This window comes from Propithecus coquereli, unplaced genomic scaffold, assembly GCF_000956105.1.
Source record: "Propithecus coquereli isolate 6110/MARCELLA unplaced genomic scaffold, Pcoq_1.0 Scaffold235, whole genome shotgun sequence".
NCBI classification, from domain to species: Eukaryota; Metazoa; Chordata; class Mammalia; order Primates; family Indriidae; genus Propithecus; species Propithecus coquereli.
Genome location: NW_012147897.1, coordinates 3,056,257 through 3,196,088, shown reverse-complemented (window position 1 = coordinate 3,196,088; position 139,832 = coordinate 3,056,257). Strand labels below are relative to the sequence as shown.

At 55.0% G+C, this 139,832-nt stretch overlaps 4 protein-coding genes across 9 annotated transcripts in view; all 4 read right to left on the bottom strand.

The window, feature by feature from the left end:
- Positions 1-730: 730 nt before the first annotated feature.
- RELT (RELT tumor necrosis factor receptor) lies at positions 731-8,378 on the bottom strand. Its single transcript, XM_012645770.1, has 10 exons — positions 8,267-8,378; positions 6,710-6,784; positions 6,413-6,579; positions 6,110-6,189; positions 5,128-5,385; positions 3,725-3,805; positions 3,343-3,424; positions 2,936-3,193; positions 2,287-2,485; positions 731-2,133 (listed from the first exon to the last, which is right to left on the bottom strand). Exons 1-10 carry the CDS (start codon positions 8,309-8,311, stop codon positions 2,086-2,088), a joined length of 1,293 nt encoding a protein of 430 aa, XP_012501224.1. The 5' UTR covers positions 8,312-8,378; the 3' UTR covers positions 731-2,085.
- Positions 8,379-27,683: 19,305 nt separating this feature from the next.
- On the bottom strand, positions 27,684-82,260 carry ARHGEF17 (Rho guanine nucleotide exchange factor (GEF) 17). The gene is made up of 21 exons (XM_012645768.1): positions 78,856-82,260; positions 45,920-45,997; positions 40,870-41,052; positions 38,489-38,605; positions 38,180-38,272; positions 37,780-37,956; positions 37,384-37,434; positions 37,010-37,119; positions 36,817-36,902; positions 35,152-35,270; positions 34,569-34,782; positions 33,869-33,942; positions 33,091-33,290; positions 32,564-32,868; positions 31,872-32,121; positions 31,514-31,600; positions 31,121-31,188; positions 30,771-30,919; positions 29,785-29,959; positions 29,401-29,670; positions 27,684-28,438 (listed from the first exon to the last, which is right to left on the bottom strand). Exons 1-21 carry the CDS (start codon positions 82,048-82,050, stop codon positions 28,242-28,244), a joined length of 6,198 nt encoding a protein of 2,065 aa, XP_012501222.1. The 5' UTR covers positions 82,051-82,260; the 3' UTR covers positions 27,684-28,241.
- A 9,274-nt stretch (positions 82,261-91,534) lies between these two features.
- P2RY6 (pyrimidinergic receptor P2Y, G-protein coupled, 6) lies at positions 91,535-109,108 on the bottom strand. 2 transcript variants are annotated; one of them, XM_012645612.1, is made up of 2 exons: positions 108,915-109,108; positions 91,535-92,856 (listed from the first exon to the last, which is right to left on the bottom strand). In XM_012645612.1, exon 2 carries the CDS (start codon positions 92,820-92,822, stop codon positions 91,836-91,838), a length of 987 nt encoding a protein of 328 aa, XP_012501066.1. In that variant the 5' UTR covers positions 92,823-92,856; positions 108,915-109,108; the 3' UTR covers positions 91,535-91,835. The 2 variants fall into 2 exon arrangements, with proteins under 2 accessions (XP_012501066.1, XP_012501067.1); XM_012645613.1 differs by lacking the exon at positions 108,915-109,108 and adding an exon at positions 96,200-96,343 and having other exon boundaries at positions 91,571-92,856.
- Positions 109,109-139,214: 30,106 nt separating this feature from the next.
- Positions 139,215-139,832, bottom strand: part of P2RY2 (purinergic receptor P2Y, G-protein coupled, 2) — a 15,987-nt gene continuing 15,369 nt past the window's right edge. For all 5 annotated transcript variants that reach the window (XM_012645762.1, XM_012645764.1, XM_012645765.1 and 2 more), the window contains one exon: positions 139,215-139,832. This exon is cut by the window's right edge and continues 1,191 nt beyond it. The gene's annotated coding sequence lies outside the window, so the exon portion shown is untranslated.

The following is a 139,832-nucleotide window of genomic DNA, read 5'->3' as shown; positions in this document are numbered from 1 at the left end:
TGTCACAGGTGCCCCAGGGCTGCTCCGCCCGTTGCCCTACCAGCTGGCCCTAATCCTTGACCCACAATCCCATTACGAACCTCTGGCAGTTCTGCCCTAGGAATCTCTTGGACCCACCTCACCTGTCTCTCTCCACCTCTTGCCTGGGTGGCTGCAGCAGCTTGCTGGGGGTACCCCTGCTCTCGTTGCTCCTCTGCCCTCCACACTGTGACCAAGAGGGAGCTGACAAATCGTGCTCCCTGCACCCTGAATGCTTTGGAGGCTCCCTGGCATCCTTGGCATAAGGCCTGCATGACCACCCTCTGCAGCTCGTCCTGTTTGTTGGTGCATGGCCTTTGCACATGCTGTTCCCTCTCCTGGAACACACTCCCCCCAACACACTCTCCAGCCCCTGCCTTCCTTACTACCTCTCGTCTCCCAGGCTCCACATGGCTGCCGCCACCTCTAGAGCTACACCGTCCAGTGCGGCGGCCACTGGCCATGTGGCTATTCAGTCCTTGAAATATGCTAGTTCGTATCGAGATGTGTAAAACACATACCAGCAAAGAAAAATAGCTCATTCGTAATTTTTATACTGATTTTATATTGGAATGAAATATTTTGGATATACTAAGTTAAAAAATATATTATTAATATTATTAAAATTAAGTTCATCTATTTCTTTTTACTTTTTGAAATGTAATTAAACAATTTAAAATTACATATGTGGCTCACACTCTATTTCCTCTGAACAGCCCTCACCCTAGGGCCTTCGTTGAGAACCAGAGGAGGTGAAGGGCCTCCTCCGGGCCCTGCTTCCCTGCAGCGGAGGAGCGGGCGCGGGCGGGGAGGGACAGCCTGCCCAGCACACGCCGCCACACAGCAGGGCCTGAGAGGTCTGTGTTGAACAGACAGATGGCTGGGGAAGGGGCACAGAGAAAGGAAGCTCCTCATGACAGCACTTTCCCACCTTTTATTACTCAACAAATGGATGGGGACGGAGATGCAAGGATAGGGCCACAGCAAATTGCAATAAATAAGAGAAATGGGGGCGGGCGGCGGCCCGCGCCTGCATGGCCCCACATAAATAACCAAGTTGCTGAGCCGGAGCAGAGGGTGGGGCTGGGCCTGGCAGTCGCCTGCGCTGCCCAGACACGCTGGCACCACAGGACACGGAAGCCACTGAGGCCAGAGACTGGCTCCAGCCCCGCCAACACTCCTCTCCCTGAAGCTCCTGAGATCTTGGGGGTGGCTGGGCAGGCTGGGGCTCTGTACCACAGCCCTGCCCGGGTCAAGACTGCTTCTGCAATTTCATTAAAAACAGCAGGGTGGGGCAGGCACATGCATTAAGCCCCATCTGTAGGCAGAGCCATCGATGGACAGCCCTGGAGGGGCCTTGAAGGCAGAGGCCCTGGAAGCAGCAACAGTGGGGCCAGGTAAAGCTACTGCTGGGAGTGGTGGCAGAGTCCAGCTCCCCTGCCCCCCACAACCCAGCCCAGAACCTGCAAGGAGCTGGAGAGGCCCTGGGTACTGAGACATCATCTCCTCCCACTTCACAGTCAGAAAAACCACGACTCAGCAATGGCCAGGAGCGTGCCCCAGGTTAGAACCCAGGAACTCAGCCTCCCAGCCCAGGGCTGTTGTTGCCCTTCCCTTTACAAGACCTGCCAGAAGAGGAGGGGGAGGCACATCTGCTCTAGGGCCTGTACAGGGGCAGGGGATGGCTAATTACCAAGGGAAGGGGCCAGTGGTGCCAGACACAGGACCCTCCCTCCCACCAAGCCTAGCCCCCTGGCGGTACAGAGAATCCCGGGGGCTCCTAGATCTGGCCAGTGCAGGCACGGGGTCAGGGGCATCCTGCAGGGGAGGAGCCGAGGCAGCAGGGGCGGGGGCGGGGCTCTCGATCTGCTCCTGCACGCGGTGCTCCCGACCTGCCTTGCTCCTCACTGAGGTGGAGGGTCCCACCTCCAGGCCTTGGCCTTTACTGTTTCTTCTGCTGAGCCACTGCATCTCGGTCCTCACAGTCCCAGCTGCGGCTCTACCTCCTCCAGGAAGCCTTCAGAACCTCCCAGGCCAGGCTGTAGTGCTCTCAGACCAGGCAGCCCCTCAGATGACCAGGTTGCTCTCACTTAGCCGGACCACATAGCGGTTCTCCTGGGGCACAGGGGTGAGGGGTCAGACCTGAGTCAAGGGCTGGCTTCTGGGATCCAGAAAAGTGGCCCCTGCCTGGAGCCCCCTGCACATCCACCCCTGCCCTATCTTTGGTCAGAGTTGGCCCTGGCGCAGACACCTCCCCCGAGCCCTCACCTCGGCTTTGTTCTCTGCTGGGGGCTTCAGCCACTTCCCATGGCTTCCGCCACTTCCTAGCAGTGCCCGCTGCTCAGGGGGCAGGCCAGGTCGTGGGGAGTCGGGGAGATCACCCTCTGAGGGCCCGGCCTCTGTGATGGTCTTCACCTCAGACACCACTGAACTTGTCCGCTGCTCGGGAATTCGAGCCACACGGAACCTGTATGAGAAGTGGTGCGATCGATCCCGTTAGAGGGGGAATCCCAGGTGTAGAGAGGGCAGCATCTGCCCAGGGTCACAGAGCAAGTTCACAGATCAAAACCTGAGCCCTGCCCAGCTCCCACCCACAGACAAGGGCTTTACTCCACCACCGTTTGCACCCAGCCCCCACCCACCACAGCTCTAGGTTGCAGGTGGGCAGGCCCTTGGCCTGAGAGGCCCCAGGTGGCATGGGGGCCAAGACTCTGCCCTGGAGACCCAAGGGCTCCACATGACACACAGCATAGCTGGGAAGTCCTGACCTTCTTCTGGCCACCCCTCATTGCCCAGAGAGGCCCAACAAGGGCAGGGCCACGACTAAGCAGGGTGCTTAGGGTTCAACCTAGGGCCCTGCCCTGCCCCACCCCAGGCTGTCTCCTTGTCTCTCTGACCCTGTCTGTGCCCACCTCACCTGCCCACAGACAAGATGGTGATCTCGCCCTGGCGTCCTGCCTTGGCCCCGGCCTTGGGAGCCTTGGCTGGGTTGGGCAGGAGGCTAGGAGCAGGAGAGGTGGCAGCTGCAGCCTCAGGGGACAGCAGCACTTCAGGCCACTTCTTCTGGCTACAACGGGAGCAACAGGGGCCAGAGAGCGAGGCCAGGCTCTGCACGGTGTGGAGGTGGTGGCGATGCGGACAGATGTGCGGCGCGCTGGGGGGCACCAGTGGCAGCCTGCAGGAGGGCACACGTTGGAGCAGTCAGGAGGGCAGGCCAGGAGGGGCCAGGTGTCATGAGGAGGAACAGATGCAAGTGATGAGTCCCCAGGAGGCAGGCGGACTATCTGCAGGTTCTGGCCCGCTCTCTCCCACCTGCCCACTCACCTGGGCACAGGCCTGTGGCTCGTCTGCACCAGCTGCTTGCTGTGGTACTCTTTCAGCAGCTCCTCCAGGGCCGCAGCGTTCTCTGTGGGCGGCTGCAGTCAGAACCTGGCTCTGGCCACACAAGGCAGCCCTCCCACGCCCTGCCCCAGCAGAGAACCCACTACCTAAACACTGCCCTTCCCCAGCCTGGTCTGGGCGCCTTCCCCTCCCCGCTTCATCAGGTGAGAACAGGAGGCCAAGAGGCAGCACTGCTGGGCCAGAGCGTGCCAGGCGGGGCTGAGGCATCCCAGGGCAGGGCTCTGACCCCTGCAGCTGCCTCACAGGCTCTTGGAGGAGACCCTCCTCTCCTGGGCACCGGGATGGGGTCAGACCCTCTCCTCACCTTTCTTCTCTGTGATCAGGCGCACCAGGACCCCAATGGTGTCCTCGTTGGCATCCTCTGCCCGGTAGGCAGGGTTGATTCCTGGGGAAGAGAAGAGGACCATGATCCTACAGAAGAGAGGGGACTCCAGGCTCCCAAGCTTATTCCAGGATCAGCCGGCAGAGGGCACCCCCGGCCTCCCGAAGAGTCACAGCAGAGCCCTGTGCGTATGTGTTTGGGTGACAGAAGTCTCCCAGAGCCCTGCACCTGCAGGATCAGATGAGGCCCATCATATCTTTACTGTTTCCCCACACCCAGAAGCCCCAGGTGCTTAGAGGTTTCAGAACCATCTGAACTCCACAGTCCCCAGAGTGTGTGTGTGGGGGGGGGCAGGGGTCAGCCTCTTCTGGGCCTGCACTGTCCCCTTCTCAGCCTCAGGGAGTTGTGGGTCACCTCCCTGCCCAGAACTCCCAACATCTACAGCGAACTCTGCCATTCTAGGCCTACCACCTCCCTGCACACCACCCTGTCTATGTATCTACTGAACTGAGAGCCCCTGGTCAGCTTTGGGCCTAAACCTCAAGGGCGTGAGAACAGACCACCGTGATCAATCCTGAGCCCAACGGCAAACAGAGATCCCAGGACTTGCACCCAGGCAGCACTCAAAGTCAGTCACTAGGCTAGGAAAACAAGTGCAGTCTCAGGCAACATGGCCCTGAGTCACCACCTTCCTTCCTGCCTGCCTAAAGTTCCTGTCCCCTTCCTGCCTCCTCCAGACTTCAATGTCAGAAGTTGGAAGGGACTCTGGCCAGCTGGGCAGCTTGGGGTACTGGCATGGGAGATGCCATTTTACTCTAGACATACAGGGCAGAGTATGAGCATGTGGGACCCCCTACCCTTCAGGTGACAGTGGTGGGTGGAGAAGAAGAAAGAGGCCCAGGGCCCTGGAGTCGGGGTGGTGGAACATGCCTCTCCCTCTGGTTCCAGGACTTGTAACTCAAACCACAGCCTGGAACTGAAACCCAAGCCCCTCGTGGTGCCCGCCCAGGACAGCTGCCCTGCCAGCCCTCGTGACGCAGAGCATTCAATTCTCCCACTCCAGGCCAGAGGTCAGAGGTCACCTTGAGTATCTTGAAGGCCGTCTGACCCTGAACCACACACATATCTGTGGCCCCCAGAGCCCAGAACCCACAGCTTGGCAGGGCCTCTCCCAGGGTAGGAATCCTGCCGAAGACACTTGACCCGGTATCTGGCCTCTGCTCTGCCCCCACTGCCGCACCTCGGCCCCTCACCCTTCCTCCCACTTTGTCAGCTGTCGCCTCCCGACTAGCTCTCGCAGGCCTCTCCCTGTCACACCCCCACAGCCGGAGGGGTTCCTAGCTCGTGCCCTTCGTCCTCCCCGCCTGGACCGCAGCCCGCCTCACCATTGCCGCCACCTCCAGGGCGGGGCCCGACGTCCTTGTGAGCGGTGCAGTGGTAGCCCTTCCGCTTGAGCAGGTTGCACACCAGGATGCCCAGCAGCCCCATGAGGCAGAAGACAGGCACGATGGCAATGACCGCGTACTGCGCGGCCGTCTCCTCATGGCCGCCTGCCCGTGTACTGTTCCCAGGCTGCCGCGTCTCACCACTGCCGCTGGCCCCCGCGGCCACCTCCACACCACGTCGGGCTCGCCGCCCCCATTCTGTGTGTCACGGAGGATGAAGGCAAGATGGGCAGAGAGAAACGCAGACAGAGAGGCAGAGGCCCGGGGTCAAGTTAGTGTGGAGTGGGGAGGAACTGATGTGTCCTGGGGTGCCCGCTCCTGCCATGTTGGAGAAGCAAAGGCCAAGTCACGCCCCTGCTGTTCCCTTTCGGCCGTCTGATTGGTCATCCTGAACAGGGCCACCTCAGGCCTCAGGACAGCCAGACCCTCAGCCCCAACCTCTGAGGTTAGAGGGGTGAACAGATGGCACACAGGGCATATGCCTGGGCACAGGGACACAGGATCCTGCCACCCCGATGGCCTGGAACGTGAATTAGTTGCCCCAGGTGACTGGCTCTTGGTGAGAGGGGGTGCACGTGTGCGTGGATGTGAGTGTATGTGTGCATATGTGTGCTCATGCTCATCCGCGTGGGTCTGAGGGGATAGGGAGAGGGGACTGGTCAGGAAGTGAGTCCCCCGTCCCCCAGCCCCCAATTGTGGCTGCCGCCTGCTGGATGGTCTCTGCCACTCAGGAGCAAGGTGGGCAGACACAGCCAGGGGAGCAACTGACCGTGTCCTGCTGGACACCCTCTAGCTGCACGCCCTCCCCTGGGCTGGGAGAAGGACCCCACTGCCCCCACACGGACACTGCGGCAGCTCCTGGGCTCAAGCTTGCCAGCTTCCCACACTCCCCCACCAGTCCTAGTCCCAGTCTGCCACTCACCATCACAGCCGCGAGTACCAAGAGGTGCCCAGGAACATGGCTGACATGGAACTCGGGGGACCCCCCAAGGCCCAAACCACCTGCAGGGAGGGAAGATGTCACTGAGGGCTGGAAGTTTCCCCCAAAAAGTATCCCTAAGGTAGATTGGGTTCCTTCCTACCAGATACCCTTATTGGGCCTGCATCATCCCATTTCCCAGGTGGGAAGACTGAGGCCTGCTCAGGTTGGGGTGAGGCTAGGACCCTAGGATCCAAAGGCCTGGTCACCTGGCCATGAGCCCCCACCCCCAGCCCCATGGCTTACCCAGGCTGGCAGCCTCCACACAGTGTATCCTGAGTCGCCGTGCCCAGCTGGGCCTCCACCCGCCTTCGAAGGCTGCAGCGGGCATGGGGCTGGCATGGGCTGGAGCCCCATGAGGCTGAGAAGGTGCCCGGGGGGCAGGACCTGCATAATGTGTCCTGCCCCACATCCTGTGGGCAGTAAAGGGTGAGAACAAGGCCAGGAGCTAAGCCTGAGGTCCCTGGGGAAGCCAGGTCTGGGACTCTGTCCCTGGCCCTCAGGAGTCTTCCGAGGACAGGGCAGATGGGCGGCAATGCTCACCAGGTTGGGCTCCTCCCCAGGTGGGCACTGCCATGGGGTCGTTGATGTTGGAGTGGCCAGAGACCAGGGCAGCAGCTGAAAGAACAGCAGGCAGTAGCGCGTTGAGAAAGGCAGAAAGTGCTGGGCATATGGTCTCTGGGGTCATCTATCCACTGTCTCCTTCCTAAGGCCCTGGTGGTGGGGACCACCGACCACTCAGGGCCACTCCACCCAGGCTTCAGGGAAACTCTTCTAACCTCAATCCCTCATGCTGTGAGGAAAACCTGCCCTGTCCCAGACCTGTTGCATTGCCAGTGCCTCGGTAGGAAGAGAACCACATCTGCTCTGGAAAGTGCTAGAAAGACCCAGACAGGGCCAGATCAGGATTGTCAAGCCCTGGGGTCTCTGAGTCATAGCCCTTTCACAGTAACCAGATGATGACGAGGAAATGCTTCCAATTCCTCTCTCAGATTCCGTCCCTGTTCCTGCTGCCTTGGTCCCCACCCCCACCCCCATCACAGCTGCTCGTGTCATTAACCAGCCTCTGTTTATCATCCCTGGAGCCAAGTCTGCAGCTCGTGCTTCCTACTCCGGGCCCTGGGCTGAGTTTCCAGGACCGCATCCTCCTCGGTGACCTCCCCACGAGGCAAGGCCACCCCATTCACACCCGTGCACCCACACAGGGCATGCCACATTCCAAACGATCTATCCTCTCAACGTCTGTCCTCCAGCCCATCCACTGGGAGCGCCCTCTGCTTCGCATTCTCAGGTATGAAGTGTCCGCCCTGAATCCCTCCTCCAATTTGTCCCAAGCTTTGGAGTGGCAGCAGGCACAGGGCGGAGCAGCTACCCTGGAGGTGGAATGTTACACAGAGGCTCTGGAGACCTCCTCAGGCCCCAGACCTGCTCCTGACCTGCTAAGGCTGGCAGGCCTCCCGCACAAGCAGCAACCCTTGGAGGGGCCGAGGCCAAGTCTCGCCCTCCCTGAGCTTCCAGCAGCACAGGAGAAAGATGGTCCCAGAGCAGACGCCAAGACGCTGCAAGTCTGTAGTCCAGAGTCACCTAAGGCTCTAATTCCAGGACCTGGAATCGGGAGTCCCTAGACCAATATGGATCTAGAAACCCAGCCTGTAAGATGCTAAGGTTCTCAGGCTCCAAATTCCAGGCCTCTTCTGCCCAGTTTCCTCTAGGTCCCCTGCCCACCCCTCCTGCTGGGCTCGGTTTTCATGCCTCCCTACTGGCAGGCGTCTTAACCTCAACCATGTCTGCCTTGCCTATGAATGCCAGCAAGTCTGTCCTTCTTCTCCACCCCACCATGGGCCTGGGTGGGCACGGTTTGGTGCCTTGAGTGGGGACAGCCATGGTCTCCGCTCCTGGGTCACCATCTCATGCCAGGAGGCATCTGGAGGTGCTTCCTAGAGTCTGACTGCTTCAGATTGATTCTTCGAGCACTGAGTAATGAAGCCCCACCACAGCACGGGGCTCCCGAGCAGCGCCTGCATCCCCCTTGCTGGAGGCTGGGGTGTAGGACTGAGTATTTGGCTTTTCTGCCTTCCCCAGGGCCCCTCCCCAACTCACCACAAGCAGGCAGGACAGGGGCCAGCACAGTGGGCTCAGCTTCATCCTCAGGCCCCGGGGTGGTCGCCAGTCTATGGCAGATGGAGGGGAGACTCACCTGGGCAGCAGGGACAGGCAGACAGCTGCTGTCCCCTAGCACCACTTTCAGGATGACAGGACTTGACAGTGTGAACTGAAATAAAATTTTAAGGCTCACCCCCCCACCAGCTGACTGAATGGACCCCCTTGTGGCCAAAGGGATATCCCAAAACTAGATTGCCTGCCAGGAGGAGGGAGGTCAGACATGCCTCATCATGCCCCTCCCCTTCTTGGAGACATCTTTTGTAACCCATTAACAGGCCTGAGGGTTTGCAAGACAAACCTGCAGGTCCTCAATTTACAGGACAAATCTATGTCAGGTGGTTTATCTTGATAAACAGCTCTTTGTATTAAAATATTCCAAGCCTTTAGACAAAGCTTCATGTCTTTAACCAATTACAAGTCAAAGAATCTTTAAACTCACCTATAACCTGTTAGCCGCCCCACCCCCTGCAAGATGACCCACCTTTTCGGGCCAAACCAATGTATACCTTCCATATATTGATTTATGACTTTACCTGTAACCCTTGTCTCCTTGAAATGTGTAAAACCAAACTGTAACCCAGCCATAATGAGTCCACTTGCTCAAGGCTTCTTGGGCAGGGCTCCGGGTCATGGTCCTCAAATTTGGCTCAGAGTAAATCTCTTTAAAATTATTTTACAGAGTTTGGTCTTTTTTTTCGGTTGACAACAGGAATTTAGCAAGGTGCTGTTGGGCAGGCAGAGCATGGGGTGGCTATACCCCCTCCCCACCTAGGGGGTGGCCTCACAGGGCAGGACAAGCTGGAGGGGCAGGCAGAGGGCTCTGCAGGCTGGGAGGCTTCCCAGAGTGGGAAGGGCTTCCTTCCCCTTCCTTAAACAGCCAGGTGTCCCACGGCAAGGGAGCCTGGGGGGAAGGAAGCACGTGCTGCAGCCTGAGGCTGGGGGATGACAGGGTCACAATGTGCCCCAGCCCCAGCCTCCCCTGTCCAGCCACAGCTCTCCAGGTTCCTGCCGCCCACTCCTTGCAGGTCCACAAGCATACCCTGCCTCTTGAGCTTCTCTGCCTCATTCTTTTTTTTTTTTTTTGAGACAGAGTCTCGCTCTATTGCCTGGGCTAGAGTGCCATGGTGTCAGCCTAGCTCACAGCAACCTCAAACTCCTAGGCTCAAACGATCCTCCTGCCTCAGTCTCCCAAGTAGTAGGGACTACAGGCGCTTACCACCATGCCTGGCTAATTTTTTCCATTTTTTGTAGAGATGGGGTCTCGCTCTCGCTCAAGCTGGTCTCGAACTCCTGACCTCAAGCAATCCTCCCGCCTTGGCCTCCCAGAGCGGTAGGATTACAGGCATGAGCCACCGCACCCAGCCTTCTGCCTCACTCTTGCTGGTTCTGCTCCAAGAAAGGCCCTTTCCCTCACCCTCTGAAGCCAAAAGCAAAGACCTCTCTTTCCAGAAGCTTCTCTAGAAGCCTTCCCCAAACTGGGTCTGGCTCCCATAGCTCCTATGTGTCCCTCTACGCCCGCCCCAGCTAGGTCCTGGTCCTTCCACACAGCCACTGTCCACGCCTCCTCCAGGGGGGGCTGGGACATGTCTGATTGCAACTCTGCCCTGGGCAGCCCTATTGGGTAGGGTGGTCACAGCAGCCAGTGTTCAGCCTTCTGCCATCTCTCCAGCACCTACTGTGTGCCGGGCACTGCCCTCGGCACTAAGGAAATAGGTCTGAATGAGACAGACAAGGTCCCTCTCCTCAGGGAGCAACATTCCAGGGGAGACCAACAGCAAACAGATAGAGAACGGTCCCCTGCCAGTGGTGGGGAGTGCCAAGGGACAAAGCAAAGCAGGGTGTTTTATAAAGCACAATGTGTGAAATTTCAGAGAAGCCCCCAGGCCCAGACTGTGGCCGGCTCTGAGGAAGCCTCCACTCAGTATATACGGTGAACACAGCAGGAAGAACTCGAGTTAGACAGCAGAAGGGACTGCAGCAGAGTGAGGAAGTCCACGATGTACTTCCAGGGGCCCGGCTTCGGGTGCAGGAGGGTGAAGGAAGCCATGCTCCCCAGGTGTCAGCATAGGCCACACGCAGCCTCTGAAGCTCAAGGGCGTCTTCAGAGCCCAGCCATCGGCCTGGGCCCCCTGCAGGCTGAGGAGCCCTGAGCTGTCTGATGCCAAGCCTAAGTACATTCCAGGTCACTTGAGAGCTCCTCTCCCTACAGGCAGTCCAGGCTTCCCGCCTGGAAAAGGAGCCCAGGAAACCGATCTGCCCACCTGCCCTCATGGCCTGGCCGGGCACAGACCCAGGAGGGGCAGGGGTTTCAGTTACACCCGAGGGAGGGAGAGGGGGAGGGGTGGCGGTCACATCATCCTTGGGACTCTCCAGGTCACTGGCAGCTGCTCTGTGCCCCAGGCAGCTCAGGGGAAAACCAGGGATAGGAGAAGGCTGGGCCACAGAGTAGAGTGAAGGCCACACCTGGCAGCTAACACCCAACAGATGGTACCCCTGGCCCACTTGTCCCTCCTCAAATTTGGCACAGGTCTTCCTTCTCATTTCTGCCCCAAGGTGTCCCTTCCCACTGCCCAGGCTGAGCTCCCACCTCAAGCTGTCTCTGCACAGCCCTCCCCTGTCCTTCAGAGACCTAATCCACAGACCTGACCAAGAGCACCAAGTCCTCAGGCTGTCCCCACGGCCTAGCGGCCAGCTCCCCACCATGTCCCCAGGTGGGCCTGGAGGGCTGGCGAGGGGGTGAAAAGTAAGAGACAAAACAACCACAGAAGAGACAGCCCCAGAACCATCCCCACCCCAGGTGGCACCTGCTGGGTGACCTGAGCCCACAGGGAGGCTGTGCAGCTGTTCATCTGCAGACGCGGAGCTGTATGATCTAGAGACTTCCAGGAAGACAGTGAGGGTCCAAAGGCTCAGACTCAAAGCCAGCAAGGGCCCACTCACAGACACCCACCACCTAGGGCCCTCGCGCCTTCTAATTACGCACCTTCTAATTACCCCAAACCGGCACTTACCCTAGTCTGGCTCCCTGGCTCAGACTGAGCCTTGGCTGGACCTGCCTGGTCAGGCAGAAAAGCCCTGTGCGCACACGAGTACACGCGTGTACAATCCACTGCTCAGGCACCTCCCCCCCGCACCCCCTTCCCCACTGTACCTCTGTCGTCTAAGACACAGCCCTGGAACCACAGCCAAAAGCAAGTTCACATGGAAGCCCCTCAGCTGGGAGGGCGATCTGTGAAGGCCCCACCCCCACCTCCCCCTCACTCTGAAGGCTGGGTGGTCAGTGACCTCCCAAAGGCCAGCGTCTCCTCAGGGCTTCCTGTAGGGCAGTGGTCAGAGATGGGGAGACTGAGGCCCCAGGGCCTCCCCTCCAGCTCCAGGTCCCCACAGAGGGAAGCCATGCCCCAGCCACACTGGGTGGGGAGGATGGGCCCCAGAGGGTTTTACCGGAGAAGGAAGTTAGTAGAGTTCACTCCGCCCCCAAATCTACCAGCCTGGGGCCCTGTCTCCACTGCCACCAACTCCCTGTGGGACCTGGGCCCCTCACTTCACCTTGCTGGGTCTCAGTTTGCTCATCTGCAAAATGGGGATGTTTATCTCCCATGGCACAGCTGTCATGAAGTTTAAATGAGGTAATGAGCCTAAAGTAGGTCATGGGATTTCCTCCTCAACACCCCTTTCTTTTCCTCTGCACCTCTGGCGGAGGTTTGTGTTTAAGTGCCCTCACTGCCCCCACCAGACAGCAGTGAGGGCAGGATGTCTGTTTTACTCACCACAAGGCTCGGCACTCAGCCCCCTGTCTGGAGCAGGAGGCCTCCTCTAAACAGGCTCACGAGGTTGGGAAGGGCTTCCTCAGATTCAGCCCTCCCAAAAAATGCCCAATTAAATGAGAAATTCCCTGGATAAAAGCCAACTAACAAAGACCACAGCCAGGGCCCCAAGCTGAGGTGGAAGCCAGAGGTGGTGGAGCCCCAGGAGGTGCACCCTTGGAGGCCTCAGAGAAAGAGGAAGCTGTGTCGTGCCCAAGCCACAGGCAGCTTCCCCTTTCCCAGAAATGAAGCCCAGCGGAGTCACCCAGTCCCCTGCCACGCCCCTGCCCTCCCCAGCCGGGCCCTTCCCTTCATACACTTCCCAAGATCTCCCAGGGCCTGCAGCCCTCCCTGGCCTGCAGGTTAGCCCTGCCCTACAGCCTGGGTGTCTTGACACTGAGATCTGGCCCTGGGCCAGCTCCCACCACCCTCAGGAAGGCGTCCCGACGCACCCCTGCCAACCTGCCCCCCCTCCACACGCCAGCCACTCGGAGCTTCTTTCTGTCCCTCAGACAGACTGTACCTGCTGCTTCCTCTGCCCAGAAGCACCTCCCATCACTTGGCCAACACCTACTCTTCCTTCTGAGCTCAGCTCAAAATCACTTCCTCCTAGAAGCCCCCCACCTGCCGCCTCCGCCTCTGCATTAACAGCCCTGCATCTGAAGACCCTGCTTACCCAGCCCCTTCCCCACCACGAGCTGCTCTTCACGCCCAGTGCCAAGTGGCATGAGGGGAGGGGGCAGAAAAGGTACCGTGGGGAGAGGGCCCAGCTGTGCCAGCATAGGGAGGGCCCAAGAGTGGGCTGATGGGGAAGGAGCCCAGAGGCTGGGGTTAGGCAGGGGTGAGTTTGAACCTGGATCTGAACCCCCAGACTGACTTGGGGTACAAACCATGGAGTATCATCGTGCTGTTCCTCACTGGCGCTGTGGCTGTGGACCCCCTGCAGAGGGAGGTGGTGAGGGTGAAATGAGAACTCACATCAAGTACTCAGCACAGGCCTGGCACGGAGTAAGCCCTCCAGTAAGCATTCACCACGCTTCACCGTGCCTCAGTTTCCCTACTGTAAACTGGAGGGGAAAGGGCACACACCTGACAGGTAGGTGTGAGGTACACAGAAGATTCTCTCTTATATTTACGTTCAGTGCTCGGCACGAGCCTGGTCCACGGAGGGGCTGGATTAGCCATGGTGAGAATCTGGAGGTGGGAGGGTCGAGGAGATGAGGAATCTGCAGGGTTGGTGGGCAGTGCCCAGGTCATGTCAAGCCTCAGCCGAAAGCCAAGAAACTTGTACTTCCCCAGGGCCTATGGGAGCCGCAAAGGGTTAAGCAGGGGAGGGAGAGGCATGGAACAGTCTTAGTCTCGGCAGGCTGGCTGCTGGGCTGCCTGCCAAGCGAGGCTACACTGGGGGAGCTGGAGGTGGCGGCAGGTGCCCACTTGGAGCAGGGCGGGTGGGGAGGCAGGTACTCTGCTTCCCAGCTAGTGGCTCCAGAGCCTGTGGACCTCCCTCCGGCCTCCAGAGGCTGGGGTTGCCTGGAAACACGGCTGGACACGGCTTCCCGGGAAGACAAAGGCTGCCCATCCACAGAGAAATCCAGGTTAGCAAGGAACCCAGTGGTTCCCTGGCAACTGGGGCTGAAGTAGGGCACTGCCGGCTTCCCCTCCCCCACCTGTACGGGGAAGGGACTGACCCCAACCCAGTGTGGGCTGGCCCTGATCCTGGGTCGCCTCCACTCCTCACAGGACAGGTGAGCATTCCCATCTCACACCTGGGTAAACTGAGGTCAGGGGAGGTCACTTGTGGGGGTCACACAGCCAGTAAGTGGCGAAGCAGGAATGGAGCCCAGGACTGTCTCATCTCTGCCTCCCTTCATCCTGCAGCCTAGCTCAGGGCCTGGCACACAGTGACATCCTAAGGGTATTCGCTCCCTGATGGTCCAGCACTCGTAGTGGGTGGTTCACCTGAGGGTCTGTTACAAAGGACCCAGGTAGAGGCACTGGCCCTGCAGTCCCTGGGGGCTCTGGGATTTGCCTGCATTCATACCCATTTGCATATTGTCCCGGTCTGTGCCAACACTGGCAGGAAAGGGTGCTGGGAATTGAAAGAAGCAGGAAGACCGGGGAAGTCTGGGAATTCCCACAGGGACAAAGAAGAGGTCCTGGGGTAGAGCCTCAGCTTCCCTAATGTTGCTGCTGGGGCTGGGGGCCCAGAGATGGGCAAAGGCTGGCAGCGGCTACTCAGTGAGAAGGGTACCCCCACTCCTGCCCCTCTCCCCAGCCTTGGGCAGCCAAGATATCCCACCCCTGGGGTGAGTACTCCTCAGTGCTGGGCCTCTAATCCTGCACCACCACACAGCCAGGTAGCAGCTGTTCCCTGGCTCACCCTTGGCCCCCAGGGCTGGGCATGGTTCTGCCCCTCAGACCTCCTGGCTGCCACCAGGCCTGGGTTTCAGTGGCTCAGGTGGATGCGGTGGGCAAGTGGGGCTGAGGGGGCTAATTGGCCCCTTGAGGTTAAGAAAAGGGCTGAGGCGGCTAGACCTGGCCCACCCGGCTCCTCCCCATCTGGATATGGTACAGATGCAATCCCCTCCCCGATTCCCAGGCGAGTCTGGGGCTAGAGGAAGGGGTGTCTGGGACCAGATGGTCATCTCTGGGGCATAGCTGGGGCTACCCAACACCCTCCCCACTAAGTACCTACTGCATGCCCCATTCCCTCTCCAAGCTGGGTTTCACTGAACCACTCAAAGACAGGGTTCCATGCTTCACAGTTGAAGAAACTGAGGCTCAGAGAGGCTAAGTGGTAACCTGTAACCACTTGGTCTCAGAGGAGACAATTATAATCAGGAAGTGGCCCAGGCGCCCCCTCTTGCAGGAAGCCTCCCCAGCCTCCCTGTCAGGGAGTCCCCTCCCCTCTCTGGGACCCCTCAGCCATCAATTTTTAGTCTCCCTCAACCCCTGCCCCTGGGGGAGTGGGGGAGGCTCCTTGGGGTGGGAGGGAGGTGAGTGCACGCGCCAGGCACACAGTGAGGCTGTGCAAGGCAAGCGTAGGTCCCTCCTCTGGAAGCCCGCCTTCCTTCTCTCTCCACCTTTCTTCTCTCTCTATGCAAACCCACCTCTAATTGGCTGTAGAGGTCCCTCCATACCCATCTGTGCCAACTAGCCAGGGCATTCACTCGCTCCCAGCCACATGGGCAGTTTATTTATAGAGCTCTCATCTTTCCCAGGGTGGCCTAGGAAAGAACTCTGGCCTTCAAGGCCGACAGACCTTAGTTTGGATCCCAGTAATACTAGGGTCTTGCAAGTGTCTCCCCCTCTCTGGGCCTCGGTTTCCCTCTCTGTGCCTGGAGGGACTGATGATGACCCTGTGGAGTATGAAGCTGAGGATGTGACAGCCTCAGGGGCTCTAATCCCAGGGCTGGGCACACAGTAGGGACATAGCATTGGCTCCTATCCTCTCTGACACGCCAGCAGTTGGGTGGTGCTGCCACCCAGTTGTATTAAGCCTAGGCCCAGGCACACAGGGGCTCAGCACACAATGGGTGCTAGCTCTGCCCAGAGACATCCCTGTACCCCCCAATCCAGAGTGGACAGGCTCTGCTGGGGGATCTCAGGCAAAACCCCTGCCTCTCTGGTCTATCCTCCTGCTCAAGTGGCAGAAGGGTTGGCCCCATAATGGAGGGAGTCTGCCCTCGCCCAGCCAGGCCAGGTGCTGACCAGCCCGCCAACACGTCCTTCTCCCACTTCAGGTAGGCCAGCCTGGTCCTCTTCTGGAAACAGATGCAGAATTGTCAGATCACCCCCAACCCTCACCTTCAGCCTGGAGACCAGGCTGGGAGCTGGGCGAGCGCTAGAGTGCCAGACTCCAGCAGAGGCTGCCCCATAACTACTTGGGAAGGCAGAGCTCCCGTCAGTCCCCCTGTGAGCAGACACTGAGCCCAGGGTCTGGCACACGGCAGGGCCTGAGCAGGGACAGTTTCCTCTGCGGGCCCAGAATGAGGGCCTTGTCTGAGGAGGGCCATGGCAAGCACCAAAGCTGCCTCATACCCACAGGGGTGCCCTTGAGTCTTTGCCCCTAACCCCCAGCACACATTCTCACTCAGGCCACGGCAAGCATCAGAGACCCTGGGTGCAAACCTCCCTGTGTCTCCCAGCACACAGGCGCTGGCATCCTGGGGTGGCTGCCCTTCCTCAGGAAGAGGCCTCGCCAGCATAGACACGGCAGCAGGGGAAGGCAGGCTGCTGGCCGGGCTGGCCCAACCCAGCATGTCCCACACCTGTGCCTGCTCCCAGAGGAAGGGAGGTGGTGGGGGGACACCTGACAGGTGAACCACAACAATGAAAAGGGACTAACATTGGGCTGGGAGGGGAGCCTGAGTGAGGCAGGGCTGGGGCTATACCCTGAATGGCCAGGAGGGTTCTAGAAAGAGGAAACAGCGAGAGCAAAAGCAGGGCAGCACCAAGGCGTCTGGTAGGGAGAGATGACAGTGAAGGTGTAAAGTTGGAAAGGTCTTCGAAGAAAAGGCCTCAATGCCAGAATGAGGAGTTTGGACTGTATTTTGAAGGCAAAAAGCAAGAGTTACTTTAGGGAGGTCACTCTGGCAGCACGTGGAAGAACTGACACGGAAGCAGAGAAGCTGACACAGAGTCTGGGCGGGGAGAGCAAGGCCAGACCTGGAAGGTAAGAAGCCAATGTTGGGAAGGTGTCTTGGCCCTGCTTCCAGTGCTGACCCATGTGCAGCCAGCCAGGTAACATGTGGCCACAGGACAGGGAACACAGGACAAAAAGCAGGTCTGGAGGTTGTGCTGGAGAGTAAGGACAAGAACATCAGGGCTCTGAGGGGCTTGGGCAAGTCTTTGCAATTCTCAAAACCTCAGTCTCTCCCTCTGTAAAATGGGGTCAGGCCTGTTCGCTCTTGACTCCTGATCCTATGAGTAAGGGCAGGTCCTGACTGTCCCTCAACATCTTCCTTCCTTGGCCAGACACAGGCACCTCCCCACAGCAACTATCACATCAGTCCCAACTGTGGCCTCAAGCAGAAACCCAGCCTGGCCCCACTATCATCCCCAGAGGCCCCAGTTCTCAGAAGAGTTTGGCTTGGGCAAGGCACAGGGTGGGGCTGGGGGCCTCCATCAAGCTGGGCTGAGGAAAGGTTAACTCTTCCCCTGTCTCTCCCCATCCCGGGCCCTGAGCTATTTCCTCCTCTTGCTGGGGATGGAAATAACTCGGGCTCAGCCCCTGGAGACCAAGACAGCTATTTTCATCAGTCCCAAGAAGCACAGCTCCAGTCATTCCAGAGAGGACCGAGGGACACCCTGATCCCCAGCCCTAGCTCTTGGCCAAGCGGTGACAGCGATCAGAACTAGAAGTGGCCTCTGGGAAGAATAGGGAGACAGAGGCCCAGAGAGAGCAGGGCAACAGCTCAAGGTCACTGCCTGTCTGCTTCCCACCACAGCCTGTGGGTGGATTTGGGAAAATGACTCTCGAGGAACTGCAAAGAATGGGATGGGGGCCTCTCAGGTATGGTGAAGGTCATCTGGGACTCTCAATTATCCCTGCCACTCCTGGGCTATGCTGCTAACTCCAGACACTCTTCGAAGCCATGTGGACACTCCCAAAGCTACACATAGGCTCTAGAAGGCAGGATACAGGTGTTTTTGGTGATCTCTGGCTGGGGATGAGGACAGGAGGGACAGGAAGACCATGTAACCCACCCCTCATGAATGTTGCAGATGTGTGCATGTACGCACCACACTTAGAATTCACAATGGAACACCCTGGCAAGGCCATGCCTACCAGCCCAGGTTTGAGAGATAGAAACCCAGTAAGCCATGAGCAGATATTAGGAAGGTGGGTGATCTCCAAGCATCTCACAGGGCTTCTAGGTCAGAAAACCTCAATTTCAGTCCTGGCACTGTCCTGACTCCATATGACTTTGGTCAAGTCACTTTGCTTCTCTGAATCTCAGTTCCTTTTTCTCAAAAATAGTCACTCTATGGCTGTGAGGATTCAACACTATAAAGCACACCATAAAGTGTTCAGAACAGTGCCTGACACTGTGTCCCCCACTCCTAGAATCAACACGTTCAGAGCGATGACAGCAAAAGATAGATCTTCCAGATCCTATAGCAGGTGCTGCCCCCACCCCACCATGTCCGCCACCTCCTGGGCTAGGGATGCCAATTTCCACCCTACCCTGCATGAACCCATGGACCCTCATGTGGGAGTAGGGGCCTCAGAGGGGTCTTGCCCAGATGGTGAAAGGGCCTTGCTCCAGCTCTCCAGCAAGAACTTAGCCTCCCAGCCCAGAAACCACTCCTGGGGAACAAGTCCATCCCCCGTGGCCCCCCAACCAGGGAACTGAAGAAAGCACACCTGGGCAGAGAAGCCAACATCTATGGGTCAGGACTGTGGATCCACAGTGTCTACGGATCCATTTTGGGACTGAGAACCAGGCAGCCATTGCGGGGGAGGCTGACATTTGCTTGACCAATTTTGGAGAGGGCTGTTTCCCACTCTATCACCAGCACCTGGGCCCAACCCCTGGACCACTGTGTAGCCAGCAGGAGCCTGCCCCCAACCCCCACTGCAGTCTTTCTGTCTGAAGGGAGCAAAGGGAGAACAGAAGCAGTTGACCCAAAAACAATAGAGGATCCCAAAGTGATGATTCACAGTCCATTCACAGCCCAACACCTCAGTGTGCAGAGGGGAGACTGAGGCCCAGCGAGGGCAGAGTCTGTCTGAAAGCAAGACTGCCTGGGCCCACTAGGAATATAGGTTACCAGGGGGCAGAGCTTTGCCAGGTGTGGGGACTTCAATGTGTGTGTGTTTGTGAGGAGTGTGTGTGTGGGGGGTGGAGCCTGAGACGACCTCAGGGCTCCTCTGCTGCTGCCAGAGGTGCCACCCTGCCAGATGCTGCCCAGTCTTGCCCCTCTGCCAGGGCAAGTCCCTCAGAGTCCATCCCCTCGCTAAACTGAACTCTTGAGGGGTGCCCTCTTGGGGACAGCCCTGGAGAGACCCTTGTCCCGTGGCCCCCCAATTTCCTTGTCCCCCCCCATCTTGCTGGAAGTGTCAGGAGTCCCTCCTCTTTCTGCCTCTTACTCATTGTCCTGAGGCACAGAGACACACACACACACACACACACACACACACACACTGACACCACTTGACCCCACACACACACTATGGCGCCAGTGATTTGGTGCTAGTTTTTAGTCACTTGGGCTCCTCTCCGTCTGTTTCACACTCACATTAACGAGTGGTCCTGGCCCTGCTCTGGTCACACCCCAGGCCATACGCCCTCAGTGACCCCAGTGACCCCCAGTCTCTCACACACAATCACACGCACACACACTGCCTGTTACAGACACACAGAGCCACTCTGTGTCGCCCGCTCGCCCGGCGTCACCGCCCAGTGTCCCAGCCACACGTTCGCCCGAGCCAGGCCGCCTCACGCGCCGTGTCACCCACAGTCACGGGCTGACACCGTCCAGACACACCCCCCCCAACCCGGCCGCCCCGCGCCACAGCCGCACCGAGACGCCGCCGTCCAGTCCCGCACCCCGTCCTGGTCTCCGTCCAAGTTTCCCGGGCCGGGGGTGGCTCCGCGCCCCGTCAGCCCCTCACACGGGAAGTTCGGCTGCTTCACCCCTGCGCACCTCCTAACAGCCCACCGCGCAGGGCCGGGCCCGGAGTGGCGGCCGGAGGACGCGTAGGTCTGGGGCCGGGGGCCGGGGCGCGGAAGGCGCCGGGACAGGACGCCGGGCGGGGGGGCGCGGGGCCCGGGTTGCCGCATCCGCCGCGCGGGCGAACTTCCTCAGAGACGCGGGGAGGCAGGGGGCGCCACTCGGGTCCGCATCCCGCTGGCCCGGCAGTGGGAAGCGGACCCCGGGATGGGGACTCCGCGCGCCTTCTTTACCTGGCCGCACCGCGGCAGCTCCAGCTCGGTTCCCTCTTCGACTCGGCGCCCGGGCCCGGCTCGGCCAGCGCCGCGGCTGCAGCGCAGCCTGCGCGCCTTTTGAATGAATCGCCGGCCGGGCCGCGAAGGTGCGCAGCCCCGCCCCCGCGCGTCACGGCCGCAGGCCCCGCCCCCGACGTCAGAGTCCGGCTCGCGCCCGCAGCCCCAGACCCGGAGAGGCGCGGAGGGACTCACATGTCTCGCTCCCGGCCGTGCTGCTCTACGTCGCCATCTCTCGCGTCCCTAGGGAACTGCAGGGGGCTGCGCGGGAGGGGCTGGCGGGGCTAGAGGGCCTCTCGGATGAGCACCTTCAGGGCTCCTAACCAAGAAAGAAGGGGTTGCACAATGCGAGATAAAGAGACTGGAGATACTCCTCCGGGGCCTGTCACCATTGCCAGTGTAACCGGGACCCCTTCTTGGACCTCATCTTCCTCCTGGAAATTGGTGGCTGGGGAGAACAACCTCACTTTGCCTTATTGATGAGGCCCAGGCTGCCCCCTAGAAACGCCCACCAAGTTGGTGAGAAAGGGCCCGGTGAAGAGTCTATAAAGGAAGCCCACCTGGTGGGCTTCTGCACATCCCTCAGGGTCCAGCACGAATCTTCTCCAAGAGGCGTTTCCTGCCTTCACCCTCTCCCTGTAGTCTCTCCCTCCAGCAGAACAGGTGACACAGTGCTCGCTGTCCTGTACCAGCTATCCCACCCTGCCCATTCACAAAGCCAGCACTATTCTGGGGCACTATTCATATTGTGTTCCCAGCTCTGTGAATCGTGTCCCCTGGAGTTGTGCTACGTGATGTGCCACGACTGGAGGCAGCCACTTAGTGACAAGAATTTCCCCCACTTGGTACCATTCAGGGGATCTCAGGTGGCCCTCCCAGGACAGCAGGGCTGGGAGGAGACTCAGACAGCAGGGAGGGCCTGGTGCTGGGGGCAAGAGGCCTGGCTGGGGTCAGGATAATCACAGCCTGTGACAGAGGAGGAGGAAGGTAAATAAGTCTGTTGGGGACAGATGGGTTGGGGTGGGGTTCTAAATAGTCATAGAATCTGAGCTCAGGGATGAGGGAGCGGGAAAGGTCAGGTCCCTAGGGTCCAGGAGATTCCAGGAGGACAACCCGACACCTTGTGGGAAGGCGGGGCAGGGGAGGAGTTTCCATTTCCCTGGGCTCAGGTTGTGGGGGAAGGGCATAGCAGCTCCAAGTCCCTGATGTCAGGATCATGGCCCCAGCCCCCTCATATGTCAGTAGAGACCCCCAGGACTGGGGCCAGGAACTATTCCAGGGTCCTGCATCCTGCATCCCAGCCCATGCTGGGGACCGGAAAGGGGCCCAAGCAGCCCAGGATGCCCTTTACTCTCGGAAGTGTTTTCTTTGTAAGGGGACTGTCTATACCCCAGTTCCAAGTTCTAGAGTTCAAATGGTGGCATTTCAATTGCCTCTCAATAAACCAAATGAGGATACGCTTTTTGGTTGAGGAGCACTGGCTATTACTCAGACATCCTAGAGAGATCCAGGCCCATCTCCACCTCCAGCTCTCTGTGAGTCTTTGGTCAAATCCACCCCTGGCTCAGTTTCCCCATCTGAAAACTTTCGATGCCAAACTTGTTGCCTGAAGGTCATTCTGGCTCTCTGTGGAAGAAGACTGGCCAGCCGCCCTGGCTGCAGATCCAAAGCCAGAGCAGGTCTCTTGGAGCCGCAGCCCGAACACCTCCGACCTCTGTGCCCCTCGGGTTAGGAGGGAGCCTAATTATTGTTTACTGCTAGTTGGATGGGCCAGCTCCTCCCCAGCAGACTCTGACTCCCAAACCACTGAGAGATGGGACCCTCCCTGAGCGTCTGGGAGCAGCACAGCCACTCCACAGTGAGGAGACAGGGAGAGAGTTGTGGAGACCAGAGGAGAGGTTTAGACTTGCTTTTTATGGAGCCTGGAGACCCACAGGCTTGAGAACAAAGGACTCTCACAATCATAGGCTCTTTAAAATCCTGGCATCTCAGATGAACCCATGGAGACTTAGCATGAGAATCCCTGAGCTCAAGACCTCAGAGACCATCCGTTGAATCTCACGTAGTATACAGCTGGGAAGTGAGCCCAGAGAGGGCCTGCACCTCACTTGTAGGTGGCACAGCACGAAGCCCAGTAAGCTGGGCTGAGCTATAATGGTGACATGGAGGCAGGGGCATGGGCTCCCTGTCCCAGCAAGGCCCTGCCTAGGGTGGGGATCTTGTGTCACAGGATCAGAGCCACCAGGTGCAGTCCTTTGCTGGAGATCTGAGCAGATGACTGTCTCTGGGTTGTGGCCCAGAAGTGGTGGTGCCCCCTGCTGGTTGTACTGGAATTCCAAAGTAGAAGTACATCACAGCACAAGGCTGGGGGAACAGATTTAATGCTCTGCCCTAGGCTGACCACCCGACAGCCAAGTCCTACCCCTATAGAAGGTGGGCTGCCATCCTGCGGTTGTGCCTTAGCTCCAGGGAGAGGGGGTGCTCAGTCTAAGGAGGAATGGGCTAGGAAGCCAGGGCAGGAGCTGAGCTGGGGCTGTCTGGAAAACTAGGGTCAACCTGCATTTAGGTCCAGACCCTGGCCTCACTGGCTCCCTCATGGAAGGTCTGACACTCTCAGTTATAACCATCTCAGGAGTGCTCTAGAAGGTAGTTTTCAGGTCTTCTTGGTCCCATGGTGGGTCTGAGAGATGAACCCAGAGCCATGAACTGCAGGCAGTGAGGCTGGTGGGGGCCCTGGGGACTGCTTGGGTCAGACTTGCAGTCCAGTTACCTCCTAGGCTCACATGGTCAAGAGTCAGGGAGTGCGTGGCCACACCCAGGGAGGCGGGTGGCTTGCTGAAGCATTGGAGTTAAGGAGAAATCTGGGGGGAAATGGAAGAATATGTGCTTTGGTGTCACACAGATAATGGTCAAGTCTAAGTTCTGCCATTGCCAGGCTGTGTGGCCTTAAGTAAGTGACTTCACCTCTCTAAGTGAGAACTCACCCACCCAGGGTGTTAAGAGGATCTGCTGAGACCCCACGTGGGGGGTGTCGGCTTCTTCCAGGCCTCTGGGCTTAGGAGCTCCCTCTTTGCCCTCTTCCCCCAGGGCAGGGCTTGCCCTGGGTGTCAGGGGCTCTGCCCGCAATTACCCCGGTGCCTGCCCACCATCTCCCTCCCCAGTGCAGCCCCGCAGTCCACCCCGACCCAGCTTGGGATGCCAGTTCACTTGTCTTTGCCAGGCAGGGCTCCTCATTGGCCATAATTGGGCCCAAAATAGCACTTCTCCTTGCTGCTTCCTGCAACCTGGACTGTGGCTTAAGGTCTGTGAGGACAGAGAGAGACTTGGTGTTTGGCAGGCATGCAGAAGATGTGAATGTCTCTCAGAGGTCACCTAGGTCTAGAGAGGGGAAGACACTCGCCTAGGGGTACACAGTGAGAAGAGGCCAGGGCTGGAGCTTGAGTTCAGTCCCTTGGGTCCCCCATCCCCTCCCCAGGCCCTATCCAGAAACTCTAAGGCGGGGCCTCGGCCAGACCTGCTGCTCCCTCCACCAAGCCCTCTGGACCTGCAGACTAGTGCTGAGGCTGGTTGAGGTGTGCGACAGGGCCCTGGGAGGCCACCGCCACCCCCGATTCCTGAGGGTCATTTCCTGACTTTACTGACCACAGAAAACCTTCCTGCCTGGGCTGTCCTCCCCACCCACCCACCCTCAGCTTCAATGCTGCCTTACTGTGACCTCAGGCAAGTCCCTGTTCCTCTATGTGCCTCATCTTTCCCATGAGGTGGATGGGCTAGCTAAAACTGGCCTTCTGTGCCTAGCCCAAGGGGCCACCTGGAGAACTCCCTTGAAGAGGAGATGGCTTTGGCCCAGACTCTCTCCCCTCCTCTGGGCTGGTCTAAGGAACACGAGCCAGCTGCCTCATGAGTGACTAGATGTGGCCCTGGCTGCTCAGGGTGTCTCTCCCGTCCTCTGGTCACACCCTGTGGCCAGCCTTCTTCTCTTTCATGAGGTGTGGAGACCTGAGCAGACGTGAGCAGATGTGAATCCACTTAGTAGGTGGGTGACCTTGAGGAAGCCATTTGACTTCTCTGAACCTCTGTTTCCTCATCTGAAAGAGAGGACAATGGTACCAACCTCCCAGGACCACCATGAGGATTAGACATGATCTGTGCTCCTGCCTTGCGGCAAACACTCAGTAATGGAGGCTGGCGTTATTGTTTTGTGGCATGCAAGATCTAGAGTGGGATCTCACCTGAATTCTCCAGATTTAATTCAACCAATATTTATTGAGCACCTACTGTGTGCATCAGGTACTGCAGCAGGCCTGGGGATGGAACGAAGAACAAAACAAAGTCCTGGCCCCATGGAGCTCCCAATCTTACCTCCCCTGCTTTTCACTCTTTGCCCTACAGTGGGGACCCTCACACCAGGCTCCCCAACCCCTCCTTGCCTTGGTTCCACCTGTTCCCTCTTACCATCAAATCCAAGCCCCACTTTCTCCCACACCAGCGGCCAGCCACAGCCATACCCTTTAATGCAGTTCTCTCCCATGGTCGGCAAAACTAAACCATGGTGTCAGAAGCTAGGGTGGTGGTGGCCCTTGGAGGGTAGACAGGAAGGGGTTCTAATGGGAGCTTCTGGGGTGACAAAATAGTCTGATCTTTGATCTGGGTGTGTGGACATTCATCAAGCTGCACACTAATGATTTGTGTACTTTTTGTATAAATGTTCTTCTTTTCTTTCTCTTTTTTTTTTTACATACAGGGTCTTATTATGTTTCTCAGGCTGAACTCAAACTGCTGGGCCCAAGTGATCCTCCCTCTTCAGCCTCCCAAGTAGTTGGGACTACAGGCATGTGACACCATGCCCACCCTATATGTTATACTTCAATAAAGCTTCCTAAAAATATATTGATACCTGGGTCCCACCCTGAGTTCTGATTTCACTGGTTTGGGATTGGCCTGGGCCCCCCAGGGGAGTACAGTGTGCAGCCCAAGCTGAGAACCGTTGCTTTACAGGAGCCAGTCCTTCCAGGAGTCTCCCCTGGTCTTGTTCATGCCAGGACCTCCCTGCCCATGGCTGACTGGCTCAGGACCGAGCACCTGACTGAGGGCAGCTGCCCACAGGCTGGCCAGTGCCCTGGGATGTGGCCTTCAAAGTAACAGTGGGCTGGGCGAGTCCCATTCCTCCTGAAACACTCAAGGTGGGAAAATGGCGAGGATCTGGCCTTGGGGATCTAGCACCGAAACTGGAGTCTGCCCAGGGGCTTCTGTGTTGAGGAGGCAGAGCCCCTGAGGCAGCAGCTGGCTGGCAGTGAGAGAGGAACCAGAGACTCGAGGCAGGGAGGCCAGAGGTCCTGAGATGCAGCTCCAATGTCCGGGCTACTGTGCCCTTGGACAGCTACTTACTGCCAGTTCATGTCTCCGCTAATAAGCACCCCTTCTACTTCAGGGGCAGAATTAAGCCTTCCTTGCAATTCAAAGACCTGTGCAAACTGAGCAACAGTCAGGTGCAGGAAGGGATGATCAGCCCCATTTCAAAGATGAGGAAATGGAGGCTGACAGGGGATACAACTCATCTGAAGGCATGTAACTAGTTAGCAGCAAAGTCAAGATTTCAAACAGTGTCTGTCCAGCTTCAAAGCCTGTGTTCAGGCTGGGTGCAGTGGCTCACACCTGTAATCCCAGCACTCTGGGAGGCAGGAGAATTGCTTGAGCTTAGGAGTTCAAGACCAGCCTGAGCAAGAGCGAGATCCCGTCTCTACTAAAAATAGAAAAATTAGCCAGGCGTGGTGGCACACACCTGTAGCCCCAGCTACTCGGGAGGTTGAGGCAGGAGGATCACTTGAGCCCAGGAGTTTGAGTTTGCACTGAGCTATGATGATGCCACAGCACTCTAGCCTGGGCACCAGAGCAAGGCTCTTGTCAAAAAAAAGAAAAAAAGGGCCTATATTCCTTCTGATGCTTTGTTTCACCATAAATTCCACATCATCTTCTACTCCATAATGTATCTGGGTTTAAAATAGTCTCCTTCTCCCCAGTAAAATGATGCTGCAGGGAGACAGTCCACACCATGTCCTGTGGCACTGAGGACCCAGCAGACCCCCAAGAGATGTATATGACAGTTTGCAAAGCATGAGCCTGCACGCCCCTTTGGGAACTGACTTTTTCAAAGTCAGGCATTAGGTTGGAAACGTTCGCACAGGTTTAGCAGAGCTGAGGCATGGTCTGCCCTTTTCTAGTGGTGGCCACCTTGAGTTCTGCAGGTGTCCTGTGATGTGAAAGGCTCTCTGCCCCTGCACAGAATGGCCCCATGTTGCTGGGCCTTTGTATTCTTGTGCCTGATTCAACAACATACCTTTTTGGACCAGAAATCAGACAGACTTGGATTCTACCCCTGCTCCAAAGCCTGGACTCAGCTTGGCTTTGTCAGGGTTCTCCAGCTGTGAGAAACATTGCTAGAAAACATTGTTTCCTGGAGGAGCCTTAGACAGGCTCACCAGGGCCCTGGTTCTTAATTTGCAGCATGTGTCAGCTTTAGATTCCCAAGCCCCATCCCAGACTCACTGTCTCAGAAGCTCATTTGTTTTGACATTTGCATGTCATCTGTAAGGATTCTGACATGTAGCCCTGGTTACAAAGCACTGGACCAGCACAACCCCTTTATTTTCCTGATGAGGAAACTACAGTCCAGATGGGTCAGTACCCTACCCAGAGTAACACAGTACGTTGGTGGCAGCCTTGCCACCCAGCACTCTTCTGGGTCTCCAAGGCCTCCCTTTTGCGCCCAAGTGAGTCAGTGTTGGGAGGCCCATGTGGCTGAGGAGGCTGCTGGCAGGAGGCCGCTGTAGCCACCAATGAGGAGCAATGGTTTGGTATTTCTATTTATTGACTCTTTAAACTTCATCATCCAAAGAGAGTAGCAAGAGAAACATAATCTAAGACCACAATGACCCACCCACCCCAAACAAAACCAAAACCAAACAGAACAAAACAAACCCCATCTGAAACCAGACCTTTGGAGCTGTAGCTGAAGCAGCGAGGGGGCTGAGGGTCGGACTGGCTCCCCGCCGGCCGGGGGCTTGGGGAATGTCCTCGGGAGGGAGCCTTCGCAGCCGATGAGGCCATATCCAGCCCCCGAGCTTTGGGGGTCCTTCCTGAAGGGGCTGCCCCTGGCAGGAGGAAGTGTGGAGAGAGAGACTCGGTGGTCAGGGTGAGGGGCTCCTAGGTCCGCTCCGAGGTGACTGAATGTGCCAGTGCATGAGACATGGGGAGGCGGGGCTGGGGGCGCGGTAACCGCAAAGAGCACAGGGCCCCTTTTCTCCTACCTGAGAGAAAGCCCTGGCCAAGGCCCCATCAGCGTTCCCAAATTAGGAAACCACTCCAGGCACCACCAACAAACTGGGAAATGCCAAGGCCTGGGGAGGCCCCCAGCTGGCAGCCACTGCCCCAGCCACTGCCCCAGGAGTCACCATCTTGTCCTGGACGACGGAGGGCAGCGCAGTCAGGACCGGGCCTTGGACAGTTGATGTGAAAGGGCAGTGCTTTAGTGCCCTGAACATGCAGTGTGTGTGTGTGTGTGTATGTGTGTGTGTGTGTGTGTGTGTGTATGTGTATGCAAGGGGAGGGGATTGGTCCCTCCAGGAAGGCTTGGTTAGGGTCCCAGGGTGGCAGGAATAGGGTTTTTTCCTCCTGTCTTTTCCTCAAATCATCCCCTACCCCAGGTCATTGCATAAATAAGTGCTTGGGAAGGTATACATCTGAAAAGGAACATAAATACTGTACATGGGAAAGGATTTCATTCCCCAGCCTTCCCGCTGCCCTCAGAAAACTGTCCCCAAATATTGCACATGGCCCTCCCCAGCCCTGTGGGGTCCAGGCCCAACTGTGTCTTTGGTAGAAGCTCCAGGGACAGAGGTCCTGGGCGGCACACGTGCCCCCCATCCCATCATGACTGGGGACACCAGAGCAGCCAGAGGGCCAGGAGAGGCCTTGGCCTAGCTGGCCAGTGGGTGTTCCATCAGGAATGCTTCTGCGACGACAAGACAGAGCCCACGCAGGCACGTGTGCGCCCCTGGTCAGACACTCCTGGTCAAGGTCTGCGTGAGGGCTAGGAGGAGGCAGGCAGGCTGATGGGCAGGTGGGCGGGCAAGTCCTGGGCCACAGCGGACAGGGTCACACCCTCCATAGGAGGAGGTGGTTTGTGCTGTCATCACGGCCCACGGTCTCACTGCTGCCACCACCCCCACTGCTGAGCCGGAAGTCCTCATAGCCGTCACCTCCACTGATAACCAGCATTTTAGGCCTGGCCGAGGTCGGGCCTCGGTGCCGAGGGGAGTCCCGGTGCTCCAGGGAAGGCAGCTTCTCCGGGCCTGGGGGCCAAAGGGGAGGATCCATCAGCCTGGGGGCAACTGGTGGCTTCGCTGTCCCATCATGGTCTGAGCTCCCATACCCCAGAAGACAGGAAGAAAGATGTGTACCCTTCCTGTGGCGGGTCCCACTCTCTGTCAGCCAAGAGCTTATTTGGAAAGAAATGCCCACTTCCTGGCAGCCAGACTTCTTATCTCCCACCTGCACTTTCTAGTCAGGACAGATAGAAAAGGTGACACCACTTTCTGTGTCTCTTGATTACTGCACACATGACGTCCTCCTCATGATGATGATGTAATGCTCCTACTTCAACGCCCTTTCCCAGTTGGGGAGCACAATCCTGCCCTGGACCCAGACAACCCTGACCCAGGCTTTATTGCTTCCTGATTTCATGGCCACATCCCCTCGGGAACATGATTTCTTGTTCTGCCAAAGCAAAATGTTTCTGATTGTGACCTCCTTTGTGTACATCATTTCCTACCATTTCACTTTCTAATTCTCACAGCTCATTTCCTGTCCCACATGCCATGCTATGCTGTGTTTTCTGCTGCTATTTCTATTTCCTGCTCTGCACATCACTTCCTGCCCTGTACACTGTTTCTAGTCCTGTTGTATTTCCCACTGTATACAGGAAATATATACAACAGCAGAAACATATATAACAGGACATATTTTCTATATACATATTCCAGCTGTGCCATATTCTGCGTTTTAAGCTTATAGTTCACTCCCTGTCCCCCTGACACCTCTTCGGACAGACCTTTATGTACACACAACATGTGCACACATGCACTGTCCTAGTAGGTTTCACCTGGGGGCTTCCATCACCTATTTCTTGTAATACATGCCATCTCCAGCTCTGTTACACTTTTCCTCCTTCTTAAAACCTCTTCTGGCAGGACAGCAGAGCGTCCTAAACTGAAAGTCCAGGACCCCTGGCTTAGGGTAGGACGCACAGACCCACCTGTGTCTGGGGGAAGTGGTGGGGTTGGGCAGAGCAGGTTGAAGCCGTCTGGCAGCTGGACTGCGGCTAAGAAGCGGACATGGCCAGTGTGTCCCTGGCCGAGGCCAGCAGGACTGAGGGGTACCCGTGGGCAGCTGACAGTACCAGGCGAGGTGGGCATGGTGAGCACGACGCCGGCACTGGTGCCCACCCACAGCAGCTCCTCACACACCAGCAGTGCTGTGATCCGCAGGCAGGCAGCCTTGTGCTGCCGGATGATGGCGTCAGAGCCTGGGGTGGGAGACAGACCAGAGCTGGGACCAAATCCTGGCCCCGGCTCAGCCTCCTCAATGACAGGGCAGAAAGGCTCTAAGAGAAGGTGTGGTGGTAGCTTGAGATCAGTACCTGCGAGCATCCTGTGCACGGGAGGGGTGACATCTACCTCTGCCAGCTGCTCAAAGGTGTCTGGATGGTAGAGACACACATGGGCGCTACCCTTCAATGTCACCCACACGCCCAGGCTGGAGTCCACCATGCAAGCCACACTGCGGCTTGAGTCCTGCCCCACGTGGAACGTGTGCTGTGGGGGTGGGGTAGAGAGCAGATGGTCACTGGCAGCCCTGCTTCCCCTTCCCCTCCTGGCCTGGAGCGTCACCAGTGCCCATCCCTCCCTCCTTACAACTCACACCAAGCCTCTCCACAGTGCCCACCCGATGGACAGCAAAGGCCACCTTGGGCCGTGGTCTGCATGATTAACCTTTCAAAGCTTCGTTTCACTGCTGACTCCCAATTTCATCCTCAGGAATTAAAATGGTGGTGCCCTTTCCCCACAAAACTTGAGTGATTTAAGGATCAGAGAATTTCAAAGCTTGAAGGATTTAAAGACCAGTCACTGGCCTCTCCCTGGACAGGTGGGGAAGCTGAAGCCTAGAAGGGAAAGTAACCTGCCCAAGGCTACACAGCAAGGCAGTCACAGAGCTGGGGCCTGAACCAGACTGCAGCCCGGCCAACGATGGAATGAGAGGAAATCAAGGGAACCTGATACCATCAGGCTAGATACCTCTGACATGTATAAATGAAGCCAGGGCTAGAGGCAAAGTCAGGAAGGACCCCTGTCCTATCCCCAAAAGACCCCAACACCTGAGCCGAGAGAGGGTGGGCAGAAGCACGAATAAGGATTCCTGACATACATGGGCACTTACTGTCTTCCTCATTGGCTACAAAAGAAACGAGTAGCAAAGGGCAGGGGCTGGCCCAGGATCACACTGTGCTCAGGAGAAGGTCCCAACCCCAGTTGGATGCTTTTTATGTCCCCTCCATGTTCTCATCTTCCTCTCACATGGGCCCAGCTCACCCCAAGTCACCAATTCTGTTCCCCTATCCCCTGCTACCTCCAGCTGCAGCGTGTCAGGACTCAGGACAAGGATGCGGTTCTGGCAGCCACACCACAGCCGCCCACCCACAGACACCATCTTGGTGATGGGGCTCCCCTGAGCACCCAGGGTCACTGATTTGAAGTTCTGGGAGTCCCAGAAACGGCCTGGAGTGGGATGGGGTAAAGAAAAAAGAAATTCAGTCCAGTACTGAATTTAAGCCTCACTCTCCCCTGAAATGAGATGTTAACATCCCCATTTATAAGCAAGGACAGCAAGACCCAGAGAAGGCCTGGGAGTCACCCAGAGCCGCACCTTCAGGAGAGAGCTCCAACACCAGCAGGGGACTGGGGTGGGTGGGCACTGACCTGTTTCTCTTTGGTAGACCACAAGTTCTCCGTTGGCCAGAGACACAAACACCTGGTTATTCAGATATCTGGGCAGGAAAAAGAGGGAGCATTCAGGGAGTTCAGGAGGCCAAAGTGGGGCACCTGGGGCCTGGGGAATAACAGATAGAATGGCAGTGGCTCCCAAGAGACCACCTCCTCCCACCCATGAGGAGTCTGAGGCTAAGAAGAGGCAGTGACTTCCCTGAGTTCACAGAGTGTGTAAGACACAGAGCTAGCCTAGGGCCAGGCCTCTGGCCTCCAGCCTCCACAGAGAGGAGGGGCAGCAGAGCAGGGGGACCCAGGTGGACAGAAAGAGGCCTGCACATGTGGCTTAGAAGGATCTGGACAGAAAGGGCCACCCCAGCGCCTTACAGGATGCAGGTCACAGAGGCTGCATGCTGGAGCTTCATGCTGTTCCTGCGATCACGGATACTGTCGGAGGACTGGTACACGTGGACACTGTGGATCAGGGGTATATGCCTGTGACACATGCTTGGTGCACGCCAGTCCCTGGAGTCATTTCTCCACCTCTTTGCCTATACCACCGCATCCTCCATGCCAGCTGTGTGCCCAAGGTACTGAGATCCCACAGCCTCCCGTGTGCTTCAGACCCACTGGCATTCCGGCTGGCAGCACCCCTGAGGTCTGACCTAAAGCCCTCCCGGTGCCATCTGATTTCCAGGGAGCTCAGGCTTCTGGCACTGTGTCCCAGCCCCTGCCCTGTCCCTACCAGCCGTCTTCAGTGCCCAGCCACACGGAGCTCTGGTAGGCCTCAGGGTCAACGCTCAGCAAGTCCTCAAGGCTTCCCCGGGTGAAAGAGCCACGGCTGGAGCGGCGAAGGGCTCTCCCATCCATTGGGCTGGTGCTGCAGGGACCGCCAGGCCCAAAGGAGCCAGACAGTGGCAGGAAGCCAGGCTCCTGCTCCTCCTCTGAGCTGGTTGTCTCTGCTGTGGCCTCCTTGGAACTTGGGGTCTCCTCATCTGAGAGAGACAAAGGTCTCTGTCTCCATCCCCCTCCACCAGGCCTGAGACCTGGTATCTTCCTAGCCCTCAGTCTCAATGCATCTCTCCTGGCCATGCCCCTCCCAAGGGCCTCTGCATCTGCTCAGGCCCCTTACCCTGTTCACTGACAGCTCAGCCACACAGATTCCTGTCCTAGCATGGCCCCCCTTCCCTAGGGCCCCACGGTTTGGACAGAGGGACCAGCCCCTCCACCCAGCACCCCATCTTCCTTAATTGGGCACTCTAGGGTCTTCGGGATCCTGTTTGACTGTGTCATTGTCCTTGGGTCCTTGGTGTCATGGCCCCTGCCCAGCTTGCTGGCTCCCGCTGAGATCTGACTCCAGGCCTCTGCCTACACTGGTCCCTCCTTGCACCCTCTGGGCAGCCTGCCCTGCCTGCTAGCCTCAAGTTGGGCACTCACTGCCAAAGCTGGAGGAGATGGTGGACCGGCTGGCCTGACTCTGTAGGGTCCCAGAGGGGCTGGGCGAAGACTCATCGTCGGAATCACTGTCAAAGGGCACCAGCTCTGGACGGGGGTCGCCCTCCGCGGGGCCCGGCACCATGTTCAGGCCCGAGCCTGCGATGGAAATGTGCAGGCAGGGCTGGGGCCCCGGCTCCGCCAGCGTCGCTGCTTCCTCGTCCGCGGTGGCCTCCACATCCAGTTCTGGCCCCGCGGGCTCCTCCGGTGCCGTCTCGCGGGGACCCCTCAGCGACGGAGGCCGCTCCCTGCGAGACACAAGGGAGTTGGGGATAAGAGCTGGTACAGGACAAACTCTGTGGACTTACCTCTGGCCCTCCCACAGGCCCCGCCCACAGCCACCTGGCCCCGCCCACAGCCATCGAGCCCCGCCCACAGCCACTGTGCCCGCTCACAACCAGGTCGTGCGGTGGGGCAGAAGGCTTGGTCTTGCAGGCCTGCAGCGCACCCACCGAGCCTCGGAGCCTCACCGGTGGCAGCGTGGCTGCAGGCCCGGCACCGCCCCGATGCAGAGGATGCGAGCGGAGCAGACGGCGATGCAGGCCTCCACGTCCGGCTCTGCGCGCAGGCTCAGCAGGCACACCTGGCCCACGTAGCCGTCGCTGTTGCACACCCACACCTCAGGCGAGGGCTCCGGGCAGCTGTTCAGGGTGGGGGCTGCGCACGAGAACTGCGGGAGGCGCCAATGGACAGGGAAGGTGAATGGAGGAATTGCTGCTAGCTCCCCACTCTCCAGGGGGACCGCAGCAGAACCGAGGGAGGAGGGCCTGCGTGGGTGTGTACGGATTCCCTATACACCCCTCTACACACAAGTCTACACATACAGCACACATGACACTTTATACATCAAATGCACTCATGCTCACGTGATATAGGCATCTCCTGTATCTGCATGTGCACATACATATCCCAAGCATGATCACAAATACATGCACATAACAAATGTGATATTGGTAACCTTTGTACATATGTATGCAGACTCATACAGGCACATAAATGAGACATCTTCCTATCAATCATAGAGCCTTTGTTCACATGCACAGATATAGCTATGCATGAAACATACCCATACACATGGGATACATATGCAGTGTCCATGTGCATGTACAGAGAGCTGTACGTACTCAAAGACATAAGGAATAATAGCAACGTTCCAGACACATAGGCATCATTACAGACAAAACAAAAACTCATGAACACCTGCTGGCTTTGAATGCACGCACCCACATGACCCACGTGCGTACACACCTGCATGCCACTGCGGGTTTTCATGATGGGGATGGCCTTCAGGAACTCCGGGTCTAGACAGCTTTTGCTGGCTGCTGTAGTGGAGATGGACGGATAGACACAGAGACAGGGCAGAGGGAGGCAGGCCCCACTTAGCATCCACCTCACCCCGGTCCTGCCCCTGCCCCATTTCCCTTCCTCCCCTACCCCCTCAGGGTCTCTCGAGGGCTTGACCCCAGCCACACTAGAATGAGGCGGTTGTGCATTATGCTCTGCTTGCTCCTGGCCTCAATCTTTTCCCATCTGTACTGTCTCAGGGTTAGACTGAGGGGTCTCTAAGAGTCTTCTAAGCCATGAACTCTGATCGATAGCTTTCCCTGATCCAGCCCTGTTCACACTATGGAGGCAGAGTATGGAGAGGGTCTTGGCCATCCATGCCCACTAAGGAGCAGCCTGGCAGACAGTGATGACCCTTATCCATGGAATCCTCTCCCTATGAGGGAGGCTCTCCGGAGGCCACAGCTATTTTTCAGTCTGATGTTTCACTGCAGAAGTCTGAGTCTACCCTCCCCACCAGGTGGGGCTAGAGCACACAGCACCGCAGCTCTGGGATTTCTGGCTCCTGAAGTCACAGACAGCTGAGATGCGGCCCACTGCTTACTGGGCCCACTGCTTACTGCCCGGAGTTTCTTGGAGAGCACCAGCATGCATCCTGGCTCACCCAGCTTCCTCTTCGCCTCATCGAAGGCCTGTTCGAAGCCAAGGCGGGCGTCAGGATGGGGGAACTCGAAGATGAAGGAGTCGGTGCCCTCAGGCCGTGTGGCACAGAGCTCCAGCTTGGTTGGTGGGAAGGAAAGGGCGTAGCACAGCGCCTGCTTCTCCGACAGGTCACGGTGCATGGCGGCAGACAGGTCCCGCAGAGCATCATCCAGGCTCTGCAGGGAAGGAGGCCCAGGCCTCAGGCCCAAGTCTCTCTACAGCCTGTGCCTGCCCTTGGGAATGTGTGGGGGACCCGCCTCTCTCCTCAGACAGCAAAGAGGACTCTGTCTCCTCTCTTAGACCAGGAGGTAGCCTGGATTCCCGCAGGGTTAGGCCCCCTCTCCACCTGAGATGGGGATGGAGCTCTGCCGCCACCTTCAGACTTGGAACATGTCACTTCCCTCAGATGGGGGTGAGGCTGTAATTTCTCTCTCAGGTAAGTGAAAGGGATGTCTCCTCCCTCATGCAAATGCCAAGGCTAAGTCTCTCCTTCAGATAGGGTCAAGGGTCCCCCTACCTCCCAGCCTCAGGCAGAGGACACAGACCTGGTGGGGGAAACCGAGGCTCTCAGAGAGCTTGCTCATTTGGCCCAGGGTGGTGAGGTCCTCATCTAGGCGGCTGATGGCTTTCTGGATGTTCTCCCGATTGGTGGCTTGGGATGCCCCTGGTGGGGATGAAGGAAGGCAATGGACAGATACAGACACAGACAGACAAGATCCAGCTTGGACAGACACTCCTCCCCTCACTGAATAACTTGCAGCTGGGGTATGGGGAGAGGCATGACAAACCCAGAACGTATACACCCCAAGCTTTTGGGAACAAGGTTAACAGCTCCCGGAGAAACCCTAGGCCTGAGAGCAGATGACTGGGCCTGATTCAGAGCCACGTGGCAGGATGTTGGCCCGTGGAGAAGTCCCCGGGAAGGCACACAGCGTAAAATGGCAGACTGCTCTGCAGGCTGCACAGGCTCCAGCTGACAGGGAACCGCTGCTGGTGCAGCCGCCCCAGGGGAGTTGGCCAAGCAAGCAGAGCCTCTGGCAGGCAAATCTGCTGACCAGGAGACTCATTTCCCCACAGAGGAGGGGCACTGAGCTGATGGCCTGGATTTCTGTGGCCCTATCCCGCATCTGACCATTGCTAAGCAGCAGGCCCTACGGGCAGCTTGGCACCCCCACAGCCCATGCTGCCCGGTTCAGGGTGTACACTCTGGACCAGGGGCCCAAACACGGGGCTCTCCCTCCCCCCATGGGCCAGGACACACATTCCTATTGTTTTTAAATTACCCAGTCTATGGTGCTTTTGTTATAGAAGCTCAAACAGACTAATACCATTCCCTGCTCCTTCTGACAGAAACTGTCCCACCCCAACCCTCACCACCTGGGCAGCCACATTTTCTTCCATACAACCCTGCCCCTCTCCTGGCCACACCTGACTGGACCAGAAGTGGGCACTTGACTTAAAGGTGGTCATTTTATTGACTGGCCTGTTCTCTAGTGAGAAGAGATGAGTTGGACCAGTAACAATAAAAATCAGCTTTCACCCCCCGTGGGCCGGGCGAGCCCCTCCCCCTCCTCCTGTGGGCCAAGCTCCAGGTGAGCACCCATCTAGGTGAACTTGGAGACAGAGGCTGGGCCTGATCACTGGAGTTACAAGAAAGCAGAAAGCTAAGAGCACCTAGGATGGGCTAACTCACAACAAGAGGGGCAGAAAGACAGACACAGCAGGAGGGCAGGTGGCTCCTTGAAGCTGCCTCAGCTCCCGACAGTCTCAGACCAAATGACATGGACCGTTCCAACCAGCCCTTTGCTTACACTAACTTAAGTTGAGTCCCTGTTCCCTGTGCACAAAACCACTGAACCAGAGCAGTGCGACATCATCTAATGTTAGGTGCTCAAGTGAGTCTGTACAGATGAATTAATGGCTAATTAGTTATGTCTGCTCTCCCTGCACCACCCCCACCTGGCCCCACCTGCCAGCCTAGGTCACTGCCCCATCAGAAGGTGGTGTGTATAGACAGGCTGGTCCAGCTCTGTGGGTGCCACCAGGTCCTTTATGCCAGCCCCCTTGTACAGGATGGGAAAGCAAGGCCCAAAAGCAAGAGAGCGGAGGGACAGGTAGCCAGACTGGCTGTAGCTCAAACCCTCTAGGAGGGCTTCTGAGAGGAAGACCCCAACATCCAGAACCCTGGGGCCGGCCCGAGCCAGCCTCACCTTTGATAATATCTGCGTCCTCTAATGGCAGCTTCCACAGCATCTTGTACTTGCTGGTCGTGTCGATGACACTGGCTGCCGTGTACCTGTGGGGAGCCAATGGGGCACTCTGGCCAGGGCAGGGGAGTAGGGCCGAGGGAAGAGCAACTGCTCCCCCTGCCCGCACCACCTGAGCCCCGCCCCAGCCACTCACAGGCTCATGGAGCTGCGCCGCAGAGAGCCTGACTTTCGCTTCAGGGTGGTGCAGACGATGAGGTCCGTGAACAGGAAGAGGGAACGGTCCTTCTTGCCACCAATTGCCTTCTGTGGGGCCCAAGGCAGGATTCAGGCTGAGTGAACACAGTCCAGAAGCCCACCCATATGCCCACAGGGCCCAAGGGGACAGCAAGGCCCAGGGAAGGGCAAGAACTCTCCCCCCGCTGCTCAGAGAGTCAGAGCAGGGTTGGGATTTGACCAGGGCTCCTGTTGGGGTGGAAGAGCAGGGAGACCCATGGGCAGCAGGTAGGAGCCAAAGACTAACAAAGCGGGGAGGTGGGGACAGGTGGGCAGACACTGGGATGCACTTACCACTTCAATGACCATTTCCTGCCTCAGGAACCGCCGCAGAGGGGCCTGGAGCTGTGGGGCGGGAGGGGCAAGGCATCTTGAAGGCTGGTTACTAATCCCTGTCCTCTCCACAAATCCCAGTGACCCCTCAGCCCCACTCCATGGACCAGGCCACTGGAAGCAACATCCAGTCCACCCTCCAAACACTATGTTGCCAGGCCAGGGACAGATGGTCAGAGACAGACGAGGAAGAGGACGCAGACGGGGGGGATGTGTGATCAGAGACGCTGGCAGACATGGATGCAAATACACTGCAGCCCAACGTGGACACACACATGGCCACGATTCCAGGTGACAGATGCAGACAGAGGCTGAGCACACACAGACGTGGGTGGGGCAGGGTGGGGCAGCACGCACATCCTCCATGCCCTCGATGTGAGCCTCGATCTCCTGCAGCACGCGGGCATGCCGCTCTGCCTCCTCCGCGCTCCGGACACCCTTGTTGATGCGTTCAGCCACCCGCTTGATGTTCCGCTGTGCGTCCAGCAGGAGTGGGTGGTCTGGGTGGTCCTCAGGTGTGTGCTTCAGGAGGTCCTGGGGTGGGAATGGGGACCAGACCTGCCTGCATAGCTGCCCCGGGGCCCCAGACTGACTGCTGGAGTAGGCAGGACTATGAGTAGACACCAGAGAGGACTTCCTTTCCCACCTGAACCCTGGAGACCCTGATGCCAGGCTCAGCCAGGAAGGGGCCTCGGCAGCCCTGTATCCCCCCATGCTTCCGGGCCTTGCCCACCTCCCCACCCAGCCCCACGCCCACCTTCACCAGAAGCTCGTAGCGTGGGATCCGCTGCACGGGCTTGATCATGAGGTCAGACAGTGCCTGCTTCTCCTTGTTCTCACGCATGCTTTGCTGAAACCCAAAGCAGGCTGGATGGGCTCCCGTGTGAGGAATGACTTGCGGAAAGGGTATGCCCAGGGACAGGCCCCAGCAAGCTCCTCCAGCTTAGCCCGAGTCAGAGGTTGGCCCAACAGCTAGGGCTATGGTGCCCAGACCGGGAGCTCCCGGGGCCCTCAAAGCTGGCCCCAGGTGAGGGTCACCTCCCGCCCCTGCCCGGGCCCACAGTACCTCCAGGAACTTGAGAAAGGCGGGTCTCGCCTCCTTAGCCACTCGCACAGCGTCCTTTGCATTGAGGAAGTTATCGATATAGGCGGAATAGATGTTTACCAGGACATCTTTGGAGAACTGTGGGTGAGGAGGCAGGTTGGGGACTCTCAGGGGACCCCTCACCCCATCTTGCCCAGTCCTGGTTTCCACTGATTCATTAGTCAACATCTCTTCCCTCCATCTAGAAATGTTATGGTCTATAAGGGGTCAGTCACGTGCTCCTGTGTCTTTTGGCTAAGTGTGTATGTGCTGTCTGTGTGACATGTGAAGAGGTGTGTGTGTGTATGTATGCATACATATGTACAAACGTACATCTGAGTGTGTCTGTGTGCATACCTACGCATGTGTGCTTGGATGTGTACTGTGAGCTCAGACCTCGTTCTTTCACTTCCGACCTGGCATTTCCGTCCCTAGGCCTCCAACGCCACCAAGTCCAGCCAGGCAGTTCTCCCTCCTCTTCTCTGAGTCACACAGATTCATTCTAGCCACCTGGCTTTTGCTCATGCGATTCCCTCCACCAGGAATGCCCTTCCCCATCCAAATCTCACCCGCCCTCAAGGCTGAGCTCCAGTTCTGTCTGCTCCAAGAAGCACTCCCTGTCCTGACTAGGGCTCTGCCTGGTACTACACCAGCCCCCTGGCTTCTCCAGACCCCTCAGGACAAGTTTTCCCTTTCCAAGGAGAGAAGTTCTCCTACCCCACCCACCGTAAAGCCCTGCTCAGGGCAGGGCACACAGCTGGTGGCTAATACCTGCTGGCCAGCTGATGGCAGACTAACTATGGAGGTTCTCAGTCCGAATCCTTGTCTGGGAGTCGGGACACAGGTTCCTGTCTCAGCTGCACCATGGGTAGGCTAAGTGACCGACCGTTAGTGGTGTTTCTGGCTCCCCCAAGGCCTCAGAGTCTCTCTCTCTAAGGTGCCAACTGTCCCTGCCTCTGCACAGAGCAGGGTGTGAAGCAGCTCAGGGAGGAAGACAGCCCTGCCCAACCACCCCCATCCTGGGCCAGAGCATGCTGGGTTGACTGCTGTCTGGGGCCCGGGCTTCCGCCACAGTCCGTGATCAGCATGAAGGTCCGGGCAGGGGGCTGAGCCCAGTGACCTGAGGGCTGGAGATGTCAGCACTCTATCCAGGCTGGGGTCCCATCTGGTCACATCAATGTCCAGCTTAGCAGGGGCATTCTAAGACCTTTTTAGGTTCAAGTGCCCACGCCATGTAATAACAAACACATCAAAACACACCCACATCCCAAAAAAATGGATATAATTTTCTTTTGCTTGTGAAGTTTTTGGAAGAATTTTTACAATTTTGCTTTTGAAATTATGTGGCTCTGAGTAACCATTTGGTTTGCATTTGGCTGTGATTTATCAGTCATCATCATATATTCTTGGGGATTCTGGCAAAATAACAAAATGTAACCTAAAGTTTGTCAAATGTAGTTAAATTCCTATACAGGAATACTGAATTTAGCAATGGAAGAAAATGGCATGCTGTGCTCTACAGATGTTTCATTATATGTTGATTAGCTTTACTTTTGCCGTTCTTTTTGAATTTTGAAATCAATGCCTTTTCTAAGGTCTCAATCACTACTGTAGGAGCTTGACAAGCTTTCGGGGAGGTCTGGTCTGTGGTAACAGGGAGTATGGGGCAGGGCAGAGCCTGGGCGCTGGAGCCAGCTTTCCTGAGGTCAAAGCCCCACTGCTTACTGTGACTTTGATCAGGTCACTTTATCTCTCTCTGCCTCACTTATCGACTTTAGAATCAGGGTAATCATTGCACCTTCCTCCTAGGGTTGTTGATATATATCATCTACTTAGAATAATGCCTAACACATAATAAATGACAAATAGTGTTAGGCATTATTATTAAAATACCTGATGGAGAAAAGAGCTAGTCAAGACTGGGTCAGGGTCAACAGCAGGCCCACGTCCAGGGTCAGGATCAGGGCAATCGTTTAGGTTCAGGTAAAGACAGGGGTTGAGGTCAGTACCAGCATCCATTTGAGGTCTGGGTCAGCATCAGCACCAGCTCAGGGTCAGGTCTAGGGTCAGGTCAGTGCCAGCCACTGGGGCTGGTCCAGGATCAGGGCAGTGTGCTAACCGACCTTGGGGTTGGGGTCCATGCGGGTCTGGCCAAGCTCTGAGGTTAGGCAGTGTCCGGGTCCAGGTCCACCTAGGGTATGGGGTCAGTGCCAATGTCTAGCCAAGTTCTAGAGTCAGATTTGGGAGCAGAGTCAGTAAACAGGCAGGGTGGGGTGGGAGTAGGAACCATGGTAGCATCCAGCCCCTTCTAGCAGGGCCCGAGCTTGTGGGGGCTGGCAAAAGAGGGCAGCAGGGCCACTCACCGACTGGACAAGCATGGCTCCCACCTTCTGCTGGGCATGCCAGGTCTGCACACAATGCCGAACCTGCTCCAAGAACTGCTCGTGGTGCTCCAGGAGCTCAGGGATCTGGTCAAAGATCTCGTCCACCAGTGATGGGTCACACAGCAAGGAGTTCTCTGGCTGCTTCAGCGGCTGCATGTAGCCCTGAAGGACCCGCAGGATCAGCACACATGCCCTCAGAGAGAGACGGCCCCCGCCCCACCTGCAAAGGCCCCTGTGTGAGTGTACGTGGATCACTGGGCCCGCCATTCAGTGCCCTGCCACTCACGTCTCCCTTGGAAGACTGGGGGCTCTGGGAGGGAGATGGGAAGACCTATGCCCTCACAGCCCAGCCCAGGGCCTGACATGGGATGGGAGTAAAGAGGCTCAGGAAAGGTTTGTTGAATGCGTGAACAAACAGAGCTTGGAATGAGGCAGCGAGATGGGGTTCCCTGGGAGATCACCTCACACTAACTCAGCGAAGATTTATTGAGCACTTACTATGTGCCAGCACTGTTCTAGGAATGGGGAGACAGCAGTGACCAAGAAAGACCAAAATCCCTGCCCTGACAGAGCTTAAAAACTAGCTGGATGAAACGCACACATAAAAGAAACAGGAAAAAAAAAATCACATTTCATCAAATCTAAGCTGCACCATCATTTTTATTTATCTTTAAGAAAAAAACTTGCTGCCAATTACATTATGATATGCCACCGATTATAGGATGCACCCTGATTTCAGAGCTGTTACAACGTGAATACCATGTGTCTTAGAATGGACGGGTGTGGAAATCACGTGGAATGTTAAAAGGCAAGAACTGCTGTGAAGAAGATGGGGAAGCATAGGAGGCCACAGAGGAAGTGACTGGAGGCTCTTAGTGACACTATCTAAACGTTATGTTAGTTTTCAGATCTGCTGGTCAGTCTGTGACTAAAACTGTTACTTTACCTCAAATCTGCAGGCAGTGAGGATTCCTGAGTGTGAACAGCCCAGCTCAGTGGCTGGCGCGCTTAGGGGAAGGTCGCCCTCTGCTGGCCCACACTGTCACTACAGGCCCAAGAAACGAGGGTGTTATTTGAAAAAGCATATGTGATGTTGCAATAACATTTATATTAAACATTTAAAAAATCTGGCTTGTTTTGTAAAACAAGCTTGAAAAAGTAAAGCTCAACAGAATCCTCTCGCCTGGTTGGGGATTCTGGAAAGGCCAGGGGTGACAGTGAGGAGACAGGCAGGCAGCCTCCTCACACAGCTCTCAGACCAGGCTGGGCCAGAGCCTGGGGCCTGGGCTGGGTCAGGGTCACTGCCAAGCCCAGGCGGCAGCTAAACTGCTCGCCTCCGGGTCCCAGCGCCCAGCACAGAAGCAGGCACACAGTGGGAGGAAAGGATAAACAGCGACTGAGAAGTCGGTATGGAGCCTGCTCCGAGCCAATACCCGCGTTCACTGAACAAATGCTCCCTGAGCAACGACCATCGCGGCCTGCTATCTCAGTGCACAGGCAACCCCCCTGCGCTTGTGGGGCTCACCTGGGAGTGGGGACAGGCAGGAAGGAAGGCTAGAAGGTGGTGAGCGCTATGGAAAGAGTAGAGTACTGAGGGAAGGGGGGCTTGCTGGGGTGGTCAGTGAAAGGGGGGGTTGTTTAGCTATAAGTGTTGGCGTTGAAGACAGGCTCAGGGGGTGAGGGTGACACTGAGGAAAGAGTGTAGCCTCAGGACCTGGGTTCAAATCCTACCTCCTTCTGACTGCTAACTTTGGTATTTGACTTCTTTCTTTATTTTAAACACCTGGCCTGCATGAACAATACTCATCACCCTGTGGTGGCAGTGATCACTGGGAGGTACCACCAGGATGTGGAGTCCAGTCTCAACTTAAATACCACTACTCTTCAGGCAGTGTAGACCAGTGAGTCTGACTGACAGGGTTTCAACCCAGGCTATGGCACTTCCTAACCCTGTGACCTTGGACAAGATGCTTTACTTCTCTGTGTCTCAGTGTCATCATCTGTAAAATGGGGGTTACAGGCAGCTTTATATGAATTAAGTCATGAAAAGCACACAGAACAGTGCCTGGCACGTAGCAGACACTCAATAAATGTCAGCTATTACTACTTACTAGATGGATGACCCTGGGCAAGTTTCTTGACCTCTCTGAGTCTTGATTTCCTCGTATGAAAAAGGAGAATATAATGCCTACCTCATAAGGTTAAAACAAGGATGAAATGCAACTTTATCCATGCATGCATGCAAGTACGCAGAGTTGTAGGCAGCATGCTAAATTATACACATCTCTCTTGTCATCCGCACTTGAGACAGGTACTGTTACTATCCCCACTCTACAGATGAGGAAACTGAGGTGGAGACTGACTATGTAACATGCTCCAGGTCACACAGCTGGTCAAGAGGTCGAGTCAAGTTTGAACGCCCCTGGGTTGGCTCCTGAACCACGCCCTGGACCACAGGGCCGGACCTCAGTCCTCCCTCCCGTACTCCAGGGCTGCCTCCAGCAACAGTCCTTGGGTTCAGGCGACACCCTCCTGCACGTCCACCCCTCCCCAGCCAACACTCTCAGTTTCTCTTCCTCCACCCACAGGTCCTGAGCACCCTGTGCTGGGCCTGGGAGATTCAGAAGTAGAAAGACACACCCAGGCCCTGCCTGCTCCCAGCTCTCCACTGCTCTTGCCTCCTGCCTGCGAACAGGCACGGGTGGTATCACTTTTTAATCTTCTCGGTGGGAGATGCGTATGATTAATGATATTTTACAGGCAAAATCAAGGCTCAGAGGAGTGAGGTGATTAAGCTGGTGTCACCCAGCAAGGAGGCAAGTGACTCAAACCCTGGACTGTTTGATCCTAATGCCTCCAACTCTCACCTAGGGGATGGCAAAGGACCACCCCACCCTCAGGACCCTGCATATCTACTCCTCCTGCCTGGCATTCTGGTTGTGTCCCTCCTATGGCTCCCTTTACATACAGTAAAGCCCAGCTCCATGGCCCAGCAGCCCTCAGGCCCTGCATGGCCTGGTCCCGCCTCCCTCTCGCAGTTCCACTGGCCACCTCTGGTCATCTACCGCCCTAGGTTCCCTCCAGCTTCCCGACCCTTGTCCCTGCTATCTCCTCTGCCCGGAAACATCCCTTCCGAGCTCTCTCAGCTGAAATCCTACCCACCCTTCAAGTCTCAGCTAAACACCCGAGCCTCAGAGAAGCCTTCCCTGACCCCACACCAGGGTGGGCCCCTTCTGTGTTCACATTTCTCCATGCACTTTTTTTTAAAAAATAGAAGCAATATATTTTTTGTGGTAAAACACACATAATACAAAATTTACCATTTTAACCATTTTAAGTGTATAGTTCATTACATTCACATTCTTGTGCCACCATCACCACCACCCACCTCCAGCCCTCTGTCCCCATTAAGCACTAACTCCCCCTTCCCTCCTCCCCAGGCCCCGGCAACCACCTTTCTTCTTTCTGTCTCTGTGAGTTCGACCGCACTAGGTACCCCGTATAAGTGGAATCATATCTGTCCTTTTGTGACTGGCTTCTTCACTTAGCATAATGTCCTCCAGCCTCACCCGTGTTACAGCACGTGTCCGAATTTCCCTCCTTTTTAAGGTTAGTACCCACCGTACGTATGTGTTCTGGGTGTGCGCTTTTGCGTCACACTGCGTCACCTGTAAGCTCTGCCTGGCTGGCTACCGTCAGTCTCCACCCCGGACCATAAGCTCCAGCAGACAGGCGCTCATCACTCGGGCACTGCGGACCCGGCCCCCACAGACAGCACTGCCCGCAGCGCTGAAGGGGCTCACTGTGCGTCTGTGAGGTGAGTGTGTGAACAAATATTCTGGATGTTTCCAGGGCTCCACCTTCATCCTTCGCTGTCACTCTGCCTGGGTGGCCTGAGCAAACTCATCCTCCACCGTGACTGCCAGGCCCCACGGCTATGTGGGCATCCAGCCCCTGGGCCTCCCCAGAGCACACACGTCTGAACCTGAACTCACCATCTTGCTCCAGCTGCTCCTCCCCTGGGCTCCACCTTCCCAGGCCAGGAGTCCAGGCATCATCCCGGGTTTCCCCACCTCACCTCCCACCTCTAACCAGTCACTCCTGGCCTGACCAGTCCACCTCCTGAGTGTCTGTTCCCAGCGCTCCCTCCCTGCAGCCTCTGTCCTCACCTGACCTCAATGGCCTTGGCCTCCTCTTCTGCCATCCACCTTCCCAGCTGTCAGATTCATGAAGCATTAATCAGGCCACACACCTCCCCTGCTCAAAACGCTCTGCCGACTCTCGCAGTTCCCCAGCGGAGCCCACACCCTTCTGGTGTTCAAGGCTCCCACAGTGTGGCCCCTGCTGACTCCTGCAGTGTCACCATAGGACCAACCCCCAGGCTCCGTGGTGGCCACATCGACCTATGAATGTGCCAGGCCTTCTCCTTACTTGACTTTGCATGTGCTGTTCCTGCTGCTGAGAAGACAGGTTTTGGCAGAAGCCAACACCTCCTCCAGGAACCTTCCCTGAGCCCAGATCTGGCAGCACCCTTGATGCTTCTAGAGTGCCCCATATACTCAACTATGTCCTGGGCAGGGCTGAGAGTTCCTGTGGCAGAGGCTGGTCACTCTTACTCATCTCTATGAGTCCTGCAGCTGGAACAGGGCCTGCACACAGCAGGTGCTCAGCACTTAATTCCATTCAACTAATATTTTCCCAGCCAATGAATAAAATGGAGGGGGCACACCAGAGGGGGTTCTCAGATCTAAGCTAAGGCCCAGGGATGCCGGGAGGCGGGAGGACAGTGGGGAGGGATCCTGCCCTGGGGTGCCCTGGCCTGGCCACTCTGTATTCTCTGCTGCCCAGGAGGGGGCTTCCTCCTCCTCTGGGGCAGCCATGTAGGGGTTCTCCATGGAAGGGTGGTGTGTCCCAGGGTCATAACTCCCTGGCCTCAGCCCCTTGTCTGTGAAGTGGGTTTGCTCACGCCTGTCTGACAGCCTCCTGGACTCAGAACGGCTGTTCTCAGGGGCCTGGGCTATGACCTCACCTGCATCAGGGTGCGCAGTGACTCCACATATGACTGCTCCGTGTCCAGCAGGGTCATGGTCACGTGCTTCCGCATGTCCTGTGGGGACAGGAGCAGAGGGTGAACAAGGGTCTCGTTTCTCTCAGACCCCATCTCCTGCAGCCATGTGGGGCCCAGAGAACCCATCCACACTCTCTCTCTGGCCTTCAAGACTAGCACTCCTGCCACCCAGGGCTCCTGGCTGTTCCCCCAAAGCCCTGGACCTTCTTCTGGCAGCCCTTTGCTTAGGTGCTCCCCGCCAGGAATGCCCCCTCATGCCACATCTCCAATATGCCACCTCCCTAGAGTTAGGCCCTCACCCCTCCATCCCACCCCACCCCACCCCACAGCTGTGGGCAGATCTGGAGGTCTCTGGTTTAGTTCTGGGCTCTCTGCTGGGGCTCATGAAAAGGACTCTTAAAAAAAATAACCTTTCACATCTCCAAAGGACGATGACTCTAGGCCACCACCCACTCTAGCAGGCAACTCGTAAAACCCTATCTTCAGGCTGAGCGCTATGGGGACATGCCCCACCTGGCTGGGCTTCACTTCTCTCTAAGAGCAGACACTGTCACCTCCTGCTACAGATGAAGACACCATGGGCCAGAGGGGTGATGTCACACAGTGTGAAGGTCACACAGCTAGGTGGTGCCAGGGGTCAGCCACTCTCAGACCAGCCTGAACCCCAATTCTCTCATTTAAAAAAGCTAACTGGCCAGGCGCGGTGGCTCACGCCTGTAATCCTAGCACTCTGGGAGGCCAAGGCGGGCGGATTGCTTGAGCTCAGGAGTTCGAAACCAGCCTGAGCAAGAGCGAGACCCCGTCTCTACTAAAAAAGAAAGAAATTAATCAGACAACTAAAAATATATATAGAAAAAATTAGCCAGGCATGGTGGCGCATGCCTGTAGTCCCAGCTACTGGGGAGGCTAAGGCAGAAGGATCATCTGAGCCCAGGAGTTGGAGGTTGCTGTGAGCTGGCTGACGCCACGGCACTCACTCTAGCCTGGGCAAAAGCGTGAGACTCTGTCTCAAAAAAAAAAAAAAAAGCTAACTGAGCCCTCTTACGTACCAGACAGTGTTCTAAGCATTATGTTATTAAATACTCCCAACTACCCTGTGAGGTGGATGTTATAATATTATTCTCGTTTTAAAGATGGGGAAGAGGAAACCCAGACACTCATGTCTCCGTCCTGAGGATCTGATGATCTGAATTACAGAGTCCCCAAGGGTCGCCCAGCCTCTGCACTCACACCCCCAGGGACAGGGCAAGCTGTCCTATGGGAGGCTTTGCTGGATGCTAGCAAGGGAATGCCATCTCTGCCCTCAGCCCCCTGGGACTGAGCTTACCTGCTGCTGGTTCTCACCAGTCTCTACACCTCTGGCCCCCTCGCCTCCAGGAAGCCTTCCCAGATGGCACGAGCCCAGTAGCTTCCCTTCTCTCGCAGGGACTCCACTCCAGGTCTCCAAACTAACCCCTCTAATTCCTAGAATGATGCTGGGCAAGGCCTCTAACTGTTCTAGGTGGACCAAGTATCCGTCTGGACCCTGTGTCGGGCTCCAGCCATCAAGGCCTGCTGGTTCGAACAGACACTTTGCAGGAGGCAATGCCAAGGTGAGTGTCCATGTCAGTGGTACCCCTCCAGCCCCCAACGCTAGGAGCCCCTCAGGGTAGGGACTCAGATTCAACCAGTGGGGATGCCCTGTCATTGCTGTGCCCAGGGCCCATGTCTGCTTGGTAGAACTGAGCTCCAGGCCTTGTCTGGCTTACCGGACCCAGCCTCCACTCATGCCTCTGCTTGTGGTACACCTACCTCAGGCCTCCCACTCCCTGACCCAAGGACTCAGGGACTCAGGGCTCAGGCCTGTTCCCCAGTGTCCTACAATGAGGCACACGTGGAAAAGTGGGCTCCCACGCTAGGTACTCAGTGGGGGGCACTGAATGACACCTCCTGGGGTGGGGGTGGGTGCAGGGGGCTGGGCTGCCCCACTCTTGCCTGCCCTGTGCTCCGATGGGTGAGGAGGCACTGGGCCCTGCTTTAGGGCCCCCGGATACCAGACCATCCATCTATCCTCCATGCTTCTGAGGTTTTTAAAAAAGCAGGGCAGCTTCTGGCAGGAGGTGGTGTAAGCCAGGCCGGCCCTAGGATGGAGAGCCTGGGACAGCACCAGGCCAGGAGGGCCTTCCAAAGAAAGGCCCAGACATGCCATCCTGACCCAGCCCACCCCCAGGGACATCTCAGCACCTCACAGACATGCTTTATTTCAGCCTCACATTCAGCTCTATGACAAAGATATGTCATGTCCACTGTACACATGAGAAGTCGAGTCGGAGAGGTGATGTGACTTGCCCAAGGTCACAAAGCCAGTGATCACCAGAGGCAGGACCAGAGTCTCTTCAGCCACCTCATGCTGAGTGTTAGGGCCCCAGCACCCAGAATTCTCTCCCAGACTGACCAGGCAGCCACGGGCCACAGGGTCCGCAGCTCTGCCCTTACTGGCTGTGTGACCTTGGTGGTCACCTAACCACCCTGTTCCCACATTCTTCTCTATTTCATACACATGGAACTGATAACCCCTCCCTCTCAGCACTGTGAAGGTGGCAGGAGGCAAGGCAGCTCTGTCACACAGCGGGCCCTCGACGCCCATTCTCATTCTACCTCGGCGAGGCTGCACAGAGCGCCGGGCCCCTCAGCCACCCTCCCCCACCCACACCCGTGGCCCGGTCAAGCCAGCAGGCACAGTGAGGGTCAGGGTCAGGGAGGCTTCCTGAGAGGCAGGGCTGGCGCTGGGCCTGATGGCCGGGAGGCTGGGGTAACACAGGGAGGCTGACGCTGCAGTGCCCGCCTCTCCCAGCCTCCTCCCTGCTGCAAAGCACAGTGGGCTGTCACTCAGCTGTCAGGTAAAGGCACGGAAAACAAGGCCAGTTCCCTGTGACTGCATCGAGCACCCCTCCGCACGTGCCCACACACGGGCGTAGTGTATGTGGGGGGCCGGGGAAGACAAGGGAAGCAGGAGATGGACAACGCAGCTGTCAACCAGAACAGCAGGCCCACCTGTTCTGGGCGGGACAGCCCTGCAGGCCCAGCCTGCCCACAGGGCCCCTCACGCCTCAACAGCCCCATCCTCTGACCCTCATTACACGGGGCACTGAGGTGGGGACGGGGGGTACAGCAGGAAGACCGAGGGAGCCTCTCCTAGTGTGACTGAGGCATCACGACCCGAAGACTGAGACCTTGATGTCCACAGCATGAAGATAGAGACACAGGCACACAGAGAGAAGCCATAGAGGCAAGATACACCACACAGAGACAAAAAATGCAGCCAAGCCATCCAGCTGAGAACCAGGCCTTCCAGCGCAGAGACTTGAGAGACTGCTGAGACACAACGCAGCACAGGAGGGAGGAGAGACCACAGCCCCCACTGGAGCTGGCAAAGTGGCACCACCAGGGTCCAGGCCCAGAGAGACACACACAAAGACATGAAAACAGCCCCAGGAAGCTGCCCCCACCCCCACAGGGGAACACACCCTGAGCCAGGAAGGGGGACACCGCTGTTGCCACCACAGTATGACACCTCCAAGGCCTAGCGGTCCAGCAGAGGCAGAGGATGGCACCAGAGGAGCAAACTGGCTATCCCCAGCACAGATACCTGAGGGCCGCCTCCAGCCTGAGAGGAAGGCTGGAAAAGCCTCCCCTTCCTGCGCCTGGGGACCCAGGATGGCCCTGGCAGCAGCCTCTGCTTCTACACTGACCCATTTCGCCAGCAGAGTGCCACCAGGCTCTGACCCTCAGCGCCCTGCCAGCCACACCATTCGTTGCCAGGGCTTTTCGCCCTCAGTCTCCCTGCCCTCATTACTGGTCACAGAGCCTCCAGCCGGTGGCTAGGCCCTGCGCTCCATGCCTCCCCCAGTCTCCCCGGTCTGCTGAGTTCCAGGCCGTGGCCCAAGTCCCTGGCTGCCCCTCCCCTTCCCCCGTACCTGGGCCTCCCCGGGCTCCTCCGCGTCAGCGCCGCTGCCCCCAGCGGGCTCCCCGGCGGGCTCCCCGGAGGTGGCGGCCGGGCCCAGATCGCGCATGTCTTCCAGCGCGATGGTGAACTGGGCCAGGGTCTTCACCATCTGCAGCATGCGGCCGGGCGGGGGCGGGGTTGGCGCGGGGTCTGGGGACACCCTCTTCCACCCCCCTCGCTCCCTCAAGGGCTCAGCCCAGCCGCGGCAGCAGTCGCGGTGTCAGTTCCAGCGTGGATCTGAGCGCGGCGGCCCGGCCGGCAGGAAGCGGCGCCACTGCCTCCTCCGCGCAGGGAGTGCGCCGGCGAGCCCCGCGCAGCGCGCCGCTGGGGGAGGGGGGTCCCCGCCCTCTCCGCGCCGCCCCGTCTCCCCTGACAAGCCACACGCTGAGGGCCTCACACCCCTCCCCCAACACTGCGGGTCCACTAGCGGACCCATCCCCCGCCCAGGACACAAGTTGGCACACACTGGTGGACAAAGGCGAGTATATGCCGTGACATGTACTTTCTGTCCACACCTGTACCCAATGTGGGCGCACACTGAACGCAGATTCCCACCGAGGAGCCACGGAGGCACGCACATACCTACACTGAGTAGGCCATGTGCATGGAAACCTGCCCTCGGGCCTTCATCACTCTGCGCAAGCGGGTCAGAGTCAAGTGCACCCACACAGGTAGTCCCACACAGACCTGAACCCTGACACACATGAACCTGTGCCCAGGCAGAAACAGGCACACACGCCCAGGCACAGCTATTTACGGAAGTGCACACGTACACATCCCTGGAAATTCCACACTGGCCTCTGCCGAAAGGGAGCACTTGGGCGTGATGGAGGAGACTGCCACCCAAAGGGCCCGCCTTAAGTCACCCCTATCCCTACCCCTACCCTGCCCAGCTTGACCTGTGCCCTGTACCTGCCACAGTCCTGTCCTCTCCACCTGGCTCTGACATTTATTGCCCCACACACCAGACTGTACTCCAGGATGTCTCCAAGCAAGATCCTCAGAACCTACTTCCTCAAAGCCCAGAGCGATGGCAGAACCTAGCCCAGACCCATTCAATCAGACTGAGGGGTGGTGCGCTAATGCACCCTGCAGCTGTGCCTCAGCCCTGGCTGACTTCATGTCCCCGTTAGTGTACCAAAGGCTCCCACACTCATCGAATCTCCCAACTGACTCCCTTTCCCAAACCTGCTTTCCCCTGCGTTTCCTGTGCAGTGGAGACATCCTGACCCCATCACTCAAGCTGGGCCCACCTGTCCACTCCTCTCACCTTCTCGCTTGATTGCAGCCCCTTCTGTTATAAGTTCTAGAAAAAGATCATGCTCTCTCCTGCCTCAGGGTCTTGGCCCATGCCTTTTCCCTCTCCTAGGAATGCTTTTTCTTTTCCTTCAAGACCAGTCTCCATGCAAATATCACCTCCTCAGGGAAGCCCTCCCTGATCCCCAGATTAGGTCATGTGCACCTGCTCTGTGCTCTCAAAGATTCTTAGTTGTCCTCACCTTAACCAGGCATCACAGGTTGTAATTATACATTTGAGCAATTGCCACATTGATGCTCATTTCCTCCCGGGAAACTATATGCTCCCTGAGGGCAGGGTCCCTGTCCCTTTTGTAAGGTAGGGCACTGTGGACGTAGTAGAGTCTGGCTAATAAGCAAGCCCCGAATAGCTCTTCCTCCTCCCTTCTCCCCACATGCCCAGCAGTCACTGACTGGGAGGGAGACTGGCCTGAGCAGCTCTGAGTTCAGGTACCTTCCCTAGCATCCCCACCGCAAGGGATCAACCCCTCCTGCTGGCCCCTGCAGCCTCCTGTGGCCTCGCTGGATTCCTTGGTCCAAACTGGAGGCAGAAGAGGGCTTAGCACCCTCTTGGAGGACCATTGCTTCTGCTACACAGAGACAGAAGGGTGCTCTCCTCCCTCTCATCCATTCAGTCCAAAACCAGGTGGGTCCACACCCCCATCCAAGGAAATCATTCCTCATCTTCTCCTGAGAGGGCAGGCCATGGGCCTGGACAGCACTGGCCTCCTCAGAGAGTCCAAACCATCAAACATTAAAATTTTAACTCCCCCAGCCTGGGCAACATACTGAGACCCCGACTCTAAAAAAAAAAAAAAAAAAAAAACAACTTAGCCAGGTGTGGTGGCACACGCCTATAGTCCCAGCTACTTGGGAGGCTGAGGCAGGAGGATGGCTTGAGCATAGGAATTTGAAGTTACAGTGAGCTATGATCAGGCCACTGCATCCCAGCCAGGGTGACAAAGCAAGACCCTGTCTCTTAAAAAAAAAAAAAATTTAACTTCCCAACAGACAATCCCTAAACAGCCAACAATGAAAACAGGCACAGAGAATTCCGAGAGAGTAGCAAGATGAAAACCAGTGTGACGCCACATGAAAGCCAATCCCGGAGCAGGGAGCACAACACAGACAAGATGCAGGGATGCTCCCAGGGGCTGCGCTGGGGGGTCAGAGCCTGACACTTGCCACGTGCTTGGTAAGTTTGTTCTGTATAAATGAATGAACAATCAGTGAACTCATCTGTCTCCCTGGGGCCCCACAGGGCGTGGCTCAGAATAACTGTTCAGTTAGTTTGTTGAGTGAACGAATGAATGAAGGCATGAGTTAGTGCTCCATACAAACCCTCTTTCTGGTCCCTCTACAGCAGTGGTTCTCAAAGCATGGTTCCTGTACCACAAGCTTCAGCATCTCTTGGGAATGTGTTAGAAATACATTCTCACATCCCTCACGCTCCCTACTGAATCCAAAATTCTGGGGCAGGGTCCCAGAAATCGGTGCTTTGACCAGACTTCCAGGTGATTCTGATGCTCTGGCAGCACAGAGACTACAAGGCCTGGAGCCTGCCTGGCCACCATTTCCAGTCCTGGGGCAGTTGGGGCCTTGCCAAGCCCCTTCTGTCCCTGAGTGGCAGAAGCAAAAGTCCTATAGGTAATCCCCAAGCCCTCCCTGCCTCTACTTTGGACCAAGCAATCCAGTGGGTCCACCTGCCTCTTATCCTCCCAACAGGATGGACTGTGGGCTTCTCTAGGCATGGGTCCTGCTCATCCTCTTCCTCCTTTCAGGGCTGGTGTGTATGCGGGGTGGGGGTCAGGACAGCAAGCCCAGTTGGGTGGTGGTTTGAGAGGGAGGAGGGACGGGCCCATGGTCCAGTCCCCATAGCCAGGTCCCACGGATAATCCCACATGAGCATGTCGACTGGTAGTCTGAGGGCCCCACCCCTGGCCCATTGCTTGGTCACTGTAGATACTTAACCCACATTTGGCTTTCTGTTAGAAATGAATACCTGCTCTTCCATCTCACTCTCTCTTGAACTATCCCACCTTGAGTGTCAATTCCCCTGCATGGTTGGGAGGCAGTGCATAGCTCAGGATCGTTAGGGAGGAGCATCCATTTCCTCACAGCTCCAGCAGTATGGGACCCTGCAGAGATGAATCCACCTTTGCTGGCCTCCCAGAGCTCCCAGACAACACACAAGGCTTCTCTCACAGGGCTCAGCAGAGGGAGTCACCTCTGCTTAGGGGAAAAGCATGCAGGAAGGGCTTCCTGGAGGAGGTAGGGTTTGAACAAGTTCCCAAGGTCAAGAGATCCAGGAGGCATGTGGGTGCCCAGAAGGCAGAGTTCACTGGAGGCCCCTGTCACAGAGAAGGGGGCAGAATTTGGTGCCAAAGACACTGCTTGCTGCTGCTCCTTCATTAAGGGTGGCTAATTAGATCCAAGCCTGTTGTCATGGCAATGCGGGGGTGGGGTGGGGCGGAAAATAAAAGGAAACAGGAGCACATGGGTTGGTTGGTTGCTTGGTCAGGGTCTCCAGGGATTGCCCCACAAGAGCACAGGCATCACATCCCTTCAGAGTGAGGTCCGCTGGGGTGGGGCTGAGGGCACCAGGTATACCAAGGCACCCTGTACATGAATGGTTCCGTTTTTCCTCTGAGCTTCTGTTTTGGGTACTGATTTTATTTTTCCTTTTGGGTATGCACAGTTGTTTAAAGTAGGTCTGGCTCAGAATAGTTTTTGTAGGTGTACAAGGTGGTTGGTGAAGGCCTGCCCAGCCCTCCTCTCTATACCCCACACCCCACCACAAACACCTCCTCACCCACCAAAAAGGCCCCCACCTGCTTCTTAGTCAGGGGAAAGCAAGAAACAGAGAGGGAAAAAGGGCTCCGCCCCACAAGGCCACCCCCAACTTCAGGAGGAGCAGGCTGGGCATCCCAGCTCTGTGAGACCAACCTTCTGCCAGCCCTGGGGATCATCTAACCCTCCATACTTCCACCCAGTCTGCCGACAACTTCCCCATCTTGGAGGGAATGCCAATACCCTGCTTGCCCACCTCTGGACATACCGCACAGTCTGAGCCCTGCCAGGAACTCCTGCATCTGGGCACTGCCCACTTAGGGGACACTTGGTCCTACAGCTGATGCTGGACCAATTGAGAGACCAATGATGAGAAAGATTGGACATATGGATGGACAAATGGACAGTGAGTAAGGGCTGAATATATATAAGGATAAAAGGATGGAATAATGATAGATGAATAAATAATAAGTGGACGGATAGAACGCTCCATCAATGACAGATGAACACATGCATGGTTCAGTGATGAACAATTCGTTGAATTTTTATTTTATTCAATTGTTGATTAGTTCAATAAATATTCATTGAGCACCTACTAGGTGCCAAGCACTGTGCTGGGGATTGATTTAAAGGTAAGAAAAGAAGTCTGTGCCCTGCTGGGCAGCAGCACCACCAGGTACACAGGAAAACAGGAATTGAGAAAGAAACAAGTGCGACGCAGGTTGCCAGGAGAAATACTGGTTCTGGGGCAGCAGGTCTCATAAGGCTCCTTTGGGGTGGGGCCTTGTGAGCTCCTGCACGGTTCTATATAAATATTTGTCAAGAGAGTGCCTGGGCCCCAGAGCTGCCCAAACTGAACACTGGGAACCCCGTAATCTTAGAATCCTCACCATCACTGATGTTGCTCGAACAATTTTCAAGGCCCACACACCCAGCCACTGCTTCACAAGTCCTGGCTCCTTTCATCCTCACAGCAGGCCTATATCAAGGGCTCTGTCGTTGTTACTCTCCCATCTTACAAGCCAGGAAACAGAGGCTCGGGGAGGTCACCTAGCTGGTAAGAGGTAGAGCCCAGCTGGCTGCCTCCAGAGCCCAAGCTCTTATCCCCCTCCCCTGGGAGGAGATCCCATCGCCACCTCCCCTGGCCCCGTGCACTCCGCTTGGCTTCCCCCAGCCTCCCTGGGGCACTGGCTTTCTGAGTTGCCTTTCTCCAGCCTCCTCTGTCCGAAGACACTGATGTGAACAGATTCTCCTGACACAGGAAGGTTTAGGTGGTAAACAAAATGTCACCACATGCAAGGCTAGGATCAAGGAGGATCCTCTTCCCTGGGACCCAGCCCTGGCTAACGGCCCAGACAGACTGTCTGACTCTCCTGACCTCACCGATGTCCACAGCATGGAGCTGGTACTGGACGTTCCCAACCTAATGGGCTATCCATTTCACTGGCAGCGGCTGCCCTCCTCAGGTGCTCAGGTTAGTCAATGAGACAGAAGTCCCAGAAGAGGGACTTCTTGGTATAGAGATTAAGAGGGCAGGCACTGGAGCCAGATAGATCAGGATCAGATCCTGGCTCTGTTGCTTTCTCGGGGAGTGACCTTGACAAGACACCCCTCACCTCTTGGGGCCTCAGTCTCTCCATTTGTTCCTGTCTGAGACCCCCTTCCCCTTCTTCCCATCATCGGCCCCTTGTCCCTACCTTCCCAGTCACATCCTGTTCCCTAGAGACCCTCTCTTCTGGAAGGAGGAGCCTTTCAAGGCTCCACAGAGTTCCCAGGCCTCATGGGCAGCAGAGAGGGAGGTCGCAGGGCCCCCTCAGAACCGGCTGCTCTGGGTGGGCATGATTCTGGGGACTGTGTCAGCAATGGGAAGGAGAGCTCAAGGGCCTGAGGAGCATCGGACCTTCCTGCTATGGGGACACTGCCCTGCCTAGGTGGGTCAGTGTGTGTACCTGGAGGGGGGGTTATGAGTGACACCACTTGTGTTTCATCCATGGGGACTCCCTCCACCTTTGTGTGGACGCTCTTCTGTCAGGGGTCTGCTGTGGATATGAGACTGCACAGCCGGTCTGAGGGTGTTGGTCCACGTGTTTCTATGGCAGAGGTAAAGAATGAAGAGGCCACTTCAACAATAACCAAAAATAGCTATAGCTCATTTACCAAGCACCTACTATGTGCTAGGCACGGGCTAAATATTTCACATTGCTGTCCCATTTTCTCCTCATAATCATCCCAGGTAGGTGTGGCAGATGGTATATTTCAAAGACAGCTACCACAATATTTTCTATTCCATGTGCTCTACTTACAATGTGGTGCTGACACTCTTTCCATAGAGTGATGAGGTCCAGGTCCCCTCCACTTGAAAATGGGTAGAGTTTTGTGACTGCCTTGACCATAGAGCACAGCAGAAGTGATACCATGTGACCTCCAAAGCTGGATCATAAAAATGCCATGTACTTCCACCTTGCCCTCTTGGCTTGCTCATTCTTGAAACCCAGCCTCCATGTTGTGAGGAAGCCCAGGCCATATGCAGAGGCCATGGGCAGGTAGGTATTCCAGCTGACAGCCCAGATGAAGTCCCAGCCAAATGCCAGCATTAATTGCCAGATTTGTGGGTGAGATTGCCTTCAAGGTAATTCCAGCCCAGCTCTATCTGACCACAACTGCAGGAAAGACTCCTGAGTGGCAACTACCCAGCTGAGGAAACTGAGGCTCAGTGAGGTGGAGAGGCCACAGTCATGTAGGCAGTAAGTAGAAGAGCTAGAATACGAACCCAGTGTCCTTACTGTGCTGACGGGAGAAAGGAAGCAGGTGGGTGATTTCTGCACAGACTCAGTTTTCATCTATTGGCACAGAGGGGTCCAGCCAACCTCAGCAGCACTAGAAAACCTCACCACCGCTTCCAGAAACTGTCCCTGCTGGCTGAAAGGAGGGTCAAGGTGGTAGGTCTCACTCCCTATGCTGGGATTCAGGACCAATTTCTGGCTGCGGAACCCTACTGGTGTACGCCCTAGCCCAGAGGAGACCCCCTACCCACTGCTGACCCCCTCCTGGACCTCCAGGAATGATGTGCACTCCCCATTTCCTTAGTGGGGACTTACTTCTATAGCTAGCTAATGTTTAGTGAGGTGCTGTTTCTCATGTATTATCTCATTTAGTCCTCACACCAATCCTTGGAGTTATTTATTCCTGTTATTACCATTTTACAGAGGCTGCAAGAAGTGAAACAACTTGCCTTGTGACAAAGCTAGGATTTGACCCAAGTAACTGCCATATCAGAGAAGTTGAGTGACTTTACCAGGGTCACCGAGCACATAAATGAGGATTCAAGCCAAGCCCACAGTACCTTGAATTAGGAGGTAGGGGGCTATATTCTTTTCCCTGGATGACTGGGAGACAGAAATAGGAGGAAGGTCTCAGTCCCCGCCCCCCTCAAGCTATAAAACCCATAAAAGCAGAGACCAGGTCTCCTGACATACAGCAGGCACGCAATACTTATCTATTAACTGACAGTCTTGTCCTGTGACTTTAGCTAAGTTCTCCCTACTCTGGGATTCAGTTCCCCACTCTGTCAACAAATAGGGGAGGAGGGAAGGTGCAGGTGGACTCTTGATTCCCCACCAGGCTCCCCGAGTAGAGGGGGAGGTGATATCATGCCCAGAGACAGGACGACGGTCTGACCTTCCTGATTTCAGGCATCAGGATCAAACCTTCGGATTTAGTGAGGAAGCTGGGGCTCCAGGCACTGCACTTCCACTAGACGCCCACAGGTGGCAGCAGAGGCCCGCATGGCAGGGGCTGTGGTGCATGTGGTTTGAATTTAACTCCAGTTGTGTTTTCATGTGGGTTTTTTCCCTTTCTTTCTTCTTCTCTGCAACACTCGCCCCTCCCAATATCATGAAAATGCAGCTGGACCTAGCCTGTGAAGGAAAAGTTTCTTAACATCATGGATAATGGCCGGAAGCAGGAGGTGGGGGTAGGGTAGTAGATAGACAGACCCCCAACAGATGTGGAAAACATCTGAGGAGCTCATAAATGCTGAATTTAATCATCTTCTTGGCCCAAGAGGCTGGGACTGTCACCCCCATTTTACAGTCAGAGAAACCAAAACCCAGATCTTCTGGGTGCCACATCTGAGTCTGGGGGGCAGGATGCCCTGCCCTTGGCAGCTAGAGGGGACACCATCGGGAATCTGATGAAGCCTTAGCCCAGGACTTGCTAAATCTGGCAACTCCTACTTTAGGGGATCCCAGGAAATGCACCCACCCACCCCTACACACATATATTGGTCTGGCTAGTGGCCCCAGTCCTCATCCTGGCCCTCATCCTGTGGATGAGCTGCGCTCCAGGGGCCTTCCTCTCCCCGTCTAAAAAGTATTTCATTCAAAATGGCCTTGCTCAGCAACAGAACAGTGCACAGGGAATCGGGCACATGTGGTCTGGGCCCAGCACCACCACCTTCTGGCCATGGCCACTCCTTCCTTTCAGCCTCTGTTTCTTTACATGAAAAATGGAGGTGACCACCTACTGCACTGTAGGTGCTTGGAAAGGAGGGCTCCCTTCCCTCACCTCTGCCCAGACCTCCAGCACACAGGGAGGCTGGGATCGTGGGAACGGAAGTTATCCAGGGTCTGTTTCCAGCCCCTCTGTTCCCTCCCTCCCTCAGACCCAGGCACAAGGGGGGGTTCCATTTGTGTGTTGTCGGGTGGGATGGGGTGTCCTGTCTCGGGGGCGGAAGATGACTCACTGGGATGTAGGCCAGGCACCCTGGGAAAGGCCAGGCCAGTCTCAGGCCAGAGCCCCAGGGAGCTGAGAGGCAGGGCCTGCCTGAGCTGAAGATAAATAGGGGCTCTCAAAGCCCACAGCCAAAAGAAGCCATCTTCCCCACATCCCCACAGTTCCAGAAATTCCTCTACTCAGGCCACCAAAGGCCCAGCGAAGCCTGAGGTATAACCAGCTCCCGCCAGCCTATTCATCTGATCTCCCAGCCTCTGCAGCCAGGGTGGTCTCTTCACCACTGCCCAAAACCAGGCTCGTCCCCACCTCTCCACCTCTGTCAGGCCCTTGCCTGGGTCACCCTCCTTGCTCTTCACCCTGTTCAAGACCCATCTAACTTTTACACTCTGCCTCTTCCAGGAAGTCTCTTGTAAATCCTCTACCCTCCCTGACCTCTTCTTCCTCAGTGACTACCCCCACTATAGACCAAGGCACTGAGCAAACTGCCCTGTGATGCTCCTGAACCAACATTCTTCAACATACTGCAGACCTACAGTGTGCCGGTCGTGCACTCAGGCGGGCTTGCGCTCAGGGTACTAAGGGACATGCAGTAAAGTCTGTGAGCTCCAAAAGGGAGGGAGGCCTCTGCCTTGTTCCAGCAGTACCCTGCCTAGAACAGAGCCTGGCACAGTAGGTGCTCAGTACACATTTGTGAATTAGCGGATGAATGAAAGCAGGTATCGGTGTAATGAACGTGCGCAGCAAGTTTAGAATGTCCATGTTCCATCCTCCCTTGAAGGAGGGAGGCAGAGAAGGGACCATTTTTTCCCATTTGACAAATGGGCACTGAGGCCCAGAGAGGAAAGCATCTCATGACCCCCAGGACAGCAGGCAGTCAGCTGAGCTAGAGCCAGACCAGACTAGCCTTTGGGGCTCTTCCACTGAAGCTTGTCCAGAGAGGCCCAACCAACTGGGATGCATTGTAGCCCCAGGTGACACTCCTGGCGGACAGTAAGTTCTATCCATCAGTCAGTCACTCCAGCTCTGGCCCTGGTGACCCTGGCCCAACCCAGAGCCCAGGGAAGTCCCCTCCCTTCACACCAGGGTGGTCATAATGCCCAGGGGCAGTAACCATGCCCTGTTTAATGATCCCTCCACTCCACCTCTGGCAGAAGTGGTCTAACCACCAGCAGCAGTTTGGGCTTTTAGGCCTTACTGTACTTTATCCATAATTGGTGACCAGCTTTAAGCTGCCACCTCTAGGAAGCCATCCGGATAGCTTAGACCTGCCCCCGCTCCTCCTTTCTCTCAGCTTCTGGAGTTGGAGCCTTGAAACCTCAGGGTCTCTCTAGTCTTGTCATCAAGGTTATTGACAATAAGTGACACCACCCTTTGAGTTTACAAAATCTTGCAGAGTGTAATCTCATGAGACTTTCACAGCAACTCTGTGGGGAAACCAAGGCTCAGTGAGGAGCCATAACTTGCTCAGGTTCTCAAGACTAAGAGGTGGTGGAGCTGGGGCTCACATCCTCCCTCTGCCACTGATCTGCTGTGGGACTTTGGGCAAATCACTTAACCTCCCTGAGTCTGAGGACAGGAAGAGCACAAAAGCAAAGCATAAAAATAGGTGACATCTATTGAGGGATTCCTCTGTGCTGCATACTGAGCACTTCACAGGCATTTATTTTAAGGCACAGGGAAGTTAAGTACCTTGTTCAAGGTCTCTCAGGCAGGCAGGACTCCTGTCCCCAGGAGACCCCAAGGGAAAGGGGAGTCAGGATAGCCACATCCAGCCACAGTGCCAGGGCAGAGGGCCACCTTCTCGGCTAAGGGATAACTCTGAGAGCAGCCCAGGCTCCCAGCACAAGGAAGGCACCCACACGGCCTTTTTCACAATGGAGAAAACAGGCGACAACCTCAAGGTCCAACTACACACAGGGAGAGCCCAGTGAGTCACGGCACTTACGGAGATTTTTGAAATCTGTGAAAAAGTGCTCAGGTGTAACGGCAAATGAAATAAGCAAGAAGCATACACACTGCACCATCTCAGCATTATTTAAAAAATAAACACACACATACACACACACGGAAAAAGGCCTGGAAAGAAAAGATACCTGCCCAACCTCTAGGAAGCCCACATCTGTTTCTCAGTTTCTTCATCTATAAAACAGACAGTACAAAGGGCTTACTTAGCACAGTGCCTGGAACAAAGAGAGCATTCAATAAATATTAGCAGTTATGAATAACCAGAGAATCTTAGACGGCAGGCTATCTCACAGTTCAACTGGACCAGCCTCCTCTCGAGGCAGGCATCCCCTGGCAGCCCTTGCTTGCATATCCGCAGGGCTGAGGAGCTCACCCCCTCCAATAGTACCATGGTAACTCCTTGCACTACGGGCATGTCTGCTTGGGAGAAAGTCTAAACTGGGCTGGATCCCACGGTCTCTGGGTAGCTTTAGCACTGGATGGCAGTGACTTGGGAAGGATCTTCCTCCACCTCCCATTCTAAAATCTTTTGGTCTTGGACCCTTCTGTGAGTTGCTCCTCCAGGTGAGAGGTTGGGAGAGGTTTTCTGGGTAGCTCTCTTGTCCCCAGCCCAGGTGACCACCTCCATCCCTCCCACTCTCTGGGATAACAGTAGCGTTTGTTGGCAGTACTTTGTGCCTTTTCCATTTTCTCCATTGGAAAACAAATGAGAAACCAGGTAGGTCTGACCTCCTCGCCACCCCACCCCCAACCCTCCAGTCCCCCAGGCACAGGAGGCCCTCTCGGCCTCAGCCATGGACAACAGGGCCTGGTGGAGAACCCCAGAGGAGGGGCCCTGTGAGCTGGCTGTTGCCATGGCAATGGCATGGAATGGAATTTGACCACTGGGGCCTAGGAGTGGGGGTGGGGAGTTGGTACAGGCCATGCAGGGGGCAGGGAGGAGGCCCAGGAAAGCCAAGAAGACCAAGGCAGGGAAGGGGTCTAGGGGCCTCTCCATGGCCTGTTTCCCCATTTGTAAAGGAGGAAGAGGCATGGGCCTCAAGATCTCTCTTTCTGGCCCTAATCCAAATTGGGACCTGGGTAACGGCTAGGGAGAAGAGGCAGCCGGGACAAGGCCAATTTCCTCCTTTGATGGATAGGGACCCCAGGGGACAGGGACTCACCTAAGGTCACACAGCAAGTCCAAGGTAGTGCCAGGACTAGATTCTGGGGGGTGTGGTCTGTCCACTCTGGCTTCCCTATTTCTCCATAGGAGAGGACAAGGGTGCCTGCTTCACGGTAGGGAGAAGAGGACCCCCTTACGACTGGCTATGGCTGGGCTGGGCCCACGGTGCTGAGACAGCAGATGATGTGCCCGCCCCCAGAAACCCCCGGCATTCCTGGATCTGGAAGGCTGGCACAGGGCCTGCCCCCACCCCCGCCTGCTGTGCCAGGCTGCAGTGGATATTTTTAAATGGGTTCCCGCCCCTCTCTGCCTTCCCGCCTACACACTCCAGAACACAGCGAATTCTGCTGCCAGACCTCCATCCACTTTGGCCAAGCCTGAGTGGGCACTAACTAGATCCACTGCCATCCTCTGTGGCCCCACCTCCAGGACAGCCCCTCTTGCTGGAGGCCTCTTCCCTCACAGTCAGCCCAATGCCCTTCCCAGCTATGGTACTTCAGGCCCAGAGAGGGGATGGGATTTGTCCAAAGTCACACAGCACAGATGAGGAATTTGGGAATGCTGTGCCACCACCTTCAAATGCCCACCAAGTCCTACCGGTGCCACTTCAGGCCCTTCTCTTCATCCCTCTAACACTGACCCTCAACAGCCACAGCCTTGCTTCCCTCAGCTGGCCTTCACACCCATCCCAGAAAGACACTCTGATCCTGACCAAGTTGCTCCTTAGCTTAAAATATCTGCCATCCAGGAAAAAATAGAGTTGAAGCCATAATTCACACTACACAGCAGGATAAATTCCAAATAGATAAAAGATTTAAATGTAAAACAAAACAAGAAAACTTAAAATGTCAGAGGAAAACATAGGAGAATTGCTTTATAACCTTGGAGTGGGAAAGGCCTTTCAAATCCAGAAGCCATAAAATAAAAACTTGATATGTTAGGCCACATAAAAATAAGACCTTTTGCATGACAAAAATACACCATAAGCAAAGTCAAAAGTCAAATGATGAATCAGGAAAAAATATTTGCAACTCATAACCCAGACAAAGCACTAATCTCCCGAATATTTAAAAGCTTCCTAGAAACTGATAAAACAAAAGACTAACAACCCAACAGGAAAATGGACAAAGGACACGAACCATTCACAGCAAAGGGAATCCAAATGTCTCTTGGACATAGAAAAAGATGCTCAGACTCATTCATTATAAGATAAATGCAAATTAAAATATACTGAGACACCATTTTTTCACCTATAGAATTGGGAAAATATTCAAAGGTCTGAACTGGTGAGGTTGTGGGGAAACAGGCTTACATCCCGCTGGTGGCAGACCCCCGTGGACAGCAGCAAAATGAGAATCACATCTCCCCTTATCCCAGTGACTCTACTCCCCCATGCAGAATGACCTATGAGCAAGCTCATTCAGTGCAGCACTGTTTGTAATAATAAAAGACTGAAGAAACCTAAACATCCTTCACACGTGGTTCCACACGGTTTGGTAATCTGTACAATGGGACACCATGCAGTACAAAAAGGAACGCGGACGCTCTCGAAGTGCTGACAGGGCAAGATCTGCAAGTGATACCAAGTGTAAAGAGAAAGGGGCAGAGCGGTGGCTGCGTCTGTGCGGAAAGTGGGGGACAGACGATGAATCTGCTGGAATTTGCAGGTAGAAGGATTCACAAGAAACTACTAACTGGGTGGCCTGGGGTCAGGCAGGGTAGGTGATAAGGAGCTGGGTGGGAAGGGGACTTTTTATTCTTTTTGATTTTTCTTAACCAGTTGAATATATTATCTATTCAAAATATTAAATATATAGATTGAATTTTTTAAAAAGTCCATCTTTTAATCTAGCCACTGCTGCCCACTCCAGCCTCATGTCTCACCTCTGGACAGCCTTTGCATCCTTCATCTTCCTTCTCCCTCCTGTGGGACCCTCTGGGCTCTTCTAGCCTCAGGGCACCTCTGCCCTGGCCCTGATCACTCCCTGGTGACACAGGCCTGTTGTCCCTGTCTCTGTCTCCTCATACACTGGGCAGTGGCCTGTGTTCCCAGCCTACATACAGGACCAGGTCCTAAGTTGGCTCCCGGGGAATGAAAACTGCAAGGAAGAATGGGGGTGCCACTCTGGGGCTCTGAGTTTAGAGCTTTCTCCCTTCCGTTGCCTCATTGGTCTCCTCTTGGACAGTTCCAGTCTCACACGTGGTGTTCCTCCAGGAAGCCCTCCCTGCCCTGCTTGCATTCAGATAGGGGCCTGGCCTTCCAGCGCTTTCTGCAGAGAACTGTTGAATTCCTCCTTCAAGCCAAAGGCCCCCTCCTCCACTTTAGGCTGAGCCACCTCAGGGCTGGGCTTTGACTGAACCAGAGCTTGGAAATGAGTCCCCAGCTTGGATGAAGGCTCTGGGGTCAGAAATTGCTGGGTGACCCTGGCACTCCTGTCCCTTTCTGGGCATCTGTATGGCGAGGAACATGGACCAGCTGATCCAGAGTCGGTCAGGGCAGCTTTACAGCAGGGTGGGGATTCCCGCTGGTGAAAATCCAGCAGAGCCCCAGCGCGCACAGTGCGTCCCTCCTCCGTGCAGCTCGGCTCCTTTCCTACGGACGGCGCCTGGGGCATTCCCAGCCTCCCTCAGGGAACTCAGCTCATCTCCTACCAAAGATGACTCTCTAAGGCTACCCTCAGGGACCCATCTACTTTTCTCCATCCCTGGGGCCCTTCCTCAGCCAGGTCCGGCCACCACCCTCCCTCCCCTTCCGACTTGCTTTATGGCTTCCCATTGATCCCCAGTGGCCTGTGGTTCAGCCCAGCCATCACAGACATATCATACTAAATTCCCACAACCACCCTATAATGGGTGCTGTCATCATCGTCTCCATTTTACAGGTGCATAAACTGAGCCACAGAGGGATTAAGTACTCACTTATGGAAGTACTCAGCTAATAGGAAGAACAGGATTTGAACCAAAGCCATCTGGCTCCCATCTGTTCTAATTATTATACCAACCCAGCTGGATGTAGGATCAAGTCCAAGTACTTGGGGTAACCTCCAACACCTTTAATGACCTGGCCCTTGTGGACCCAGCAGCATCAAATTTCCCCACCTGTATCACGCCCTGGCTGCGGCTTGTTCTGGCCATAGTAATTCCTCCAACCTACCGCATTCTCTTACACCCCTAGGCCTTTGCACATCCTGGTTTCTCTGCCAGGTGAGAGACCTTTCTACTTTTATGTTTGGCAATTTCCTACTCGTGCTATGTTTTTGGTGGCCAAAGAAGTAGGAGCCTAGGTGATATGGTGGGCCAGGAAGGCTGGTGCCTAAGGTGGGCAAAGCCCAGGTCCTAAAGAGCCTTGGAACTCCCAGCCTCAGAACTTAGGCTTTCTCCTGCAGACACTTGCCCACACTCTTCCTTTTACTCACCCTAAACTCTGGGGAAGTCTTTCCCAATTCTAACCTAAATCATCTCACCCTGGAGGAGTCAGGCGGACTCCTGGGCCCCTAGAGAAGGTACCACTGCCTGTCCCTGGTCAGTATAGCTGAGCTGGGCCAAGACAGTGTGCACATTCTGGGAGCATGGCTGGTGGCCAGCTCTGACCTCCCTCAAAGGGCCTGTACCTCTCCAGGGGGCAGCAGTGGGCAGGCGGGATCTTGCCACCACTCCAGCAGGTTGTCCTCCAGATCAGGTGGGGCTCCGGGAGGGAGCATCGCCTGCTCACAGGAGCCCTGAAGCTGGGTGGAGAGCTCCATCAGCCTGGCTCCCTCTGGAGACACGGCTCCCAGCAGAGTTTATCCCTGCCCAGGAAACCCCGCTGGCTGAACTTTTGCGTCTGCAGAGATGCTAAAGGGAGAGGCCTGTCTTGCCATAAGCCCCTCATCAGCCTTCCCTCTGCCCAAAACAGGGTTTTTTTTGACTGACTGAGTCCTGGGGGCTCCATGGAAGTACACGGGGTAAGACGTGGTCCAGGGGGCAGACATGCCCCCACCTTCACTTAAATCAATAAGGTTGGCCTATTTTATAGTTCTGGGTCAAGATTCCTCTGGAAGAAAGGGCTCCACTATTTTTAAATGCTTGGAAATTCCTGCCCTGGGATCAAGTCCAGATTTTCAGGCCTGGCCTTCAAGACTCCCCAGGGCCCACCTGACCTCTCCAGACCAGGGAGCTTTTGTGGCACCCCAGATACACTAGGGCTTGTCCAGCACAGGCCTCTTTGCAGTTCTCTCTGCCTGAAGGGCCCTGGCCATTCCTGCCTGTCAAGGCCCACTGGTCCTTCAAGACTCCAGCCGCTGCCCCAAGTTAGCCTCCCCTGACCTCACCCTTCTTGGCCTCCTCTGACCCCCAGTTCTCCGATGGTGTCCCTGGGGCAGGAAACCCTTCTTAGCCCCCATGCTAACCCTGCACATACAGGCACTAGTGGTCCACAGTGGAATTGAATTTTAAAGGTTACCCTGGGTTTCCCAGGCCCAGAGTGTATCCCAGAGTTAATTAACCACAGCTAGTTAGAAAAGTTAGGAGCAGTCAGCGCTCAGTCACTCCAATGACAGTGAGCCCCTGTTCTGAGTCAAATGGCCGGGCTCTCCCCACGAGAGGGAGGTCTGCTCCCAGGCAGGAAGTGGGCTGAGGCCCTCTCCCCACTCACTTGGTTCTAGTATCCGCTACCCAGCTCAGCCCCTTGCCGAACACTCAGGGGGTTTCATGCAGGGACAAATTGCTCTGTTCACATTTCCCCAGATGGATAATGCCTAATTACATTACTTGTTAAGTTGACATCTGGTTGCCCTGATCTACTCCAACTTTGCTGTCATCAAAGCTTACTCCAGGGAAGGTCTGAGGGGTTCTCAGGCTGGGTCCTCACTCCTGATATCTGCACAGATGTCTCTGTGGGTACAGAAATCTGCTGGGGATTGAAAAGGAGTGTGTGTGTGTCTGTGTGTGTGTGGACACACATGCGTACACACAGGTATACATGCCTATATGTTGTGCACCTCTGACTTCGCCCATGTTGGGATAGGTGGGGGTCTGCAGCCAACGTACCCCACAGTGTGGGATTGTTGGTTTCTGTGTGTCTCCCCTCCAGCCTGCAGGCTCTGCCAGGGCTCCTCTCTGCATCTCTAGCCTGAGCACAGGGGCCAACCCTGGGCCTTTCTTCCTTAGCACCCACAGCCCAGGCCTGGCTACACAGAGGGTGGCCTGGTGACTGAGGGGAGGGGGCCACAGCTCTGCCTGAGGCCCAAGAGTTAAACCTGTGGGACGGAGCTCAGGGCTAGGGGCCCAGAAGGAGACAGGGCAGGAGGCCGGGGGTGGGGGAGTCAGCTTGGGCTGGCTGTGGGTCTGGGCCTGGGCTCTTTGTCCAAATATGGAAGGTTTTTTTGTCTCCTTTTGAGTCATGCCGGCCATGGCCCAAGAGATCTGCTTTCCAGATACTGCAGACAGGACTGCGCCACACTGCCTGGCCTGCCCGCCCCACTTCCCCTGCCCATGGCCCATCTCAGCACCTTCCCAACCTCCTGGGCTGAGCTCTTTCTGCCAGCAGAAGGCCTAGCACTCACCTTGGCTGCTCTACAGCACCAAGAAAAGGGTCCCTGGGCCCATGAAGGGAAGAAACACTCATTCCTTCTGCCTGTCCCTCACTTCCTCTCCCCCACTAAGGGCCTCTTGAATGCAACCAAACCATTCAACTATTGTTAACTGAGCAACTATTATGTGCTAGTTCCTAGGGCTAGAACCATGGACTGTGAATCCAATGAGGTCATGATGTCCAAAGCCAAATCCACCCTCTCCTGCTGTGCCCACCTTGGTGATGGCACTGCCTCCCACCCAGACGGTCCTGAAAGCAACCCCGCAGGTTCTGGAGCCAGCTTGTTGGGGACCAAATAGTCTGAACTCCAATCCTGCCACTTAACTAGCCTTCCTAACCTGGGCGAGCTGCCTCACAGGATGTACCTCAGGGTCCCCATCTATAAAACAGGGAAGACAGTACCTCCCCACAGGGTTGCTGTGAGGACTGAGTGAGTTAATACCTGTCAAGTGTTCAGACCAGCGCCTGGCCCACAGGAAGAGCTTTACAAGCTTTGCTACCACTACTGGTGACTCTCTGCCCCTTGACCTGTGCCACATCCGGTCAGGTACGATGGACCAGACCTCCGAAGATTTTTATCAGTTTCCTCCCTAATGTCTCTGCATTAGGCAAGATTCACTCCCCCAGCCTTGGAGTGAGGCCAGCCCGGGTTCGAATACCACCTCTCTCTTTCTGGGGTCTGTGCTCTGAGCTAGGTACCTCACCCTCTCTGGGCCTCAGTGTCTGCTTCCTGCCCCCACCCCCGATCAGTACTGACACGGGATGGTACCCTTTGCTCATCTTGCCTGGTGTCCAAGGCAGAGCCAACATAGGGCCGGGCAGGGGTGGTGAGGGGAGCTTGGACTAGCCTGGGAATTCCCCCAGGGCAGGGCTCAGCTGTCCTCCTGCGTCCCCCATGCTATTTGTTTAATAAATGTGTACTGAGGCTCCACCTTGTGCCAGGTACAGGAGGGCTTGGCATGGGTGGGGCCACCTGACCAGAACTGAGTAATGGGTTAAAGGGAGAACTGGGACTCCCACCCACATCTGCATACCCCAGTGCCTTTGAGGTCTATTCCCCACTAAGCAGAGAGGAGCTGCCATGGCCGTGTGTCCTGGGGTGGGGGCAGTTCCTCACACCTGGACTGGGAAGCTGATAGGGACACAGCCCTACACAGGGGCCTCTTCCAAAGCCAGTTCCTGGCCAGGGGCCTCTGTCTGGCTCTGCTGAGGGAAGCAGGGAGATTTAGAGGGTCAGAGGAGACAAGAGACAGAAGGAGCAAGGCCCAGGGAGGAGAACAGGGTGAAGGACAGAGCAGGGGAGGAAGGAAGAAGGCAAGGAGACCCCAAAGAGAGAGAGGCCTGGTGTGAGTGTGCATAAGAACCAGATCCCCAGCAGGGCAATGAGGCCTTGCCTGCCTAGGCCCTGGGCCCAGGTGATGCGGTGGGGCGGGCGGGATGAGCACCCTGCCTGGCCCTTCTCCTCCTCCTCGTCCTCCTCCAGTCTTGGGGCCAGGCCCAGGACTATATTTAGCTGGGGCTGAATTTAGCCGTTTCCTCTGAAATTCCTCACCCGCCCCAGGCAACGCCCCCGCTGGCCTTGGGGAGAAGCCTGGAAGCAGCTGGTCCAGGCAGGGTGGGGGGTGCAGGAGCAGCAAGGAGCTAGCAGGGTACTTAGCATCTGGTGGGGAAACAGGCTCAGCTCAGGCCCCAAATCTGAGTTACTCCTCTCCCGACAGCCCCTGCCCTGCTCTTCTCCGGGAAGGCCTCTGGCGCTGCAGGGCCAACAGAACAGTCCTGGTCTCGGGGGTCTGTGGTACAAATATCACAAGGGTTCTTTGTCTCTTGACTACAGCACCCCCATCAGCACGGCTAGCAAGACTGCCTACCTGTCTACCTGCCAGTCTCTTGACCTCCAGCGCCTAAGAGCCTGTATATTCCAGAGCTACTGGGCTCTGCCACATCTGGGACTCCTGCTTCACAGATGGGGAAACTGAGGCAGAGTGACTTGTCTTGGGTCAGCGCCAGCAAAGCAACACAGGCCTGCTCCCTATACCACGCTTCTCCCAGAAGGGCCAGATTGGAGGTGTGGCCGGAGCTCTGCTGGTCCCCAGCGGCCCCCTTGGTGGCACTCCCACCGGAGCAGCGGGCTGGACTCAGACAGGAGGCATGGGCAGTGACGTGAGCTGGCGCAGAGCCCCTCACCCTTGCAGAATGCAGAAGAAAGTTCTACTCGGAAGCAGGGAGATGACTCAGACCCTGCATCTGGTCCCACTGCCCATTTTCTAACTCAAATAAGGGAGGTGGGTCCTGCTCTCCCACCCCCGTTTCTGATAGGACCCTTGAGCCTAAATTTAAATCCTAAGCTTGTACCTCCCAATCATCTCCCCAGTCTGTCCTCTCGCCACCTCCACGTCCTCCGCTCCCCTAAGCTCAGGATTCTCCTCTCCCCGTGCTGTCTAGTCCAACCATCACCTCACAAGCAGAGGCTGCATTGTAACACGCAAAGCTGGCAGCGCTCTTCCCCATCCCTGCCTCCTCCACAGCTCCCCATGCCCAGGCCATTGGACTCGGCACTCAAGGCCTTCGGTCTGGCTCCTCCCTGTGTGCTCTGGTGGAACTGAGACCTCCCTGCTTTCTTGGCCTCAGACATGTATAGGGAATTCGCTTCCCTGCCCTGGCTCAGACCAATTCCCCAAATGACAGGTGAACCATACGCCCTCCCCTCTCAAGACTTGTCAGTGGCCCCTTGTACCCAGCAGTTCCAGTGTGGGGCTGGGGCAATGGCGAAGTGCACAGGGAAGAGTTCTGGGTCTGGTCTGCCACTGCGTGGTATTGGGTAAGAGCCCTCCCCCTCACTGGGTCTCTGTTTCCTCATCTGAATAATGCAGGGGTGAGGGAAGGTTCAGAGACATGGCTGGTTTCTAAGGGTCTCTACAAGTGGACCATCCTGGCAGTCAAGGCCCTGGCCCTCTTTTTCTTCCTCCTCCTGCTCTGCTGGCCTGCCAAGAAGCTGGACGTCTCCCCACCAGGCCCCATCCCAGGGAGACAGGGAGAGGCAGGGGGATGGCGAGAAACCAGGAGTGAGACCTCAGTGATACAGGCAGCCAAGAAAGATGGCGTCGGCAGGACTTTTATTGGGGGGAGGGGTCCCTTCCCATCCTTCCACCCCTTCGCTTCCACATCTGCTTCTTAACCTCCAGTGCCCTGTCCTGGGAAAGGACTGAATGTTTGTCCAGGCAATGGGGGAATGGGGTCTTAGCAGTCCCAGGAGGCCTGGCTGTGGGGCTGGCTGGCGGCCAGGAACCTGGGCCTCCCTCCCTCCTGCTCCAGAGTGCTGCGCGGGAGCAGGGCCTGCTCACCCCCTGGGAACCAATAAACAGGAAACAGACACCAACCTTGCGTTTGCTCCCTCCCGCGTCACAGTGCCCCCACTGCCCTCCAGCTGGCCCATGACTTGCCTCGCCTCTCCCGGACCCCACAATCTCAGGACCAAAGGCCATCAGAACCAAGAAGTAACAATCTCAAAATAATGAACAAAATCAAGAGGGCTGGACTCTTGGAAAAGAACTTAGAATCCTTCATCTTGAAACCACACACTAAGTGGCCACATTTCTGAGAACAGTTTAGACCCAGGGTCCTGGGCCGAGGCTTCCACTAACATTATCTCGTTGGCCCTCATAAATCCTCAGTGTCCCCATTTTACAAAGCAGGCATTAAGGCTCAGAGTTGAGGCCTGATGACCCAGTGAGGGAGTCAGCGTCAGAGTCGAGATTTTAACCCTTACCAGTCTGACCCCAAAGCCCACCAGGCATACAGAGGCTCAGGCTCTGGCCGTGCAGGGGCTCCGGGCCCAGGATGGAAAGCAGGGAGACCAAGCTCCACCTCCTAGGCTGGTTCCAGTGGGTCTGGGGCTTTGACCCACAAAGGGCTTGGGCTCTCCTGTGCCTGCTACCATGGGCTGTGCGATCCCAGGCATGTCCTGGGCTGGGGTTGGTGGTAACGAAAGTAGAGGGAGAGCTAGAGAGAGGAGAAAGGACACTGGGCACTCAGCTCAACCTCCCACATGGTTCCTCTCCCTCCTCCCCACCTGAGGGCCCAGGCTGCTGAGCCACTGACTCTGCCTAGGTGCAGCTGGGACCCCGACCTGCCTTCTTGTCTTAGAGCTCTTTTTGTCATCTGCTTCATGGCTGGAAAGAGGTGCCGAACAACTGAGAATCTTAGAATCATAAAATGGTATGCAAACTTTCCCTGCCTGTCCCCACTGCCCATCATGGGGCTCAACGATTGACTGCTAAATGAACGAATGAATGAATGAGTGAGTAACAAATGAACATGGGAAGAAACGAAGGCAGGATAAATGCAGTGGGCCTGAGTTCCTAGCACCTACTGGGGACTCTGAATCTCAGGAGGCAACAGCCTGATCCCTCACCTACCAGTGTGGCAGGCAGAATAATGGCCCCCCAAAGATGTCCCTGTCCTAATCCTCAGAACCTGTGAATATGTTGTCTTACAAGGCCAAGGGATTGCAGATGTAATTAAGGATTCTGAGATGGGACGAATACTGGATTATCCAGGTGGGCCCAATGTAATCACAAGGGCCCTCAAAGAGGGAGGAGGAGGTACACAGTGAGAGAGTTGAAGATGCTATGCTGCCGGCTTTGAAGACAGAGAAAGGGGCCACAAACCAAGGAGTGCTGGCAGTACACCACGAGCTGGAAAAGGCAAGGAAACCGATTTTCCCCCAAGCCTCCAGAAAGAAGGCAGGCCTGTTAGCACCCAGTGAAACCCATTTCAGACTTCTGACCTCCAGAACTGCAAAACAAGAAATGTGTTCTTTTCAGCCACTAAATGTGTAGTAATTTGCTATAGCAGTAATAGGAAACTAATACACCACTCATCGGTCAGCCTAGACCTCTGGAATCAGCTCATGTCCTTCCCACCCAAGTTGACCTCTGCATTCCCCTCTCACCCTTTCCCTGCCCAGGCAGGGTCTTAGAGCCAGGTGATTTCCCCAAGCCCCACGAGAAATAAACCAGAAGGAGTTTTAATGTCCCATTAGCAGCAATATCACTTCTAGACAGGCCCCAGAGTGAGCACCATAGCCCACCACAAATGTGGGAAAAGACCCTGTCTGCAGGTGCGGAGCAGGGGAGCCCAGAGAAGAAGCTGGTGGTAGGGAAAAGAGCCCTGAGGGCAGACCCGGGCTAGACTCACACCACTCTGAGCCTGTCTCCTCAGCCCACCCGCCAGCTCTTTGGCCTACAAGTGAGATCCTACTCAGGACTGTTGCCTGTCCCAACAGCCCTGGGAAGAGGTTTTATCCTGGTGCACAAGAGTATGGGGGAATCTGTGGCTCTATGCGATAGCCCAGGCCATCTCCGGTGAACCCCACAGCTACTGGAGGCCAGGGTCCTGGAAGCACCTCTGTGGGCTGAAATTCCCTGGTTGGGGCCCCAGGCCTCTGAATGTCACAAGCTGGGGCTTACTCATTGCTCAGAGCCCAGCAGCAGGACAGTTTTCCTCTGCTTCTATCCACCCGTGGAATGCTCCAGAAGCCCTGGGGGCTGAGAAGTGGAGGGGTGACAGGGAGGATCAACTCCCATGGGTGGGGCATCAGGTCCAATAGGCTTCTGCTTCCCAGGGGACCCAGGGCCCCCATTTCAGGGCCTGCCAACAAGGCGCCAGGCTGCCTGGGCACATTTCCCAACAAGTACGCCAGGGCTTCGAGCCTTTCTGGGAAACATGGGCTCCCCCTTCCCCCTCCCTGCCACCATCATCCCTGCCAACTCTGCTTGGTGGGAATTCTGTGGGACCAATGTATGGCCTAGAAGTCGGGACACCTGGGGCCAAATCCCATGCTTGAGCCATGGGGCCTCAGGCAAACCTCCGCTGGCTCTGGGCCGGCTTCTTTATTCGAGTATTGGAGCCGTGGCAATGCCTACCCAACTGGATAGGAGGGACAGGGGCGGCCTTGCGGGGTGGGGGCATGAGCTCCCTGTCCCAGGAGACATGCAAGCTGGAGCTGGATGGGTGTCATGGCGGCTGCAATGGGATGGGGCACTGTCACCTTCCTCACTGGAGCCCAGTGGGGTATGGCTGTCAACTGCCTCACTGGGGCCCCGTGGCAGCACCACTCTCCTAGTCTTTGAGCCAAGCCAGTACAGCCCACAGCCCCAGTCCACTTTGGGGGCTTTGTCAATTTCCCTCTTCCCACCCTAAGTGACCCCTCACACATTGCCCAGCAATACGTGGTCATAGCTCTGCATTCACCTTGGATGCTGGGGTCCAGGCCTTTGCAAAGCCCTTTGGGTTGCTGCAGAAACCCATCACCTCACCACCTCTGCCCTGGCCCAGGCCACCATCATCTCTTGCCCCAATTATTCTAGTGGCCTCCTGGCTAGCCTCACTGCTTCCATCCCAACCCCCTGAAATCTACCCCCATGGAGCAGCCAGAGCAGACCTGAGAACACGCAGAACCTTACGACAGTGCCTGCCCCGTCTCGCTATGAGTAAATGCTGAAGTCCTCCTATTGGCCCACAAGGTCTTCCTTACCTTAACCCACCTCTGTGCTCCCTCACTTCTCTGAGCTCTGATTTCCTGCTTCTCTGTTCCATCCCTACAGTCCTCTTGACTGTTTCTCAGACACCTCAGGGCCTTTGCACTTGCTGCTCCTCTCTGCCCAGAATGCTCTTCCCCTCAGACAGCCACTGATATGCTCCCTCACTTTCTTCAGGGCTCTGCTCAAACATCACCTCCTCAGACAGGCCTTCCAGCCCTTTCAATCTAAAATAGCCCCCCACCCTGTCATTCTCTCTTCCCTTTTCCTGCTTCATTTTTCTCCCCAGCCCCTACTGCTCCCTGACACGTGAAGTCTCCATTTACAGACAGGTCTCCTCACTAGTCTGGAAGCTCCAGCAGGACCTTTGTTTTGTTTGCTGCTGAATCCCAGGCCTAGAAGAGTGCCTGACACATCTAGGTGCTAAGTAAGTATCTGTTAAATGGAAGAATGCATTACCCTTCAAGGGCCACCCAGGTCCCTGAAACAAATACAACTTGCCGGGTTCTTTCCCACCTTCTAGCCTCTGCTCATGCTGTGTCCTCCTCCTAGAACCGCCCCCCTTCTTCTGGTGTTCAAGGCCAAGCTCTAGGCAGAGCGTCTTCCAGGAAGGCCCCCTGCCAGCCCCCAGGCTAGTCCCTCAACATCCTAAGCCCCTTCTAGTCTGATTCTGGATCCTAAACTCTCCAAGTGTCTTGGCTCCCAGGCAGCCTGGGGGTCCCTCCACCCCATGCCAGGCAGCATATGTAGCCTGAGAGATCACAGATGGGAGGGAGAGAGGGAAGCAGGAGGGGCAAGTCCCTCCATGGGGAGAGGCGGCTGGGGACAGGATTAGCAGCAGCGTCCAGCCTCCCAAACCCAGCTGGTCCCGGAAACATGGGGCTGGAAAATGTCAGACTCAACTCTAGTCCATCCCCCAACCCTTCCTCTCTGGGGTGGACTCATTCCTGGACAGCATTTCCCCAATAGCCTAGGGCCCTTAGGAAGGAGTTGGGGGGATAAACAGAGGAACAGGACAGCCCTCTGCCTGTCCTCCCCCATCCCACCCTCCTCCTGCTGGGTGACAAGACATTTAATTATAGATATTTGGTACTGCTCAGAATTCCAAGTGTCCTAATCACCTCCTCCCTTCCCCCCAGAACCAGTTTCCATGGAAAAATCACAGCAAAGAGCCAAGGAGGGGAAGGACAGAACCCCCCCACCCCTGCGGGTTCCCTGCCAAGGGGAGACAGAGAGAAGAAGGGTGATTGGAAGAGCTGCCAGCTTTCATCAGCAAGGCAGGGAGCTGGCCAGGCAGGGGGATGGGGGGCTGTCTGCTGTGGGTAGGGAGCAATGAGGCCAGGGCTCTGGTGCTTGGGCCTGGCTCTGCACCAGCCTTGCTATGTGACCTCAGACCCAACATTCTCCCTCTCTGGGTCTCAAAGTTTTTCTTACCCCAACCCCAGGCTCTGGTTAATGAAGTAACCACTATGAAATTATTCAGGATGTTTGGAATATGCAGGTGACATCCCCAAGTGTCCCCCGACTTGTCCTCCCTACTCAGATGGCAGGCCAATCCCACTGTAAAACAGGGATCCCTCAGGCCCTTCACCTCTAAGACACAAATATGCTAGGAGTCAGAGTGAACCGAGCAGTCTGCAAGTCTAAGCCCGCGCTGGGAAACAGACCCAGAGCTTTCACGTTCCAAGAATGAAACAGTCAGTGTCTAGCATATAGTAAGCATTAATAAATATTAGCCATTGTTACTACTATTCCAACAGGCTAAAGTTCTGTGAGTTCATCCATCCATGATTCTGAGAGACGAGTCACTTCCTGTATCTGGGCTACAGTTGTTGCATGTGTCAAATGGATATCAGGTACCTGCGGGCAGAAGGTTGGACTATAAGACTCTGTACTTTGAGGCCAGAATGCGGGAAGCCCTGGCACAAAGAGTTGCTGATCAGCCAGGCTATTGTGGGCCTAAGTGGAAGTAACGAGGGGCGTGAGAGGCCCAGACAGCTCTGCCTCCTCACCTCTAAGCACACAGGCAAGCAAGTGTTCATGGAACAAATGACCCCTGAGCTGTCCCTTAGCCCCTGCACTCTTAGGCTCTTATAGCTACTGCAGACAGCTGCCCTCCTCCCCCTCCAGCCACACCCCTGACTCCTCCCATTTCCCTTTACCACCCTGCAGGCTGAGTCCTTCCTACAGAGCCTCAAAGACCAGGCAGTCTAAGCTCCCACTGTACAGATGGGAAAACTGAGGGACAAAAAGAGGCCTCTGTCCAGGTGTCAGAGAAAGTTCAGGGACTGAGCCAGGCCTAGTATCCAGGCTTCCCGCATCCCAACAGTGGGGCAACACCACCCAGAGTGTGAATATGGGTTCTGGGCTGAGAAAGATCTGAGTGTGAGTGACTCCCCTCAGCCCCCAGGGCCTCTCCTGTCAGCCCCTGCCTGGGTTCACACTGGTTTCTGCCCTATAAGCAAAGAGTGATAGCTCCTCTCATAGCCCACACCACGCCATCCCCGCCCACGGCCCAGGGAGCGTGACTGGAGCCCCAGGCCTGAAACAAGGGAACATTGTCTCCTCAACAGAGGCCAGCAGGAGGGGGTGGACAGCTGCTCCCCATTTTCCTGGAGCCAGAAGGAAGGGGACAGCAGGAGGGATTCGGGCCAGCAGATGGGAGAACTTCCAGGCTTTATGACGGGGTGGGAAATTAAGAGATGGTGAATCTTATCTGAAGCTTATCAGGTTACACTGAGGCCCCCAAGAACCCAGCCCTGTGCTCATAAACCAGCAATGGGGCAAGGAGGAGGGGCCAGGCCTGGTCACTGACAAGCAGCTGGGGCAGTAGGGGCTATTTTTCCTCTCTCCTGCCCCCCAGAGGAAACGATCATATCACCCACTCACTGTATAAGAGCCTGCCAGGTAGAAAGCATTGTCCCCACTTTACAGAAGGGGAAAGTGAGGCATAGAGCAGGGATGTGACAGCTCCTAGGCCACACAGGGATCTGCAGCCAAGGCTCAAACCCTGCTCTTTTAATTATAGACTCACCAGTTCTCTCCCCTGAGGGGTAAGAGGGGACATTAGGCTGGGCCTGGAAAAGTGGCAGGACTGGAGTGGGCAAAGACTTAGAGAAAGCCTCCATTCAAGGCAGGGAGAAGCCTGTCCCACCTCAGAGGCCCCCTGGAGTAGGGGAAGAATGTGAAGGGAGGTGGGGCAGGAGCCAGTTCTGTAAAAACTCCCACCTCCTCTTTGGGTCTCAAGGCCTCATCTTAGGCGCACTTCCTCCCATCCCCAGTCTCTGAGTCCCATGGTTCACCCCTGCCCTGTCCCCCAGTTGAGCCTTCAAGGCTCCCAGCGGAGGTAATTATAAGGGAAAGGAAGCTAGGAAGAAGCTCCCCAGCAGGAGCTGCCCCTGCTCTCCCTGTCTTCTCCCCCACCTTCCAAAGAAGACAGAACTGGCACTGGAGTTTAGGGGCACCTAAGCTGCCCTAATAGGGTCTCAGAAGGAAGGACAGGTCCCAAATTCCCCCTCTCCCCACTCCCTGCCTGCTGACACTCTCTGCAGCCTCCATGAGAAACGCCAGACCCAGGACCAGGGGGAACTAGAGACAAGGAGAGAAAAACAAAGAGAAAGGGAGTTCAGAGGGGCCGTGAGAGCCCTGGGAACTGGAGTGACCAAATTAGTCCAGGGTTTAGGGTTTCCAGGCTTCTCACACAGTCAGGGAACACAGTGAGAGTGCAGGCTGCAGTGGAAATAACCCCAGGCCGTCCCTGAGCTCGGCCCAGAACCCAGAGCCTAGAAGCTACCCTCTAATCCAGATGCCAGGGCATATGCTGCCTACAACCCATCTGAAACCATAGCCCAAACTCCAGGGATAGCTGAAGCCAGAAGGTAGAAGTGGGGGCTTTGGGGTGAGTGAACCCTGGGGACTGGCAGAAAGTGGGGAGCATCTCAAGAGTCACCAGGAAGGGGGTGGGGAGGGGAGAAGATGCAACCAGGCAGGATGTGGGACCAGGACACACACACCCCTCCCGACCCATAGAGGCAGCCCTGCCTGTGGCGTCCAGAACCACTCTGGACCTCTCTAAAGGCCCCTGGCTGCTCAGCCCCTGCAGACCACCCGCTGCCTCTACCCTCCTCTAGGAGCCCCCATCTAGAAGCTGTCCCAATCTGAAGAGGCTATGGCAGACCTCAGGCCCCAAGAGTGCCCCAAATCAAACAGGCAGACTCCCCTAATCTGCACAGTACCAGCTGCATGGAAACATAGGCATCACCTTGTCTATGCTCCCTTTCCCCATTTTACAAATGGGGAAGTTAAGCCACAGAGAAAGGCCAATGTCACACAGCAAGGGCAGAGCTGGAATTAGTATCCTGACGCCCCTCCGCTACTCCATAAAGTAACGCCTTGTACCTCCCCAGTTCTCTCAGAGCCAGGAACAGCCCTATATTCTGACCTGTCATAGGAAAGCCACATGAGGAAGGGCAAACTCATGTCAACTGTGGGCCTCCAAGCCAAACATCCTATAAGGGGTCGGGCCAACAGCGCTGCAAGGCTCAGAGAAAGCACTGAGCCTCTGCTGGGTGCAAGACAAGAATCCTTTGTAATTATCACTCAGAACACCCGGAGCAGACAAGCACCTTTGACATTAGCACCAGCAGAAGCCCGAAACCTCTACAAGGCCAGAGTAAACAGGAGCTTTGTGTCATTAACACTCTTAAACTGCTTGGGTACTTCTAGGACCAGATAAGCACCCCTGGGACCTGGTCACCTGCACCAAGAGTACACTGCAAAAGGCTCCATGGAAGTCAGTGCCCACGGAGTGTCCTTTGGCCCCATGCCGAAGCCCTCCCACAAAGGACTCACCACTTGTGGCTTGCTGCAGCACTTGCCCGCTGGGGCAGGCTCCTCAGGAGGCCGGGCTGCCTCAGGGGGCTTGGCCTCTGCAGAGGGTGGTGCAATCAGAGTCAAGCAGGGCATGTCCACAGGCACTGGGGCAGGGACCTCACCCGAGTGGAGGGTCAGCATGTACTGCTTGGTAACATCCTCAAGCGATGGTGCCTGCAATGTGGAGTGGGCTCGGGCAGGGAAGCCCATGGGCTCCGGCACAGCCACAGGGGGGCTGACAGAAGTCAGTGGCTCAGGCACCGCAATAGGCATGAAGGTGGCGGGCACACTGGCATGGCGAACGTGTTTGGAGGAGGGCCGGGCTCGAGACAGGCAGCCAGTCTGGTCCTGATTGCTCCCTTCTCTCCAAAGCTCCTGGTGACTGCTCCGAGCTGGGCGCTTCTTGGAGCCTCGGCGAATGAGCCTCGGGGACAGGATGTCAGCCAGCTTGGGGTCAAGGTGAAAGTCCCGGTGGGCAGTGGTGGAGGTAGGCAGGGCCTCGGGTAGGGCCCGCTCAGACTTTGCTCGGCCCCTAGCAGGACTGGGCTCTTCTGGCTCTGCCCACTGTTCTGCAAGGATGGGCTCACTGCTGGATGGAGGCAGCATGGGCTCAACTTCTCGGATGGGCTCCCCTCCAGGGCCCTCGAATCCAGGCCCAGCCAGCTCCCCACGGCGGCTGGGGTCACTCAGAGATTTCTTCTTGGGGGCTTTGCCAGCAACCCTGTCATCCACCACACGCCCCAAGGCACCAGGCCCCTGAACAATGCTTTGAATAACCTCCTGATATCCTCTGCTCTCTTCACTGCCCACAGACCAATCACTGTGGCCACTGGTCAAGCCATCATCCACAGCTGGGGTTGCTGGGAGCCCAGTTTTAGGGCTCAGTGAGCCCAGGAGGTTGCTGTCCATGGAGAACCCAGAGGGCTCCTCAGAGGTGGCAGCCCAGTGTCGCTGTGGAATTGGGTCACTTAGGGACCTGTAGGCCTCACCTCCCTCCCCATTGTTCAGTTCAGTCCCACCAGGACCTGAAGGCGGGACTTTTCGTCGCCGGCGGAGGGCACCTGGTGTGGGAGGGGTCTCAGGGGACACCAATGGCCACCCACCCGGACTGTCCTCAGTCCCAGGGCCATGGTGATTTGTCTGGGCTGAAGAAGAGGAAAGGGGTCGCCACACTCCTGTTGTACCCAGGCTGCAAAAGGCTGCAACAGGGGGCTCAGGGTCTGCCCCAATGCCCTCGTCTGTCAGGCTGGACTCAGGGCCCGAGAGCTCTTCTTGAGACCGTTGCCCTTGGGTCGTGTCCCCTGCCCAGTCAGGGCTTCCAGGGGGCACATCGCTTCCATCATCCTGCTGGGCACCCATGAGCTGGATCTTCTCAAAAACCTGACGGGCCTCCTGCACATACTGATCCTGGACGATCAGGGGCAGTGGGTCCTCCTCGGCACCAGGGCCTGCCAGCAGGAGCTCAGAGGAGCTGGGCTTCAGGGCACTGGCATGGGGCAGGCGGCGGGCCATGGGCTTCTCAGAGCAGGTAAATGACTTTGCCCTCCGCAAAGTGGCCGTCAAGTCCTTGAGTGTGGGGCGGGTGCCAGGTGATGCTGGGGCTGGGGTGGTCATGGGCCCAAGTTGTCCCACAGGGTCACCTGCTGATGGTGAGTCTCTGTCATCTAGGGGGTTGCTCCCATGGTCCTCTGGGCCCCCACTAGGCTTTCGGACCCTCAGCTCTGAAAGGTCTGAGCACAGGAAACTGAGCAGCGTCAAGGTCTCTGAGGCAATATCTGGATTTGACAGGGACTTCCGCTGCCGGCTCTTGTCCAGCTCCAATCCTCCATCCCTCAATGGTCTGGTGGTGCTCACAGGTCCCTTGGCACGGGCTCGAGCCTGGGACCGCAAGAGGAGCCCTTCCCCGGCTCCAAAGCTAGGGGAGCGGTACACACCCCAGGCCCCAGATCCCCGGCTAGACCACAGGTCGTCGTCCTTGAGGGTCTCTGTGCTGGAATAACGGCTGCTACCACGGGAGCCTGTGGGGCTGGTCAGGTATGCTGGAAAGCTCACCTTGGCCACACGGAAAGTTCCTCCTACCGTGTCAGACATAGGCAGCAGTCCCTCTTGGGGACCTGGGACGCAGGGCGGTGGACCCCACTCCCGGAGTCCTTCCTCTCTAGGGGCTCTGGGAGACGCTGGGGGCTCGGGGCTCCTGGCTCCCGCTGCTGAGTCCATGCTGCCAAGATTTAACCCATCACTGTCAGGCCCGCAGTCCTGATCCAATAGAGAGTTTCCAGGCCTAAGTCCCGGCCTCCCTTCCCGGCGGTGGCCGCCCTCACCGTCTTGGTCCTCGTCACTGCCCGAGGAGTGGCCGCCGTGGTAGGCCGGACTCTGTGCCCCAGGCGGCTGCGGCGGGCCCTCCTCTTCCTCCTCGCTGGAGCTGGCAGCCCGGCTGCGGCTGACAGGATAGGAGGAGGCGACCGAGGAGGAGGAGGAGCAGGAGGCCTGGGCCCCGGCCTGCGGTTGGGAGAAGCTATGCCAAGAATGTAAACCATCCGCCGGACGCTGCGCCCGCTCCTGTAGCTGTTGCTGCTGCCGGCGCCGCCTCCCCTCGGCCCCCGGCCCGGTCAGTGGTCGTGCCGAACGCAGACCCGCCAGGGGGAAGCACGTCCGAGGAGGTGGCGTCGGTGGCTGCCGGGGCTCCCGAGCCAGGGGCTCCCACGCGGCACCGTCGGGGCTGGGCGCGCCCGGGGCCTCAGAGTCGGCGCTGGGCCTCCTGGAGCCAGGGCCGCCGAAGAGCTTGCGCATCTCGGTGACGCTGGGCCAGGCCCCGCGCGCGGCGCTCTCGGCCGCTTCTTCCGCGGCCCCAGGGAAGACGCCCCCGTCCCGGGCCCCAGCGGAGTCGTCTTCCAGACGTGGCGCGTCGAAGCGCCGGGAGAGCTGGCGCACCGACGGCGAGAGGCTGCGGAGCGGGCGCGGCTGCGCGGAGGCGGCCGGGGGCCCCGACGCCAGCTTGGACACGCGCCGAGAGGGCTGTCCCGGGACTGCAGTGGTCGGCCGGCACGAGGCGCGGCGCCGCAACCCGGGGGTGTTGGTGTCCTCTTCCCTCAGCCCAGGCCCGCCGCTCCAGCGCTCCAGCAGCTTGAACGAGACGCTGCGATAAAGCGGGGGCCGGGGTGCCCCGTCCGCCATGGTGGTAGCACTCACTCCGGGGGGGCTGGCCTCGGGGATCCGCGGCCAACCCCCCCCTGCGCCCCCGCTCCAAAGGAGCGCAGCCGCTCAGCGCCCGAAGCGGCGCGCAGGGGTTCGTGAGGAGGACGCAGAGACCAGGGCAGAGGTTTATCTGCCGCGGCTCAAGTTTCTGCGGCCGCAAGCGGCAACGGCTCCATCCCCAGCGGCCCCTCCCGCCTCAGCGCCGACCCCCAGGGCCAGCCCCCACCTCGGCTGGAGCGACCGGCGGCATCGCAGCTACGCCCGGGCGGGATCCCAGCGCTCGGTCCCTCGGCTCTGCGCCCGCCCGGCGACCGGCCTGCTTCCCCTCGCTCTCTCGCTCGGGCTCCCGCTCCCTCCCCCTTGGCTGCTCGCTCCTCGCTCCCTTTTGTTGCAAATAAACTTTGTGGCAGAGGAAAGGGGGCGGGGGGCGGGGCCTCGCGCCCAAAAGAGGGGGTGGGCTCCGGGCGCGCGCGAGGCTGGGAACCGGGTGGTGGGAGGGAATCGGGGAGGAGCCGAAGAAGAAACAAGACTGCTTGAGCATTTGCGGACCGAAGTGACCCTCCAGAGAAGTCCCTCGGGAGCCCAGCGGGCCGGGCTGCGCCCCAGGGACTCGCTCAGACACACGCAAGCTCTGAGTGTGGTCAGCTCCACAGATACACAGCTAGGGCGGCGCGCCCACTGCGGTTCAACCGTCTTCGCGCGCAAACAGCTCCTGCCCGAGGGGCTCCAACATGGCAACCTCGGACCCACAAACTCGTACACACAGACCCAGGTACACGCAGGTACCCTTTTCCTGGCCGGGGAGAGGGTGGGACTGGGCGCCAGGGGGAGCTGTGGCCCACTAGAGCACTCGCCGCTCCCAGCCCCTCCCCTTACCCCGCCCAGGCCACGCCCCTTGTCCAGCCATTGCCGCGAATTCAGTGGTAACCACACCCACGCCCTGCCCCTCTCGCTCCCAAACGTCCGGCTGGTCCCATCTCCCGGTGCTTGTCTAGAGCTGACCGCCCCACGCCGCTCCAGACGCCCCACCCTTCATGCCACGCTCCCACCCCTATTTTTCCTGCTGCCACGCCTCCCACCTGCCCCCGCCGTCTCCGCGGCTCCTCTCCAGATGCTCCGCCCGTCGCCCCGCCCCTCTCTTTCTTCGCGCTCCGGGATACGCGGCTCTTGCGCCCTCTACCGACCTGATTTTCCCAATCCACGGGGAGATAAAGCAGCACCCACCCCCCAAAACTGGAGTTAGTAGTACTTCATTTCCTTTCAGTAGTTTCCTTAGTCTTTTCAGACTGCCCCTCCTTAGGCCTAAAAGGAGCTTCGACGGGAACGCCTTCGGCTTCCCACTGCCAAATTCACACTCCTACCTGTGGCTGCTCCACCCCTCTTGGCAGGAAAGGTGTAGGTCATTTCTCCTGCTTCGCGCTGATCCTGCCCTTGAGCTCCCCCGCCCCCACTCTGCCTGGGTCTGGTGAGTCTCGCATTGTCCTCGGTATTGGGGCATCATCCCCTTCCCCACCCCCACCGGCCTTTGCAAGACCCCATTCATCATTCCAGGCCCATCTTAAATGCAGGACCCTATATCCAAATGAATGAATGAGAATTTATGGAATGCCTAGGATGTATGGGTAATATCATTTATTTTATTTAATCCTTGAACCACACTTGGAGATAGATATTATTACTTATTCCGTGTGAGTGATGAAGGAGAAGTAACTTTGACCAGAGTCAAAGTCAGGAAATGGCAGCTCCTGCTGTGACTCAAATTCAGATTTTAGGGGCTTCAGACACCATGCTCCTCCAGACAGCCTTCTTGGTCCCAGATCCTGGTGAAGGAGATTCTCTCTCCTTTGAGCCCCTAGTAGCCTCCTCCTCCTTGGGCCTGAGCTCACCCTCCCTGGAAGCAGAGGATAACCTGGTCTGACCGTGCTCCCCTCAGCCCTGCTCCAGCCTTCGTCAGGTCTGGTCACCCTCAGTAGCAAGGCCTCAGGGAAAAACACGGTTAGGTCGGCAGTCTGTGCTTTGCCCAGCCAACCCCGCTGCCACCCCAGTCCCAGGCAAAGAAACTGTAGCTGGGCTGGACGAGGCTGGGAGGCCAGGCTCAGATGAGAGGGGTGGGATGAGGGTAGTGATGGATGGCAGACACTCAGGGATTGCCTGACTACAGAATGAGAGAGGGAGGACTCGGCCGGGCCCCCAGATCCTGCTTGCTAATCACATACCCCGCAAGATGGGGAGCTCACTGTATCCTCTGGGCAGCCCTTTGTGTTGTGGGATATCTCTGTAGGGAGAAAGTTCTTCCTCTTTGAGTTGAGACCAGTCTCTAGTGAGTCCCTCACCTCAACTTTGTCTCAGCTCTGCCTCCAGGGAGCCAAGGGGTAAATCTCTCCCTCCTCACTAAGTAACTGATAATTGGTGGGCAAGGAAGGGAGCCTACCTGGCCTCCCGTCTCTCTGCCCTGCCTTGCTGTGGGGCCTTGAGTGAAGCCCTCTGCTTCCCTGGGCCTCAGGTGTCTCATCTGAAAAGTGAGGAGTGGGTCAGGTTTCTCACGGGTGTGATCTCTGAATCTGGCATTTGAAGTCGGATTCTTACTTCCTTTAGTCTTTTCTTTCTGCTGTTTTGGGGCAAGTTTTGGGGGACAGTGGGGGGGAGATGGGGACCTCTCATTCCGGGAGTCACTCTCTCCCCTGTAACAATGGCCCCTACCATCTGAAATTTGTGCTTTTTCAGACTCCTTCACACACTGTCATGTTCTGCCTTCCCGTTACTTCTAGGACAGAAATCTTCATCTCATGTCACAGATGGGCAAACGGATGGAGAGGAGTGGAGACTCAGGTCACAGGCTCCCACGGTCCTGTGGCTTGGCTGTCGAGGTGAACTGGCTGGGGCCTTGGGCTCAGGAATCCCCTTGGTGGGGAGTGAGGGAGGTGGAGAGGGAGGCTGTTTAAAGATCTAGGCTGGGTCTCTGCCCAAAGGGAAGCTCAGCCAAGCAGACAGTGGCTTGGTTGCTTCTAGTGCTTTGTGAGTCCTTCTGTTCCCAGCTTCTTGGGGTCCAGAATGAGACAAAGTTATCTTTCATGAACAGAGGGGGTCTGGAAGTTTTCAGCCCTGAGAAGACTCATCTTGGAGGGGGGCGGGGCTGGTAGCACTGGACACAAGGTTGGAGAGAGAAACCCTAGGCTGGGATTTTGAAGCCAGGCCTACATGCAGATGTGCCAGGTGACCCTCAGCAGGTCACCCCTTTCTCTGGGCTTCTGGCTTCTCATCTATGAAAGGGGAATGAAAACGGTAACCCCTCTACCCGGTGAGTCATGGTGACCCAGTGAGGTCAGAGCCATAGAATCCCTTACAGAAATCAAGATGGGAAGGTTTTGATGGTCATAGTCATGGCCAATGATGGGCTTCAGATACAGATGGTCTCCAACTTAAATGATGGTTTGACTTACTATTTTTCGACTTTAAGGTGGCATGAAAACAATATGCATACACATTCAGTAGAAACTGTATTTTGAGCACCCACACAACCATTTTGTTTTTCACTTTCAGTACCGTGTTCAGTAAATTACATGAGCTATTTAACACTTTTTTATAAAATAGGCTTTGTGTTAGATGATTTTGCCCAACTCCAGGCTAATGTAAGTGTTCTGAGCATGTTTAAGGTAGGCAAGGCAAAGCGCCAATGTTTGGTAGGTTAGGCGTATTAAATGAATTTTCAACTTACGGTATTTTCAACTTATGATGGATTTATTGGGGCATAACCCCATCGTAAATCAAGGAGCATCTGTATTGAAGAGGGAGAGAAATGATGAGTGAGGGGACCCCCAGAAGCAACAAGCTCCAGGAAGAAGCTGTCTAAGGGGGCAATCTGGCTCCTGACTCTATTCCAAAGCCAGATAGAAACTATCTGAGATTGGCCCCTTTCCTACATAATTAGGCCTAAAGCACACAGGATTGGATTATTTATAATCTTTTGTTCATGATACATTCTCATCAGTTATTTAATTGGCTCTTACCAAAACCCAAAACAATACGACTAGGACTTTTACAATAACCTACATCTCATTATACAGTTCCCTTCCCACCCATTCTCCTGCTGTCCCACCACTCAGATAACTATCATTTCAAATCCTGTGTTCGACATTCTCTTGCTTTCCTTTTTATATGGTTTTATTGCATCTACATATTCCTTCCTATATATTTTCATTTTAATTGTTTTTAACTTTATGAAAAGGACATCTTGCTCTATATAATTTTTGGGGACTTCTTTTTTCTTAATATTATACTGCTATGACTTATCTATATTGTTGCATGTTGGTATAGTTCACCCTGGCAGCATGGAATATTCCAAGGGTGAATATAGCACAGTGTATTGATCCACTGTCTTATTGATGTGCATTTGGGTATTTCCAGGTGTTCGCCAAGTGTGGTGCATGACTCCAAGTGCACATGGACAGAAATGCTCTGGCCCAGGGCATGCAACTGTTCAACATTAGGAGACATTGCTAAGCTGGGATCAAACATCTCTTCTGTGTTTTCTGATCATCTGTGTTTCCGTTAATCCATAGTGCCTGTTGGTGCCTCTTGCCCATTCTTCTATTGGGATATAGTATTTTTAGTACTTTATGAAATTTTTGCTCTAACTTTTCTATTCTTACTATCCCTGGTGGCTTAGGGAGGGCTGGTAGCATTATCACTATTTTATAGGTAAAGAAACAGGCTCAAAACAGTGAAGGTGCTCAGTCAAAGTCGCAGACTCTGTTGCAGCCCTGCTGCACTGAGCTAATGCCTCTGAGGACTTTAGGCCTCAGCTCAGAAACCTTCTCTGTGCCTCAACTAGGTCAGGGCCACTCTGGTCCCAGCATCTCTCAGCCACTGACCATTCCATGAGCTCATCCTCTCCCTAGTGAGACCTTCCTTGGCCATGGCCCTCTGTATGTTGTTCCGAGCTCTCCTTCCCAGCTGTAATGGTCCTGGTGTGTATGTGTCATTTCATTATTGCCTGTCTCCTCCCTCAGACCATGTGCTTCCTGAGGGCAGGGACCCATTGCCCAGCATGATGACGGGCATACAGTAGGTGCTCAATAAATGCTGTTTACTGGATGAACTGTTTCTTTGTCTGCGCCCCCAACCCCCTGGATGCTTTCTGAGGGTAGGGTCTGGGTTTGAGCTCCTCTCAGAGGCACACAGCAAATGTTTGTTGATTAAATCAATGAGGGAGGAAGGGGCTGGCTGTGTCCACTGCTAGGACAGACCAAGTGCCCCTGGGCTTTGCCTGCTTGGGAGGAGAATCTCCACAAGACAGGCCCTCGTTCCTGGCTCCCCAATCCTTGACTCCGCTCCTCTGGTTCCCTGTCCTCAACTGCCAACAGCCCACACTTGAAGGGCTTTTTTCTAGAAGCTCCTTCCCTAGGCTTGGCCTTCCTCAGAACCTTCCTCTCTCTTTTCTTCACCCACCACCTCCACTTTCTCCTCTCCATCCCTCCCTCACTCACCCAACTCCACTGCCCCGTCATGCCTCCACCATTTAGAGATCCCCAGGCTCCTGCCTTCTACCTCTGCCTCCTCTTCAGCCCCCTAATGTTGGAGTTCCCAGGACTCTACCTGGGCCCTCCTCTCTTCTCACTCTCTCCCTCAGGAAGCATGTCCGCCCCATCAGCCTCCAGCCAGTTTGGAGCTGACCCTTCCCCGGGCTTTGTGCCTTTTCTAAGAAGCCTTCCTGGGTGTCCCCAGACCTTGTTGACTCCTAGCTCCCACCCGGGTCACTGCCTGGCCTCCACCTAAGGCCTACCATCTCAAAATAGAACCCGAGTAAAGGGATTAGTTTTGACTGTGGGTAACAAAGGCCTGGAAAACTAGTGGCTTAAAAAGGACAGACATTTATTTCTCTTTCATGCAAAAGTCTGGATTTAGGTGGCCCCCAGTTGGAATGGTTGGAGGCCCAAGCTGCTTCCTGCTTCCTGCTTCACCAGCCATAGAAGGAGCCCCTGCTCTCATGGACCAAGATGGTGTTCCAGCTGTCACATCCACCTTGTCAACAACAAGAAGGGACCGGGGAGGCAAAGACACTGTGGATCTCTTAAAGACTCTCCCCATATTAAACTGGCTTAGGGCACTTTGATTGTATCCCATTAACCAGGAGTAAGTTAACTGGCCATACCTAGCTGCAAGAGAGTCTGGGAAATGGAGTTTTTAACCCAGGAGGCCATGTGACCAGCCAAAGGGGGAGAACTAATATTGTGGTTGGCACCCAGCTGCTTCTGTCACACCTTCTTGGGGGTCCCAAGAAGGGAGATTGGGCAGGGAAGGTGGACACTTGGATGGCAGGTGAAGAAAGGAAAGGGAAAGGAGGGAGGGTGAGGGGGGTGGGGGTATCTAGTATCTGGGTTAGAGAAAGACTGACGCTGGCAAGTCAGTTCTCACATCTGGGCCTCAGTTTCCCTACCTGAGATATAATAAGGATTATAAATGAGAAAATGTGTGTAAAGCGTATTGCACGGTGCCTGGAACTTGCAGGGCCCAGTAAATGGTCACTGCTGTCACAGTTATGGTGCCCCAGTGCTTCCATGGACTGGCACCCAAGGCCTTCACTCTCCAGCTTCATATCCAGCCACAACCCCTCCTATCCCTCTTCCAGCAGTCTCCATGCCTTTGCCTGTGCTATTCCCTGCACCTGAAGCACCCTTACCCTCTGTTCAGTCCAGTTACTTCCATCCTTCAAGACCCAGTTGCCCTGCTCCATCCCCCGAGAAGTCTTCCCCAAGCCACAGGAAAGTCACCTTGGACCCCTCTGAACCTGCATAGTCCCCTGGCTCCTCATAGTCCCCCGTGTCCCCTCTGTCTCCCACCCCAGCACGCAGAACATCCCCAGGGTAAGCCCCCACCCCCTGTCCTCCACTGCGTGTGCTCTGGGTTAGAGTGAGGAGAGAGAAGTTGGGGGGAAGAGAGAAAGAGACAAAGGGAGGGAGAGGGGAAGGGGGAATTCGAGCCCCCAAACTGTACTTGGAGTCCCTGGTACTGGCATGTAATAAATGGTTTTTCCTTCTTATAGGAGCAGATGGGACTCATGGATTATGGTCCTTATTCTCAAAAAAGTATGATGAACTTTTTTTCTTAAAAGATCACTGCCTTTTAGGTAAGAGAGAAAGAGAAATGGTTGTAACCCCCTGCTTCGACCCCCCTTTTTAGAAGCCCCCATGCTTATTTCTAGAGAGGGACCCTAGAGGAACTTGTGTTCCAAAAAGGCAAAATAAGAGTAACATTCATTGCATGCTTACTATCTTCTAGGCATTTTTCTATTAATAAGTGCTTTGCACATATTAATTAATCCTCACAACAACTTTACAAGTATCATTTTTCCCATTTTATAGTTGGGGAAGTTGAGACACAAAGATATTAAATAACTTGCCCAGAGTAATGCAGTAAATGGTAGAGCCTGGACACACAGCCAGGTGGTCTGGCTCTGGAGTCTGTACTTTCCATGCTATTCTGCTTGCAAAGGGAATCTGGGAATGGAATTTACCTGTGGGCCACAATTTCCACTCCCAGAAAAGTAACCAAAGGGTCACAGCTCTTGGTAGTTGGCTGGGACAGTCATCAGGGACTCTACAGAGCTCAGCTGGGCTGTGGGCAGAGGCCTCCTGTCTCCTGCTTCACTCTGCCCCCTTCCCCGATCCCAGACAATCACGGAGACTGTCTCAGGCTCGGGACTAGATGCCAGGTGGGTGCTATCTGTCCTGCTTGGCATGGCATTTCACTGCACAGGAAATAAGAACCAGCCCACGTGCCTAATGTTCCCACATACCTATCTCACTGTGGTCAAAGAGTCAAAGTTCCTTCTGTCCAAATGGTCAGTCTCTCCGGCAAGGACACCTTGGATGGATTCCCAAGGTGGGTTGGGTTTCCACACTTCCTTGGCCAGCTGCAAACATGCCTCTGACATTACTGTGGGGTTTAACTTCTCCAAAGCACTGCTCTCTGAATGGCCCTGTTGCCCAACAGCCTTGGGACTAGGCAGGGCTAAAGAAAATATTGTGTAAATTATATGGTCCTCCCCCTCCCTGCTCTGTCCCCTGCCCTTCCTTCTCTGGCTTTACCTTCTAAAAAGGAAGACTCTGCCGTGGCTAGTCCTTTCGCTTATGGGGTCTGTGTGTTGCACCAGCAGCTGAGTGCAGGCTAGATTGTTCTACATGTGAAAAACAGATCTGGGAGGAGGAAATAAGGACTGGAGCTGTGCTCAGAGGGGAAGAAGATTCTTGGGTGCTACAACTCCCCTTTGCTGCCTCCTCCAGAGACCTTCAATAAAGATGCCTTTCTAAGGCGTTTTATGGCTCAGATCTGTGTTTGAGATGTGTTCATATAAGATGGCTTCAGGGCAGCCTTCTGGGCACCCACAGGTCGGAATGATGGACCTGAGAGGGCAGGGGTGTGACGCAGCGGGAACAGTCTGTCTTGGGACCGGTTAACAGCCTTCCAGCCATGGACCTCCATGTAGCAGCCCCCTGGTGGCCCTGAGTCTCCTCAGCTGCTGGCTTCTCCTTTTAGAATGAAGCAATGCTGTAGGGCTATGTCCCATCACTTGGAGGCCTGGTGGAGGTACCCCAGACACTGAGGATACCCCAAAGTTGAAGAGCCGCATTTGAAGAGGTGGGTGAAGGAGAAGTGGGTCTGGGGCTCTTCCTAGCATTTCATGCTCCGGCAGCCCCCTCCGCACACCCCACCCCCAGGTTTCATTGAAACTCAGTGTTGCTTTATAGCCACGCTTAGCTCATTTCTCCCTCCGGGTTTTGTACACATCGTGCCTTCCACCAGGAGCAACTCTGCTCTCTCTGCTCTTTGAATTCTTCCCAGCTCAAGTCCCACCTCTTCTAAAAAGCCTCCCCGATTCCTCCCTCTGCTGAGCTCCCACAGTCTGGGGCGTGTCTCGCCAACTCTTGCCCTTGTCTGGAGGTGGCTGTGGGACAGACAGCTCTTGTTTTCTCAGCTTTCACACACATGAAGACACCCGTCCTCCACCCCAGCCCTCTGCTTGTCTGCCCCACGGCAGAGCCCCACAGGAGGCTGGCCCAGGCTGCACTGTGCTCCCCGCTTCTGTCTGCTGAGCTCCCACTCAGCCTTTGACTCCTGGCTCAGATGCTTCCTCCTCAGAGAGGCCTTTCCTGACATCTTCTGGGCAACCCCTCCCCTAGCCACGCTTCCCTCTGTCACAGCCCTGATGACGTGTCAGTCTATGCATCCAGCAGTTGGGAGCCCATATGGGGTAAGGCTAGGGCCCCAGAACCAACCCAGGCCTGAGCAGTGTGTCAGTAAAGGTTTGCCGAATAAATGGAATATTACTCCCCCACCCCAGGAGCTCATAGTCATCCCTCAAAACCCAGCTCAAATGCCCCTTCCCAGAAGCTCTCACTTCTTCCTCCCATCTTCCCTCACCCACTTAATTGGTGACTCCAAAGTACGTAGCACAGCCCTTGTTTACATGTCACACTATATTTTTGTGAGCAGCTTAACATGGTTTCCCCAGCTCCCCATGGCTGACTTTTCAAGAGCCAGGCGCAGGCTGGTCTGTCACTGTGCCCATAGGACCTGGTCCAGAGAAAGGGCTCAATAAATAGTTGTTGGTGAGGTTCTGGGATCTGTGAGGGACCTTATTCCATGCCCAGCTGAGCTGAGCTCTAATTCTCTGCATGGTTTGGGGTTGGTGGGGCTTCTGGTGGCCTGGCCACAGTGGCAAACGTGATAGCTGCCGGGGCCCTGGTAGTCCTGCCCTGGTGGACTCAGCGACGCGGCCGCTGCCATTTGGCTGTCAGTTTCCGTATTAGCTCACGCGGCCGCTGGCGGAACTTCTTCTGGGTGAAGTAGAAGAGGATGGGATCCAGCACGCTGTTGGCGCTGGCAAAGGGCCGCATGCCTTTGTAGGCGGCTGCAAAGGCCTCCAGCACGGGGCAGGGGACACCTGGTGTGGAGCGCACTGCCAGGTAGGCTGTCTTGGTGATGTGGAAAGGCAGGAAACTGATGGCAAAGGTGGCTGTCACCACCACAGCCATGCGGGCCGCCTTAGCACGCCGCTCCTGGGCCACGGGCCCTGTCGGGCCGTCCTGGCGGCACAGGCGGTGAGCCAGGCGACAGTAGCAGGCCAGCAGGGCTGCAAAGGGCAGCAGGAAGCCGATGACCGTGAGGGCCATGCCGTAGGGCATGTAGTGGGTGGCCAGGGCGGGTGGGCTCAGGTCGTAGCAGACGGTGCGGTTACGCTGGATGCCTGTGGAGGCAAAGACAGCTGTGGGCAGGCACTGGGCTGTCACAGCCAGCCACACGGCTATACACACTAGCCAGGCAGCCCGGTGGCCCCCACACTTGTGCCAGGGAGCCAGTGGGTGGCAGATGCCCAGGTAGCGCTGGAAGCTGATGCAGGTGAGGAAGAGGATGCTGCCGTGCAGGTTGGCGTAGAAGAGGAAGCGGACCAGGCGGCAGGCGAGGTCACCAAAGGGCCAGTGGTCACCTTGGGCGTAGTTGTAGATGAGCAGGGGCAGGGAGCAGGCATACAGCAGGTCGGCCAGGGCCAGGTTTAGGGTGTACACGGCCGTGCGGGTCAGGGCCCGGCGGGATGTGCAAATCTGGGCAATGACACAGACGTTCAGCGGCAGGCCGGCTGCCAGCACCACTGAATACACAGGTGGCAGCAGCAGTCGCTTGAAATTCTCGCGGTAGACACAGGTGGTGGGTGGCAAGCCCAGAGCCTGGCCTGTGCCATTGTCCCACTCCATGGCTGCCCAACAGGGTGTCCTACATTTGGAGAGGCTGGGGAAGCAATACACAGCCTGTCAGTGACATGCTTACTCACCACCCAATAGGCACTGTCCCTCTCTGGGCCTTGATCTCCCCATCTGAACAATGAGGGCACTGACTTTGTCATCTATTATACTCACCACCCTCCGGAGGCCCCACACAGACCCTGCTTCAAGGAAACTTGGAGTACAATAAAGCTTAAGCTTGGGAGAAATCCAGTTTACTTTCTTTCTGTAGTATTCGTTTCCCTTCAGCCTTCCCAGTAAACTTCTATACATGCTTCAAAACCCTGGTCATATGTCTCCTTCTCTGTGTTACTAGAGGTTGATGGACTTGGGCTTGATGCTCAACTCTGCTATGGATTAGCTCCGTGAGCTTCGGGTAGTGATTTACCTTCTCTCAGAGATGGGGAAATGCTGCACCCACCTCTCCAGGATGTCATGAGGTGAGAAACACAAAATCATGCTATGCAGAGCTTCCCTTGGGCTCCCTGGGGTGTGGAGACTGTGATCATGGTGGGTCTGTGTGTCTCTCCGAGACCAAACCTTCTGAGGAGAAATGCCAGGTCTGGCATCTCTCTGTGTCTTACAGCCCAGCCCAGGGTCCAGAGCACAGAGGGCCCTGAACACTTTTAGTTAACCAGTATGAGCGGTCCACACTGCGGACAGTGCCCACCTCAGCCTGAACTCCACCTTCCAAATCCATGGTCCTTCTTTTGGCTGCAGTCTTGTTTTCTGTTAAATAGGGGAAAGAGGTGATTCAGGAGTTCCCTACAGCCTTCTTGCCCCTGACTTGAGGCTGCAAAGGTGGGTCTAGCCAAGCCACTGGCACAACAGCGGCGCCCTCTGGTGGCCAGAGTGAAAACAGCTTCCCTGAAAGCCAATGGTGAGGGACCAAGGCAGCCCCTTACTTTACAGGGAAGGAAATCCAGGCAGCGTGAGGGGCAGGGACCACTCAGTGTTACTTTGTGGTTGGAAGCAGAGGCAGAACCAGAACCCAACTGCGTGATTCAGAGGAGGCGGCTTAGTATAGCCCACGGACATGGGACATAGAGGTTACGCGCCTGGCTCAGAGCTAGGCAGGCCTGGCTTCAAATGTTGGCTCTCCCACTTCCATGCTGTATGACCCAGGTCATGTCACTTGCCTTTTCTGGGCCAGTGTCCTCATCAGTGAAATGTGCCATGGGCCTGACATTCAGTAGGTGCTCAATACATGCCACACCATAGCACCCTACACCTTGTCCCTCCTGTCATCCTTTCAGGGTAGGTTGTTGGGAGCCAGCAGCACAAATGCCTCAAGGGCTTAACGGGTTTCCTGGCAAGGTAAGTCTGAATCCTAGTTACTTGCCTCTAAACTAACTTTTTCTCGTTACTGGCGTCTACAGAGAATTTACAACTTACATCTGATGGATCTGCCCTTTAGATCGTGAGTCTAAGCTTCCTCTCTTTGCATTTTACCGATGGGAAAAACTGAAGCCCAGAAAAAATACAAAGTCCTGCAAATGCTCAGTGTGTGGTAAAGCCTTGACATCAAGTACACGGATTCTGGTCCAGATGCCCAGGTTCAGATCCCAGCTCTGCCATGTGTCAGCTGTGTGGTCTTGGCACATTATGTAACCTCAGTTTCCCCATCTGTAAAATGGGATAATATAGTACCTGCCTCATGAGGTTGTTGTGAGGATCAGAGCCTGGCACAGGGCCAAGTGCCAGCTGTTTTTAACATACCTGCTAAGAAAGGTTATGGGGTTTGAAAAAGTTGTATTGGAGCAAAACATACTCCTCCCGACTTAAAATGTGATTGTGATGAAACTATTTTACCTAAATTCTGGGCAAAATGATAATGTTTGGATTCTTTAGTCTGTATCCCACAACCCATATCACCTTCAGTTATCAAAGACTCTTCGTGGGGCTTCAACCCGTATGCTTGGAGTGCCGGGTGCCCAGCCAAATGAGGCAGGCCCTGGAGGGAGGCCAGAGGAAGGAGCACATGCATCCCCCACAGTGTCGCCAGCAAGCCCGGATTACACGGGCAAGAGAAGTTTGCTCATTCCTCTCTTCATTCATTGGATCAGGCCATTCTCTCATTCACGCATTCATTCTCTTGTTTTCACACACCAGGCATTTGTTGAGGACTCACTGCCTGGGGGACACCTGAGGGCACAGAATACAGATGGAGACAGAGCTACAGATGTGCCAGTCTGAGGCAGGAGACCAGTGTGAGCCACAGGCCAGAAGGGACTTTTCAGAGGAGAATGAAGGATGGTTGAGGAGGATTTCCATGGGCGGAGAAGGGCGGAAGGACACCCAGGTGGGAGGAAGGTGTGGCAAGCAGGGTCTGAGAGGAGGTGAGTCTGCCAGGGCAGAGGGTTGCAGTGAGGAGGAGAAAGTGGGTAGAAGGGTGCTGTGTCCCTAAACCTTCCTTTGGGCCTGTCACCCTCAGACCCCAGCCCCAGGGAGAACCCTCTGTCTCAGGTGACTGGAGACTGCAGTTGTTTTCTGCCCCCCACACTCCCTGGTGAGAGTGGTCCTCCATTGACCACCTCCCCTTCCTCTTGGAAGGAGGCAGGGGGCTGCAGGAGGGGATACAGGGAGCTGTCCTGCCCTCTGGGCAAAGCTGAGGGCTGTGCCAGAAAGGCTGGCTGCCTCCCTCCGCTTCCCGGCTCCCCCATCAGCTCTGCCTTCTGAGGACCTAGGAGCGTTGAGCTGTTCTCCCAGTTCCTGGTAGGGGCTGGCCTCAAGGGAGGGCTCACTGGGCTCCCACCCCAGGGTAGCAGCTGACATTGGCTGTCATATCTGTCATCTGCTCTTGAGTCTTAAGTCCTGGACCAGCTTAGACCCCAGCCTCTTCCTGGGCTCCAGCCACTCTGCTGGGGTGGGGAGCTCTCTAACAGGTGGCTCTGGCTACATCCTTCCCTACATCCCTCTGCCCTTTGGGGAAAAGCCCAAACCCCTTTCCTGACATTCAAGGCCCCTGACGAGCCCTCCAACCTCATCCAAAGTATCCCAGCTCCACTCCACTCTGCCCCTGTTTCTCACCCCTTCCTCTGTCATCACGCTATTCCCAAGACACGGTGACTGCCACACAGACATAGGCAGCCAGAGATCCAGATCCCCTCTGCAGCCTCCCCGTCTCTGCCGTTCCCTTTGCGCAAAGTGCCACTCAACCCACCTCCACTTGGCAAAGTCCCCAGTGTCCGTCAGGTGCCAGATCCCAGCTGCGTGGAATCCCGTCCTCTGGACCTCCTAACTGGCAGCCCTGGACCCAGCCTGCCTGCCCAAAGTCACAGTTCCTTGTGTCCAGCTGTCCCCACCCCACCCCGCACTGGCTCATGGCCCCAAGACACACCGACACTCACATTCAGCTTCTTGGCCTGTCCCTGCAGCACGGTGGTGGTCCCAAGTGTGTTCGGGCACAGGGAAGCCAGACCTGAGGCTCCCTACTCTCCGGCCCTCAGCTAGGCTGCGACACCTCCGGTGGGGCGGGCAGCTTCCTCTGTTTCCTGGCAGGGCTGTCTCTGACTGAGAGAGCCCCTACGGGGGCCACCACCTCCCTGCCACCCCCAACACCACGTGGAAACTGGGCCTAGAGGAGCAAAGAGGCAGAGAAAAGGCGTCCTTCCTGGAACCTCCCCCACCCCAGCAGGGGAAAGAGGGGCTGAGGGGGTAGAGAGAGAGGTGGGAGGAACAGGGACTGCCTGTCAAAGGCCAGCCCTACCGACACCGAAGTTTTCTTTCTCCTCAGCCCTCCCTCAGTCTTCTCATCTGTCAAATGGGCAGGCTGGTGATTAAAGAACTCTTGGCTCCTGTTTTAGCTTTAGAGCCACCAAGTGTCCACTCATCTTCCCAGTCACTTACTCCTCCATCCTGCCTTCCTTTCTCATTCATTCAGTGGCTCATTCACTGACACTGACACCCATCCCTTTATGCGGCAGTCCACTTACGTAGCCACTGTTCCCTCTCTCCTCTCCTTTTCCTTGTCTCTACACACGTTTATTGAGCACCTACTATATGTCAGATCCTCCCACGTTCTCCCAGCTAGTGGTCACTGCCCTTCTGCACAGCAGGCCCAGGGCTCCTAAGGAGCGAAGCGTGTGTGCTGCGGAGAGGGGGAGATCTTCCTGCCTGTCCCCAGCCCTCCCCAGCCCTTCCTCACCACTAAACCAGGCCTCAGAGCTGTGCGGAGGCTAGAGGAGGAGGTGTGGCTCCTCATTGTTCCCTGGCTCCAGAGGTGGCGGCAGCGTTCCAGGAGGGTGGCCGGGAGGAGGTGGCTTTTGGTTCAGAGCAGCAGAGGCAGCAGGGGAGGGGGCAGGGTGGAGCAGGGTGTCCAAGGCCTGGGGTGTCATTCTACCTTTGCCCCCACTCACTGTCTGACTCTGGCCCCTTCCCCTCTCTGAGCTTCCTCTGTAGCACGTGGTCGTACTGCCCACCAGCAGACTGGGAGGGTGGGGTGCCACAGAGGGCACTTCATCTTTTACCCTGTAAGGTGCTGAGGGGACCCCTAGACCCCAAGAGCAGCAGAGCCACAGGTGCCTTGAAGGCACTAATGTCACCCCAAACCCATTTTTATAGGCAGGGGGATTGAAGAACTGATTGGGAGCCAAAAGTCTGGATAAAACTCAGAAATTCAGATTTGAACTGCCTGGTAAACCCTTGGTCAGTTGTGCACAGATTGAGCACCTGCTGCTTATTCAGGTCTGTGCTAGGAGGCTGCTCGTGCCGGCTGAGAGCGTGGACCTCCCAGTCTGATTCGAGCTGTGCTGGGGCCCAGGACGGGGAGGTGTCCTGGCCTTCAGCCCAGCAGCCAGTCCTTTGCTGGGTCCCCAGGACAACCCCCCATGGCCACCTCGCCAGGGCAAGTGACTATCTGTCCCTGGAATGGGAGCAGCCCTGAGGGCTTCCTGGGGGTGTCAGCCCCAGTTCAGGGCTTGCTTCAGACACCTGAGGGTTTCAGTTCCTGCCACCTGGACAGGAAGCACAAGGCTGTCCCCATCAGGCCTCAGCCAAAGAACCCAGACATGCAGATCTGGAAACCCCTAATCCCACCCCTCTGTTCAGTAAGGGCACTTGGACCCACTTTAGAGGGGAGAGGGAGGCTCACGGGGTCCCACTTGACAGACTAAGGTCAGTTGCCCCTTCCCCACCCTCTTCTTGGGGGTTCAAGGACATCTAGGATCCCTGGCCTGGCATCTCAACAACCACCGAGTACCCATTACCCACCCGGCCTTTTAGTCCTTTGCCTTAGTACAGAGTCGAGGGTTCAGGGCGGGCGGACCTTGGAACCGCAGCATGATGGCGCGTGGGATTTCAAAGACCCTCAGGACGACTGAATCAGAGCGAAGGAAATGCCCGGTTCTCAGCAGGCCTCAGCTTTGCCTGTGGACCTGGCCAGGCCTGGGGGAGGGACAGCGCAGGTCTGAGGGGTCTCGGGCGCACCTAGGAGGCAGTAGGCTGGAGAAGGCGTGTGTGTTGCTGGGCATTGCGGGGCTGGAGGGACTTGGACGCAGAGAGTGAAGAGGGCTCTGGGCAGGATGCCCGGTGTGAGCAAAGGCACGAGCCTAACCGGTGTGAGAAATAAAGAATGAATGTTGTAGCCAGAGCATGGGGCGAGTTGTGGGAAGACAGGGCTAGGCGGAGGCCTATGGGGGGCTGGGCTGCCTGGCCTCAGCCTTCCCCAGCAGGCCTTCCAGCCTCCGGGCCTGTGCACATGCTGTTCCCACTGCCTGGAACGCTCACCCCCTTGTCTGAGTAAGTCCTACTCATCCTTCCTCGTTTTCTTGTCTGTAGGATGAGAATGATCATTGGCACTTGCCAATGAAGCTGTAAGAATTAAAGGAAACCATGTCTGTGGCCCGGCACACAGGCGGAATTGGTCAACCTTTGTTAACTGAATGAATCAGTCCAGGTCTCGCCTGGATGCCCCCACTTTGGCCTCCCTCAGCCCACTGAGGTCTCCACTCATCTCTGGGCCCTCAGCCCTGGGTGTCATTTCTGAAATGTCTGTTCTGTGCCAGATGTTTTGTCTGCAGTGCTGGCAAGGGGTGAGGGGATTATTCTCTCCATTTTACAGATGAAGAAACCAAGAAAGCCTCAGGAAGGCCAGTGAGTTTCCCAAGGTGACCCAGCCAGGTGGCATTTCAACACGGTCTTTCTGACTCTAAGGCCCCCCTTTCCATTGTTCCCCCAAAGTCCCTGCTTAGATGCTCGAACCAGGGGGTTCCCAGGCTAGTTGTGTCTTCCCTGCGCTGAGGGCCTGCGGCCATGAGATGGCGCCAGCGGACAGCCTGGGACGGACAGCCTGGCTCCTTCCCAGGGCTGCCCTGTGCTCAGGCAGGGCCAGTCTGCACGCAGCAGGGGCCTCCCCTCTGGGGCCGGCGCTGAGCAGCCTCGGGACTGGGCTGCCAGCCTCAGTTCCTCCTCACCCCCTCCCGGCCTTCCTGCTACTTACCCTTCCCAGAAACGCTCAAGCCCTTGCTCTCAGGTCCTCACCCTGGTCATCGTGGCTCACAGGAGCCACTGGGGACATTGGCAGTGGCAACGGGGCCAGTGCTGAGCCGTGCCTATCTGAGACAGAGGCCCCAGAGTGCGCCCTGACGCCAGGCATCCACTGCCCGTCTCCACTCCAGTGCACCATTGGCGCAAACACTGCAGTCCCTCGGCCCATAGCAGAGACAACCTCTGCCAGTTTCCTTTCTTCAGCTCAGGTGACAACATGGGGTCAGTTCTACAGCAGAAGAAATTCAGTTTAGACCTAAGGAAGAGCTGACAAGGGATGAAGCTCTTTGGGCTGCTTAGGTCCTATGGTCTCAGGATAAACTTTAGATGACCTCGCAGCCTCCCCTGCGCCCTCAAGGCCTTCCTATCTAGAGGGGATGAGGGGGCGTGTTGGCCAGAGGCAGGAGCTGGAAGCTTGAGTCACCGCCTGCCAGCTAGCCAAGGCAGGAACCAGCCCAGACCGGGCTGGACGTGGGAAGAGGCTTCCCAACCTTGCCCTGCCTGCCTGCTGGGAAATAAGGCCTGGAAACCCCCTTGCTGGGTCCCTGCCCGTGAGCTTAGCAGTGAAGGCACAGGATGACAGGGGCTTCCTTCCCCTGAGGAGTCAGATAGGCTGGGATCTACCACCAAATTGCTGTGTGACCTGGGGCAAGCCATCTACCCTCTCTGAGCCTGGGTAAACAGGGCAGCTATGGTACCTATCTACCTTACAGGGTCATTACAACCTCAGTGCTCCTGTCATCACCCCAGTCCTGACCCTGGGCAGCATCCATCTTCGGGCAGAGGTGCCCCGGGCCCTACCTCAGGCCACCCCTAGGCCAGCTTCCTGATGCCAGAGCTTCCTGGGACCCACAGGGCAGAGGCAGAGGGCAGAGTCCCCCCACCTGGAGGAGTCCTGGTCACACCTGTGGTGTCAGGCTAGACACAAAAGCAGACAGACCTGGAGGAGGGTGCAGGGAGGGCAGGAAACCTGATTTCTCTTCTCCTTTTCCACTTCCCCTTCTCACCTCCTGCTCAACAGGAATTAAAGCTGGAACCGAAACAGCCATTTTGAGTGCAAGGAAGGGGAAGCCACAGCTTTGGGGAATTTGGGGGTCGAGGCTGCTTCCTTTGTTTTCTCTCCCCCCTTTCAAGCTGAGCAAAGAGGGAACTTGCGTCTCCTGAGCCCCTACTATGTGCCAGGCCACAGCCACCCATGAGTGCACTCCCAGGAGCCCCACTGCAATCTGGACAAAGGTGTGTCTTAAGCATTGACGACGCACCAAGCATCGTGCAAAATGCTTTACATGCCGTATCTCCTTTACTCGTCACAATTATTAATACTATTTCCCCTTTACAGATAAGGAAGCTGAGGTGTGGCCAAGTCAGCAAGAGGTTCTGTCTTGGGAAGGTGAACATTGAGAGTTGGAGACCATGATGGCCCCGGTGGGCGCAGGGCTGAGAGGTCAAGGGCAGACCTGGGGCTGAGGAACTGTGACGCCCCGGGGATAGCAGGAGCAGGGGAGTCCCTGGTGAGCGGAGGGAGAGCCCGTGGTATCCCACCTTCCAAGTCCACGCCATCCACGGGGCCACGGCAGCTCCCACCCCATGCTCCGGGAGATCCCCCAGGGCCTTCCCTGGAGTGAGTGGGAGAGGCGCTGTTCCTTGCCTGGAACCCAAGGCTGTCCCATTGTTTGTCTCCCTGTGGAGGAGGCCACTTAGCTCTCCCTCAAGAAGAAAGCTGCTGTTTAGTTGCAAGGAGTGCAGCTGGCTGACAGCCTCAGTAAACGCCTTCAGGACCCAGCCACCCTCCCAGATAACCAGGCTCTGTCTGCTGGGGCGGAGACAGCCCAGGTCCAGCAGGCAGGCATCGTTCTGCTCCTCCGTAGCTTCTTCCCACCCTGTTCCCAGACCACCTCTCACAATGCCGGCCCTGCGCTCTGTTTGTCCTTTGGGGGGTGTCCCCTTCTCCCTTCTGGAGTCTTGAGGATCTGGGAGTGGTGAGCCTGTGACCGAGGCCTGCCAGTGAGTGAAGAGGGGGCTCCTCAGTTCCTGTCACTGGCTCAGGGGTGGACAGGCTACCCTCACGGGGTGCCCTGGAATCAATTCTGGGGCTCTTGTTGGAATACTGGGAAGGAGACAAGTTTTCCACTGGGCTTGCCTAGCCGGGAGGAAGTGAGGCTGGAGTTGCTAAAGCCAGTTGGACTAAGTGCCAGGCACTGTCCTGGGCACTGGAGATACCACCGAGGAGGAGACTGTCCAAAAATAAAGCCAAGGCATGGCGGAGTTGAGCGATGGGAACACACTGTTCCTGAAACGCCACTGAGTGCCTGGTTCCAGCTGGGCCTGAAGCTTTGCCTTCCACTGGGCTTCTTGGTGGTGTGAGTGAATCAACTCCCCTTTGCCTCGGCCCATCTGACCTAGGATCTGTCACTGACATCAGGACTCCTGCCCTATAGACCTGTACCCCATGCCCAAGAAGAAAGGTGACATTTCCCTATGGGAAAACTGAGGCCGGGGGGATTGGAAACCTGCCCAAATTGCACAGTAAATCTACCATGACACTCCGCCTCTTAGGAACAGAGTGGCTTAAGAAAGGACAAAGAAATGGAGGTCAGGAGTCAGGGCACAGGGTCAATGTCAGAGAGACTTCCTGCCTTCCCTTCTCTAACTTTGTTAGGAACTGGGAACAAGATCTGCTTTGCCTTTGGGGCCTCAGGGAATAGCACAGGCCTCAGCTCCCAAGAGGCATTGGGAAATGTTGGATGATTGAATCCAGTCTAAAAATGAGCCACAGGACTCTGTCCTTGGTGCTGCCTGGCTCTACACAATTTTCCTTTTTAAATTTTTGTCTCGACTGATGATAGAGAAGATTTGTCAAGGGGAATGAAGGTAATGGCTGCAGGAGTAGCACCTCTGAGCCTGCTTGGGTCTTCCAGCCCTGGCTTCAGGAAGGGCAGACCACCCACACTGCCTGTGTGTTTATCGTGACATAATCCTGCCCATTTCACTAACAGACACTGAGGCCCAAAGGAAAGCAGTTTTGTAGACCACAGCTCTCACTGATAAGGCTTGGGTGTGGAGGGAGCCTCAGAGAACCCCCCACCTCCCATGAAAGGCAGCCCCCTGCTTTGACTTCTGCTCTGACCATCTCTAGCACTTCCTGGAGCCTGAGCCTACTTGGCAGAGACAAGACATCCCACCGGACCCCAGAGTCTGGGGACCAATGACAGGGATCTGAGTTCTGGACCCTCAGAGTCAGAGGATCATTAAGATTATCTGACCCAGAACTACCCCCATCCCCAAGAATGAGGCTCCCTGACACCTTCCTGACAGGGCATCTCTGGCCCCTACTTGTATAATTCCCTTGACAGGGAGCTCACTCCTCTCCCAGGCTGCTGCATTCCACCTTGAGAAAGCTCATTGGGAGATAGGCTTTGTCACACCAAGTCCTGAGATCTGTCCTTAGTCACTGCTTTTCTCCCCCAGTCCAGCCTGCCTCTGGGACCATGGAGCTAACTGCCCTGGGACAGCCTGCAGAGATTGTCACAAGACTATTCATCTATGGTCTTCATTCCCACTGGGCAATTCCAGGGCTCATGTCCAGGCCCAGGGAGACTTAGTGGTGGATCCCATAAAGCAGGCATGAGGCCAGGGGGCCAAGGCTATTTCCAAACCTGAAGACAAAACCCTTTGCTACCCTCTGTCCTATCTTATTCCCTGCCTGGGGCCTGTGAGGGCGGCATGGTCTCTTCTTACCATTTTGGGAGGAGAAAACTGAGGTCCCCCCAAAGCTTAATATCTTGCCAGGGCTGCCAGTCAGTGATCTTCCAATCAGCACGACTGTCTTCTACCAAACCCCAAATCCTCACCCCCAAACATCAGTCGAGGTCCCTGGGGCCTCACTTGTGGCCAGTGCAGTGTGGGAGGAAGAGGGCTCGGTGGGTGATGGAGAGGTGGCCTGGGAGGAGGAGATCAAAGCCAGGGGCAGCTGCCTGGTTCAGAGTGCAATGTGGGAGGTTGGCGGGTGACAGGTGGCTCCTGCTGTGGAGTGTGTTGTTGCATGTGGAGTGTGTATGAAGAACATAGGTCAGGCCTTACTTCCTTGGGTGGTCACGCAAATGACACCTTCTCGAATGGGGCCTTCCCCCACCACTCTGAGCTAAACCCCCTACCATCCGCCCGTGCACACACGCACGCACGAAATTCCTGCCGCCCTTCTCTGCTATATTTTTCTCCTTGGCATTTACCATCTTTTAACAGATGACCCTGTTTGCTCACTTACGGTCTCTCTCCCCCACCAGAACGTAAACTCCTCCAGGGCAACAGTTTTCATGTTCTTTTCACTGCTATATTTCCAGCGCCTAGGACAATGCCTGGCATACAGTAGGTGCTCCATAAGTATTTGTTGAGTGAATTAATGAATACATTTCCAAGGGTGGCTCAATATTGTCTACACAGAGAGGACTTAGGGGCAGAAATCTGACCAGCTGCATAGGGAACTTGGCTTGAGGCTGTCTGTATAGCAAGCTGTAGTTTCACTCATGGTATGTGTTTATTGGGACTTGGGGCTGGATAGAGATTAAACGTGGGAGCCACAGGCCTTTAAACCATCCTGGGCTGCCTCTGTCTGGCTGTGTGTGCAAGACTCAGGCTGTGAGCAGTTGCAGCTTCGAGGGGCGAGCAGGACTTGGCCTGGTGGGGCAGGCGGCCTGCTTCTCCCTCCCGCCCTTTCTGAGGTCTTCCCTGCTGCTCTCACCTGGCGCACAATCCCTCCCTTCTACCAGGGCCCGGGATCTTCCTGGCCTCTCCCCTTTCCCTTGCCAGCCTGTACCTCCACCCCAGGACCCAGGACCCCCATGAACACAGCCAGTCAATTCATACCCCTCGTTTGCGGCACCATCCGACTGCTCCGTCCTGCTCTGTGGAGCTGAGTGTGGCTGGAGGATGTGACTCAGTCAAGCAACTGAGGCCCCACAGACCCGGTTGCTGCCCCCTTTGCCTGGGTCCCCAACCTTTTGTCTGTCCTGAGGTGGCCTCTCTCCCTTCTCTTCCAAGCCTTGGCCCCATCTTTCTTGTCAGCTCTATACCCTCAACCCTAATAGCCCTCAGCTCCTCCTTTCAGAAGGGCTGACTTCAACTGCCTGCCTCCTACATAAACCCCTGCGTCTGCTCCTTCTCTCCGCAGCCCTCTGCAGCCCTGCAGGGCCCCAGGCCACCTCCCCATGCCCCCCTCCTCTGCTGGTTCCTTCCCCTCAGCCCAAACACTCTCGATCTCTCTCATCCTGGCAAACCTCTTCCTCGGCCCCATGTGCCTCTCCAGCTGTGCCTCTTCCTTCTTTCAGTCAAGCTTCTGGAAGAGTTGCCTGCAATCTCTGCCTCCGCTTCCTCCCTGCACCCATTCCTCACACCCCTACAGTCATGTCTGGGACAGAGCAGGGAGCCTTTGGGCTGGGCTGCAGGAAGAGCAGTGGGCACCCTGTCTTGTAGGCGAGGCTGGCGGGATGGGACTGCGGAGCGAGTGACTGTCTGAGCTCCATCACAAGGCAGTCTCCAAAGTGATCTTGACAATGTAGACCTTGGTGCAGGGCTGGGGGAGGTGAGCCGCCTCTGTGGCTTCCAGGAAAGGGCCTGGACTCTGCCTGGAAGGTGGGTGAGCTCAGGGTAGGCAGTGGCACCTCCAGAATGTCTGTGTAAGCGGGATTTGGGGAATTCTGGAAGGAGTGGATGAGGGGACTGGTTCGGATGATACATTTGCATAGCTCATGACATTGGTTTCAGAAAACCTCAATTGTCTGCACCACAGAATGGGGGGGGCTGCCAATTATGGAGAGGTGAGGGTGGGGGGCACAGGGCTCTCCAAGCTGCCCACTGGCAATGCCCCTGAGGATTCAAACTGTGAGGCTTCACTCCTGAAACAGGTCTCTCCTCAGAGCTCCCCAGAAAACTCAAGAGTTCTTTAAACCCCATGCCAGGAATTAGATCCAAACACCCATTCCCGGCATTTGTACCCCCTGTCACCCATCACTGTTCCCTCTGCAAAGCTTGACTTCCGACAGACCTGGTTCCCATGCTCATTCTGCAGCTTGTGAGCAGTGACTTACCTCTCAGAGCCTTAGAGTCCTTAGTAATAAAGTATTATAAACAATCGCAGCATTGTTGGCGGCTCAAATGAAATAACGGATCAAGATCACCTAACCTGACATCTGGTGCGCAGTAGGTGTGCACTCAGTGGGGCTTCTATTATCACTCAAAATTTTAGCACAGACCAGCTAAACTCATGAGAAATGGCCTCCCTCGAGACCTTTGCTCCCTCCCTTCCTCCTTCACTCAGTCATTCGTTCATTTGACGTGCATTTGCAGTGAGTCTTACGATGTGCAGGGATCTCACTGGGCTCTGGGCTCTGTTCTTCGAGGAGCCCCAGCTGGTGGGAAAGGCAGATGAAGATGGAGACCCAGGGGTCCCTGGGAAGACACAGGAGGCCTCTCCCCTGCCTGGGGCATCAGAGAAGGCTCTTTGGTGGAATGTGGACAAGGAAAGGGAAGGTGTTCAGACAGAGAGACCTGCTGGGCACAGAGGCCACTGACCCAGCCTAGGCCATCTCCACAGGCCAACAACTGCATCTTGCACAACTCCTGCCCTCCCGTGGAGCTACTACAGGCCAGCCATTGGGCAGGGGGAACAGCAAGACACCTCCCCGTGCTGGGGCCAGAGCACTGGCCCTAACACTGGACAAGTCAATAGTCAGAGAGAAAGAGTCTGGGCTGCCAGATCCCCACCCTTAGTAAAATTGAAAACCATTTCAGAGACAAATGGGGAAATGGCCCCAGGGCAGAAGGGGGTGGGGTGGGTGTTGGACCCAGCTTCCTGAAAGTCTCCACTGGCCCCAGGTCCTCTGCTGTAATGGGCACCTGTCGCCAGGCTCTACAGACTTGCTCCTCCTCTGGGGAACCCAGAAAGCCTATCCTCGGAGCTCTGGGTCTGGAGACTGACAAATTGTGGTCCCAGCCACCACACTGGACAGGGTGCTTTAATTGGTCTGAGCACTGGCTTCCTCAACTACAGATGGAAATAGCAATGATCCCGTCTGCGCTCACTTTTGTGTGCAACACTTGACACATCAGAGGTGCTCAGTAATGATAGCCATTGTTAACATTGCTTAACCTTCTCTTTCAGCCCACTAGTGGTCAAGTGATTTGTTCATTTGCTCTTTCATTCATTTATTCATTCAGCCAACCAGCCAGCCAGCACATGCACACTAGGCAAGCCACAGCAGTTAAAGAACAAGGTTTTGGGAGTTAGGTAAGAGTTGAAACTCCAGCACTGCCGCTAGTTGGCTGGGTAACTCTGGGAAGGCCACTTCCCCTCATTGAGCCTACATTTTCTTGCCTATAGAATGGGAACAATAATAGCATCTCTGAGGGCACAGGGATGTTATAAAAATGATGTGAAAGCAGCCAGCAGGGGGAAAGCAGGTGGCAGGTGGGTGGCACCGAGGAGCCAGGCAAACTTGTGGCCCTGCAGCCAGGGCCATGCTGGGAGCTCTCCGCAGTCAGGTCTCCAGGGACAGCCACAGGATGAGGCAAGGGCAGGAGAGAAGAGTCTGCAGGCTCAGAGACAATTGTTAGATTTCCGGACATGGCCCCCTCCCTTTCTAGTAAACCAAAAAATAGTAAGGAAATGCAAAAAAAGATTGTAAGAATTTTAGAGGAGAAAAATTCCAGCCAAACAGGAGTCTTGGGCGGTATGGGGTCACCCCGACCCAGATAGGCCTGGAGAACGTGCACAGGCGCACACGTGTACATACACTCGCAAGCTGCACATTCTCACCCATGCACACACTCAAGGGCTTGCACACACATGCAGCTGCACCATCAGACGCACAGCCCTTGAGAGTTTGCAAAGAGCCTTCTCATTTTTCATCTCATTTGATACTGAGAGGGAGAGAGACTGTCCCTGAATCGGCTTAGGACCTATTCTGGAGCTGGCAAGAGATGTGAATCCCAAACATCCCCTCTTCAAGAGCCCAGGGCTGAACGCATGGGCTGTGCTACCTCTTTTCTCCGTGGCAGTATCAGCAGAGCTGAATGGCAATAGAAACTCCAGAAAAGTTTTTTTTTTTTTTTTGAGACAGAGTCTCACTCTGTCACCCTGGGCAGAGTGCAGCGGCATCATCATGGCTCACTACAGCCTCAGACTCCTGGGCTCAAGCAATCCTCCTGACTCAGCCTCCCAGGTAGCTGGGACTATAGGCGCTCACCACAACTCCTGGCTAATTTTTCTATTTTTTTTTTTTTGAGACAGAGTCTCACTCTGTTGCCCTGGCTAGAGTGAGTGCCGTGGCGTTAGCCCAGCTCACAGCAACCTCAAACTCCTGGGCTCAAGCGATCCTCTTGCCTCAGCCTCCCGAGTTGCTGGGACTACAGGTATGCACCACCATGCCCGGGTAATTTTTTCTATATATTTTTAGTTGTCCAGATAATTTCTTTCTATTTTTTTAGTAGAGACGGGGTCTCGCTCTTGCTCAGGCTGGTCTCAAACTCCTGACCTCAAGCAATCCTCCTGCTTTGGCCTCCCAGAGTGCTACAAGATTACAGGTGTGAGTCACCTCGCCCAGCCTCTAGAAAAGTTTTAACCCAGCTTCCCCAGATACCCTTCTTCTTTTTTTTTTTTTTTTTTTTGAGACAGGGTCTTGCTCTGTCGCTCAGGCTAGAGTGCAGTGGTGTCATCATAGCTCACTGCAATCTCAAACTCCTGGGCTCAAGTGATCCTCCTGCCTCAGCTTTCCCAGTAGCTGGGACTACAGGCACATGCCACCACACGTGGCTAATTTTTCTATTTTTTTGTAGGAGCAGGGTTCCTCTATGTTGCTCAGGCCAGTCTTGAACTTCTGCCCAAAGCTCTCAAAGTGCTGGGATTACAGGCATGAGCTACCACGCCTGGCCCAGATACACTCTTTCATCCTGCTTCACTCCCCTTAACAAAAATCACCTCTGAACTCAGGGACTCAATTTCTACACCAGTCACCTGGGATCAGCTCCAGGCTGCCTTGAGATTTCGCTGGGTGACAGAAATAAGAAGTGTCCCAAAGACCTCCTCTGTGGACTCCCATTTGGTCACTTAATCCTTTCTACCCACTCTCCCCACCAAGGTTTCTGGGGAGCTCTAAGGGCGGGGCCCAGCCTCCTCCCTAGAGACCCTCACCAGCACACTGCACTTAACAGTTTACAAATACGCAAGGAGAGCTCATTGTCACCCCCATTTTAGAGAGTAAGAAATTGAGGCCTAGAGAGGAAAAGTGTCCTGTGCCATTTGCAACTCAAACTCAGACCTACATGGCTCTGAATCCTGCCTCACTATTCCACTCCTCCGACACAACCCAGCCAATGTCTCCAACTCCTCCCCTCCCTCCCTGCTGTGCAGCCCTTGGGCTCTAGGCACAACCAGGCAGAGGAAGGAAGGAGGAGCCCCACGCCTGTCCCACTCCCACTCCGGCCCGCGAGGAGCTGCGGTGGCCACAAGCGGACGGCCTGCACTCAAGAAGCTCCTAGAGGAGCTGGGGCACAGACCCTTCCAGAGCACTGACCGAGAAAACTCACCCGGGACTTAGCAGTGCCCCACTTGCAGTCCGTGAAGTCCTGGAGCAAATTCCTGCTCCCGGAGGAGCCCCTACTGCCAGCCAGCTCCTGGGCTACTGTCGCATGCCACGTCTCTCAGAAATCTGGAGAGGCAGCAGATGAGGAAACTGAGACACCCAAGGAGGGGAAGTGACTTGCCACAGAGCTGGCCAGGACTCGAATCCTGAGAACCTTCAAGTTCAAGTCCCCAGCGCCAAGGCTGACTGAGCCACCACCCCGCTGCAAGGAAGTCACTTCACCCTCTGAGTCTGCTCATCCAAAGAATGGGTATCATCAGTTGAGCCCCAAGGGCTATTGGGAGGATGGAGCAAGATAAGATTTAAGGACCCCGGCCTTGCACAGGGAAGGCACTCATCAGATGACCACTTTTTCTCCTCCTCCCCACCCCCACCCTAGCCCTCTCCTGGCCTCTCTCGGGTCTGGAGATGATCCTGTTCCTGCTCATTGCTGCCACAGGGAACAGTTAACTTGGTTTTCTCAGCAGTGCCTGGAAGGTCCGTTAAAGGAGGCTGAGACCCCAAGACTAACAGCTGCATTGTCTGTAGCTCCAAGCCCATGGGTCCAGATACCCTCACCCCAGAGACGGAGGATGGCTCCTCCAATGGCAGGTGATTTTGGGGGGAAAGGCTGAGCCCGGGTAGCCTCCCCCTCCCCAGCTTTAATCCCTCCTTGAACTTGGGCATTACGGGGAGGAGGCAGCCAGGATGGCTCTGCCTTGGCCCATGGTGGGCCTGGGCCAGCCTCTCCTCATCTGTAAGGTTATTCACTCTCCCTCCTCTTCTTTCTCTTCCTCTTCTGTTTTACAAGTACTTACTGGGAACATACTCTGTTTAGGTAATGTTTGAGTCACTTGAGGACACAAAACAAAGTCCCTGCCCTGAGATGCCTATATTCTAGCGGGGAGACTGGTTTATTCGAGTTAATGAGTACATATATAGCAGGACAGGTGGTGATAAGACCTATAAGGAAAAGTAACAAAGGGTAAAAGGCAGAGATGGAGGGGCTGCAACCTTGGATAGGCGGGATAGGCACCACCGGGGCTGGTGGGATCCCCTTCTCCCCACACTACCTCCCACCTCTCTAGAGAAGCCCACCCAGCCTGGAGGAGACCCTGCCCCAGGCCCTGAGCCCCCACTGTGTGCCAGGCCCTGCCTCAGCAGATCTCAGCAGCAGGCCAGGGCCCGAGTGCCGCTTAGGACTGCCAGGGCTTTGGCATGGGGCATCCTGAGCTTGCCTTCCACTCTTGGCCCTGCGAGAAGCCCTCTGCAGCCCTGGAGAGGGAGCACATCCCCCAACCAACCCTGGGCCCTATTGTACAGAGGAGGGCACTGGGCTCAGAGAGGGGCAGGGGCTTGCCTGGGTCACGCACAAGGCAGAGGTGTTCTTGTTCCCCTTCTGCCCTCTCCTCTGGCAAGTGCTCAAGGCAGATCCAGGGATGAACCTCCCAGCAGAGCGCTGGCCTGTGAGGGGTGGCTATGCCCGCAGTCAGCTCCTGGTAAAGGCATGTGAGGTTCTCCTGCATCGGGCCCACCTGGCAGTCCCACCCCATCCTCTCAGCTGTGACAGGCTGAATTCTCATACCCTAAGCCCCAGGAGGCTGAAAGCACTTTGCCCCCAGCCCAAGCTCATGAAAGTTTTGGTCTGCTCTGTCTCAATTTGCTGTGTGACCTCAGGCAGGTCCCAGGCCCTCTCTGCGCCTCAGTTCCCTCATCTGTCAAACAGAGGAAATGAAGGCACCTGTATCTTAGGGGTGTCATGAAGAATGATCAAGACACTGGCAAGAAGGCAGTTTGCAAACTTTTAGGCACTACCCAGATGACAGGTGTTGTTATTTACTCATCTGAAAATCAGCCTCTTCATACTGTGGAATCCTGAGGTAGCCCCAAAGCAGCTCCAGATCCTTGAAGGGAAATAAGTAGAAATTCCACCGAACCAGTTCTTCAGAAAAGACAAGGCCACCTCTGCTCCCAACCAGCCAACAGGAAGGGCCCCTCCTCTGTCCTTGTGGTAAGGTGAGTGGGGAGAGACAGGAAAGGAGCAAGGCTGGGAGGCCTGGGAAAGTTTGTTCTGGGAGGCGGGGAAGCCCTGAGGTAACTGTGAGAGTCACCCATCCTCCGCCTCAGGCCCCGGGCTGGGAGGGGACATGGACAGTGACAGTACTCGAATGTTGGGTACACACGTGTCTGCCTGGGGCCTCGTCAGCCATGTGTGGGCCTGACCTGAAAGACGCACACGTATTCACAGGGGTACACATGTTTGGGTTGCACCAAAGTGTGTACATGCACATGTGTGTCCATGCGAGTGGCTCTGGAATGTGCAGATTTGCTCACATACGTGTTTGCCCATGCCTGTGTCTCCGCATGTGCCGTACGCACATGCCACTCCCGGGGAGCCCTGCAAACCCCCAGTCCAGATGCCGTGGGACATTTGTGGGGTTCCCAGGCACTGCAGGCTCTTGTTTCCCTGGGAACAAAAGCAGTTACACAAAAGGAAGAGGAAGCGTTAAAGGATTAACTTGGGCTCAGGCTCTCCCAGCTCAGCCCAAGCTGTAGGGGAGGGGCGAGAGCCCAAGGTCGAAGCCCCTCAGATCCTATGTTGCCTGTGGGCACTGACCCACCAACAGCCACCCTCCCGCCCTCAGTCTCCAGCAGGCCCATCAACAGCCACCCTCCTGCCCTGGCTCCTGCGCAATAAGTCAAGTGCTTTACAGTTTATACCCACACGCCTTATGGAGGATGCTCACCACAAACTGGCCGGGCTGACCTGAGAGCCCTCCCTTAGAGGCCCTGTCCCCAGGCAGCCACCACTAGCTCAGTCTCAGGGTGCCCCCTTCTGGCCCTGGGCTGGGCTCACAGTTCAGTGCCGGCCACTCCCTTGGGTGGCTCTCACCCTTTCCTGAACCTTGGTTTCCCCAGCTGTGGAATGGAGCTATGCATGCCCACGTGAGCTAAGGGCTAAGAAGGGTCTCTGTGGCCTGTGATGAGCCACTGGCAGGAGGGAATGGTTTCGTGCACATGCTAGACAAGGCCACTGCCCCTTGGCCCCTTGCTGCTCCCAGGTGGCATGAGGGAAACACTACCCTCAGCCCTCTGTCTGAAAGAGGAGACCTGGCCCCAGTCTGTGGGAGAAGACACGGTTCCTCTGGGTTTCAGACAAGATCCTAAAGGGAGTTGACCCCACTTGGGACTTGCAGGAAGCATGCTTGGTGGTCCCCTCAGACAGAAGGAGGATGGTCCCTCTTGTTAAGCCTCAGCTTTCCTTCTCTACAACCTGAGCACCTCGTTCTGTCCAGGGCCTGGGGTCATCCACCACAGGAAAGCACAGAGGGTCCCCAGAGACCTGGCAGAGGAGTAAGGAGCACGTGCCCGTGGGTGCAGTCCCGCACTGGTACACGCGCAGCGTACCCAGACCCCAATGCAGCTCCACGTAACTCACACAGGTCCACATGTGTGTATGCACATACACACGGGCATCTGCCACACGGGAGCACCTGCAGCAGGCACACGTGCACTCACATGTACGCGCCCACGTCCAGCCTAGCAGACGCAGGGCTTTAGCTTAACTCAGCAGCAAGTTGTACTCGAAGAACTTTCAGAACCAGGAGAGGTAGAAGGGGAAGAGCAGAGTCCTCCATCGCCGAGGTCCTTCCTCTGCTTCCTCCCAGAGAGACTCAGGGGTTTCCCCGAGGACACAGACGGCCTGTCTGGCTCCCCCTCTCCAGATCCACATAAGTCCTGGCCAGAATACTCAGGTTGCTGTGGGAGTATAGCCCCCGACTTGCCCAGTGGGCCACCAGTCCTGCTTGTCACCAGCTCAAAGTGAGGCTGCAGGCTAATCTCTCTGAATTTTGGAGCTCTCTACTTCCCAGCCTTTGCTGAGCTCACACAACGCCACGCATTAACGACGCTGCTCCTGCCGGCGCCACAGGAGTCTTCTCTGCAACCTAAGGTGCTCCTGAAAGTCTCTCAGACGGCAGGAGGTTTGCCTGTGGAGTCTCTTCAGCCCCATTTCTCATCCTCTCCCTTCCTCCTCTCGATGGCCCTTCAGGTTCCCAGTGACCTCGCACTCCCCTCATCCTACAAACAGGATCTCAACCCTTCTCCCCCGCAAAGCCACCCTCCCTGACAGCCAGGAGGTACTCCGATCACCTCCACTGCCCCGATGAGGAGGGGCCTCTGGTGTCACTGTCATCCATCCCAGGGAGCACGTGGCCATTTTACCAGGGTTTTTCTTCCACTCCAGGCTGGCTGCTGGGGGAAGGGGCCTTTCCTGGGGCTTCTTATATAATTCTGCGGCAGTGACCTCTAATATATCTTCCCTGGTGGTTTATAAGCACGAAAGCGTCGGACTGCCAAAGCCAGGGTCAGAATCTTCAAACATTTGAGCTGGAATTAGGGAATGTTACAGTTGGTGTGTAGAAAGTTGGAGTTTGGATTGTAGCCTTCTAGAATTGTTGAATAATTATAGACTCTTAATGCTAGGACTGTGGAATCATAAACAATTATAGCCAGAATTATGGATTAAAGGAAATCAGGGCCAGAAGTGATGCCAACATCACCCAGTCCCACCTCCTGGACAGCTGAGAAGAAAGATCTGGATTCGTCACTCAGCAAGTCGGGGCCGGGCCGGCCTCCTTCTGCCTAGCAGGGCTCTGTCCTCCAGACATTGTGGAGCAGCTCTCAGGGCCTCTGGAGCAGAAGCACCCCCTGCCTGGGCACAGTGGGCACAATGGGGACAGTGGTGACAATGGTCTGCCTCTGCTCCACCAGGCCTGTGCCGGCCCATCACAGCACCCCGCCACCACAGGGATATATTTAGGTGCCCTCCCCAAATATGTTTCCACAGTCCAGACACTGCCTTTTATGTCCCCTCGTCCTCCGAGGCCTCCAGGCACCTTCTCGAAACTGACCCGATGAAATCACCAGGAACAAGGACTCTCCCTCTGCCAATGCAAACGTTTGAGCCCCAGAAACAAAGCCCAGCCTGAGGGGTCTCCTGGTCCACTTCTGTCTGCTGCTCAACTCTGACCTCACAGCCTCTCTTCCAGCTCCTCGGGCCATCTTGATCCAGGGACCAAACATCCCAATCCCGCTCTTCTTGGCTTTCCTCATTCCAGGCAGAGGGCACCCCAGTCCCTGCCAGTTCCCAGACACCCCCCTTCCCCCAGTGCACAGGCCAGGATTTTTCTGTTCCTCCATCTACGCCCATGGCTGCTCCTGCATTTCTCCCCCATCTCTCTCCCATGCTCCATCCCAGGCCTTGCCAGAGCCTTGCATCTTCCCCTCTCTGACTCCATCTTCCTAGGACTGAGAATCACTGAAAATACAACAAGGATACAGTCTGGGGACAGGAATGGATCCCCCAGACATATTCAGGTGGGGGGCTCTCAGATTCCCACCTGCTCAGCTCATTGAAATCATTGGCCCTGTGAGAACTGCGACTTCCTGGGTGGGCAGGGCCCCAGTCGCGTGGGGGTCTCCATCACTATCATTAAAGCTTTGTCACCAGCTGCTGAGTGTTTCTATGTGCCAGAGTGCCAAACTCTTTATATCCAGGAACTCGGTCAATCCTCACAATAACCTACGAGGCAAATACAATCGACATCTCCATTTTATAAAGGAAGAAACTGAGGCACAGCAAGGTTTTGCCCAAAATCCTGCAAGTAAAATGCCAGAGCTGGGATTCGAACCAAGCTTGGATGACACAACCACCTCAACAGTCCCAGGTGGCAGCCTGCTACGGGAACCCCCTTCTCTGTGGTCCCCTGGGTCCTGCAGCCTCTTCTTGCCCAACGGAGAAGAGGTGAGACCGTCATGGCCAGTCAGGGTTCCTCCCCCGAAGCCAAGCTTCCTTGCCCCTGCACTAGAGGTGACCAAGACAAACCTCCAACCAGCACATGTCACTTACCTAACCACACAGCCACACTCCTTTGTGTGTGTTTGTGTGTGTGTGAGGGTGAGCCTGGGGTCTGCTGAACCTCCTCCACCCAGATTGGGCTGAGCTTTCACTCTCCCAAGCCCTCAGGGGTGCAGGGCAGAAAAGGCAGAACCCCCGCTGGGGTCATGGAAAATGTTCTGTCTGTGGTAACCATTGCACAAATGCACCTCACCTTCCATTACCTGGCTCAGCACACCACAGGGGCCACGGATGTGCCACACAAAACACACACCTCACAACTTGTACAACGCATCCCACCAGAGCTCCTGCCACACAGTGCACACACTGGCGGACCCCTGGGCTACCCTAGTGCAGTCACTAACAGCTAGAGATGGGTACCATGCACACTTCTTGCAGGCAGACGCACACCGCACTGGGCACGCCATGCACACACTGCACACTAACTACATACAACCTATTGCTTGCAGTAATCACTTACTGCCCACACCACCCACACTGCAGGGACTCTCCCCGGGGAATTCTACCCTGATGGTCGTGAGCCTCTAGTGGGCCGGCCTGCCCTGCACCCGCTGTGCCTCGCCACCCGCTGCCCCTTTGATCCCGCCCCACACACGCCCTCACCTGGGGGGGCAGCATCAGCTGGCGCCTGGCCAGGTTGGGCTAGGCAGTCTCTGTCCTCGGCGGGCGCTTAGAGGAGAACACGCGAACAGAGGCGTCCGCATAGACCCTGGCTGCAGCTCCAGCCATAAGCGCAGCGAGAGCAAAGCCGCGGGGAGGGGCTGTGGCCCGGCGGCCTCGGCACTGCGCAGGAGTCCCGCCCAGCCTGGACTGAGCCCGGCTGCCCGCCCCTGGGGGAACGAGGAGGGGTAATAGAGTCTGGAACAGGCTGTTGGCTTCAGGGGACCGCTCCTGGGCTGGGACCCCGGATCTGGTCTCCGGTACTGGATTCCTTCGCGACTTTACCCTTCTTTGACCTCAGTTTTTCTCTCTTTGTATTTGTGGGGGTGGGGTGGAGGAGGGAGGTGTTAAATGGTAATTTCTCCCATCCTTCCAGCTCTGACGTTACAGTTCTGGGACGGTAGAGGGGAGGGAGGAATAATATTAAGTATTATTTCTCGAGCATCTACTATGTGCCAAGCTCTGTATTTAATGTTTTGATGCATACCTCACTTAATCCTCATAGCAATTCCAGAGGTTTAGGTTCTCATAGTAAAGACTGGTACAAAAAAGAAAGAAAGAAAGACAGAAAGAAAGAAAGAAAGAAAGAAAGAAAGAAAGAAAGAAAGAAAAAATAAAAGAAATTAAACAATTCCAGAGGTAATATTACCCCCATTTTACAGGTGGGGATGGAGGCACAGAGATAAAATGACTTGCCCTTGGTCACATAGCTCGTAAGTGGCAGACTTGAGATATGAAGCCACGCAGTCTGACTCCAGAGCCCAAGTACCCCTGAAGCATGGGTTTCTGGCACTTTCCATACCATACACTGCTTCCTGATCCTCATAATAATCCCAGGAGCTTGGTATTACTAATCCATTTTTACAAATTAAGAAACTGAGGCTCTGGGAGATTAGCTTGCTCCAGGTCACCCAGCTAATAGGACATCACACTAGAGATGGGAGTGGAGATGGGAGTGATGCTCAGGACGGTGAGTGTCAGGACAGTGTGATGCTGCGGTCCCCAACCCCGTGGTCGTTAGAAACATGGCGCACAGCAGGAGGTGAGCGGCGACTGAGTGAAGCTTCATGTGTATGTACAGCTGCTCCCGTTGCTCCCTCCCCATCGCTCGCATCATCACCGCATAAGCTCCGCCTCCTGTCAGATCAGCAGCAGCGGCATTAGACTCTCAGAGGAGCTCGACCCCTACTGTAAACTGCGCATGTGAGGGGTCTAGATTGCCCGCCCCTTATGAGAATCCAATGCCTGATGATCTGAGGTGGAGCTGAGGCGGTGGTGCTAGCGCTGGGGAGCGGCTGCAAATACAGATTATCATTAGCAGAGAGGTTTGCGCAACAAATGTCATGCGCTGGAATCATCCCGAAACTATCCCCACCCCACCCCATCTGTGGAAAAACTGTCTTCCATGAAACCGGTCCTTGGTGCCAAAAAGTTGGGGACCGCTGGTGTAATGGGACAGTGCCTGATGCACACAGTTGGTGCTCATCAATGTCAACATTTCTCCTGTCATTCTCCTTCCTTCTCTTTTTCCCTTTAATCTCCTAAAATCTGGCTGGTGGACAGGGACCTCCAATTCCCTCATCTCTGAAATCTCCCTGATCCGCAGTCCCCCAATACAAGCCAGCCCCTCCTCTCAGCCTGTGTTGTGGCTTTTATTCAACAGTTACTGAGTCCCCGCTATGCGCCATGTTGTGTGCTAGTTCAGATAGTTCAGACAGTGCTGTCCTCAGGGAGTTTATGATCTGGGGGGGAATACAGACATTAAACAAATAGCCACACAAATTCATTCCTAGTTATACATTGTGTTAAGTGCTAAGAAGGAAAAATGAAGAACTAGATGAGAGACTACAGTGGGGAAGGGAGACATCTAATTTGAATTTGGGAGATCCAGGAAGGCTTGCCAGAGGAAGTGACATTCAGGCTGAGACCAGAAGGAGGAGTTAGACTCAGCCAGGTGAAGGTAAGGTGAAGAGAATCCCAGATGGGAAACTGCACAGAAGCCCTAAAACAGGAAAGGTCTTCCTTTCACTGCCAACGTTACTGGGGGAGGTTGCCAGTTGTTGAAATGCCTCCTCTGCAGTCCTCTGCCCAACTATCTAGTCTCTGCCCCCAGAACACCTGCAAGACAACACTGCCAAGGATCCAGTGGCCTCCATGCCTCCGAAGCAATGCACACATCTCGGTCAGCCACTCCCTGCACACTTCCACTAGTCCCCTCTGTGGCTTGCACAACTCCCTTCCTGGTTCTTTTCCCACTTCCCAGACTCCTCCCCAGGGAACTCTGTCTCTACCCTCCCCAGGGCCCTGTGCCACCCTCTCTCTGCTCACCCTGCACGTTCTCCCTGGGGAAGGCACTCGCTCTCCTTAGGCACTCGCTCTCCTTACACTCCTTTCAGTCAACAAACATTCAATTCCTACTATGTGCCAGGATTAAAGAACAAATTTTTAAACAAAATAACAACAGCAAAGAAAAAATTGTAAAGGAAAATAGTAATAAACTCAGGTATAATTTTAAAAGTTCTGTTAATCAAAAACACTAAAGAAAAAAATGAAAAGACAGACCGAGAGATCATCATAACACATATAACAGATGAAGGATTATCATCCAGCATATAAAAATAACTCCTACACATCAGTAAGGAAAAGCCAGGCCGGGCACGGTGGCTCACGCCTGCAATCCTAGCACTCTGGAAGGCCGAGATGGGTGGATTGCTTGAGCTCAGGAGTTTGAGACCAGCCTGAGCAAGAGCAAGACCCCGTCTCTACCGAAAATAAAAAGAAATTAGCCAAACAACTAAAAATAGACATAGAAAATAGCTGGGCATGATGGCGGCTTGCCTGTAGTCCCAGCTACTCGGGAGGCTGAGGCAGAAGGATTGCTTGAGCCCAGGAGTTTGAGGTTGCTGTGAGCTAGGTGGACGCCACGGCACTCTAGCCTGGGCAACAGAGTGAGACTCTGTTTCAAAAATAAATAAATAAATAAAATAAGGAAAAACCAAACAACCTAATAGAAAAAAGATCAAAAGACACAAATAGGCATTTCACAGAAAAGAAAGCAAGTATGGCCAACACACAGATGAAAAGATGTTCCACCTCACTATCAACCAAGGAAATTTAAATTACAACCAGAATGAAATACCATTTCACACATATCTGATCAACAAAATTGTAAAAGTTTGATAACACTAATTTTGTTGAGGGTATAGACAGGAATTTTTATATGCTGCTGGTGGGACTAGAAATTGAACACAGCCAAGTTGAAGAGCAATTTGTCAATATCAAGTAAAGTTGAAGGTGCACATAGTCTAAGACTGAATGATTCCACTCCAAGGTATATACCAGGAGGAACTTTTGCACATTTATGAAAATGTACATCATAGCACCATATCTTATAGCGAGACATTGGGAGTAAATCTAAGTATCCACCCATGAGAGAATGGAGAAATAAATTATTATTCAGATATGCTCACTATCTGAACTCTCACTCTCCTGATATTTGTTATAATGACTTGCAAATAGTAGAAACTTGCAAATGTTCATCAGCACGAATCTGGGTGAGAGGATGCCCAGTGCACTGCAGTTCCAACCCCGTTAGTTGTCCTCTCGATAGGATAGCATTGCTCTCATGCTCATGTCCTTAACTTCTTTGATGAATCATTATTACCTTCTCTTTATTATTAAGCGAAATTGTCTTCAAAGAAAGTGGGAAAGTCTGAGAAGAAAGTAGGTGAACTTGCGACACCTAGAAGAGCCTATACATGATTAGAAGAAAGTGTGGACGCCATACAGCTCATTGAGAGGGCTGGATGGTGGGAGACGTAAGCTTGGCTTAGGTGAAAAACATACGTGACAGTCTTCTATGTGTGAGAAGACAAAGCTCATTCAGTGTTAGATATAATGAAGCAACCAGTGTTTCAAATGCTTTAGAACTTTCTGCAAAGATGGAAATATTGTATATCTGCTGTCCAGTGTGGTAGCCTCTGACCACATGTGGCTACTGAGCGCTTGAAATGTATCTATGGCATTGGAGGAACTGGAGTGTTAACATTAAATTAATTTACATTTAAATAGTCTCATGTGACAAACAGATTCCATCATGGACAGTGCAGCTCTACACTTTGCAGAAATCCTTGGTGATTGCTATAGTTTTAAAGAATTTTAATGATATTTGGGGAAGATTAATTTGAATTTTGGGATGGGATGAGAACATATTATTTTTCCTAGTCAAAATTCTGTAATATGAGCTTTCCCTATTCACAAATTTGCTATCAGACATGGACTATATTCTAACAGTACAGGGTGGCTGTATATTCATGTAATGGGGTACTATACAGCGGAGAAAATGGATGAGCTAGAGCAACACACATGAAGAAGGCTAAAAATACACAGGCATAATGTTACCAAACAAAGAAATGTATAGAAGGACACATACAGCATGATACTAAGCACATAAAGTTTTAAAACATGCAAAATAATACTATACCCATGTAGAAGACATACACGATATAAATAGGAATGACCATCAGGGTGGGGGTCACCTCTGAAGGAAAGGAGGGGTGAGATTGTAAGGGATTCATGGTATCTTCTGTTTCCCTCCTAACTCCCCAAGTCCCCAGCATGCTCTGCAAGGACAAAGAGGACAAGCAGGGCCAGCACTGAGAGAAGGCACCTCCCTCAGGAGCCTTCTCTGGCCTCCTCCCCGCCAGACAGGGCTGAGGGCCTCTTCTAGGCTCTCAAGTCTCCATTGTTGGCCTCTGTGATACCCTGATCACTCTGGTCCCATGTTGTCCCTCTCCACATCTCTCCCCAGCCAGCCTAGAATTTGTTCCAGGGCGGCACTCTGTCTGTTGTTCACCAGCCTATTTTCCCCGCCCTTGGCACCGTGCTCTGTAAATATCTAAAGGAAGGAATGAATATAGGATTCTTGGGGGATTTTGTCATCATCATCATTCATTTATTCTCTCACACCTGCTATGTGCCCAGGCCTGTGCAGGGCACTGGGAATACAAAGAAGATAAATCGTTCATGGTCAATGCCTGCTGGAAGTGCCCAGAGTGGAGGAGAATAGACCAGAACATGGTGGGCTTTGGGACAAAGTGACATGCACTGAAGCATAGGAGCCCAGAAGGGGCCCTGGCCCAGCCTAGGGGCAGAGAGAGCAGAGGCGGTCAAAGCACAGGTGTGTCCTAGGCTGAGTGTTCAAGAACAGCTAGAATGATTTGGGTAAAGTAGGGGAAGATGTTCCCTTTACAGAGGGGCAGCATGTCAAGACCTGGAGGTGGGGTTGAACATGGCAAGTTACAGGAACCTCATGAAGGTCAGTCCTGCCGGAGGGTCAAGTGGAGGAGGGAGTGAGAGAAGATAAACTGAAGCAAGAGCAGGGACCAGGTCTTGCAGGGTCTTGAATGCCAGGCTGGGAAGCTTGGTTATCCTCAGGGCAGTGGGAGCCATGGAAGGTTTAAGCGGGAGAGGGACATGCTCAGAGTTGTGCTTTAGAACAATGGCTTGTCCTGGCTGCTGTGCACAGGGGCAGAATAGGAGGCAGGGGGCCAGTGAGGAGGCCAGGCCAATTATCCCGGCAAATGCCAGGGCAGTGGGGATGGAGGAGGGCTGACAAACAGGAGATGATTAGAAGATGGATTTGGGGGCCTTTTAGGAGGTAGAATCAGTAGGATTTAGGCAGACTGGACGTGAATGTGAGGGAGGGGGAGAGGGCGTCTTGGTTCGAGTTCCCCTAGAAGCAGACCCTGAGGCAAAGACTCAAGTGCAAGTAGTTTATGTCAGAGGTGAGCCAGGGAAAAGAAGGAGGCCAACGCAGGGTGGTTAATGAGCAGATCATCACCGGGGTCATTCCTGTTGGGAACCTCTGGGAGACCACACAGAACCTGCCTCAGAGAAGGCCCACCTGGGGTAAGGGAGCCAGAGCATTTGTCCACCAACTCTAACTATCACTGGTTAAACACTGATCCTCAAACTTTCTGGCACTGCTGGCCAAGTGTGCTCCAAAGCCCAGAGAAAGCCCCCGGGCAGCAGCCAAGGCTCCGCAGTGAGAAGCTGTGCATGGTGAGTGCTGAGGGTCCTGGGCAGGGACCCACCCACAGCATCCGCTGCAGGGCGAAGGAGCCCTGGCCGCTCCCAACAGGCTGAGCTCTGGTTCTCCAAGGTTGGGGAGGCAGTCTGCGTAGGAGTCGGGGGAATAGGGATCGGTTTGGATCTGGTGGCCCTAACTGCTCCCCAGTGTCCTCTCCTCACCCCCCAGCCTTTCTTGCCTGGCCCACCTACTGTCCCCAGGTCCTCCTGGGTGTGCAGAGCCCCACTCTGATTTCCATGGAGACTGTGCTCCGATCTCTGGAAATGCTCACTCTGATCAGCTTAGCCAAGGGGTCTGACCCGCACACCCACATCAAGACAGAGACACTTGGCGTCTCTTTAATAAAATCAAATCCTGTCTTCTAGGGTTGGCAGCAGGCTAGAAACACAGATTTAGAATTTACCTTCTTAATGTCTGGTCCTCCAGGCCATAGGGCAGGTGAGGTCACTTCTAGCCTCTTTGGGATGGAGCCATCAGTTAAAGGAGGGAGGAAGAGAAATCCAGAGATGAGACGAGGAGCAGTAAGAAAGACGGGAAGCAGAGCAGTGCGGTGTCACTAAGGCCAAGGGAAGATGGGCCTGGGAGAAGGAGGGACAGGGCTGCAGGCTCAGAGCTGGTCCCAGGAGCCAGGCCCTGTCCCCACTGGCCCCAGGAGAGGTCAAAGAGCCCTTGGTTAAACTATGCCTGGCAGCAAACCTGCTTCCTCTTCCCTCTCCCAGGCTTCCCCTGAGACTTCCCCTGGTCCCTGTCAGCCCCAGCCTTGGTGTGCCCATGGCCTCCTGTCAAGGCCAGTGCTGCTCTTTCAGCCCAGCCATAGCTCTGGGACCCCTGGCCCCCACATGGCTCCTGGTTGCCCTATCAGTCCAGCGGCCATGGCCAGCCCTTGTGCTGAACAGGAACACCCCTTCCTGGAAGTTGCCGCTTTCACATTCCCACCACATTCTGGCTGCCTAATCAAATGTTAATTTACAAATTCACGACCCAGGAATCCTGCCTTGGCAGTTCTTCGTCTGAGCTCTGGATGCCTCTCCTTAGTCTAAGCACATTGATAGGATACCACACGTAGCTCCCTCTTACCAGACCCATGCCCACCAGAGCTGCTTCTGATGCAAAAGTTAATACACTCTCTGGCAGCATTAAAAGGAGCATAGTGCCTATGACAAAGGAGGTTATAGTCCACAGAGGTCTGCTGCTCAAACTGCCTGTGGAGCCCCATGACCTCTGCAACATTGTCTGCTGCCCCTGGGATTGCAGGGACACAGAGGGTAAAAAAGCAACATGTGTCATAAGAAACCAAGTCAATGAGAGGCAAATCTTTCACTTGGTACCAACAGGTACCTGTCCCTTTCAAAGCAGACTTATCGAATCTGAGATTCAACCAGACATTATCGTTTGACAAAATAGTTTATACTTCACAGTGAAGAAAAAGTTGATGTTTTCCTTCATTTCTGCTCTTTAAGAAATCAACAAATCAACATTGAAAGATTAGAAATGACCTGTCTATTCATAGGGAACTGGTTAAATAAATTATGATTGTTAAAACAGAACAAGGAAGCCTTTTATGTAGAAAGACCTTCAAGAAATCTTCCGAAGGAAGCTAGGTGTAGAAATATGTGTATAGTTCGTAGGCTTTTGTGTATAAAGGAGGAAAAAAGGACACATAGCTTTCAGGGCTTATATATGCATATAATTATCTGGGAAGATAAAGAAGTAATCACTGCTTATTAGGGCCAATAAGAGGAAGACTCTTCACTGTCTGCTTTTCAGCATTTTTTTGTTTGAACCTAGTGAATGCGTTATTTAGTTGAAAATTAAGTTAAAAAGAAACATATCACTTTCTTAAATCAAGACGTCACATTTAATAAAGGTGCCCCAAATGCTGGAGCAAGGATTGATATAGGGATTTACCATTTTCTAAGTAGTTTTGCATAAATTAACATATTGACCTTATTAAGCCTTTTATAGCACCGTCGATCACTCCCATTTTTCAGACGGGGAAACAGGCTCAGAGAGGTCAACGGTCTTGCCCAAGTCTCCCCCATCTATAAGAAAAGAAGCCAGTCTTGGAGCCTGGGAGTGTGAGGACAGGAACAAAAGAGAGAGCAGAGCACAGAACAAAGCCCACACAGAATAACCCCTGGGCTGACTGGGGGTTAGAGTCTGCTTTTGGCAGGGACAGGGCTGGGTTTAGATTCTGGCTCTTCTACTGATAGCTGTGTGACCAAGACAAGTTCCTTTACCTCTCAGAGCTCTAGTCACTTGTAAAACAGTGTTAATAATTCCATTCTCCTGACTGACTGAGGTAGTGTATGTAAAACTCTTAGCACAGTACCTGGCACAAATAATCAAAATCTCTCTCTTTTTTTTTTTTTTTTTTTTGACACAGGGTCTTACTCTGTTGCCCAGGCTGGAGTGCAGTGGCACAATCACAGTTCACTGTAACCTCCACCTCCCAGGCTCAGGTGATCCTCCTGCCTCAGCATCCTGGGTAGCTGGGACTACAGGCATGCTCCACCATGCCTGGCTAATTAAAAACATTTTTTTTTATAGGGACAGGGTCTTGCCATGGTGCCCAAGCTGGTCTCAAACTCCTGGCCCTGAGCAATCCTGCTGCCTTGTCCTCCCGAAGTGCTGGGATTATAGGCGTGAGCCACCATACCCAGCTCAAAACTTTGAACTATTGAAGTGTTTTGTCTAAATAACAGAACCAGATATTCCAATTCAACTGATAATTCATGGACTCCTTAAATATCTGGCCACATAAATTAAGAAGGGGAGAAACACTGGAGAATTGAAAGAAGTATAGGAAACCATCTTTACCCTAAATGATGCTTATGGTCATGTTGGTGAAACAAACTCTAAGTCGGTCCACACACCTTTTCTGGGAATACAGTTTGTTATTGCCAATAGGCAGCTTATTTTTCCATGCTAAACCTCATTGTAAAATTAAAAAGCAGATGAATTGTTTATCCAGTTTTATGTGTAGTAGTTTTAAATGACAAGTGACAAAATTCACAGTAAGAACTAAATGTTTTTTTCAGAATATTTGATGCCATTTTAGATACTATTGTGTGTAACTTTTATACTGCCAACCACCCTCTACTCTGACTGAGGTTCTGGGTACATATCTAGGCCTCCTCCAATCATCTTGTATTAATACTGTTTTTGGCATTAATGGTGCCAAAATGGTGGCATTGTCATGTGCTCTCTTCATTATCTAATGTTTTATTGTATTGACATCCATGACACTCCCTTTGGGCTTCTGGAAATTTGCAGACCAGAAAAATACTAACAGATTAGTGCTGAACTTCACTGAAAATTATAAGAAATAGCAGACGTTCCACAATGTATACACATATCAAAACATCCCATTGTACCCCACAAATATATACAATTATTATTTGTCAATTAAAAGTAAAAATTTAAATTAAAAAAAGAAACAACAGAGGCCGGGCGCGGTGGCTCATGCCTGTAATCCTAGCACTCTGGGAGGCCGAGGCCAGAGGATCGCTCAAGGTCAGGAGTTTGAGACCAGCCTAAGCAAGAGTGAGACCCCGTCTCTACTAAAAATAGAAAGAAATTATCTGGACAACTAAAAATATATATAGAAAAAATTAGCCGGTCATGATGGCGCATGCCTGTAGTCCCAGCTACTTGGGAGGCTGAGGCACGAGGATCGCTTGAGCCCAGGAGTTTGAGGTTGCTGTGAGCTAGGCTGACGCTATGGCACTCTAGCCCGGGCAACAGAGCCAGACTCTGTCTCAAAAAAAAAAAAAAAAAGAAACAACAGAATCATTCTTTATGGTTTATTATTTTTTCCCAAAATTTGAGGGTGGGAGAGGCTCTCAGGTGTCGTCATTCTCAGAAGGGACAAGAAAGGCCAGAAGAACAAAAGCAGGGGTAGTAAGGATGATAGTACAGAAGGCTGAGGCCAAGGTGGTTTCGGTCCACACTGACAACTCACACAGGCCAGAAGGGAGGCACTTCATTGGAATCCTGCTGCCTCTTGCAGTAAGAAAACCTACAGGAGAACCCTTTCACAGTATTTGGTCCTTCTGGATTTAGATAAGAAAACTGTGGTGTTCAACTTTTCTCCAGGTGATATATGGACTCCAGGATTTGGAAAAGAGCAGGAGACAGAGGGGTGCCAAAGCATAATGAAAAAGTATCTGTATCCCTTGAATGAACAGCGACATGGGAAAACCCATCAACAAGATATTCAGGAGATGAGAAAGCAAAAACATGAACCAAGATTACCTGTTAAGCAAGTAGTGAAAAGAGTCTATTTGAAGACAGATTGGACATTCTTTCATCTATAGGATGAAACTAGTTAGGCACAAAATTCCACCATGAAAAAAATACCAATAAAATAAAAACTTGGATCTTGTATTAGTCCTGGCTCTCCAGAGAAACAGAACCAAATAAAATTTATTTTTTTATTCTGGGAACTGTCTCACATGGTTGTGGAAGCTGAGAAGTCCCCTCAACTACTGTCTGCAAGCTGGAGATCCAGGATAGCTGGTGGTGTGATATACTTTGAAGGCCTGAGAATCAAGGGAGTGGATGGTGTGTGTCCTGGATCAAGTCTGAAAGCCCAAGAACCAGGAGCACTGATGTCCAAGGGCAAGAGAAAATGGATGTTCCAGCTCAAACAGAGTGAATGTGCCTTTCTTCCACCTTTTTGTTGTATTCAGGTCCTTAATGGATTGGATGAGACCCACCCATATTGGGGAGGGCCTTCTGCTTTACTCGGTTCACCTATTCAGATGCTAATCTCTTCCAGAAACACTTTCACAGACACACCCAGAAATAATGTGTTACCAGCCATCTGGGCATCCCTTAGCCCAGTCAAGTTGATACAGAAAATTAACCATCATAGATCTCCTTATATTATCACTGCTTACCTCAGTTTTAACCAGCATTCTCCTTGCTCTTCAGGCTTTAAACAGAGGTCCAGCATGGATCCCAGTTGTAAGAGAAAATGGAAAACACTTTCCTCTGGTTCATAGATCCTGGAGAAAAGTGTTTGAGACACATGAACGCTACTGACCCAGAGAAAAGATTAACAGCATTGATGTTAGAGCTGTAGTACTGAAGTGTTTTGATTTGCCTTGAGCAGATTAGACAAAAGTGAGAGAAATATACTGTGATATTAATGTCCATCACAATGAAAATCACCACTTCAGTGGCACAGGTGCTGGTGCAAGAGACTTAGAGGACCAGGAGGCTGTGATACAGATAATGGTCGATGACATCGCCATTGCAGATGGTCGGCCCACGCACGTGCCCCGTGTGGGCAGTGGCTCCAGCAAATCCCATCCCTTTCTCTCTCTCTCTGTTTCTCTCTCACTCTCATCTGAGGAGATGTGGTGGCCTCATGCACTGATGGATTATAGTTGGCCACAAAGCAATCACAGGCCATGAACATTAACCCTTAGTATTTAGAGAGGACTTACCAGAGAAAGAAAAGCAGCTGAGTCATATGCCTGACATAGAGATGTTCTTCTCTGATACAAAAGTCATCAGCAGTTTGGGAGTTTGGGAGTTGAAATGGAAGGAGAGTAGAGATCTGGGAAGGACTGATTGAGAGGAAGATAGCATGGGGGTGTGAAGGTGCAAACTTGAGTCAGTTAGAGTGATCAAGGCCAGATTCCCGGTGGATACCTTTTCGGCCTCCACCCATCTGTACCCAGATGCTCAAAATAAACAGCATTTTGCAAAAAAGAAAAGAAAATTAAAAAAAAAAAAGGCCAGGTTCCCCATCATGGCAACAGTTTTTTAACCCAGCAAGGGTAAATTCAGGCTCTGAGAAGTCATTTCCACCAGGCCTCCCATTTGGGAATATATACCCTGAGAAAATGCAGTTCCCTTACCTCCTGTAACAGATCTGATGATTCTCATGAGTGCCTACTCCACAGAGAGTGGAGAAAAATGTGCTCCAGTCTCTTCCGTTTCAGAATTTCTCCCTGTTTCCCTTTGAGATGGCCTCTGGGTGTTTACGGAATTGGAGCCTCATATCTTTGTAGCAGTGAGGAGAGATGGAACCTTGGCTTTGGCTTGCATTCTGATGCCTACTCCTCCCCTACACATCTTTTTTCCCCCCCATTTATTTATTGAAGAAACCAGGTCATTTATCCTATGAAATTTCTCAAATTTTGCCAGGCGTTATGGCTTGAGCCCAGGAGTTCAAGATTAGCCTTGGTAACATAGCAAGATCCCATCTCTAAAAAAATGCGAAAAAATTAGCTGGGCATGGTGGCACATGCCTCTAGTCCCAGCTACTCAAGAGGCTGAGGCAACAGGATTGCTTGAGCCCAGGAGTTGGAGGTTGCTGTGAGTTATGATGATGCAACTCTACTCTAGCCTGGGTGACAGAGCAAGACCCCACCTCTAAAAAAAATGATTTCTTTATAGTTCTCTTTGTTCTTAGAATATGTCCCTCTTAGGAATATATAGTGAAACAATTATTAATTCCAGGAAAAACAAAAAGTTATGCAAGAAAGAAAATTTAATCGTAGAATGCTATAAGATACTGCTTTGAACAATAGTTTTGACATCATAAAAATAGAAGCACTGAATATTTAAGCAAAAATTGCAACAGTGGGATAAAGGAGTCTAAGAAAACTAAAGCCTCATTTCATAGTAGGAAATCAGTAGATAGTGTCTAAAATGGAAGAAACCAGTTTTTTTAAACAGTCTGAATTTGATACTAACATGAAAAAGTTTTCTTTTTCTCCAAAGAGTTTAACTTGTCATGGCATTTCTGTTGTTACCTATGGATTTAACACTCACTCCTCTCCACTCCTATGTCCCTCCCACCCCTTCTGACTCCAGCTCCCTGTGAGCAGGAGCTAGAGGAAATGGAAAAGTCTTTTTAACTGAAATGGAATTGTTATCTAAATGCTCATTGGGTGTTCCTCTTTCCCAGACAACCCTGACTTGGACAATGTCCCCTGTGGAGACCCTCTGACTTAGGCGGCATCTCTCACGGGCCAGATGTGTGAGTTCTCTATGGAGGGAGTGGCAAGGCCGAGGAGAGGGGTGGTGATCAGCAGGGCTTCACCGAAGAGGGGATTTGGAAGTGAGATTTGGAGGAGGAGGAGGCACCTACCACGTGAGCAAGGGAGTGGGAAGGACATTGCAGAGGAAGGGGCACTGCGGGAAAGGCAGGGTGCCCAGAACAGGGTCTGCAGTGTGCCCAGGGCCTGCGCTCCTCCCCAGGGATGCTGCTCAGCTGCTGAGCTGCTCTGATTTTTCTGGAAGCCCAAGACACAGGGCTATTTCCTAATGTATTTAATAATAGAAAAATAATCTGGCGTCTGCTCAGCTCAGTCCATGGTCTTGGAACAAATAGACCCAATTAAAAGGCCATAATAAGGGAATTTAGGGAAATTCAGGAAAAAAGTAGAAAGGCATTGATCAAATCAATGCCCAGATGCCCTAGGGCTGGTTTGTGACTGGCTTTGACAGAGTCCTTCCCTCTACTCTGCTCAGTCCTCTCCCAGATGCTCCCCTAGACCCGGGGACCTTCCTGCCACCCTGGCCCCATCCTCTGCTCCTCCACCCCAACCCGCGCCAACCAGCTGTGACCCCTCACCACACCTTCTCTAGGTGTCAGGTTCGCTTTCTCCCACCACCTCCTCCCACGGGATCCATCAGGAATCCTGTCGGCTCTCCCTTCGAAATACATCTGGCATTGGTCCCCTTCTCCCCACCTCCATTGCTACCACCTGGTCCTGGTACCCAGCTTGAGCTCTCGCCTGGATTCTGCAGCGGCTCCTCCCTGCTCTTCCTACTTCTGTCCTTGCCCCACTGTGGGCTATTCTCACACAGCGGGCTGACCCTTCTAAAATGTGTCAGATTCTACCCCCTGCTCAGAACCTCACCATGGCTTCCCACCATGCTCACCGTCCTACCAGATCTTCCCCACCTCTGGCCTCCTCTCCTCTCCTCCTGGCCCACTTCACCCCACCACAGGCCTCCTTACATGGGCGGCCAAGCTTTAGGGCATTTGCACTTACTGGTCCCTCTCTCTGGAAGGTTCTTTCCCATTGGCTAATCTCCACACCTCCTTCAGGTATTTGCTCAAACGCCCCCTTGAGGCGTGAGCCTCTCCTGAGGTTTCACTTGATCACCCTATTTAAAATTGCACCCTCCCTGCTCTCCCAATCCCTCTTCCTGCTCTTTTCCCCCCAAGCTCTGACACACCATATAATTTATATTTGATTATATTGCTTATTATCTCTTTCCCCCCACTAGAATGTAAGCTGAGGGGCTACATCTTCATCTTTCTGATTCGCTGATGATTTCCCAGTACGAAGACATAGAGCAGTACTTGGCATATAGTAGGCACTTGTTAAATATTTGTCAAATGAATGAATGAATTGATAATATAATAATAAGGTTCTTGCCTCAAAGGGCCATTGTGGAGTTTACAAGAAATAATTAATTTGATTTGCTTTGTAAAGGAAAGGAATTAATATATAATGTTTATCCACTGGTACTAGATATTCTGCAAAACAGTTTATACAGTTTATCTTATTTATTTCTCACTACAAACCTTATTCATTCATTCACTTATTCTACAAGTAATTATTGTGCACCTACTATGTGCCAGGCACTGTTCTGGGCACTGAGGATAAAGCAGTGACCAAAACAGTCAGAGACCCCTGTCCTCTGGGAACTTTCTAGCAGTGGGAGACAGACAACACAAATAAAATGTGACATGAGTATAATTATCCTTTTTTATGATGAGGAAACTGAAGTGCTCAAAGTCACCTGATTAGTGAGTGGCAGAGAAGGGATTCAAATGCAAGTCCATGTGACCCCGGGGTTTCTGTACTTTCTATGCTTCATGAAAGAGGGCATCCGGGCTTAGGTGGAGCAACAGCTTGTGGCTAAGAGGTGTGCAGGTCTAGAGCGAGGATGTGAGGGGGTTTCTGGAGGGCTGGCTAAGACTTCCCCTCTCACCTTTGTGCTTCTCATTCCACCCAGGGGCCCAGCACGTGGGCCTCCCCTTACACGTGACTTCCACATGCGTCAGACACATTTGACCTGCAGACATGCTGGTGGGATCCAAACTGCAGCATCTCGTGGGGGGTGGGTGGACCCTAACTTCTGCCCAGATGCAGTCACGAGGTGCTAGGAGGACCAACTGAGCTGGTCACACTTCCCAGGGGATGGACTTCAGGTCTGGAATGTGTCCTGTGAGAAGACAGAGACTTCTAGGGGCATAGAGAGGACAGTCTCTGATGGGAGTGGGGCACCGGAATGGGGGAGGGGAGGGAGTTGGGGGTACCCAGCTTGGAGTAGGGGCATGGGTACCCTGCCCTGGGCTGAGGAGCAGCTATGCTCTGTGCCCCTAAGGCCAAGCTGGGGAGGCACAGGGCTCCTGTGAAGAGGAGGAAAAGGGACTGCCCAGCAAGGAATGATGTCCTCCTCTGGCAGGGGCAATGGGATGAGAGATGAACATCATGGCTTGGTCAGGCACCATCGCCTTTTCGGCAAGTCAAGGCGTATCGGCAAGTCACGGTGTGCAAATCGTGTTCTCTCTTTCAGTTCTCAGTCCTACCTTCCCACCACCACCCGACCCTCAACAGCCTGGCTGACAGCCTGGTCATTTTCTGGACCCCAGCCCCGGTTTCCTGCCCCTGCTGCCAGTTCTGGCCACCAGGTGGCAGCAGCGCAGTGTCAACCAATGTGGGACCCTCAGTAGACGGGACAGCCATGGAAGAGCACAGAGCCAGCGCCAGGAATGAGCGAAGGGCTGAAGCCCTGGGCTGTCCCATCTGCCTCCCTTGGCTCCCAGGAATTCTGGAGATAGGAAGAAAAATGGGGAGGGTGACAGGGAGGTGGGGAGGAAAGGGAGGAAGAGCGGGGAGGAGGGAAGGAGAGGGGCTCCACAGAGCTGGCAGGGGAGTCTTCTCTCTGCTCCCCATCTCTCCCTACCATGCCTGTCCACTTTCTTTTTTTTTTGTTGAGACAGAGTGTTACTCTGTCTCCCTGGCTAGAGTGCCGTGGCATGAGCCTAGCTCCCAGCAACCTCAAACTCCTGGGCTCAAGCGATCTTCCTGCCTCAGCCTCCCACCATGCCCGGCTAATTTTTTTTTTTTTTTTTTTGAGACAGAGTCTCACTCTTTTTGCCCGGGCTAGAGTGAGTGCCGTGGCGTCAGCCTAGCTCACAGCAACCTCAAACTCCTGGGCTCAAGTGATCCTTCTGCCTCAGCCTCCTGAGTAGCTGGGACTATAGGCATGTGCCACCATGTGCCACCATGTGCCACCATTTTTTTTCTATTTTTATTACAGATGGGGTCTTGCCCTTGCTAGGCTGGTCTTGAACTCCTGACCTCAAGTGATCCTCCCGCCTCAGCCTCCCAGAGTGCTAGGATTACAGGTGTGAGCCACTGCGCCGGGCCAAACGTGTCCACTTTAATCTCCTGGTTTTGGTCTGACCTCCTGGCAGTCCCTCGTTGTCCCTCTGTGACCTGACTACCCACCTGTGGCCCTTCTGTCTCCAGGTATCTACTTGGTACCTGCCAGAACTAGCCCTACCTCCATTCTCCCTTGAACACAGACGTGATCACGCAACACAAATGCGCGCGTGCGCACACAGACACAGCACATACTGTGTGTCAACTTTTGCAGCAAGCTTTCAATTCCCCGTCCCACATTTTACAGTCACTTTGGTCACAAAGGCTGATCTAACAGTTTAATCCTGCACAAGGGGGGACTTTTCACATGGCTGCTGATTTGGAATTTAGCTCCCGGACGTAACTCTTGAGGACACACGGGGAAAATAGCCCACTTTCTAAAGAAACCTGAGAACAACTGGGGCTAGACACCTTCTCAGAATTCCCTAACCCAACTCTCCGCACCCCCACCCTGCCCCCACACGTTGCGCACCACGCTCCGTGGACTTGAAGACATCTTTGCAGTGTGAGACCCCAGCCTGGTGTGGAGGGTGGGGTGCAAAGGGGACAGGCTTCCACACCCCAAGCCCAGTGAAGGGGCAGTCTAGGAAAATCACTCAGGGGACTGGGAGGTATCTGTCAGGGTCTCAGCAAGAAAGACATGGCACGTGCAAACTGGGAACTTTGGGATACTTTAACGAAGAGACTTTTTCACAAAGGTGTGGGCTGGAGTTTGGAGGGCTCCTTGCAGGGGGCACTAATGGCCAGAGAAGCAGGGACAGTGAGAGAGGGCCTAGCAGTGCCAGGGAAGACACACCTTCCTTCTCTCCCCACCCTGTCCCAACACCTAGAGGACAGAGGGACCCAGAGGAGGAGTGAGGACGGGCCTCCCAGCACAGGGGGAGAGGAGGGGTGAGCATTAAATCAGGTAGGGGACTGAAATTTTAAACTTGACTTTATCTGTTACACGAAAGTGACTTGAGGTTTTGTAGTTGTTTGCCAAATATGCAGTCCATGAATGGGAGAGGGACATCACACATCGCCGAGCAGGCACCATGGACGGGAGGAAAATAAGACAGTTGTTGTTTGTGCCTTACTGCGTTCCCACTGTCCTGTAAACTGGGGAAAGGGGTCTTCCCTGTTCCCTTTTACAGATGAAGGGACTGAGCTTGCAGTCACAGAACTGTTGGTGGCTGAATGAGGCTAGAACCCTGCTCCTGCCTCAGCTGCCCTGGGTCCCCAGCCCTCCTCCTTTCCCCAGAGCTGCTACTTGGTAGCCTTGAGTTCAGTGCAAGCTAAAGCCACTGTCTTAGCTTGGGCTGCTGTAACAAAATGCCACAGATTGGGTGGCTTATAAACAACAGACATTTATTTCTCACAGCTCTGGAGGCTGAAAGTCTGAGATCAGGGTGCCAGCACGTCGGGGTCTAGTGAAGCCATCTTCTGGACTGCAGACTGCCAACTTCTCGTTGTAGGCTCACATGGTGGACAGAGAGTGGCGAGCTCTCTGGGGTCCCTTCTGTAAGAGCACTATTCCTATTCGTGAGGGCTCCACCTTCAGGACCCAATTACCTCCCAAAGGCCCCACCTCCTACTACCATCACCTTGGCAGTTAGGATTTCAATATATGAAGGGGGTGGGCATAGACATTCAGTCCGTAACAGCCACATTTGGTAAAAACAGGACCGAATGGGGAGAACAGGCTTTAAGTTCAGGCCCCTACACGGAGCTCACTGCCTCAAGGTCAGAACCCAAGATGCGCCCCTCCCACCCACGCCACCCAGGCTGCTTCCCGGGATGTCCATCCTGGACTTGGACAGTGAGCTCTCAGCTCCAGGAGACACAGACTAGAGATGACGAAGTTGGCCGAGGCAGTGGGAGCAGCAAGAGAGCCCTGGGCTCATGTCCAGGCTCCACCCTGACTGCCGTGTGACTCTGGGCAAGGCATAGCCCTCTCTGGGCCTCCAGTCCCCCTGAGCAGCCAAACAGTCCCTGGGGCCCCTGCTGGGAGGAAAAATTGATTCCAACTGGTCACATCTCCCAGGGTTCTCATGTGCTGTTTCACAATGCCCTTCAGGAAACGATGTCAGGGAGGGGAGGTGAGAAGCCGGGCAGGGAGGCTCAGAGGGTAGGGACAGGGATATTTTGGGGCAGGTGGGTCCCTCACGTCACTGCTGGACAATGGTCTAGGGAAGTCATTGTGCTGGGAGTGGAAAGTCCTTTTCTGACTTCATCTTCAAGGGCTAAAAATAGTCCAAGGTGGTGGGTGGAGCCCCTGAGGACAGGGTTTGGGGCCAATGAGTGACTGGCCCTGACTGGCCCATTGTCCCTGGCTAGGACAGGGCCAAGACTGGACACCAGGTTGGACTGGATCCAAGACAGAGGAAAGCCCAGGAATCCCCTACTGGAGGAAGGGTGGTTGGGCAGGGGCAAGCCCCATCAAATATGGGGAAACTGAGGCCCAGAGGGGAGCAGCAGTGACTCACCCAAGTCACATGGTGCATCAGGGCAGAGGAGGACGAGTTTGGCTCTGGGGCTCAGTCCTCACCCCCACTCCTCAGGTGCACGAGCACATCCTGCCCCTGCAGCCCGGTCACTCCTGGCCAAGCTCTACTCTCCACCCTGCAGGAGCTTCAGACTTTGTACTGCGTGGCACCGTGTGGCGGCAATGGAGTCAGTTCACCTCTCTGGTCGCTTGCTGCCAGGAGAGACCCACTGCCCCCAATGTTCTGGTCCTCAGAACCAAGAGCCTGGTGAGTCTTGGGAATGGCTGGGGAGCAGCTGTTGCTGTGCCCGTGATGAGGATGTCCTAGCCAAGGTGAGGGAGCTGGAACATGGGAAGCTAGGTCTCTAGGCTCCAGTGTGGCCCAGAGAAGGCAGGCAGGTGGCCTCCAGTTACACAGCAAAAGCTGCCCATTCACTGCCTGCCCTGGCCCAGCTCCAGGGTGGTCTTGCCATACTTGAGCTCAGGACTCTTGGCTGAACCAAGGTGTAGCTCCAGACCACCATGGTGGGCACCGCCATTCAGGGAGACACGGCTCACCTGCTGCCATGGGTGGGCAGGAGCTCTCTAGCCTGTAAGGGACCCTTTTCCTCCCCTCCTCCTCTCACTGGCCCCTCTCCCTGGCCCTCCCACAGCCAGGCACCTGGACAAGGCTCTGTAAACAACTCAGGCCCATGGGCCTGAAAGCTACCCTTGCCAGGCAGGGCAGAGGCTGGTCCCACGCCTCCCCCAGGATGGACTTGCTTCTGTCCTCCCACCTCCACAGGGGGTCCCCGGAGATGTCAGGCCCCCTATGGCACACTGCCCAGGCACACCGTCCTCTCCTTCGAAATGTCTATCCCAATGTGGTTACATGTTAAGTGACGTCAACTCCGTGAGGCAGGGCCCAGCCGGTTTGCCTCTGCGCTTCACGCTCAGGGAAGCCCCGCAAATGCCCTACGTGGGAGGTCGTATCTCATTGTAGAAATGAGAAAACAGAGGTGCTGCAACACTAAGTAACTTGCCTAAATTGCCACAGCTGGAAAAGAAGAGACAACATTCAAACCAAGGGGATCTGGGCATAGCATCTGTGCCCTTAACCCCATCCTCGGTACACTGTCCCTCTCGTCTTGAATCATGTGAAGTGTCACTTACAGCCCCTCCTGCCCCGAAGGGCTCATGTGTGCTGTGGCACACTAGAAAGGGCCCGAATCTGGGCATTGGATGGCCCTGGACTCAATCTCAGCTCACCCACCCTCTGCCCGTGTGACCTGCCCGAGTCCTCCCTTCTCAACCCCATCTCCCACTTCCGCATCTGCTAAATGGGGATGATATTGTCCACGTCACAGGGTTGTTGTGGAGAACACATATGTGAGAGAGTGGCGCCTGGGACATGGGTCAGTACATCAGTTCCCTCCCCCGTGTGCCTGATTCTAAACACATCAGCCCAAATCTGCCATGACAAGGGTGGCAGAAGGATAGATTTCGTGGCCTTGCCTGGACCAAGACTGAAGCTACTATGTGTGGAGAACATGTTGTCTACGGACTCTTCTAACCTTGGAGGGTGAGAGTGGGGATGTCCTCTGGGACTCCCCCTCCCTCCTGGGTGCTGGGACATCTGCCACCCAGGGCAAAGACCACTATGTGCCACACGGCCCCATTGGGAACAGCTGCGGCAGGCATGTCAGCAGGCACCCCCCCCACCTGACTGTCTACTCTCTCCCTCCCACCCCCTGCCCACGTCCCTGCCTCAGCTCCAGGGTGGGAAGAGCTGGGCAGTGTGGGTGACAGCAGGATTCCCACCATGGCACCGACCTGCACTGAAGCAGCAGGAGCAGCCTGAGCCCCTGGTTCACATCCAGGCGCCGCGCTGACCTGCCCAGTGACCTTGGGCAAGGCCCCGCCCCTCCCCGGCCTTGAGTCTGCTGCTGGCCTGGGTAGTCCCTGGAGTCCTGTCCCATGACTGGGCGACTCACTTGCCCTTTCACAGCGGCCTTCATGAGTCAACAGCCCCAGGAAGTGATGTCAGGGTGGGGAGGTGGGAAGGGGCAGGGAGGCCTGGAGAGTAAGAGGAGATATTTTGAGGGCAGGCAGTTCCCCCCACGTCACCGCTGGACAATGGTCTGGGGCTGGGAGTGGAAAATCCTGGTCTTACTTGGGCTGAAAATAGCACAAGGCAGCAGGGCAGGAACCTCACCCGCAAGGCACGTGCCTGGGCACCAAGCAGCAAGGCCGATGTCTATACCTAGGGGCCAGGCAGTCCAGCTGGGGTCCCGAGGTGGGGCCCTGGGCCTGTCCCTAGTCCCCAAGGGTCTCTGTTCCCCACCCCCACCCACATCTGCCACAGGATTAGATGGTGAATAAGCCCCTCCTCTGGTCCTGGGTTCGAAGGGTCTCTAGAGCAGCTGCAGGAGGGCTAGGTGGGCAGGACCTGAGAGGAACAGGGCCTAGGGGAACTCGGGCCTGTGGCGGCCATAGCCCCACCCCCAAACACAGATGTGCACTAACGACCCCGAAGTCATGAAGTACACCCCTTGCCTCCAGGTCTAAGCAGGTCTGAGAAGGTCAGAACTCAGCACTCACACTCCCGGCCTGCAGGGCATCTCACCTGGGCAGGGGTGCCCTGTAAACCGGGATGGGATTCAGCTGGAGCAGTAGCTGGTAGGAAAGAGGCGTGGGCCTGTGGGAAAGGTCAAGGACAGTGTGTAAGAGGCAGTCACTAAGAAAGCTCAGAAGGACTCTGGCGACATTAACAGAAGTATAGAACCTAGAATGTGGGAGGTGAGTACCTCACACTATTCTGGGCAGGTCACCCATATTGTACAATGCAGAGTTATCATTTGGGTGATAACCGTGTTGAGTCTCTGTCACGTGAGGGAGCTGTGGACCTAGGCTTTGAATAGAGCAACCTCTGGAAGTGCCCTGCCTTTGACAAGGCGGAGTGGGAAGGGTAGAGAAGTCACAGGAGGTACACAGAGTCGGCCCACAGGGCAAGGGCTCTCCCAGAGGGAGAGCAGTGAGTCCCTGTCTTTGAGGTCGAGAGTGAGGCCTGTCAGCTTTGTCCTACTGCTGCCCAAAGGCTAGGTGCTGGACCCCATCCGGCTGAGCGCCCCACATCTGCTCAGAGTGGTCCTGGCTGGACCCAGAACCTGTCATGGGTGAGACCTGTCTCCCCCATGGCAAGCCCTGATCCAGCCTGAGCACCAACCATCCTGCCACACAGCTGGGACTTTGCCAGAAGGCAGGGGACTAGACGGGAAGAGAAGTGAGTCTCCCTCACACTTAGCCCCAGTGCAAGGGAAACCTCATGATCAGGGCAAGGAGGGAGCCCTGCTTTGGCCTCCTTGAGACCCAGCCCCAGCCTCTTCCCTGCCTTGAGCCTGTGCCAGCTGTCCGCCTGCTTATGGTTCCCGCACACCATGCTCTCTTGCTGCCATGTCTTTGCCCAGGATGTATCCTGCACCTGGGTGTTCTCCTGGTGAACTGTTTTTCTCGGAAGCTGCAACTCAGGAGTCTCCTACTCCATGAGTCCCCTGGCACACAGCCCCATCCACTCAGCATTACCCAGTGGTGTGCCGGAGCAACCTGTACCTGCTTCAAGAGCCAACTGTTCATTTTTCAGGAATTTTGCAAGGAGGTGGACATCAGGTTTGTAGTTTGAAATTGGCCATGGTAGGAGTATTCGCACCATGGCAATCAGCAATGCAACAAATAAGGGGGTCCCCTCACACCCCTGGAGATCTAGTTAAATGGTTTAACATTTACCAGCAAGTGACTGGTCATCACCTAAACTAAGGCATCCCAAGGACTGGGACCCCACCTGACTCCTCTATGCTCGGCACAGAGCCAGGCACAGGAGCCAGTTGGCTTTAAAGTGGGGGATGACCTGGGGTCTGGAGAGGGGATCCCTGATGTGAGACTGTTAAGGAACTCATAAGGGGGGTTTAATGTTCACTGCATAGAAAGCCAGTTATTGAGATAATGAGGATTGTCAAGGAAGAACGGATTTATTTTAGTGGATATGTCAATTGGAAGGTGGGAGGTAGGAACTGGTTTAAATCCCCAACCAGCAGGGTCAGGGGGTTTTTTTGGAGGTGAAATGAATAATGCATCAGGGGAGTGAGCATCACTACGTGTTTGGGGCGGAGTGCAGTGCACGCAAGCGCGGTGAGAATTCATGTTAGTACATATGTCCCATGATCAAAAAGGGATATGTCCCTCCCAGAGCAGGGATTTTAGTATTATAATGAGCTAGGAATTAATATTGGTCATTCTTTTAGCCTAGTGCGCAGGCTCAGTGGGTCTTTGGGCACGATCTGTGGTGGAGAACCACTTATCTTGTGTTCTCTGGACAAACAGGTGGTGTGAGGCTTTGTACTTATCTCGTGGTTGCAAGGAGGTGCTGCCATTTCTGGGAAAGAAACTCAAAAGGGAATGCATCAGTACAACAGAAAGTTACAAAGTTCTGGTCAGCAAATCATACTGGCATGGGAACTGAAAATATAGAGAACTACGAAAAAAAAAAACAAACCTATAAAAAATGTTTTCTTGCTTATGGAACTGGTTATAAGACTACCCCTGAGACCACTAGTGGGAAGGCAGGTGGTAGAAGAGGACAGATTGGAGAAGGGACCTTTGTATGGATGTTGAAAGCTTCCCAGACCATATCCCCACCCTCTGACCACACAATAGGGCACGGCTTGGCAGGCAACAAAGCCTTTAGTATAAGTTACAGCTTCACACTGGCTCCCAGCCCGGGGGAGCCTCCAGAGGAGTCTATGACGTCAGTCCCCAGATGCTCGTCTCTTGGGCAGGGCGTACTCCTCACAGCTGAGTCCACTGTGGCACCCAGTCCTGCCCCAGACCACCATGGGAACTCAGCCCTGACTACTTACCAGGGTCCTCCGGCCAAGCTGTGACTCTGTCCCCACCCCAGGTGGCTCAGACTCAGACCTTGCTGTGTGACCTTTGTAAGACACCTTCCTCTCTAGGCATGTTTCTCCATTTGACTTAAATAGACTGGACTCCAGCCTGGGCACCTTGGCAGGTACAGCCAGCTAATCTGCATGGGAGTCACGCCAGGGCAGCACTGCCGTGAACACTTGCCTTTCTTGAAACCTTATTCCCCCAATCACACATACAAATGATAAGTGGGGACTATGGGGACAGCCGACTCTCTTCTGGACCATGGAGGAGGGAGTATCCTGAGCCCCTGCCAAATGACAGAGCATGGGGTCATGGCTTCCTTGATCACCTAGTATGAGTCACTGATGGCCCATACCTGGGAGACCATCCCATTTGCACAAGTCTTGGTCCTCGAC

Excerpts from the sequence above, each read along its gene's own strand:
- RELT (XM_012645770.1), bottom strand. The coding sequence starts at position 8,311 with ATGAAGCTGAGCCCACTGTGCTGGCCCCTGTCCTGCCTGCTTGTG. Across the intron at positions 6,190-6,412 it reads TGTGGAGGCTGCCAGCCTGG|GTGGTTTGGGCCTTGGGGGG; the intron begins GTAAGCCATGGG and ends CCCTCCCTGCAG. Across the intron at positions 3,806-5,127 it reads CCCTGGAGGTGGCGGCAATG|GAATCAACCCTGCCTACCGG; the intron begins GTGAGGCGGGCT and ends TCTCTTCCCCAG.
- ARHGEF17 (XM_012645768.1), bottom strand. The coding sequence starts at position 82,050 with ATGGCGGACGGGGCACCCCGGCCCCCGCTTTATCGCAGCGTCTCGTTC. Across the intron at positions 37,120-37,383 it reads AGGAAATGGTCATTGAAGTG|AAGGCAATTGGTGGCAAGAA; the intron begins GTAAGTGCATCC and ends TGGGCCCCACAG. Across the intron at positions 35,271-36,816 it reads GGACGCAGATATTATCAAAG|GGGCATCCCAAGCCACCAAT; the intron begins GTGAGGCTGGCT and ends CATCCCCACCAG.
- P2RY6 (XM_012645612.1), bottom strand. The coding sequence starts at position 92,822 with ATGGAGTGGGACAATGGCACAGGCCAGGCTCTGGGCTTGCCACCCACC.